This window comes from Lissotriton helveticus, chromosome 9 (genome assembly GCF_964261635.1).
Source record: "Lissotriton helveticus chromosome 9, aLisHel1.1, whole genome shotgun sequence".
Taxonomy (NCBI): domain Eukaryota; kingdom Metazoa; phylum Chordata; class Amphibia; order Caudata; family Salamandridae; genus Lissotriton; species Lissotriton helveticus.
The window spans coordinates 1,259,183,585-1,259,327,763 of NC_136070.1; the positions used below are offsets into that span (position 1 = coordinate 1,259,183,585).

Below are 144,179 nucleotides of genomic sequence, written 5' to 3' on the forward strand. Positions count from 1 at the left end.
GCTAATTGAAGATCTCTGGCTGGGGTGTGAGGTAGGAGGTGGCTGACTAAAGATCTCTGGCTGGGGTGTGTCTGGTAGGAGGCGGCTGACTGTAGATCAATGGCTGGGGTGTCGGGTAGGAGGCGGCTGACTGTAGATCAATGACTGGGGTATCAGGTAGGAGGCGACTGACTGTAGATCAATGGCTGGGGTGTCAGGTAGGAGGCGGCTGACTAGATCAATGGCTGGGGTGTCAGGTAGGAGGCGGCTGACTGTAGATCAATGGCTGGGGTGTGTCTGGTAGGAGGCGGCTGACTGTAGATCAATGTCTGGGGTGTCAGCTAGGAGGCAGCTGACTGTAGATCAATGGCTGGGGTGTCGGGTAGGAGGCGGCTGACTGTAGATCAATGGCTGGGGTGTCAGGTAGGAGGCGGCTGACTGTAGATCAATGACTGGGGTATCAGGTAGGAGGCGACTGACTGTAGATCAATGGCTGGGGTGTCAGGTAGGAGGCGGCTGACTAGATCAATGGCTGGGGTGTCAGGTAGGAGGCGGCTGACTGTAGATCAATGGTTGGGGTGTCAGCTAGGAGGCGGCTGACTGTAGATCAATGGCTGGGGTGTCAGGTAGGAGGCGGCTGACTGTAGATCAATGGCTGGGGTGTCAGGTAGGAGGCGGCTGACTGTAGATCAATGGCTGGGGTGTCAGGTAGGAGGCGGCTGACTGTAGATCAATGGCTGGGGTGTCAGGTAGGAGGCGGCTGACTGTAGATCAATGGCTGGGGTATCAGGTAGGAGGCGGCTGACTGTAGATCAATGGCTGAGGTATCAGGTAGGAGGCGGCTGACTGTAGATCAATGGCTGGGGTGTCAGGTAGGAGGCGGCTGACTGTAGATCAATGGCTGGGGTGTCAGGTAGGAGGCGGCTGACACTAGATCAATGGCTGGGGTGTGTCCGGTAGGAGGCTGCTGATTGAAGAACTCTGGCTTGGATATGTTCTGTGGGAGGCAGCTGATTGAAGGGTTTTGGTTGGGGGGTGTCAGGTAGGAGGTGGCTGACTAGATCAATGACTGGGGTATCAGGTAGGAGGCGGCTGATTGAAGAGCTCAGGCTGGGGTGTGAGGTAGGAGGCGGCTGATTGAAGAGCTCAGGCTGGGGTATGAGGTAGGAGGCGGCTGACTGTAGATTAATGGCAGGGGTGTCTGGTAGGAGGCGGCTGACTGTAGATCAATGACTGGGGTATCAGGTAGGAGGCGGCTGACTGTAGATCAATGGCTGGGGTGTGTCTGGTAGGAGGCGGCTGACTGTAGATCAATGGCTGGGATGTCAGGTAGGAGGTGGCTGACTGTAGATCAATGGCTGGGGTGTCAGGTAGGAGGCGGCTGACTGTAGATCAATGGCTGGGGTGTCAGGTAGGAGGCGGCTGACTGTAGATTAATGGCTGCGGGGTGTCTGGTAGGAGGTGGCTGACTGTAGATCAATGGCTGGGGTATCAGGTAGGAGGCGGCTGACTGTAGATCAATGTCTGGGGTATCAGGTAGGAGGCGACTGACTAGATCAATGACTGGGGTATCAGGTAGGAGGCGACTGACTGTAGATCAATGGCTGGGGTGTCAGGTAGGAGGTGGCTGACTGTAGATCAATGGCTGGGGTGTGTCTGGTAGGAGGCGGCTGACTGTAGATCAATGTCTGGGGTGTCAGGTAGGAGGCGGCTGACTGTAGATCAATGTCTGGGGTGTCAGGTAGGAGGCGGCTGACTGTAGATCAATGGCTGGGGTGTGTCTGGTAGGAGGCGGCTGACTGTAGATCAATGGCTGGGATGTCAGGTAGGAGGCGGCTGACTGTAGATCAATGGCTGGGATGTCAGGTAGGAGGCGGCTGACTGTAGATCAATGGCTGGGGTGTCAGGTAGGAGGTGGCGGACTATAGATCAATGGCTGGGGTGTCAGGTAGGAGGCGGCTGACTGTAGATCAATGGCTGGGGTGTCGGGTAGGAGGCAGCTGACTGTAGATCAATGGCTGGGGTGTCAGGTAGGAGGCGGCTGACAGTAGATCAATGTCTGGGGTGTCAGCTAGGAGGCAGCTGACTGTAGATCAATGGCTGGGGTGTCGGGTAGGAGGCGGCTGACTGTAGATCAATGGCTGGGGTGTCAGGTAGGAGGCGGCTGACTGTAGATCAATGGCTGGGGTGTCAGGTAGGAGGCGGCTGACAGTAGATCAATGTCTGGGGTGTCAGCTAGGAGGCAGCTGACTGTAGATCAATGGCTGGGGTGTCGGGTAGGAGGCGGCTGACTGTAGATCAATGGCTGGGGTGTCAGGTAGGAGGTGGCGGACTATAGATCAATGGCTGGGGTGTCAGGTAGGAGGCGGCTGACTGTAGATCAATGGCTGGGGTGTCGGGTAGGAGGCGGCTGACTGTAGATCAATGGCTGGGGTGTCAGGTAGGAGGCAGCTGACTGTAGATCAATGGCTGGGGTGTCAGGTAGGAGGCGGCTGACAGTAGATCAATGTCTGGGGTGTCAGCTAGGAGGCAGCTGACTGTAGATCAATGGCTGGGGTGTCGGGTAGGAGGCGGCTGACTGTAGATCAATGGCTGGGGTGTCAGGTAGGAGGCGGCTGACTGTAGATCAATGGCTGGGGTGTCAGGTAGGAGGCGGCTGACTGTAGATCAATGTCTGGGGTGTCAGGTAGGAGGCGGCTGACAGTAGATCAATGTCTGGGGTGTGTCTGGTAGGAGGCGGCTGACTGTAGATCAATGGCTGGGGTGTCAGGTAGGAGGCGGCTGACTGTAGATCAATGTCTGGGGTGTCAGCTAGGAGGCGGCTGACTGTAGATCAATGTCTGGGGTGTGTCTGGTAGGAGGCGGCTGACTGTAGATCAATGGCTGGGGTGTCAGGTAGGAGGCGGCTGACTGTAGATCAATGGCTGGGGTGTCAGGTAGGAGGCGGCTGACTGTAGATCAATGGCTGGGATGTCAGGTAGGAGGCGGCTGATTGAAGAACTCTGGCTGGGGTGTGTCTGGTAGGAGGTGGCTGACTGAAGGGCTCTGGCTGGGGTGTCAGGTAGGAGGCGGCTGATTGAAGGGTTTTGGCTGGGGTGTGTCTGGTAGGAGGTGGCTGACTGAAGGGCTCTGGCTGGGGTGTGAGGTAGGAGGCGGCTGATTGAAGGGCTCTGGTTGATTGAGGAGCTCTGGCTGCGGTGTGTCAGGCAGTAGGTGGTTCACTTGGGATCTCTGCTGGGGTGTGTCAGGTAGTAAGTTGCTTACTGTAGATAAATGGCTGTGGTGTCAGGTAGGAGGCTGCTGATTGAAGAACTCTGGCTGGGATGTGTTCTGTGGGAGGCGGCTGATTGAAGAACTCTGGCTGGGGTGTGTCTGGTAGGAGGTGGTTGACTGAAGGGCTCCGGCTGGGGTGTGAGGTAGGAGGCGGCTGATTGAAGAGCTCAGGCTGGGGTGTGAGGTAGGAGGCGGCTGATTGTAGATCTCTGGCTGGGGTGTGTCTGGTAGGAGGCAGCTGATTGAAGAGCTCAGGCTGGGGTGTGAGGTAGGAGGCGGCTGATTGAAGATCTCTGGCTGGGGTGTGTCAGGTAGGAGGCGGCTGATTGAAGGGCTCTGGTTGATTGAGGAGCTCTGGCTGTGGTGTGTCAGGTAGTAAGTTGCTTACTGTAGATAAATGGCTGTGGTGTCAGGTAGGAGGCTGCTGATTGATGAACTCTGGCTGGGCTGTGCTCTGTAGGAGGCGGCTGATTGAAGAGCTCAGGCTGGGGTATGAGGTAGGAGGCGGCTGATTGAAGAACTCTGGCTGGGGTGTGTCTGGTAGGAGGTGGCTGACTGAAGGGCTCCGGCTGGGGTGTGAGGTAGGAGGCGGCTGATTGAAGAGCTCAGGCTGCGGTGTGAGGTAGGAGGCGGCTGATTGAAGAGCTCAGGCTGGGGTGTGAGGTAGGAGGTGGCTGATTGAAGAGCTCAGACTGGGGTGTGAGGTAGGGGGCTGATTGAAGAGCTCAGGCTGGGGTGTGAGGTAGGAGGCGGCTGATTGAAGAGCTCAGGCTGGGGTGTGAGGTAGGAGGCGGCTGATTGAAGAGCTCAGGCTGGGGTATGAGGTAGGAGGCGGCTGATTGAAGAACTCTGGCTGGGGTGTGTCTGGTAGGAGGTGGCTGACTGAAGGGCTCCGGCTGGGGTGTGAGGTAGGAGGCGGCTGATTGAAGAGCTCAGGCTGCGGTGTGAGGTAGGAGGCGGCTGATTGAAGAGCTCAGGCTGGGGTGTGAGGTAGGAGGTGGCTGATTGAAGAGCTCAGACTGGGGTGTGAGGTAGGGGGCTGATTGAAGAGCTCAGGCTGGGGTGTGAGGTAGGAGGCGGCTGATTGAAGAGCTCAGGCTGGGGTGTGAGGTAGGAGGCGGCTGATTGAAGAGCTCAGGCTGGGGTGTGAGGTAGGAGGCGGCTGATTGAAGAGCTCAGGCTGGGGTGTGAGGTAGAAGGCAGCTGATTGAAGAGCTCAGGCTGGGGTGTGTCTGGTAGGAGGCAGCTGATTGAAGAGCTCAGGCTGGGGTGTGAGGTAGGAGGCGGCTGATTGAAGAGCTCAGGCTGGGGTGTGAGGTAGGAGGCGGCGGACTGAAGGGCTCCAGCTGGGGTGTGAGGTAGGAGGCGGCTGATTGAAGGGTTTTGGATGGGGGTGTCAGGTAGGAGGCAGCTGATTGTAGATCTCTGGCTGGGGTGTGTCAGGTAGGAGGCGGCTGATTGAAGGGCTCTGGTTGATTGAGGAGCTCTGGCTGCGGTGTGTCAAGCAGTACGTGGTTCACTTGGGATCTCTGCTGGGGTGTGTCAGGTAGTAAGTTGCTTACTGTAGATAAATGGCTGTGGTGTCAGGTAGGAGGCTGCTGATTGATGAACTCTGGCTGGGCTGTGCTCTGTCGGAGGTGGCTGATTGAAGAGCTCAGGCTGGGGTGTGAGGTAGGAGGCGGCTGATTGAAGAACTCTGGCTGGGGTGTGTCTGGTAGGAGGTGGCTTGGGGTGTGTCTGGTAGGAGGTGGCTGACTGAAGGGCTCCGGCTGGGGTGTGAGGTAGGAGGCGGCTGATTGAAGAGCTCAGGCTGGGGTGTGTCTGGTAGGAGGCAGCTGATTGAAGAACTCTGGCTGGGGTGTGTCTGGTAGGAGGTGGCTTGGGGTGTGTCTGGTAGGAGGTGGCTGACTGAAGGGCTCCGGCTGGGGTGTGAGGTAGGAGGCGGCTGATTGAAGAGCTCAGGCTGGGGTGTGAGGTAGGAGGCGGCTGATTGTAGATCTCTGGCTGGGGTGTGTCTGGTAGGAGGCAGCTGATTGAAGAGCTCAGGCTGGGGTGTGTCTGGTAGGAGGCGGCTTGGGGTGTGTCTGGTAGGAGGTGGCTGACTGAAGGGCTCCGGCTGGGGTGTGAGGTAGGAGGCGGCTGATTGAAGAGCTCAGGCTGGGGTGTGAGGTAGGAGGCGGCTAATTGAAGAGCTCAGGCTGGGGTGTGTCTGGTAGGAGGCAGCTGATTGAAGAGCTCAGGCTGGGGTGTGTCTGGTAGGAGGCAGCTGATTGAAGAGCTCAGGCTGGGGTGTGTCTGGTAGGAGGCGGCTGATTGAAGAGCTCAGGCTGGGGTGTGAGGTAGGAGGCGGCTGATTGAAGAGCTCAGGCTGGGGTGTGAGGTAGGAGGCGGCTGATTAAAGAGCTCAGGCTGGGGTGTGTCTGGTAGGAGGCGGCTGACTGAAGGGCTCTGGCTGGGGTGTGTCAGGTAGGAGGCGGCTGATTGAAGAGCTCAGGCTGGGGTGTGTCAGGTAGGAGGCGGCTTGGGGTGTGTCTGGTAGGAGGTGGCTGACTGAAGGGCTCCGGCTGGGGTGTGAGGTAGGAGGCGGCTGATTGAAGAGCTCAGGCTGGGGTATGAGGTAGGAGGCGGCTAATTGAAGAGCTCAGGCTGGGGTGTGTCTGGTAGGAGGCAGCTGATTGAAGAGCTCAGGCTGGGGTGTGTCTGGTAGGAGGCAGCTGATTGAAGAGCTCAGGCTGGGGTGTGTCTGGTAGGAGGCGGCTGATTGAAGAGCTCAGGCTGGGGTGTGAGGTAGGAGGCGGCTGATTGAAGAGCTCAGGCTGGGGTGTGAGGTAGGAGGCGGCTGATTGAAGAGCTCAGGCTAGGGTGTGTCTGGTAGGAGGCGGCTGACTGAAGGGCTCTGGCTGGGGTGTGTCAGGTAGGAGGCGGCTGATTGAAGAGCTCAGGCTGGGGTGTGTCAGGTAGGAGGCGGCTTGGGGTGTGTCTGGTAGGAGGTGGCTGACTGAAGGGCTCCGGCTGGGGTGTGAGGTAGGAGGCGGCTGATTGAAGAGCTCAGGCTGGGGTGTGAGGTAGGAGGCGGCTAATTGAAGAGCTCAGGCTGGGGTGTGTCTGGTAGGAGGCGGCTAATTGAAGAGCTCAGGCTGGGGTGTGTCTGGTAGGAGGCGGCTGATTGAAGAGCTCAGGCTGGGGTGTGAGGTAGGAGGCGGCTGATTGAAGAGCTCAGGCTGGGGTGTGAGGTAGGAGGCGGCTAATTGAAGAGCTCAGGCTGGGGTGTGAGGTAGGAGGCGGCTAATTGAAGAGCTCAGGCTGGGGTGTGTCTGGTAGGAGGCGGCTGATTGAAGAGCTCAGGCTGGGGTGTGAGGTAGGAGTCGGCTGATTGAAGAGCTCAGGCTGGGGTGTGTCTGGTAGGAGGCAGCTGATTGAAGAGCTCAGGCTGGGGTGTGTCTGGTAGGAGGCGGCTGATTGAAGAGCTCAGGCTGGGGTGTGAGGTAGGAGGCGGCTGATTGAAGAGCTCAGGCTGGGGTGTGAGGTAGGAGGCGGCTAATTGAAGAGCTCAGGCTGGGGTGTGTCTGGTAGGAGGCAGCTGATTGAAGAGCTCAGGCTGGGGTGTGTCTGGTAGGAGGCAGCTGATTGAAGAGCTCAGGCTGGGGTGTGTCTGGTAGGAGGCGGCTGATTGAAGAGCTCAGGCTGGGGTGTGAGGTAGGAGGCGGCTGATTGAAGAGCTCAGGCTGGGGTGTGAGGTAGGAGGCGGCTGATTGAAGAGCTCAGGCTGGGGTGTGAGGTAGGAGGCAGCTGATTGAAGAGCTCAGGCTGGGGTGTGAGGTAGGAGGCGGCTAATTGAAGAGCTCAGGCTGGGGTGTGTCTGGTAGGAGGCAGCTGATTGAAGAGCTCAGGCTGGGGTGTGTCTGGTAGGAGGCAGCTGATTGAAGAGCTCAGGCTGGGGTGTGTCTGGTAGGAGGCGGCTGATTGAAGAGCTCAGGCTGGGGTGTGAGGTAGGAGGCGGCTGATTGAAGAGCTCAGGCTGGGGTGTGAGGTAGGAGGCGGCTGATTGAAGAGCTCAGGCTGGGGTGTGAGGTAGGAGGCGGCTGATTGAAGAGCTCAGGCTGGGGTGTGAGGTAGGAGGCAGCTGATTGAAGAGCTCAGGCTGGGGTGTGAGGTAGGAGGCGGCTAATTGAAGAGCTCAGGCTGGGGTGTGTCTGGTAGGAGGCAGCTGATTGAAGAGCTCAGGCTGGGGTGTGTCTGGTAGGAGGCAGCTGATTGAAGAGCTCAGGCTGGGGTGTGTCTGGTAGGAGGCGGCTGATTGAAGGGCTCTGGCTGGGGTGTGTCAGGTAGGAGGTGGCTGACTGAAGATTTCTGGTTGATCTGTATTAAGTCGCCTTTGCCCCGTTAGGTGTTATATGATTTTAACACCGGTTTCATGAACGTGGTCTTATTTAGAATAGCTCTGACTCTTGGAAAGAGCAGATAAGGAGAGAATGAATAAATAGAAATAACTGTGAAACAACGAAAGCATTAAGAAAGTTAAAGTGTTTATTGTTTCTAGACACAATTGTCTCATATGTAAATTACACCGTAAGTTTAGCGCCAAAAGCTTGTTGTAACGCCTTGTATCTGGCTGGTAAGGTGATTAATAACCAGACTGTTATGGCATAGCCTCCACACTGCCACGTGTTCCCTAGTGCAGCGCTAGAAGTCTTCTATGAGCTCTAACAATCACAGTCTCTTATAAGGCACAAGGCTCGGAGGTAGAGGCTACTGATTAAGTCCTATTTGATGGAAGTAAAGTCTACGTACCTGAGTGGTAAATGCATAATGCATTTAGCAGTAGGCTTAGATGTAAGCCCTAGCTGGCACATGCATGTCTCATGTAACTAACAAGCCACTTTACCCAGTTATTTATCCTATGCACACCTGGTGCAGCAACTTCAAAGGTACCAGGCACGAGCCAGTGCTGTGTTGTTCAACATGGTCAACAGTCGAAGAACAAAAGAGGGGTTCCCTCTTCTGGGATGATACACAGTGATGTTACACAGAATCAGTTCTCCTGTAGGTTTGGTTGAATAGCAGATTTGTTTGGGACTTCAACCTCCTGGTGAAGTTTAAAAAAAGACAAAAATCAGTTATGGCTGGTTTGAAATCAAGGCAAAACAATTAATTTAAAACACATTTTTCATTTCACCAGTGATTTCCATCATTCAAAGCAGCCGAGCTTCCATCGTTTTCCTATTATTGTACTAATTCATCCTTTAAAACGAAGAACTGCTTCCTGAGTAATCACAAATTTGGCGCAAGCCAGTTAAGGCATTTCATGGCAACTTCGAAACCTAAGAAACAGGCCTGAAAAGAAAAAGAAAGAAAAATAGATTAGGGTATATACGAATAAACTGAAACCAAGATGCTACACTTGAGGTATAAAACGGAATACTCCCTACTACTCCCCTCTGATAGCTGTGTTTTCTGAAGACCGTCAAAGTTCGGAAATCACAAACAATAGGAAAAGAGGAGAAGCGCCAAGACGTGGCCTCTGCCCAAATTTGAATAGAAAATGAAATTATGGGAACGAATTGTAGAATTAATCGACTAAACAGGCCTGGACTTTTCACTGCAAAACAAACCAATCAATGCTCTGTCACTACGGTGTATGTCATAATCCGACCGAAGCTCTAGCACCAGTGTGTACGTCATAATCTGATCTGTGCTCCATCATTAGGGTGTATGTCATTATCTGATCAATGCTCCATCACTAGGGTGTATGTCATAATCTGATCAATGCTCAATCACTAGGGTGTATGTCATAATCTGATCAATGATCCATTACTAGGGTGTATGTCATAATCTGATCAGTGCTCCATCACTAGGGTGTATGTCATAATCTGATCAGTGCTCCATCACTAGGGTGTATGTCATAATCTGATCAGTGCTCCATCACTAGGGTGTATGTCATAATCTGATCAATGCTCAATCACTAGGGTGTATGTCATAATCTGATCAATGCTCCAGCACTAGGGTGTATGTCATAATCTGATCAGTGCTCCATCACTAGGGTGTATGTCATAATCTGATCAATGATCCATTACTAGGGTGTATGTCATAATCTGATCAATGCTCAATCACTAGGGTGTATGTCATAATCCGATCAATGCTCCATCACTAGGGTGTATGTCATAATCTGATCAGTGTCCATCACTAGGGTGTATGTCATAATCCGATCAATGCTCCATCACTGGTGTGTAGGTAATAACCGATCAATGCTCAATCACTGGTGTGTAGGTAATAACAGATCAATGATCCATCACTAGGGTGTATGTCATAATCTGATCAATGCTCAATCACTGGTGTGTAGGTAATAACAGATCAATGCTCAATCACTGGTGTGTATGTAATAACCGATCAATGCTCAATCACTGGTGTGTAGGTAATAACAGATCAATGCTCAATCACTGGTGTGTATGTAATAACCGATCAGTGCCCTTTCATTGGTGTGAATGCCATAATCCAATCAATGCTCTATCACTACTGTGCATGTCAATGCTCCATCACCAGTGTGTATGTCATAATCCAATCAATGCTCCATCACTAGGGTATATGTCATAATCCAATCAATGCTCTATCACTACTGTGCATGTCATCATCCAATCAATGCTCTCTCACCAGTGTGTATGTCATAATCCGATCAATGCTCCATCACTAGGGTGTATGTCATAATCTGATCAATGCTCAATCACTAGGGTATATGTCATAATCCAATCAATGCTCTATCACTACTGTGCATGTCATCATCCAATCAATGCGCTCTCACCAGTGTGTATGTCATAATCCGATCAATGCTCCATCACTAGGGTGTATGTCATAATCTGATCAGTGTCCATCACTAGGGTGTATGTCATAATCTGATCAATGCTCAATCACTAGGGTGTATGTCATAATCTGATCAATGCTCCAACACTGGTGTGTAGGTAATAACCGATCAATGCTCAATCACTGGTGTGTAGGTAATAACAGATCAATGATCCATCACTAGGGTGTATGTCATAATCTGATCAATGCTCAATCACTGGTGTGTAGGTAATAACAGATCAATGCTCAATCACTGGTGTGTATGTAATAACCGATCAATGCTCAATCACTGGTGTGTATGTAATAACCGATCAGTGCCCTTTCATTGGTGTGAATGCCATAATCCAATCAATGCTCTATCACTACTGTGCATGTCAATGCTCCATCACCAGTGTGTATGTCATAATCCAATCAATGCTCCATCACTAGGGTATATGTCATAATCCAATCAATGCTCTATCACTACTGTGCATGTCATCATCCAATCAATGCTCTCTCACCAGTGTGTATGTCATAATCCGATCAATGCTCCATCACTAGGGTGTATGTCATAATCTGATCAATGCTCAATCACTGGTGTGTATGTAATAACCGATCAGTGCCCTTTCATTGGTGTGAATGCCATAATCCAATCAATGCTCCATCCCTAGGGTGGAGGTCATTATCCAGAAAATGCTCTATCACTAGGATGTATGTCATAATCAGTGGCGGCTCCTCCATTAAGGCGGAGGAGCGTCGCCTCACTAAATTGTACCCAGAGATGGAAAAATAAACTGGCAAAGTTCATTTAATACGATTTTATTTTGTAAAAACCCTGTCCCAAGCAGAGCGTCAGGATGGGGGTCGGGGCTTTCTGCTGCTGGAGGGAGGTCGGGCAGGGGGTCGTGGGATGTTATACATTTGAGGTTGGGGATGCTGAGAATGCTGCCTGAGGTTCTATCCGTGACTGGCGCTATTCTCAGTAACCTAATGCAAAATAATACATCCCCCCCACCCCCCCTGAGAATGTAACGAGGGCCACCGACTGTCCCATATCTCGCAAATGTTCACCGACATTGGCCTGAAAAGGATCTCCTTGAGAGGGTTGGGTTTGGGCCCCACCCCTGGCTGTTCTATTGGGGAAACCAAAAAGCTGCTTTCTCTTTTCAGTACTGGTGTTCACAGTGTCCGTCCTCATATTTCTATTGAGGTACAGACAGCATTAAGCAGTAGATGGCCAAGTAGGCTCGAAAGTGTTGCATCAAAAGCTTTCACACATCAAACAATCTGAAGCATAGATCTCTTCACAAGGCACTATTAGTGTGAAAGTTGAGGTTTTTGTTAGTATTAGTTAATAGGATATGAGGTGAAGTAGCAGCTGAATGGAAGGGTTAATCGTTTTAGTTTTAATGCCAATGCCACTATCGACTGAAATTATCCTTAAGTTTCTCTTGACTTCAATTTTTCCACCGAAAATACAGGGAAGAGAGGGAGACCAAGCGACAAGAAGGAGACAAAAGATATGGGCAAACCAACGGAGGTTAAAGTACAGACGGAATTCAACAGAAGAAAGGGGACTGCTTAAAACGCGGGAAAGAAAGTAGGAGGGACCAGAAGACAGTGGGACGAAATGGAGAAAGAAAATATGAGACGGAGACAAAAAAAAAAAGCAAAGGAGAAGGGATTGTGTTGGAACGCAAGATAAAAAGAAATACTTATGCCTACAGTTGTCGAGCGATGGCACCGTTCATAAATTCGAACTGAAAAAGAGGCTTAGGCGCACAGCAATGTGAGATAAACACAAATTGTATGGGGCGGTTGATGTGGTGAAGAAAGATGAAGGTGCTCCAACAGGTGACGTAACTGGCCAGAATACGTCCAATAATGATAGCAAAGTAGTGTGTTACGTGGTACGTAAACACAACCCTGTAGGTGGGCACACTTATGTAGCTCAGCGTGGCTGATTCAAAAGAAAGTTCAAATCCATAAGTTTGCGAAATTTGCGTATATTTAATGAGTTCAAAAGTTCATTATACCAGGCGTTACATCACGCCATATATTCAATTGAAAGTAATCCAATAACATGTGGTTCAAAGTATGCTCCGATGCATTTCGGACTCGTGTAGTCCTTTGTCAAGGAGCACTCTGGGAAGGATACAATAACATCATTTTAGATCAACGAGAAATGGACAGCAGTAAGGTTGTGCGCATGCGGTGAAAAATGTGATAAGAAGAAATGAATACATGCGGTTTGAAAAAAGTGAATACATGCGGTTTAAAAAAGGGTATGGTTTCCTATTCATGCGGTCGTTGTGAACAGTGTGAGTCCGTGGTTCTAAAAACATATAATCGGGAACACATGCGGGCGTGATAAACAATTAGGGCGCTTTTTAGTGCGTGCAGAAAGTTAAATAGATAGTTCCCTGAATAAGAGGTGCAAAAATGTGAAAAATGTGACAAGTTTAAAAGAAATGTGAAAGGTTCAAACGCAAATGATCATGCAATGTGAAAGTGTCTTACGCTTCCACATCAGTATACAGCTCACATCAGTGCTGCAAGGAACGGTAAAACAATCCATTAACGATTGTGAACAAGCGAAAACGCTTGAAAAAACGATAAACTAAACCGACTGGCGGTGATGGTGACTTACTGTGGAGGTTCGAAAGAAGTGGACTACGTGTCTCGGGCTTCGCGTAGGTACTGCGGAGTTCGAGGGGAAGTGTTGGGTGATAGAAATAAAGAAGAGACATCCCGTTAAAGGAAAAGTCAAAGCGGCCATCTTGTAGTGGTAAAAGTGAAAACACCGTGGGATGTGTTATAATGGTATTATCACAACTTGTGAAAAATAACAATAAACATGCAGAATGCGGGTTCAACGTATCAGGCAACCTAATTATAGGTAGCAACTCAGTTCAGTCCGATCATTAAGCCCGAAGGGCTTCAGAGATTGGAGTTTGTAAATCCACGATGTCTCGCGTTGTAAGAGGGTTTTATTATTGTCTCTGCCCTCGCAGGGGGTGACCATTTCCAATACCAAGTACTTCAGCTGGGCTATGCTGTGGTGCGCCTCGTTGAAATGTGTGGCCAAAATAGACTTGGTGTTCTTGGTGCGGATGTTTGATTTGTGTTCGTTAAGTCTGATCTTTATTTTTCTACTGGTTTTGCCAACGTAGATCTTTCCACACGGGCATTTTAGTAAGTAAATCAGGTTGGCTGAATCACAGGTGGCATCTACTTTTAAAGGGATCGCAAATCCTTTCATCGGGTGATGGATAATATTACCTCCAATTACATTGTTACAATTATTACAATGATGACAGGGTCGTGTGCCAGTGTGTTTCTTCGGTCTGTCAGTGGGTTTTGATAAAATTTCTCCAATGTTCATGGGTCGATTGTAAGCAAAAATCGGAGGATCCTTGAAGAGATCTCCGAAATCCGGTTCCGACGACAAAATTCGCCAGTGTCTTAGAATGATTTTTTTGTACACCTTACTCACAGTGGAGAATTTAGAGACCAGTGTCAATCTGGGATTCAAATCCTTTTTTTTGCTTTTCAAAGCTTCAGTTCTTGGGATGGTGAGTGCTCTATCTTGTGCTTCTTTAACAATGTTTTCGGGGTAACCTCTGGTAGAAAACCTAGAGGCCATCGTTTGAATTTGAATGTCTCTTCTGTGTTCGTCTGATACTATCCGGGTGATTCTCAGCATCTGGCTGAATGGAAGATGTCTTTTGAGGGAGTCTTGGTGGAAACTGCTGTAAAGCAGGGTGTTGTTGCGATCTGTTTCCTTGCGGTATAAATCTGTTTCCATGCCGTCTGTTGTGAGTCTTATGAGTACATCCAAGAATGTAATTTCTGTAGATGAAATGTTCCAGGTAAACTCAATACGGTCATCCATGGTATTCAGTGTGGATAAAGCTGATTCCAGGTGCTCCCTGGAACCAGTCCACATGAAAAAAAGGTCATCAATATATCATGCGTATAATTTAAGGTTGTCATTCCAATCCGCGTTCTTTTCAATGTGGTTGACTTCAAAATTGCCCATGTAGATATTCGCGTATGTCGGCGCGGCGCAATTGCCCATTGCCATCCCAGACATTTGTAAATACCAGTGGTTCTCAAAACAAAAGTAACTGTGATACAAGGTAAAAATCATGAGTTCTAGAATGAAGGTTTTCAATGGATCTGCAATGTCTGATTTTAGTAAGGCTGATTCAATGGCTTCAATTCCCCCAGCATGGGGAATGGAGGTATATAGACTCTTAACATCAGCTGTACATAGTAAGATTTGTTCACCTTGCTTGATTTCAACAGTGTTTAATTTGTTGATGAAGTCGGTGGTGTCACGAATGTAGCTTTTTAAGTTTGTCACCATAGGTTGTAAGTGGCGGTCAATAAATTTCCCGGTGGGTTCATGAATTGACCCCCGTGTAGACACGATGGGCCTGAAGGGTGGATCCATTAAGTTCTTATGTATCTTGGGCAGCATGGTAAGAGTAGGACTTTTTGGGTGTTCCACGGTCAAGTATCGCTTAGTTCTATCATCGATGATGTCATTCTCTCTAGCATTTTCAATGATGTTAAGTAACAAGGTTTTATACTCCTTGGTGGGGTTGCCCTCCAGTGGCAAATAAGTTTCAACGTCGAAGACGTGTTCTCTGGCTCTGCGAATGTAGAGATCCGCGTTGAGAATAACTAGGGCACCACCCTTGTCCGCTTTTAAACATTTGATAGATTGGTTGTTCGCAATGTTCTTCAAGGTGTCGTGTTCCTTATTGGTGATATTCCTGTGTTTGGTTTTGTTATAATTGATCTTGGCGATGTCTTGACGGACTAGGGTTTCAAAATGATCAATGCTCTTGTGGCTGCTTGGAGGCATGTAGTTACTTGTGGGTCGTAAGCCCAGTAGTTGATCCGGTTTGGTTTCCACCATTGGTTCCAAGACTTTTTCAAAAAAGTGTTTTAGACGTAGTTTTCTGGTGAGTTTAAACGTGCTGACTTCTAGTTCAAGTAGGTTGGTGTTGCTGGTTGGGATAAATGACATGCCTTTTTGTAGAGTTCTGATTTCGTAAGGTGTAAGGTTGGTGTCAGAAATGTTTATGACTAACGATTCTTCCTCGTTTTGGGTTTGTTTTGAGGTTGACTCTTTCCGTTGTTCTTTCTTTGATCTTTTGCCCCGTAGGGGTCGTCGGTTCTGTCTGGGCCTAAATCTAAAAAAGGCTCCGCGGTGGTTGTAGATGAGGTAGATGCTTGAGCCGGTCGATCTTTAGAGCTTGTGCGTTCCGTTGGTTGATGTCTTGGAGGGCGGTTGGTGGTGTCGCTGTCTGAGGATGAAGTGTCGGTATTCTGAGAATACGGTTTGTTTCTTCGTCGTTGGGCGTAAACTTCCGCCCAAGTGTAGACTTCCCCAAGCTTATAGTCTAAGGTGTCACGCCGAAATTTGCGTAACTTTCGTTCGTTGATCTCCCTGGTATGACGGTCGATTTGTCGGTTGATATCTTCCAATGTTGTACCTAGTTCCTCAGGGGTCATGAGATCTTTGAGTTCGTTTTCAGCGGTGCTAATCTCCAAAGACAGCTCTTGGAGGATGCCTGACAATCGCTCAATGATCAGCAAGATCAGGTCCAGACTGCACTTGTTCAGAATGGCGTACCATCTGTCAAGAAAGGCTTTGGAGTTCTTACAGAGGGAAGGCTTTAGCGCAATGCGGAGGCCGCGGGGAATACGGAGTGATTTGTGATACTTAATTAGTGTATTCGCGTGAAGTTTTTGATTTACGCGACGTTTCGACAAGTAGAGTAATTGCTTGATACATTGTTCCTTTGTTCTGCTTGTGGGTGTTTGGGTTAAGTCATCGTTGATCAATGCGTAGATCCTTTCCGTTGCGTCAGAGTCAAATGCCAATGTTTCGGCATGTGCTTCGGTGGATTTAGAGATGTCTTCGTATTGCATTATGAACGATGATCCAAGGGGCGTGCTGCCAGCCTGCCGGGCAGTGGAAGTAGATGTCGAACTGAAAAAGAGGCTTAGGCGCACAGCAATGTGAGATAAACACAAATTGTATGGGGCGGTTGATGTGGTGAAGAAAGATGAAGGTGCTCCAACAGGTGACGTAACTGGCCAGAATACGTCCAATAATGATAGCAAAGTAGTGTGTTACGTGGTACGTAAACACAACCCTGTAGGTGGGCACACTTATGTAGCTCAGCGTGGCTGATTCAAAAGAAAGTTCAAATCCATAAGTTTGCGAAATTTGCGTATATTTAATGAGTTCAAAAGTTCATTATACCAGGCGTTACATCACGCCATATATTCAATTGAAAGTAATCCAATAACATGTGGTTCAAAGTATGCTCCGATGCATTTCGGACTCGTGTAGTCCGCACCAAGAACCAAGAACACCAAGTCTATTTTGGCCACACATTTCAACGAGGCGCACCACAGCATAGCCCAGCTGAAGTACTTGGTATTGGAAATGGTCACCCCCTGCGAGGGCAGAGACAATAATAAAACCCTCTTACAACGCGAGACATCGTGGATTTACAAACTCCAATCTCTGAAGCCCTTCGGGCTTAATGATCGGACTGAACTGAGTTGCTACCTATTATTAGGTTGCCTGATACGTTGAACCCGCATTCTGCATGTTTATTGTTATTTTTCACAAGTTATGATAATACCATTATAACACATCCCACGGTGTTTTCACTTTTACCACTACAAGATGGCCGCTTTGACTTTTCCTTTAACGGGATGTCTCTTCTTTATTTCTATCACCCAACACTTCCCCTCGAACTCCGCAGTACCTACGCGAAGCCCGAGACACGTAGTCCACTTCTTTCGAACCTCCACAGTAAGTCACCATCACCGCCAGTCGGTTTAGTTTATCGTTTTTTCAAGCGTTTTCGCTTGTTCACAATCGTTAATGGATTGTTTTACCGTTCCTTGCAGCACTGATGTGAGCTGTATACTGATGTGGAAGCGTAAGACACTTTCACATTGCATGATCATTTGCGTTTGAACCTTTCACATTTCTTTTAAACTTGTCACATTTTTCACATTTTTGCACCTCTTATTCAGGGAACTATCTATTTAACTTTCCGCACGCACTAAAAAGCGCCCTAATTGTTTATCACGCCCGCATGTGTTCCCGATTATATGTTTTTAGAACCACGGACTCACACTGTTCACAACGACCGCATGATTAGGAAACCATACCCTTTTTTAAACCGCATGTATTCACTTTTTTCAAACCGCATGTATTCATTTCTTCTTATCACATTTTTCACCGCATGCGCACAACCTTACTGCTGTCCATTTCTCGTTGATCTAAAATGATGTTATTGTATCCTTCCCAGAGTGCTCCTTGACAAAGGACTACACGAGTCCGAAATGCATCGGAGCATACTTTGAACCACATGTTATTGGATTACTTTCAATTGAATATATGGCGTGATGTAACGCCTGGTATAATGAACTTTTGAACTCATTAAATATACGCAAATTTCGCAAACTTATGGATTTGAACTTTCTTTTGAATCAGCCACGCTGAGCTACATAAGTGTGCCCACCTACAGGGTTGTGTTTACGTACCACGTAACACACTACTTTGCTACCGTTCATAAATTCACAGGATTCACCTATTCCCAGTGGTCAGGCTGAATGTTTCGAGTAGTCAATCTTTCCATAGCAGTCTGATACTTACACTCAATTAGCATGGAAAGTAGACAAAGACTACTTGTAGTCCTGTCTACCTGATTATGAGATTCAAACTCTAGCCAATGAGGTGGAGACAGTTCAAATTCAGAGGCAGGCACTGGCAGATTTTCAGAGCACGCCCCATGTGCATAAAATTTAGATCTATCAGAGGTAAGGTGAGCAGCTCGTACATGGATCAATGAGAGATAAATGCTGGAGAACTGTAGTTTTTCTTCTAAAGGAGTCTTTCCCAGACTGGAGAATTAAGACTATCACAGCAGGACCACAGAAAAAATAGTAGTTGGCAGCAATGAGACTCAGTTTAAGGGGACAGGTTTCAGGCAACATCTGCCCCACTGCTGACTGGTCCCTGAATGTTCAGGCACATTGGAAACAGGTCTCACCATAGACTTTCCCAAAACACAAACACAAGAGACAGTTACTTGTTTTTCAGTTGCGATTTGAAGTCTGGTGCCTGCTGAGGGATGCTGCACACATTATCTATTACTGGCACATGGTAGGCTGATGTGTCTATGTTCCACCTCGAAGTCCCGTGCCATATATGCTGAACTTCCAACGATAGACGGCCCAATGGTACTGTTGTAGATGCGGACCACCACTGGGAGCCGCAAGTTCTGGAGGGAAGCAGTTAACCACCACACAGCCAAGTAGTCACTCTTGATGAACAGCAGAGGAGCTAAAGAGGCTAGAGGATGGCCTGCACATATCTTATTGCTGACCTGCTAAACAGAGAGATTATGATGAGATACCCACACGACCTGAAGCTGCTGGACATTCAGCTGTTCTTGAATTGATCATGGCAGGAGCTAGATGCAGGAAGATATGGAGCATGGGAGCAGTTTTAGTTTTCAGGTTCACTGCTTCGGGATTCAATATGACAAGCAAAGGCCACGAGCTTCGGTGCGCTTTCCCTGGGCTATGACAATTCTGGCACCCAGAAAGATGAAGTCTGCTATAGGAGAGAGCCTGGATTTTATGTTGTTGAAAGCAAGTTCTAAGCCAACAGAAGATCTTTGTTTGCTTGAATTGCACATGGAGCTTGACGAAAAAGGGTCCTTGATGAGGCAGTCGTCTTGGAACTGATACAATGCCAATCCCAGTCGCCATAAAGGAGCTGCCACTGGCACCATACACTTCAAAATATGTTGAGGTAGATGTGAGATTACATAATATAGTATTTACCTGGGACTGAAGGAAATCAACCATGAAGCATAATTATTTATTTTGCCGTGGAATGATTGGGACAGCAAGTCCACACCCTCTAGATTTCATTTAATATGTCATAAGTGATGCAGTATGAGAGGTCATAAGCTGTGCATGGCGGGAGCATAAATTATAGTTAGCTTCCTACATTATAACTTGCAAATTTCAGTGGGGTTTTGTTTTTTAATTGTTAGCTCATATGCAACACCTAACTATAACTTCATGTGGGGGCAGAGCTTGCCTGGCTCCAAGATGGTCACGCTTTAGGAGAGCTCCATGAGCCCAGCTTCAGTCCTGACCAAATCCTGCTTCCTTGTACCGAGATATCCCTCAAAATCACCTCCCCGGCTATCCGGAGACTTGCTGGATGACGGCAGCTGGGTTTGCTGCAGAGATCAGAGGCGCAGAGAGACGAAGAAGAATACCTTGGACCGTTGACTCACGGCTCCTCCCACTGTGCAGAGGACTGAGTGGTGCTGTGAGGAGTCGGCACTGTGATCCTATGGCCCCCGGAACGAGTGCGGTGAGGCCGCTGTGAGGAGACCACTGTGCGCGGAGGGCGCCCAAGACGGTGGGAGCCGCCGCATACCTGACCACCCCAACTGGGCAGCAGGCTGAAGCCTTTTCGGCACTGTGATCCTGCAGCCCCTGCAACGAGTATGGTGAGGCCGCTGTGAGGAGAGGACAGTGTGCAGCGGGCGCCTGAGAGAGCAGGGGCCACTGTTTCCTATCCGTCCAGGGCCGCAGGCAGAAGCCTTTCCATGATGTGGGGAGGGCAGGGGCAGGCACAGCAAGGGCATGTTTTGGGCCTCGCTGGTAGGAACTTGCCATCGCATGAAGGTACCGGTGAGTGCCCCAAAACAGTGACTACACACTTTTCTGTTGCATTATGGAGTGAACCCGGCCACTCAGGCCTGTGCCTGCTGATCACATGTGGCGGGAAAATTACATCCTTTAATCTATACGACTTTAAAAATTGGGAGAACCAAACAAATCAGTCAAAACTAAAGATTGAACCACACAGCATGCCCAGGCAGCAGGAGCTGGACAAAAACGCCTTTGAATCTGGATTGGAGTCCAATGACCCACCTGTGGACACGGATCTAAAACAGATCCTGGCGGCGATGCAACATAGTTTGACTAAAATTGATTGAAAAATTGTTGCACTTTTCATCTGAATGGATAGGATGACCGAAACGTTTGAACAAGCAAACAGAAAGGTTGGACACAGTGTAGAAAAAGGTCTCTGATACGGAGGAAGCTCTGAATGAGAGTTCAATCACACACAAAAATGGATAAACTGCGGAGTTCTGTGCAGGCCAAGGTCGAGGACTTGGAGGCGTACACAAGGCACAATAACATACGGCTTGTGGGAGTGGCAGAGTCTACCAAGATCCCGAATATGGAACTTAAGTGCTGGTTGCGGCCCCTCGTCCCTAAACTACAGTAATCAAGGTGCTATTCATAAGGTCAGAGAACTACAGTCACTACACTATGAGGGCATGGATCGCTCCGGACTTTACGCAGCAGGTACAGCAGGCTCGCCGTCAATTCATCCCTGAAAGAGGTAGCTCTGATCTTCATTAGGAATACAATATTATGTAACCTGCCAAGCTGCGGATCCAAGTAGAGAGGGGAAAAAAAATAAAAAATAAATAAATAAAAAATCGCAGATCGTGTTGGATCTCAGACAGGATGCCCTAGTTTCCCCATCAACATGGAGGAAGAAGCGCCATAGGCGGAAGAACAATGATGACCCTGAGGTCGTACTCTGTATTTAGGAGTGTTTGTATGACCTTGAACCAGTGGGTAACATAACGCCTTAACACTGTAGTTGTGGCAAGGACTATGACAATTGGGTCCCTTGACCCTGCTGTAATTTGTGGTGTTATATTGTTTGAGGGTCCGTTGGGTCTGGTGGGGTACCGGAATTAGTCCTCCAGAATCTACCGGGGTGGTTCCTCCATTATACTCCACAAGCTGCAGTCATTGGTTGTTATATCTTCACTATGGGGGTAGCACTTGCGCCCCCCCCCCCTGACCTAATGGGGAGACTGATGCGAAAGGGCTGTTCTGTGTGTTTGGAGGTGGTGAAAAGGGGAGGTACAATTGCCATGCTCCTTCATATGGCATGGGAAGTGTACTATACCTTATACCTGGGGCCACAGACGGGTGTTCAATCGGTAACATCCACCCTCATGTGTGACCCACAGTGTGCATAGTGTTTTTTTTTTAAATTCCTTAGTTGGAAAGTTGTTTAGTGGGGAGGGTTGAGTGTCGCCTATGCTACGTTGGGGTTTGCATACCGTGGGTGAGGTGTTTCTGTACATAAACACTTGTTGAAATGTGAATCTTGTTAATGGCTGGTGATGCAGTATATGCAATGGAACAGGTCTAAGACACTACAGACGAAATGGTTCTGACGGGAATAGAGCAAAATGTCCACAATAGATTAAGGTTCCTAATATGGAACGTGCAAGGCCTTAATGATTAAAGAAAAGTACGTAAAGCTGCAGAATATTTAAAAAGACACCAAGTCGATGTTACACAACTACAAGAGACACACTTGACTCCCAATAGTGGTATTCTCACACAACAACTGTTACGGGACCAGTACTTTTCGTCTGGGTTCACTTGTCATGCCCGTGGTTCTCACATGGGTTAACTCGAAATCAGGTATTACCGTACAGGTAGTGGAAGTAGACCCAGATGGTAGGTTTGTTATTACTAGATGCCACAAAGAGGAACAAACTGTGATACTATTTACTGTGTATGGCCCAAAACATGATGACTTGCAGTTTTACCATACACTTTTCGCCTACTCCAGGGCGCAGATCTACCACAAATTTTTGGGAGGTGACTTCAATTGTGTTTTAGACCCTGCTCATGATCGCACTAGGGGTCCTTCTTGCGGTCCTTCGGCTGCTGCAGGTGCAATAGCAGATATAAGCAAACAATTAGGGTTGCTTGATATTTGAAGGAAACGTTCTTCCACCAAGTTGGGATTCAGATACTACTCTGCAGCTTAAGATATTCATATACGAATAGATTTTTGTCCGCTATCTAGAAGTCTATTCTCCCATTTTATCTACTGCAACCCGTTCCCACTGACTTATTCGGATCATTTTCTGGTTCTTTTGGACATTGAGCTCCCTATCTGGAAATATGCACCACTTATCTGGAGGTTTACCCCAGACTCCTTAATGGACCCAGTCTTTGAGGCTGATATGGCATCATCTATAGAGTTTATTTTTTATTAGGACAATATTGGTCGGGTAAATAGTTTTGCCACCATTTGGGAGACCTTTAAGGTGTTCATTAGAGGCATAACAATCTCGAAGCATGCAGTAGTGCTTTGCTCTCTATGGTATAGGCTAACAAGACTGGTGATGGGCCTTTTCCAATTGAGCTATCTCCCATTCCACTCCGGCAAAACTAAACTCAGACAATATTAAGAACGCACTGGAGGAGTATCATGACATGGAAGACAGTGCGGTTAAGCACCTCAGCAAATATGCTGCCACTAGGGTGTATGGGGAAGGAAAGCGACCGAAGCTACTCTGGCAGCTTTGTTGTGCTCTAAAAGAGAAGTCGGAGCGATTGTTGAACTTCAAGAAATGATGGACGTCCATTGCATGAAGCAGGCCTCATAGCAGAGAGGTTTGATAGATATTACGCGGATTTATATAGCTCACCTATAGCTCCAGATGACAAAGCTATTTTAGAGCACCTTGAACATAGCCACATGACATGGCTTACCAATAGATATAGGGAACACCTTATGGCCCCCTTAATACCAGTGAGATTCGCACTGCAATTTAGACAATGAGTGTGGGAGGTCTTACTGTGGCCTTTTATAAAGACTAGCAGGAATTACGTATTTATCATCTGGTCACACTCTATGAGGAAATGGTCGGGCCAAGATCATGCCCGCTTCCATGAGAGAGGCACCGATTGTGACCCTCTTGAAACCGAATAAGCCAGCAATAGTTCTTCCTATAGGCCGTTATCTTTACTGAATGTAGATACCAAACTCTTTGCTAAAATATTAGCAAATCGACTGGGCCCCCCCACCCCCCTTGGTACCTCTGGTGGTTCGCCCGGGGCAGGCGGGCTTTGTCTCGGGTTGGAGTATAGCTTACAACCTCAGAACGGTCTTTGGGGCCATTCCAAGGGTAGACCCAGATGTCAGAGCTGCAGCAGTCTTTCTAGACACCGAAAAGGCATTGGACTCTGAAGCGGACGTGTATGAAGGCGGTGCTTCGTCATATGGGGCTTGGCATGTCTATGCTTGGTCACGGTGTTATACACAGCCCACATGGCCAGGATATGATTGGGCAATATTGTCACATCTCATTTCACGAGGAGGATCCAACAAGGGTGTCCACTGTCCCCCTTCTTATACACATCGGTGGCTGAGCCCCTAGCGTGTGCCGTGAGGGAGTACCATGGGTATAGGGGGTTATCGCTTTCCTGGTTATCGCTTAATTGTCTTGGCATACGCAGACAACACAGTGCTTTATGTCCAAGACCCCGAGAGGCATCTTACACCTGTGCTTACGAAGGTTGTTCACTTTGAGCAACTATTGGCCCTTAGGGTTAACTGGGCTAAATCTATTCCCCGCCCTTCGGACTTCATCCACACTCCAGTGAAATTAGACTTCCCTCTGGAGTGAATAACAGATTCTGTACCCTATTTAGGCATACAAATCGCCACAGATCCCGGTCTAGTGACATTAGACAACTATGGAAATTAGCCTGGGCTGGTAAGCAACCGAGGGTTAAGTGGGATACTTTTACCATGCCAAATAATATGGGTAGCCTAAACACACCTGATCTTGAACTGTACTATATGGCGGCACAGTGATCACATGCACATTATTGACTACATAGCACAAAGGACTTACCGCATTTACGTATCAAGAGGGGTGCTGCTTACCCCGATACACTATCCCAGGTGCTTTTTAGTGCTCCGGTTAGACAATGTATCCTTGATTTGTTAAACCCTACAGTACAGTAGTGGCCAAACTTGCTAGAGAGACAGTCAGGATCTTTGTTGTACTCCCCAATAATCCTGCTAGAATGGTGCACCTGGTATCCGACGGTGAGAGAGAGGGATGTGTCCCAGACATTACAGACACTAGGTATAACTAAGATGGGCAATGTCTTTCACTGGGGGTAGTACGAAAGTTAGAGGGCATCTTAGAGGAGGGATATGAACCCTCGACTCTCACCCAAATACCAATACCACAGAGCCCAACTTGCATTACACGACCTGGGTGACCACATGCAGGAGCCAGTAGAGCTGTCAACGCTTTCATATTTAATACGAAATGCCACTCCTACTAAGTTGGCGACTAGACTTTATGGCTTGGCACAAGAATCTAGTAGGCCACACTTAATGAAGGCCCGCCAGGAATGGCAGAAAGACCTAGATCGAGTCATAGATGACAAATTTTGGCAGAATTGCTGAGACGTGACAAAATATATCTCTTTGAATGGTAGATACCGACTAATCTATTTTAAATCTATTAATAGAGAGAATTACACACCAAGAGGCTCTGCCGGTATGGACTCCGCAATATAGCGGAATGTCATTGTCCAGCACAGGAAGCTGAGTTCTTACACAGCGTGTGGTATTGTCAAGGCATTCTATAATTCTGGGTGAAGATCTTAAATGAGCTTATGGGGCTCTCCTCGAGCCTCATCCGTTGCTGGCCATATTGGGTCACAACATAGGAGTATATAAAAGTGTTGGGAGCCTTGTCGCAATGGGGCTGCTGCTTGTGAAGCATTGAGTTGCAATGTGTCGGGCTAAAGGCCCAGTACGACCATAGATGAGCAGACTAAAGATATGATGCATTGCAATACACAATCGGACAAATATAGCTAATTTCTCCCTCCTCAGAACCGGCCTAAAGGCTTTTGGGGGATGTACCAGCAGTACTTAGTGGGAAAGGAGACTGGGGAACCGGAGGGAGGAAATGTGTTATTTAGAAATATCCTTCATTCATATAATGGCAGTACATTGTTTGATTGCATAAGTACATATGGGAGATTATGTTGTGAATGTCAACCCTATTCATTGCTTACATCACTGGTCCTCGACTGTATCCATTACTCATTTGTTGGAACCTTGCTATGATGACTGATTCAATTGTAGTATGATTTGTGCGTTGCATATAAACACTGCTGTGTAGTACTGTATCAAGCCAAAAGTAGATAACTGTACTGAAATTTTTGTTATTGATGAAAAATAAAAGTTTGATGAGGAAAAAACCTGTAAACTTCACTATAAACAAATTCTTTTTAAAAAACATTCCCCCCCCCTTTTTTAAACGAACTGAGATTTTATCATACTTAAACATGTCATTCTAACATTTGTTCTAAGTGAATAGTTGTTTTTATTTTTTGGTGCCCAAGCCACAACGAATCATGAACTTGACTGCATCACAACTATCTTGTGCCCGCAAAAGGACATGGCAGAGGTTGCCAGTACACCAGGTAGGACTTTTGCCAAGGTCAGGAGGCGTTGAGCTATCACAGAATCAAACTGGCTTTAAAGAAAAGGCACTTACCAAATGCCTCCACCTGCTTTAATCACCTTTCAGGGGGAGTGGTAGGAAAATTGTTGGGGTTGGTCTGACTGGTTGAGGACTGCACAACGAGTCTCTGTGGAGAAGGGAGCTGTGACAAAAAGGCCAAGGTTTCCCAGAGAAGGATGATGGCGTCGGATGATTTGCCTGTTAATTGGGGGCCAGTGCAAGGTTTTGCCCAAACCCCTATGAGGGTATCTGTCAGGGCCTTATTGAAAGGTAGGAGAGGCTCAGAAGCAGTTTGGCCAGGTTGCAGGACATCAGTCAATAAGTTTCTTTTTGCGTCCATGGTAAAGAGCAAAAGGTCAAGGACTTCTGCCGCCCCATGCATAATCATATCTAAAGAGGGAGTTTCTTCTGTGGCTGGTCTGGAAGAAGAGAAAACGCAGTTTCTCAGGAGGTATCTAGCCCATTGCCTTTTGTGATCCCTCAAACTAAATGTCCTCGATATAGGGCCAAGCAAACTCATCAAACTGATCATAGTTGTTATCGGTGTCTGTCCCAAAAAAGGAGTGGAAAGAATCCTGCCTGCCTTAAGATAAATGTGAGTGCCAAAATGGGCGCTTCGGTGAGATTGGGACGATACGTCAAAGTTGGACCGATGTCGACTTGGTATCAGAGAGGACAATCCAGACCACCTCTTCAGGCAGCAAGGTCAGCATCAGCTTATCCAGGAATTGCATGGGTTTGTGCGTCAAGGTGGTCGTCGAAACTGAAGCAAAGGGTGGAAGTGGCTCAGAGTATCCAGCTGAGGCAAGGACGAACCAAACAGCAGTAGTGTAAGGCCTCTCAGCTCTGTGGGGCCGAAGGCGTGCCAGGGAGTCCGTACAGATCTGAAGAGCTAGAGCATAGCTGGGGGAAATCTTCAATCTGGTGCAGTATGGTTGAAGGCCCCAGAATCTCAGGACATGCTGGAACCAGTTGCAAAATCTGCTGACTTCAAGAGCAGGAACAAGACAGCTCCTGCTCATCCAGGATGCGACGTCATTCATTCATTCATTCCTGGAAACTGTGCCTGGTGATGTCGGCTTCCTTGGTGAGGGAGAGGACGAGCTGGGTGTCGTCGGCGTAGGATACTATGCAGAGTCCATGTTTTCTGACGATGATAGCAAGGGGCGTGTTGGACTTGGCCCTTCTGGCAGGTTCACCCCTAAACTTTTTGCTGCGCACTTTCACTGTGTCCCAGTGGAAAGTGCGTGCGCTCTCTGAGTGCATGTGGGGAGATAGGCCTGCCCTCCCATAGGAATGCATCGGGAATGCATGTGTCCCTGGTAGTTCCTGATGCGTGGGGTGTGCAGGCTCGAGTCTGGTATGTGCGGACTCGTGTGATTGAATGCTGCGCAATGATGCATGCAATGTGTATGTGTCTAGTGTGGAAGTGCCACTTCTAGACATGGCTGTGCGTGTGCTGTAAAGGTGCTGGCGTGTGATTGGCTGGAGCTGGCTGGGATGCCAGGCTCCATGAGTCATGATGGGTCTGCCCGGTGGTGAGTGTGGAGATTAGCATGCTGATGGCTGGGGAGGAGTGCACCTGGGTCCTGAATAGGGCTGGGCTTTCCCCACACAATGCTGGCTCCGCCCCCTGCGGTGCGTCTAATGACCCTAGCCCTGCCAGTGAATACAGTGAGGGGCTGAACGCATCAAGAGCGCTCACAACCCAGTTGCATCCGGTTTTACCTACACCCTGCACACAGACGAAGGTTTTCAATGTATAAAAAGGGGCTGTGTCCCCTTACAATTTGTTCTCTTGCTGGATCCTATCTGAGGGGGGCTGCTGCTGGGCACCAGGAGGAACCGCCACATGGGACTGCCTTCCTGCCTGGAGGGCCCAGTGAGCTGGCCCCTGGCCCAGCCTTGCCCCCCCTCCATCTTGCTGCATTCCTTAAGGACCTTTCTTTGCCTAGACTGGTGCACCCCTCAAGCACTTTATCTTTTCCCTAGCGCTGGGAGCGCTTTACTTTGTCTTCTAAGCGCCTGGGAGCGCTCTTATGACCTCTAGCACAGGGAGCGCTTTATTTGCTAAAAGCCGGTGCCCACCCGGCATTGCCCGCTAGATTGCGGCCTTGAGGGTGCCCACCCCTCATTTGGACAGAAACACACACAGCCGCACCAGCCTGCATCGTACCTTGGAGAACGCTCCGTACGCTAGAAGCGTACAAAAGCGCCCCGGGTCCCTATGCTGCGTACGCTTGAGGCATACTAAGGCCCTATGCTGCGTACGCTTGAGGCGTACTAAGGCCTGCATTGCCCCTTTGTTCCGCGTACGGAGGCCGCACCACACCGGAAGGAGAAGCTGGAAGGAGGACGGGAGCCCACCCCGCCTCCACAGGACCCAGCGCATCTCCGGACTCCGCACCGGAGCGGGAAGGAAGGTCCGGCCGCAGCACCGGAGAGCCCCGTCACGACAAGCAGAGTCCCCGCCACAGCAGCCGGTGAGTGTGGGCGCCTGGGACAGCATTTGGCCGCAGAGCCTACCAAGGCTCCTGGGCAGTGGCACACTCAGAGTTCCCCGAGCGGAACTCCCACCAAGGCCGCAGTTGTGTAGAGCCACGAGGCTCCCCGGGGCATTATTCTGCTGTAGAGCCCCAAGAGGCTCAGGGGGCATTCTTCGGGCGAGCCCAGAGAGGCTCCTGGCGGCATACTTGTTTTGCGAGCCCAGAGAGGCTCGTGGGGGCACATTTATCTCTCAGAGTCCAGAGAGGCTCCAACGTCTAGTAGGGCACCATTTGCTCAGTGGTAGAGCGGCCCCAGAAGGCAGCGGGCTGCTCCCACATTACCCCACAGTGTCGTTCAGAGCCACGGAGGCTCTAGGGGGGCATTTCTCATTTGTCTGGAGTCCAGCGAGGCTCCCAGGGGGCAAGTTGTGCTCAGAGCCTGCGAGGCTCCAACGTGTTGGCCCCATCATTATTTCCACAGCTGCCCAGCACTTAGTGGGCAGCTGCTCCGCTTAGGACCCTGACTTTGGGACACAGGGCGTCCTAGCCCCTGCGAGGCCAGTAGGCCTGGGGACAGTCACAGGTGGTGACTAATGTGATTTCTGCGCAATTGTTTCTGCACCTCGGAATGTGTTTTTATGCGTCATGTGCCTTGTTCTTACACCTCTGAATGTGTTGGTTATACATCATGTGTTCTCCTGTGCTACACCTCTGAATGTTTATGCATCATGTGTAATGTTCCTAGGCTTATACCCCTAAATGTATGGTGATACTTAGGTGGTTGTTTTCTCCTAGTACAGGTGTTGCTAGGGAGGTCCTGGTTCCCTGCGCGATATTTTCCTAAGGTGGTTAGGGTTGCGTAGGTGGTACTTACCTGTTACCAGTAGTTACTGGGTGTGTGCTAAAGTGATTATTATTCTATGTTCGAAGTGCTAATTCTAACAGTATTTCTAGTTCTAAAAGTGCTGATTCCTGACAGTGGTCCATGTGGCCCTGTCTTGTACATATCCCCTGTAAATTCTGCCCGTGCCTGTTTTATCTAATGTGTTTTGGTGTAATACAAAGGCTATTTTTACATATAACCTTGTGTGGAGTTTCCTTTGTGGTGGGCGTGCGTGCGCAAACACTTAACTCACATTGCCTCCAAGTTTAGCCTTACTGCTCGTGCTACGTTACCAAGGGGGTGAGCAGGGGTTATCTTGGCGTGTAACTCCCTTGCCCTGACGTGGAAGTGGTGGTCTCTGACGGACTTTGGCGCAAGCCCTGGCCAGCCAGGGATCCCATTTCTAACAGGGTGCAATGTAGATATTGAAGAGCGAGGGACCGAGGGCGGATCCTTGAGGCATCTGATCTCTGTGGGTTCAGAGAGGAAGGGGAGAGTCTTATTCTTTGTGTTCTGCCGGAGAGGAAGTAGCGGATCAAGTCTAAGGCAGTTCCTTGTATGCCGGCGTCGTGGAGTCTGGCGGCTCGTGCGCGGTGGGTGATGGTGTTGAAAGCTGCTGAGAGGTCTAGTAGGATGAGGGCTGCAGTATGGCCTTGATCGAGGAGTGTGCAGATGTCGTCTGGCAACTAGGAGGGTGGTTTCCGTGCTGTAGTTGCTGCAGAATCTGGATTGGGATGAGTCGAGGATGATGTTGGATTCTATGAACCGCGTTAGCTAGCTGTTGAATATTTTCTTCGTGACTTTGGCGGGGAGAGGGAGAGGGAGAGAGAGAGAGAGAGACCTGTAGCTCTTGAGGTCCTTTGGGTCTGTGGAGAGCTTCTTGAGGTGGGATTTGACTTCAGCGCGTTTCCAGTCATCGGGGAACATGCCTGTTTCGAGGGTGCAGTCGATTGTCCGTTGTAGTTCTGGAGCGATGGCGGCTCTGTGGAAGATGTGCAGCGGGCAAGGGTCAGTGGGTGCTCCAGAGTGGATGCCCCTCAGTCTTTGCAGTGTCTTCTGAGGTGACAGGGGTCCAGGTGAGGAAGGTCGGCTGGGTGGTGTTGCTGATGGATGGAGTTGGGTCGGTTTCTTGGGCATTGAACTTGCCATATAGTTTCCTGATCTTGTGGTGGAAAAAGAAGCAGAGTTTGTTGCAGAGGTCCTGGGAGGGAGGGACGTCTGAGGTTTCGCTGTGGGGGCTGGTGAATTTTTTTAATGATGTTGAAGAGTTCCTTGGAGTTGTGGGAGTTGGAGAGGATTCTGTCCTGAATGAAGTTTCTCCTCGTAGATCAGATGAGTTTGTGGTGTGTTGTAATAATAATACTGAGTTTTCTAAAGCGCGAGCGGCTACCTCCAGAGGAAGTGTCCCGGCGCTCGGTGGGCAGTGAGGGGCAGAACAGGGAGGAAAAATTATTGCCTGAAAAGCCATGTTTTCAGTAGTCTCCTAAAACTAGGTTCGGAGGATGCCTGTTGTAATTCGGGCGGCAAGGTGTTCCACAGAAGTGCCGTACTTGCGGAAAAAGTTCTGCCTCCCAATCGAGCCCTTTTCACTCGGGGGACACACAGATAAACCTGGCAGTTAGAGCGAAGCCGTCTAGCCTGGGAGTATCTAGGCAGGCGTGTTTTTAAGTAATTCGGGCAAGAACCGTGTAAGGCTCTATAAGCCAAAGTGAGAGCCTTGAATTTTATCCGGCTTGCCACAGGCAGCCAGTGTAGCATGCGTAAGTGCGGAGAAATGTGGTGTTTAAAAGGGACATGCCTTAGCAATCTCACAGCTGAGTTTTGGACGGTTTGCAGCTTTTGTATTAGAAATTTTGGGAGTCCTAAATAGAGGCCATTGGCATAGTCAAGCCTCGAGGTGACCATGGCATGAATAACCGTCTTTCGGCAGCCCTCCGGGAGTAGTTGAAGAAATCTCCGTAGGTTCCTAAGTTTACTCAGGCAACCTCCAGCCACCTGCTGTATGTGGGGGGCAAAAGATAGGCCATCATCCCATGTGACCCCCAGGTTTTTTGCCTCAGAGCTCGAAAGCGATGCTGGGCCCATCTCGGCCGGCCACCAAAACTCGGCAGGGGGGTGGTCACCCTTCCCAAAAAAGATAACCTCCGTTTTTCCAACGTTCAATTTCAGTTTGTTGGTATTTATCCAGCACGCCACATCGCGAAGGCAGCCCTTGAAATTAGCGAAGGCAGCCTCCGATGCTTCAGAGTACCAATTGGGTGTCATCAGCGTAGGAAATTGCAGTGACCCCCCAAATGGCAATCAGAGTGAACAGCGGAGCCAAATAAATATTAAAAAGCAGCGGGCTGAGAGCAGACCCCTGTGGGACCCCGCAGTTTAGTCTCCTGGATTTAGACGAGAAGGCGCCCATGGTCACCTTCTGAGACCTGTCCGACAGATACGAATGGAGCCAGCCTAGTGCCCGCTCCTGGAGACCGATCTCTGCCAGACGTTGTACCAATCTGTCATGGTCTACCGTATCAAAGGCGGCCGATAGATCCAGGAGCACCAGCATCGCCGAGGCTCCTGAATCCAACGACCACCTAACTGACTCGGCCACCTCGATCAGAGCGGTCTCGGTACTAAAACCGGCTCTAAAGCCTGATTGAGTTTCATGGAGCACATTACTGTCCTCTGTGAAGTTGTTTAGCTGCCGCTGAATTAATTTTTCTAGCATTTTGCCTGGAGCCGCCAGTAATGAAATGGGGCGAAGATTACTCAAATCCTCTGGAGCACCATTCGGCTTTTTTTTCCAGAGGGAGGATGGTGGCCTGCTTCCAACTCTCCGGAAACACACCGGAAGAGATGGACGTATTCCAAATGTGTTGGAGAGTGGGCGCAATAAATTCCGCCATTGAGCTCCATAGTTTTGGTGGACAGGGATCATCCGGGGAGCCGGATTTGCACCTATTTAACTCCTGTATGACCGCCTCCAAGGAGACAGGTTGGAATTGGCATAAGGTCGTTTGCGGGACCTTAGTCCCCACTGAGTCCGACTTGACAGTGCGACCAGCTGGAGTAAAAGTGCCAAACACTTTCAGAATTTTGTTCTCAAAATATTCAGAGATGTTTTCGCACAGTTTGTCTGACGGAATAACATCCAACTCAATGCATCTCGGTTTAAAGAAGGACTGCACTATCTTAAACACTTCTTTGCTGGAATGTTCTGCTTGTTGAATGGAGGTAGTGAAGAAAAGTTTCTTTGCATTTTTTATAGATTTGTGAAATGCCCGGGTGGCGGTTTTATATCGGGCCCTCGCCAAAGCGCAGTAGCTCACCCTCCAAAGTCTCTCTAATCTCTTACAGGCTGACTTCTCCGCCCTTAACTCCAAAGAAAACCATGGGGCCGAGGGAGAGCCCCTGCGAGACATTGCCCGTCTTGCCGGCACAATGGATGTCACCATATCACCTATCCATTGGAACATAGCCGCTGCATCCCTATTTACATCGGAAGAAAGTGCTGGGAGATTCCGAGTCAGGACAGGGCCCATAGTCACAGGGACTAATTTTTTCCATTGTCTCTGCAAAAAGGAGCGCCTCCCCGCCTCGGGCCTTCCCCCTGGCAACCTGACCATGAATGGGATCAAAGCATGATCCGACCAAAGCATCACTTGCGGTGTATCCACCACCAGGTCCATGATATTCGAGAATATCAAATCAAGCATATGGCCTGCTTTGTGTGTAGGGCCTGAGCTAAACAGTGTCAGGTTTGCGGCGCTAAGTGTAGAAATAAGCTGCTCCGCCAAAGGACACGCTGCTGTCTCAGCATGAACATTAAAGTCCCCTACCACTATAAAGTGAGAGTGAAGGATGGAGTTTTGGACGATGGTGTCTATAAGCGCCATAGAAGCCCCCTCTGAACAATCTGGGGGGCGGTAAATCACCATTCCTGCCAGTGATTGTCGCGGGTTAACTTGTAGGGAAAAGTGTAAGCCTTCTACCCCTGCGATCATGGAGGGAACGGAGGACGTGAGCGTATAGCAATCCCTAAAAATAAGGGCCACCCCCCGCCCCTTTTTCCATCCACCAGATTAGAGAGGCTCATTTTGAAGCCAAGTGGCACCGCCATAGCAACAGCGGCCATAGTATGGTCGTTCAGCCACGTTTCTGTTAAAAACAGGGCATCCCACTCACCGTCTTCAAGCAATAGCCAGATGTCCTCAGCGTGTTTGGGCAAGGACCGGCAGTTTAAAAGACCCGCCTTCAAACTACAACCACAAGGGTCAGGACTATCACACGGCCTATGAGGAGACCGCTCTTTAAAGAGAGTGGGCCAACTCAGCGAGATGCCACAGTGCGGGCAAGCCTGTAAGCTGAAATCTGCAGCTGGGTCAAGTATAGAAAGTCTACAGGGCTGTCTTGGTTCCAGCATTAGTAGCTCCTCTCTAGACCAGGCAATCCTGTCCGCGCCTGGCCCGAACTGGCAGCATGATAGGCCCTGGCCGCGGTCCGGTCGCGGACAGGCGCAGACGGGCTTGCCTTTGGCGCGCCTTCGGTGTGGCGACCCTGTAGGCGGTGCGTGCTACCGGGATTTTGCTATTCCTCCATGCTCTCTCCAGCCATCGGCACACACGCCTTGATACTTGTAGGTCTGTGGTAAACCAGGTGGCTTTCCGGTTGTATCGTCAGTTGCAGTTCTGGGGGCTTTGGGGGGGTGGGGGGGGGGGTGGAGCGTGTTTGCGCAGTCGGCAATCCATTGGTGGTCGTTGACTGCGGAGTTGGCGTCGGTCGTAGTGGGGGGGGGGGGGGGGAGCAGTGCGGCTGAGGTGAGCTGTTCTTCTGTGATCTTGCTCCAGTTTCTGGCTGACATTGGCCCAGAGAGGTTGCGAGGTGTGACTGAAGCGAAAGTTGTTTCCTCTGGCGTAGATGGGGTCGAGTGTGTCCCTCCATGTGGGTGGGGGTGGTGACTAGTTGCTTCTGACAGATGTTGGCAAGGTTCTCTAAGAGGGCAGTGGAGTTGGGGTCGTTGAGGTTGTCAAGGTGAAAATTCAGGTCTTAGAGCAGTGCGTAGTACGTAGAGGCGAGGGCTTGGGGCGCGATGTGGTCTGCAATTGCGTGTGTCAACGTGGTCCGGGAGGTCTGTAGGCGAGCGTTCTGCATAGAGTCGTTCTGGGGTTGGGCTGGATCTGGATTTGCCTGGGGTGGGAGGGGGGAGTTCTGAGGCATAGTTCCGGATGGAGGTTGTTAGTCGGAGGGACCTTTTGTAGACGATGGCGAGGCCTCCTCCAGGGTGGTTCGGGCGGTCTTTCCTCAGGATCTTGTACCAGTAGGGGATGGCTGTTGCGAGCAGAGCTGCCGTTGGTCCAGATTTCTGTGAGGAAGGCAACGTCGGGCGTGAGGGTGTTGAGGAGGTCACAGATTTCTACTGCGTGTCTGTGCAGGGAGCGTATGTTGAGAAGGATGCAGCTCAGGGGGTTGGGTGCACTGGCGTCTGGTTAGTTGGTGGCAGCTGTCTGGGCCTGGAGGTGGGCGAAGGTGCGGCAGCAGTGACTGCAGGAGAACGAGGCTTGGGAGTTGGTCAGCATCAAGAGCTGGCGGTTGTTGCATCCAGGGTTGAGTGCTGGAGTCGTAGTGGCGGTGGGTGGGGGGGGGAGGGTCTGAGGACATGGGTCCCTGGTGCTGGTCGTGGGGCATACAGGCACAGTCAGGCTTGCCTTTGGTGCGCCAGTGGTGCATCCGTGCAGCGGTGCCATTAAGTAGGGGTTGGGGAGGGAGAGCAGCTGGTAGGTTGGAACACGTTGGGGGGAGGCAGAGGGGGCAGCAGCAACGTGAAAATAGAGGCAACAGTAAAAAGGAAATAGAGGAGACAGTGGATACGAAGTAACAAAGGCAAAAAAGGACACGCAAAAGGATAATAAAAAAAAACTAAAAAAAACAGGAGAGCAGACAGAAAAAACGTCTGGAAGAGCGGGCCAGCAGAAGAGCAGGGCTCTCCCACAGGACCACCAGGGATGAGGCGCAGGTAGGAGCCTTGAACACCTACCTGGAACCAGACAGGCGCAGGGGGCAGAAACTCAAGGACGGAGCTGCGCATGGGGAGATCATCAGTCCTGACCAGGAGGTCTTGTCAGGACTAACGTTGACAAAGAATTAAAGACTTCATTGATGGCTGTTCGGAGATTTCTCCACAGCGTCTTGCTATCAAGACAACTGGCTTCTCAGAACTCTGAGATTATGACCTTCTTTAAGGCTACTGCAGTTTTTTTAGTTACCAAAGAGACGATTTCAAACTCCGAAGTAAATGTGGGCGATAATACCTCTTTCTGTGCCTGGACTGTGATCTGAAGTGTCTCTTTATGCAAGACCAACAGTGTTTTGACTTTCTACCTCTGCCATCATACTCTGTATCTCTTCATCCACATGAGGACCAAAGATAATTGGACCAAAATAAAAAGGTTTAGGTATTTTTAACAGTGTGTCTTTCTTTAGAGAAGTAAGTCTCAGTCAGGATGTTCCACTTCAAGGTTACAGCAGTGTTTAAATACCGCTAGGTCTGCAGAGTCCAATCATGCAGTAATGATCTATATTGACACCAAGACACATTCACTTAATACCTCTAAGACATGTTACAAACTCTCACAATGATCTACCCTGAGTGAGTGGTCATGCTAGCAGCTGTCCAAGGTGGACCTGCAATGCCACAATTGTCTTGCCCAAAGCATCTTGGAGGTTCGGACTCTGCCCAGTGCTCCGTTTTATGAGCAAATACATGGCCTTTAATGACTGCAGAAACATGGTCTTTAATGACTGCAGAAACAATCATTAGAGATCTGCTGTAAGGTATGTGGTATCCTGTTCAGGAGGATTGTTCTTTCAAAGCTGGAATGGGGTTTTACTTTGGTAGCTGTTGGCATGAGGAATGTTTCTTCAGCAATTTCAGTCAACTCTGGTATGAAGGTCAGTAGAGTGCGACTCCTTTCTGTTGGAGTGTTTCAGTGACTGAAACAAATGTCTGTATTTTCAAATGGGATGATCAGCTTCACAGCACCTTTAACCGAAACTTCTTGGAAGGTGGCAATATCTCAAGAAGCAACACCTTGATGGAGAGCCTGAAGTGACCTCGGTAAGTAGGAAGAGGACCCATCAAACTCGGAGTCCCTCTAGGTATGTCTGGGCGAACGAGCATTTGGCATCTTCCTTTACTTTTACGAGACTAAATACATAGAGAGGCTTTGAGTCAGCCCTCTTAAACGGTCATTCACATTTAGCTGCAGCCCACCACAGCATACAGCGTGGGGCAAGGAGTTGGCCCCCTTAAGCCACTGGCTAACTTCACTGCGAATCCTGACAGTTTGATGACATGCTCATCTGCAGGAAATGAAGTGCACTCAGGTGGCAAGATTAGAGGGCCAATCCTTTACCAATGTTTGAGTCTTTCCATTATGTGTTCATTCTTGTGTTTTTAAACTAGGACACCAGAAATTCTCTCGGTCCTTGAGATACCTTCTGGACATTACATGGTAGAAGGGGCAATTTCTACAGTGCTAATTTTGGTAAGCAGATCATAAAGCATGTGGGTCAATGGTAATTTTCTTCCTTTCACACCTGAGTTGCTTGGACGGAGATAGGATATCTACTAAAGTAATGAGCGAAAAGTGCTGGGCAAAGTCCACAAACAATGTGTCAGAAAACACTAGGCTTTAAAAAGACACCGAAATTAAATTAAAAATAAATATTGACTTTCAGTCCAACATTAGGATTTAAAACAGCCAAAGTGTTCCAGAATCCTTTCCACATGAGCTAAAATAAATAACAAATCCTTGAGGCAACGTCCACAACAACGCATTATGTGGTATGGCAGCTGTTGGCTCTATAAACAGGCGTCTTGCCTTCAACTTTACATGGTGGCTGACTGCATTTCCTTTATCTTCGCTATAGGCACATTCTATGAATCATTACCTATTAATGACCTTTTGAATCCAAAGGAAAAACATTTGAATTGCCGAAAAAGTAGCTACAATAGGCTGCAGATCCCATTTGGTGTGAACTCTTTACCAATTTAATTGATAATCTAGATTTGGCAAAAAATATTGGAGGATCCCCCAAACATGGGAGCTATTCTTGTGCCTATGACTAGTAGTCAGAATGTAGGAAGGTCTTGTTGAGGGTAGCTGGGCAAGAACACACCATGCAAAAGCGAGAGCCAGGCAGTTCTCCCGGAACAAACGTTCTTATTTTGCGGATAAGAGGCACGGCTAATACTTATGTAATAAATGTCAACCTCTGAAAAATGCATAAAGGTGTCAATCTATCACTCTTGCCACAACATGCATAAGGTTTCAATGGGGGAACAAGTGTCAAAAATTATATAATCTATCTGAGATTCCCCAAACACTAGAATTGTGTTGGCCAGAGGAAGAGAAAACAGCAGCAACTGGCACAGCCCCAGAGCAGGACTTTGCTTTTACTTCCTTTAAGATACAACCACTTGCCCTGCATTGAACATATTGCATCCAGGAACTACTTCAGGTATGGATCAAGAAACATTGGGATGATCTCTCCATACAACTATTAACAAAAGGCTGAACTGAGCCGCCAGAGGTTCAGGGTACTAATTGGGAGGGATGAGCTTCGAGGGACCTCAGAGGACAGTAGCGAATCACCTAGTATAAGATTTCCCAGTCAGACTCAAAGACTCCTGCTTGATAGGAAAACATTAATAAAGTTTCATGCCAGTACCGCCAGTGCCCAACACTTAGTGAAAGTGATGACGGATAACATCATGGTCCACGGTGCCCAACAATGCTACAGGGACCAGTAATATCAACGTGCAGGTCTTCCTCCTTCTCCCAGATCCCTACAACTTCTTTGGCTCTGAAAGGCTGAAAGCCCAACTGAAAACCAGAGCGCAATCTACTTCTCTCTAAATACTCCTGTAATTAAGTAGTAACTTCATCCGTCACGCTTTTACTCAATGAAGGGGGAACATTTAAATCCTAGAATATACAGCATGGTTAGGCTCTAATTAGTGCCTTTTTCACAATGGTAAAGCAAACCCCTGTTTCCAAAAACGTTGACCACTCCCTTGTTGTACGGAAATATTAGTTAAAAATAGTCCAATCTGCTGGTAATCCATTTACATTATTTAATGTTCCCAGCACCTCTAGGATATTTAACATCCTATTCCATTGCCGGTATTAGTAATGGTCCGGAGCGTTAAATGCACAATTTACCATCAAATCTCAGAAAATGTCATTGGACAGCAATCCTTCAAACTCTCCTGCAAGTTTTAAGACCATGAATAAGATCATTTCCTGAACAATAAACACATAAGAGCAAACTTCCTTCCCAAGCAGGGCAAAAGTAGAGCATGCTTCATCCACACGTGCAACTGTAGAGCAAGCTTCCTCCATCACCGGATGATCTGTAGAAACTGCTTCGTCAACATACAGCATTAGGGAATGTGTCCATCACACACTGAGTAGAAGTAGGGAAAGTGTCCTTCAAACACAGCAGGAACAAGTATAGGACATGCTTCATCGGCACGTATAACAGATCAAGCATTGCCAAACACACGGTCAGCATTATAACAGACAGCATGAAGAGAAATAAGGCAGGTTTTCTTCACTCACAGCATATGCACAACCACGCACAAAAAGAACACACATCTGTCACCATGAAAGAAACAAAACAAGAAAACCTGGTGCTAAGAATTAGACTGGGGTGTGTCAATTGTATCAGAGAGTCAAGACGTAACCTGTTCGATCGTAGTTAACTTCTCACTTAAAATGTGAAATTCCTAGTCTTCTGGCGAGCATTAGAGGGAAGTCTGTGAAAGGAACTAAGTGCAGTGAGGTCAGTAGTGGAGAGGCGGGGTGGTTTGGGCAACTCAAATTTAAAGGAATCAGGGAGAGACAACCAAATTAATTTTTCAAGGAAAGGTTCCTAAATGCCAAAAGAACTTGGAAGATCAGACAGATGTCTGGAAACTACAGACGGCCTCTTGACATCAGAATGTTTTCTCAAACAAATTCTCTATACAAAAGATTAGGAGGATACAGTTTGGAAAGAAAAGAACTGTGAAATAAGTAGGGGTGGGCGGAATTTGCGTACTCGTGTTACGCGAATCTCCGCAAAATGGTAAAAAATCTCAGCAAACACAGAGAAATTCTGCAAACACGCAGAATTGCTTGTTCGCCATGTTTTTTTACTGTTCGCAATCGCTGTTTGCGTGCTCGGGGGGAATATCTCGCGAACACACATTTGAGAATGCAAACAAGCAAAAAATTTCACGAAGTCGCGAAACGCAGAATTTCGGCCAATTTCGCGTTCTCCACAGAACACGAAATTACCCAAATTCCGCGAGCGGAACGGAATTTACCGCCCAGGCCTAGAAATATGGGTTTTACTGAAACAATAGTTGCCTTGTTACTTTCTTCGGCACAAGCAAAAAAGAAGTCTTCAGGATCCAACTTGCTAGCCAGGACAGACCAACCATTTGAGCTGGTAAACATGTTTCTAGTGCACAGCGATGCATAAAATCTTACTAAGTTGTAAGAAATTCAGAAGCATGAAAAGCATGCTCGGTGTGAATTTGGATACGAGTTTGAGAAGATCGAATACATTTAAGGCATGTGCATGAAAAACGAAGGCACCAGATAAAACAAAAATAAAATAATTATGGTTGTCAACAGGAGACCGAAAAATATTGTTCATAGGGGTGGAACTGTTCATTCCGCAGAACTGTTAAAGAAATATTGACAGGCAAAGTAGACATGGTCCAGGAGTCTGCTGAGCAAGTCAAGCTTTTATGCTTAGAATTGCAAGTTGTACATACATAGAACTATGTGCATGAATGGACGCATACTTAACAGTTAGATTGTTAACTGTACAGATGAAATGATCACTTTACTCACAGCGTTAGCTGGGAAGGCCCTGAGCATGACTGCGGTGAAGCCTTTATACAGTGATCCAATGCCTTCTTCTCGTACAAGTTCCCGTAACACGTCTCTAAATCCATTCGGATACTTCCCAGCAGGTGCTAGAAGGAAATACTTCACATTTAACAACTTTTTTAGAACACTTCTTGATGAATACGTATCTGTGTTACTGTATTGTGCACATTACAGTTTTAATAGGAACAATAACATTCAAACCCAAGTGATTAACAGGTTATATTTAGTTCATAGGTTTAACCTCTGCTTCCAGAGTCAGCAATAATTAATTTAACAACCCATGGAAAGTCAAAACAAGCATTTTTATAACGTTTAAATCTCACTCCATTTTATACTTTGCCTTATTTAAAATATCAGCAGAGATGCTTTGGTTTGCTTATTTAATACACAAAATCATGATTGAAAACAGCTCCCAATTCGAGGGTCTGGGCATGCGAACAGTGCACCCAAACCCTCAAATTAGTGATCAATTGAACTATTAAACAATCGGCTCTGGGAAGATGGCCTTAACCACTACAAGGCACACTTAAGCTTCAGGCATCTTTGGTCTGTATATCAGGAGATCTCAAAGTCTACCAGGGATGTTGGGTGTACATCACACAGATGTAGCTGGGTTCATGCACAAAACAACAGCACTGCGATTGGGTCTACCAGATAGAGTGTTTCCAGTGGCCTTATCTTCTGAACAGGAGGGGAAGCTCACTCTGCCAAAGGGCGACAGTCCTTTGGAGTGCACATGGCAAACACATGGGGGCTACTCTCCAGGAATTTAGCAAATCAATATAGATAGGGAGACGAACCCTTGGCAAATTGCATATACGACAGTAAGGCGGCTCCGCAACCACAATGTCCTTCTCCATTTAAAGTCTTTTTACATGCCTGAAGTCACACAGGTACTCACACACAACTTTACGTACCGGTCTGGAAGCGGGATTTAAGTACATCAGGAGGAATCGCCACTGCCCAGTTAAAGATTCCTGCCATTCCACCAGCAAACAGAATACTGGGCACACTGAGGTCACTGACGCTGTTAAATGTGTGAGATTAACATAGGATTACTTTCTTTTTTTAAATAACATAGGTATGCACGTTTCTAAAACTCTAGCTGGTCAATGCTTACGAATACCACACTGAAAAAGGATTAGTAAAGTAAAGCCTAGCAGCACAAGTGATAGGAATTTTGAACATCAGCTTACAATGATGTGAAATACAGGTCTCTAGGTGAAAAGGAGTAGTGAGTTGCTTTCTGCCAAGTGAATTGTATACCTGCTCTCCCAAGAACCTTCCCAACCTTCCACGGTGGTACATCGGGGTAATGCACGGTCAATGATGCTCTCGTGTGGATCATTCCCTGAAAACCACCCAATCAGCTGTTCTACTTCTAGTCATCCCTGCAGTGCTTTTGTCTTGTTGCTAAATAGCTTTAAAAATACTGAAGAGTAAACTTTTACATGCATTGGTTCTTGGATCGTTGTGTGGCTCTCACAATCCTAAATAATTTAATTATGGGTGACCGGAGCGGTGCAGCTGTTTTTCTCAGCATAGCTACAAATTTTACACGTGCTACGCAAGAAAGGCAATTCATAGATGCAATTAGGACTTAGACATTACTTTTCATCACAAGGTCCCCATTCTCAGCATCTGTTTGTGAATATAAACGTGTCTTGCAGACATGTCCCTCAGGAGTGTCCAGAGCCGCAAGAAATTTCTGCTCGAAATAACTCTTGTGCAAGGGAAAGCTGTGCAGTTGTTGCAAGTGTATGGAACAGAGATCAAATGCCAAAAATTCAGGATATATGCAAGATTAAGCTTACGTGATAAAAAATGACTAACAGGCCAAATGTTTAATCTGTAGTTTAACACGCTACCGGAAATTATCAAGGACAAAAGTGATCCAGCACCATCACAATGATTACAATGCCAGTCTCATCTACAATTTATAAACTTTGGTTACAATGGCTTGAGTAATGCACAGGTCAGACAACATTTGGCATGACAATGCAAATCATGCTGTTGAACTAATAGATAAATAGACAGCTCAACCAGCATGGGACACACTAGTAAAATAAAATTAGTTTAACATGAGGCCATATTCTAGTGAATGGTGATCACTTGGGAAAAGGACCAATGAGGATTACTAAAGGCCAAATATTCCTGTTCTCCGGTGAGTGAGTATAACAGTAATACACCCAAAGTTTTTGGCTACTCAGAACTTATTTCTATTCTACTCACCTTTTCCCCTCAGGGGTCAGAACATTTTTGAGCCATTCATAAGTCATGAAGTACATTCCACTAGCCGGAACATCTAGTTTCAAAGCAAAGACAAAATAATTAGAGAGGGAAAAAAAACAAATTCCATCCATATACTACTAACTCCAGAGGTGCTAATCCTGGCCTTCATGAATTAAGGGGAACATCTGCACTTAAGAATATATATTGTAAAGAAGTACTCCTGGATCCCTACACGCGGAACTATTCGATGATTATAGAGGGAGATCCCTTGAGAGAGAGAACTCAACTATGTGAGCCAAAAACGAACTTTTCTAAGACACTAGAATGACAGCACTGAGTGGAAAAGGCAGTCTGACTGGGACAACATAAGGCAAAGCACAGCTCAGTAATAACCTGCCCTGCTTGCAGAACTAACATTCAGTGAAAGATGCAAGCAGAATTTGTGTGCAAAACAGCACACACAGTTACCATAAAAATTATTTAAAAGGAATGTCTTTGAAGAGCAACAGGAGGTAAAATAACTTAAACAAGAATGGTACGTCCTTAGACAATACCAATTTCAAGCCACAAGAATCTACTATGATGGGCGGATTCTGTCACGGTCAGATAAGCTGAGAAGGATTAAGGTAGCACGGTCAGTGATGGACACCAGATGTCCAGACAGCATCACGTAGCAGAAAAAGTGAAGCTACACACTGGGATATCAAAGGTGATGCTAGGCATAGGGAACTTTGTTTCTGGGGCCAGTCAGCTCACTTATAGATTATTGGTTTTACATACCGAATTTGGATTCATGTTACCCTCCTACTGAATATGAATGCAGTCTTATGAGCCTAACTTCCTAAAGGCCGATATCTCTTGATTTCAGTGCAAGGTATGCTCCACCACCATCTGCCTAGGGAAACAGGCCCCAAACTTCATGGTAATATGGGGGTACAAATTAAATAGCTAATTGCCTTTTTGTCAAATATCTAGAGGTTAGGCACAACCATGCAAGTGTTTTAAATAATTCGGGTAATAAATATTCATGGTGAATTCATTCGACATCTCATTATCTCGCAGGTAATAAAATCATCAATACAACTCTTGAAACATAACATTTCACTGAAGTATTTTGTTGTGAAAAAAACCTCTATTATTTATGTAATCTCCAAAGGTCAGAAGATATTGTTCACACAAGTCAAATTGCACACCAGAACTGGCTGATGAATGAACAGGATCACTGTTGGTAGGGCGTGCCACCCTGCCAGTGAGATCTGCCTGCTAACATATTCAGTAAGAAGAGCACTCCACAATCTCTTCCTGGGGGTTTCAAGTGAAGCGCATCTTCAGCTTTACTTCAGAAAGGTAAAAGGTAAGTAAGTAATACTTGGAAAGGTGAGATGGGTCAGTTAATATCAGTCTGTCCGAGAAGGATGCAATGATGGAATTCGCTGAATTGTAATAAAACCTTTAGTCATCTTTACTATCACTTTGCGGTCCTTATCGAATAAGGCAACTGTAGTATCCTTGCACCTTGTTCATATTATATACATGCTTTCGCCACCACTAGCCCAGTCTGTAGAATGCTGCAGTTCTGATGCGCACGAGAATGTTGGGAATCTGTGGGCTAAGGCCTTCAGTTGTGATTGGGCTGAGCATCATGCTGGATGCTCCTGGTGGGGATGTTCCACTTTATCTAAATATTTTCAAATAAACATCTTTAACTTCATCTACCGTGCGTGGACTTGAATACTACTGCAACTTAACTGCAGGCCCTCTTCCTTCCCTTACAACACCATTGGGGAAGAGCAAATAATTTGTTTAAATATTTCTCAAGAGTCGTCCATTTTAACCTACTCAATCCTGTTTGAGTATTCAAGCACAGCTAGCAAATCCATGTGGAGTATACATTGTTGAGATGCTAACATTTTCAGAAAAATGCAATTAAAGATGGTCATTTTTTTCTCCTTCACAATCTATAATGAATCAGGTCGAGCGTAGGAACCACTTTAGGCTAGTCAACTCCAACACACAAAAATAGCATACACGTCACCCACAAATATCTAGCCACCCCATTATCCGGCAGTGAAATCTTCATACCTTGTCTGAAATAGCGAGCTGAAGAGCTAACTTGGTGGGTAATCCATCCACCACTAAGCACTGAGTGTAATCTGAAGATCAAAGGTTTAAATCCAACAGCGGCAACTCTGCAAATTGTTGTTCTGGTATCAATAAAAGGAGCACTACCGAGTGTCCAAAACTAAGTAAGGTCCTATTTATAAAGTGGCCTATATCATCGTGAATTATGTTATATATATTAAAATATAGAACTGCTAGTTTTATAAAATGGGCTACGCATGTATATTACGAATACCACACTGAAACAAGATTAACTGACTAGCAGCACAAATGAAGGGCATTCTGGTCATCCACTTAGAATGATGTCAAATACATGTCTCTAGGTGAGAACTAGTAAAGCATTACTTGCTTCCAAGTGAAAAAAGGCGTTTTTAATTAACTCTGCGACCTTCCACTCTGGTGGTACATCTTGGTATTCCACGGTCACTGATGCTCTAGTGTGGATCATCCCCTGCACACCACCCAATCAGCTGCTCCGCTACTAGTCAACTGCGTCTTATCCATCCACCCTTCACCCACACAGTGCTTTCTCTTGCTGATAAATGACTTTAGAAATACTAAAGAGTAAACATTTGACATGCTTTGGTTCCTGGATCGTTATGTGGCTCTCACAATCCTAAGTATTTTCATTATGGGATGTTGAGGAGATGAACAGTTGTTTTTCTCGCCACGGCTATAAGTTTTCCATGTGCTACACAAGAAGGGCAATCCATAGACACAATTTGGACCTTGACAATACTTTTCATCACAAGGTCCCCATTTTCAACATCTGTTTGTGAATATATATGTGTCTTGCACATATATCCCTAAGAGTCTCGCGAGTCGGAAGAAATTTCTGACCAAAATAACTTTTGCAGAAGGGTAAGGTGTGCAGTTGTTGTAAGAGTATGAAGAGATCAAATGCCGAAAATTTTGGATATATGCAGGATTACGCTTATGTAATAGAAAATTACTAACAGCCCTAACTTTCATCTGCAGCTTAACCAGTTACCTAAAATTCTAAATGAAAAAAGTGATGTAGCAGCATCCCTAGGATTACAGAACCAGTCTCATCTTAAATGTATATACTTTGCATAGTGTAAAAAAAGTAACATTGTCATATTAATGCTATAAGGCCACTGCAAATTGCAAGTACTGAGAATAAAGAGGAGGAGGCTACAGTCCAATAAACTTTCGGACATCTGAGATGAAGCACAGAATGTTTGGGCACTTTATTCCCAACTATAAATGGGCGACAGTCTCAGTCCACCACACAAAAAGTCTTGGATGGAACCATTTGATTTTCAGAACTTCAAAGAAGAATCCATTATGTTGAGCTGCTCTTAGCACGGGATGGGTTGCTTGAAGCTAGTCATTAATGAGAAGCTAGGAAGATGAAGTTATTTTCTGCATCATGACAGTAGACGGGAAAAAAACAGTTTAGGGTGTGATTTAAATCTAAGCGGACAGACTACTCTGTCACAAAGCCAACGGATATTCCGTCCGCCAAAATATAAATCCAATTATATCCTATGGGATTTATATTTAGACAGCTGGGATATCCTTCACGGTTGTAACAGAGTAACCTGTAAACCACGATCTAAATCAGGCCCTAAGTTATAGGTGACAGGAAGTGAGTCTCCACCTTGCTGACAATTATGCATACTCCATCTAGGATCCCTCTGAAGAGCGCCACTTTTTGCTGAGCTCTCTCCAATGCTGTTCCAAGCACCTGACCTGTTGAAAGAGATGACAGTAGCTATTATAGTTGTTGAGTCTGCTTTAGGGTGGGTTTACGCTCCATTCGAGATCGCGTCATGTCTTTTTGTTTTGTTTAAACTTATACCTTATCTGTTCTTTACCTTCTAGAAAGACTTTTGATCAGCTTGGTTCGTTAAGTGGTAACAGACAGTTTAGCACTGCGCAGATCATACGACTAACAATAAAAACAATTTTCATAGTTTCTGCAGAGGTAGAGACGTTCAAAGTTTTGAAAGTTTTTCTGCACGTTATACCTCTCATAAGGGTGAGCACTGTTCCTTTATACACTCCTCGAATTCCAGCTTCTCTGTAAATCTGTTTTGCACAGTCCATGGGACCAGCATATTTAATTTCACCGGAGGCAGCTTGAATCTGTTGAACACAATGTGCATCTTATTGTCAACATCATTTATTCCATACTATAATGTACATTATTTCTATTTGTTAAGTTGGCTTAATGAAACATTGTCTCTTGAAACTACACAATAACAAAAGTCCACTTAAGCTGCATATGAAATCTATCACTGTGTTGTTAAACCCCACTCTTACAAATACTTGATAACAAGAAGCCAAGGAGACCTTTGGATAATGGCAACTATTTTATCTTTAATAAGGTTCAGTTTGTTTTCTTCAACAAAGTCATACATGCGTATCCTACAAACTGAGTTCTAGTACAATAAAACATTTGCTACCAAAAAGGCACACGCTATTGATGCCTTAAATAAACCCATGCGTTCTAGTAAGATTTTACATTTAGTAATTCAAGTAAACAAAACAAACGGTCATATTTAGCAATTCAAACATTGCAGTTATGTTCGCTTATCCGTATAAAAATGCAATAAAATACACGAGAGGCAAAATTCCAGTGATAGCCTGGACTCCTTAGAAGTGTAAAAGTATCCCCAGGGTGAGCCTTTATCAAAGACTGTTCAGGGTGGGTTATATAGACCCACTTCCCCTTCACTTCAACACCTACTTCCAAACAGGATGCAAGCGAAAAATAAAATACATTACTGATGGCTAATTAGAGAGGCACAGCTTTAAGCAAGATGTTAGTCTGTGGTCCGAGTGTTATAATGCATGCTCCTATCTGCCACTGCCTGGCACCCCATCAGCCCCACGGTGATCGATTCAGGTCCCCACAGAGAGGCCACCATCCTATTTGAAGACCTCTGGTGCAGAGGGATGTGCCTCACAGCAGGGTCGTCTCCAGCCTGTACCATACACAACAAAGGCACATAGATGTGTGAGTGTTTTATACCTATTGTCATCAGCCATACTGGAGCTCCTCTCAGCAAAAGGCCCAAGCAGATTACTAAAGGAGTCTTGTCCCCTCCTCCTTTTCCACTTCAATTACCTCCCTCCAGCTTCAGGGATATAAGCCAAACACTTCTATTGTCTGGGAAAACAAGCTCACCTCCGTCTTGTAGAGCAGGCCGGACTGAAGGTATCAAAATTGGATCCCACAGGCCAACATTAGTCTAGTTGACTAGTACACACCTTGCATGTACCACACAGTGTATATATACACAAACACGCACAACACATCTATGGCATGTTGGGCTTAAGATATAGGTTAGTGAATAGGAGCGGAAGTTAACCAACATCAGAAACCAGGGCACCAGATGCATGCAGTCTGGAAGAGGAACATGTGTCCATCATGCAGCCGACATTCCCATCCCAACAGCTCCCCTGGTATCATATTGTACCAGTTTTTATAAGGACAGAGACTCTGGGCTCTTCCTCTTGTCGATAGATGCAGTTTCAACTATGGATTGTGTAGAAAGGTTACTTTGCACCATCAAGGGTTCATCCTACAAGTTTTACAATTGGTGTTACAGAGGAAAACTCGGAAAAAACCCGTTCTTCGGAGTGTTAGAATGTGTGGAAACAGAAGATTTCATAATCGATAAGGGAATAGATAAATCCTATGTTGGGTAAAACAAACCTAAAACTGCTGGCATGTCATAAGTGATGTTAAGAGTCACCACTGCTTTACCTATGACCAGCTTGCACTATAACTCCTCCATAAGTGGAAACCTCATCCAGAATGCCTTTAACAAATCTCGCCTTTGTGAGTCACCGAGGCGCTAGAGGTCCCTCATCAGTCACGGTTCTTGCCACTTCTGTGGTACAAAACAATGGAGCTTAACATAAGGCAGAGGTGGGCAGACTTTAGGGACAAAGAGAAGATTGCTACTTTAACTTTTACATCTGCAGTATTCAACACTGAAGACTATGATATTCTCAATCAAATGAAATTGATTACAGAAATTCAGGCCTTTCTTTACAAGTGATCTACTACTTTCTCAGAGCCAAGAATTTCTTTTCACTCTTTACCATCTAGCCTTCTGACCTGATAGTACAACAAGGGGTTCAACTTTCCCCTTTGTAATGAAATGCCCATGTTTCCCATTGAGGGTCATGGTGTTGGGCTGAAGATACTCGGATTCTTCTAGTTACCCATGGAGAATCCTAAGATGCCATAGCAATAATGGAACTATGCAGCACAGGTGCAGGATAACTGCCCTAGCCTAGACAGTGGGTTGGCTTATTGAAGATCCAATACGGAATCCAATGCAGCCGTCTTTTGGGTCCAAAGAGATTAAAGACTAACTTTCTCACAGTGAAATATAGACAACTGACCCGAGTCCAGTAGAAGAGAAGCTGGGCAGGACAGTGGTGAAACAAAAGAAAGCGTGAATGCGTTTCTGCCACAGAAGGCTTCAGTCAGGGTGCCACGGATCCTGCCAGATGCCACAGCTGCCTGCTCAATTGTAAGACCTTTCTGGACAAATATAGACACCCTGCTGCCGGGTCCTTCCTGCAACAGTGGGCTAAGATGTGCTTCTGAGCTAATCCCAGTGGTGGATCTGGCACCCACTGGTCTATGAGGTTGGCGAGCTTAGATTGGGCATCCTTGATAATGCCTTACTGGCTGCCAGTATTAGAGGATGGCAAATGGTTCTACCTTAGCCTGGAAGTGAGGAGGCACAGCATTATCGAGTTAAGGATTACTTAGGGGATCTTTTCAGACCCTTTACACCTTTTTAATACCTTTGAATTTGAATCATCACAGCAGCCAACCTGTCATTCCCTTTTGTGGTTTCCCAATTCAACGAAGCTGAACTTTGCTTCCTGATCTCATTCAATCCTTGATAATCTAGTTTCTCCACTATGTAAAGGAGGGGAGCTTGTTTAGTTACCATATCTGGATGTTTTTCACACACTTGCTATCCAGATTTGTCCCTTTGATTTCGACTCCTTTTCCTTCTGTAGCAATCTTTCTACCAAAGGCTCCTTCTTGGTGTATGACAGACTTCTTTTGTACACCAAATGTGTTCTTAGTTCTACATGTGTTCTGCCGGCATTCCTAAAATAGCTTACCTCTTAGTCATACATTCAGGATATTTTGCTTACCTTTGACCTCTTGCTGTTGCATTGAACTTCCATCTCAGAAACCTCGCTGGCTCTAAGACTCCGGTAATGCTGGGCGGCTCATCTGCTTTAGAGAGCAGTGGCCCTTCTTTTGGATCCAAGAAGAGCACTGAAGCAGATCTATCAACAGTTGGCATGGACAGTTTAGTTTCAAGTAAGATGTATGGATCCACTGAACAGGCTCATGTGTGAGTGACAAGATTACATCAAGTCACAGCCTGTCAAAGGCTGAACTTGTGTAACTGAAGTCTGGATTGTTGGACCTACCTAAACCATGTTGCATAATACTTTAGGCAATTACCACTTCAGCAGAAATGACCAGTCCTACGAATCTAAACAATGCGTGTGATACACAAATAAGGGACCAGGACTACTTGTAACTCTTTCCTTCTTGCATCTGAAGGAATCTGGCCCCAAATGTTTCCCCTTTGAAGTTTTGACAGCAATATCCAGATACTGGAGAAAAGAATCTAAAGATTGGCATCATACTGGCGACTGAATTCATAACTGTTTAAGCTTGCGGACAATCAGTTTCCAATAATGAACAGAGTCGAAAAAGCTTAAGTATTTTGGTGAAAGACCACGTGTCTACATGAAACTGTTGTATGAAAGCTGCACATATTTTCAATCAAGCCTGTTCTAAAATGACTCCCCGATTTATTTGTAAGGTCCATTTCAAATATCACATTGTTATCTTTGAAGTGTCGCATCCAGCCTCGAAAAAAGAAGGCAACAAGAAATTAAATTGGTTTGATTGTCTGCCTTGTACTTTAAAATTTTTGTGTTTTCTCGTTCCAGAAGACGGAGGAGTGTGGCCTCTGTAATAGATCCAGTGCCAGAAGAACTAGAATCTTGCTCTTTTACAAGAGACTGCTTTCAAGAGACTTGCGGGCTAACCAGAAGGTCCAGTGCCTTAGAGGCACCAGAACATAGACCCAGGGTGCAGGCTCAACTACCAAGATAAATTAACATAAAGGAAACGGTTAGGGCTGAGTCAGTGCCAACTGCAAAGACTCCATAACTCACTCCAACTTTGGTAGATGGTACCTAGTTCCATGTGTTGTCTAAACCGTACCATAACAACATTAATAGACAAATTGAAAAGGGTCTTGGTTAAAGACTACACTGCATCTGACCTCTGTCCCACCATCAATATCTGTGATTCCAGAAGCAAAGAAGAACTTCCTCATGAATGGGCGGCTTACCACACAGAAAGATTGGCGAAGTGGGCAAACACACTTGTACTGCTAAGCAATGGATCACCAACCAACTGTCCCAAACCCTGGTACAAAGACCCTTCTGCAAATTTACACCTTCATCCTGTCAGTATTTGGTAGAGAAGATTGTAGCAAAAAACAAAAAGAATTCCTGAGCCAGCAGGACGGCAAATTAAAGAAGGTAGCTTTCCAAGTCAGTAAATAAATAAACTAGTGCACTTCAGTTACAGAAAATAATTATTCCCATTTAATGGAGGACTTGAAACCTGATGAATGAGCTTCCATGAGAGGGAACTTTAGAACTAAAGACAAAAAGAAAAGACTAGTTATGGGAATCAAGAGACTAAAAGTGAGAGTTCCTCATGTGTTGCCACAATAGTTCCAGACCTGGATCTTAGGCAACAAAAGAAGACCAGAAGTTGTGGCTGAAGGTGAAAAGGCTGGGGCCTGTAATACACAGGCATAAGAGACCGCAGAAGAGCTAGAGCATCTTTTTGAGGCGGCAGCCTGTGAAAAGCCTGGTTCCCAACAAATGAGTAAGAGACTGACACAAATTCAGTTGGAGGTCTGACTTCTATGAGAAGAAATGAGAAGTAGAATCAATGTCCAATGAGTGAATGTCTGGGGCAGACGGAGAACGGGTGTAACATCTGGCATCAACATCAAGGAGATGGTAAAAGAAACAAGTGACTAATAAGCAGTCTGTGTAAATCATTGATGGCCAAGCACTGTCTAAATAGTACGTAGGAGCTTTACTTTGGGTAATTTGAAAGACAAACACACACCATGGAAACCATGTGTTACTTTCCAATGAATGGCTCACCTGTAAAAGGCACTTGATCCGTTCCCCGGGAGCCATGATAGCAGTTGTGAAAACACCGGATAACATGCCAGCAGCAAACAGCTGGGGATATCTACAGGCAGAAACAAAATAGGAAGAATCCTCCTTTATTAACAGTAAACTGGGTCTGAGAAAATGTAAAGGACATTTTTTTCATTAACTTGCATTATGTTCTATACCCTTTGTCTGAAAATGGTTTGAGTCACTTGACAAAGATGAATTAAAATGGGAAAGTATCATATGTGAAGAAAATAATTCAAACCACCACCGGGAAAACTCCATGATTTGGTCAAATATTCACCCAAAAGATTAAAAACATAGAAAAAAGTCGAGGCTGCCAATTAAACAAACCAGCAAATGTATCAAATGCAAACCGGTCTTATATTTCATAAACACCCGGTTAATTTTAGAAACAATGGTCAGGATCAGGTCTTGGCGTTGCTATCTCATGTCGCTTGACCAGACCGAACCTTTACTCTCAGCCTGCTGAATGTAGCAGAAAAAGAAGAATAAGTGTTCCAGAGACTAAGGGTGGGTGGCAGGGGGAAAGAATAAAGGAGAAAAATACCATTTGTCAATCCAATTAAATACACAGAGGGAAACAACTGCCTGAAACCAGAACATAACCCTTCTGGTAGGAACACCTGTCCACATCCAAAAGGGCCAGGTTCCTATTCCCTGCAATATTCAAAAAGCAAAATTACTATGTCAAAGTCTGCCCCACTATGGTGATGTCCACAACAAGGCAAACCCATGCACTGATTGTTGCGAAACTCATGCTGCCATGTTTGTATCTTCAGGTCAAGGGGTGCCGCGCAGATTGATCTGTAAAGGGATGCAACATCAAAGCGCAGTATGCAATATATGCTCCAAAGTGGGGGACGCTCTTTTGCCTATTTGGCAGCTAAACTTTGGAACGCTCTGCCCACATCATTAAGATTGACCAATGAAGAAATCACATTCAGGAAGCTTCTCAAAACCCACGTCTTTTGAAGATCTCCTATTGCGCTAGCTGAAGGAAGGACACAACATGACTTTAGTTCTGGGAAACAAGTTGGGTAGCCAGGTGCTTTATAAATGCCTAGCATAGCAAAGTGCACTTAACATCATGTCTAGCTATTGAAGCATCTGCGGTACAATCAGAAAACGGACCATGCCACTAGCATGCAACAATCAATCCCTTAGTCAGCCTATGCTTCCCAGATTAACCTGGTGCAGTACAGATCACATCAAATGAAAGGAAAAGCATGGTCTCATCACAAGGATATGGTTCCATTTAACAAAGCAGACTTACATGATTAAACGTGTGAAGTAGACGTCACCACGCAGTAGAAATAACTACTTTAAGAACTGCTGCCCTACAAATTAAATTCTACATCACATCAAAGGCACAATTATAGGATATGTTGTTGAAGGGACTGAACAGTTTAACAAAGGTTCATGAATTGAAATGGGTTTTGATCATGTACATGTTTCAAAGCAAAGGGACGTCAAAGATGTGCATGCTGTTCTCGGATTTAAATGCTAAGTTAATTAAATAAATTTGCTGGCACCTTCATCCCTAGCCTGTTATTTCTGCCAGTGCACACATACATCAGTGTCGGTCATCTTTGACGCCTATCGTTGCACTTGTGTAGAAGTGTGTGCCAAGCCACCACCAATTTTCACACACTCCTTTGGTGCTGCCGAAGGCAGGGGTCCAACGAACAAAGTAAAGGTACTGGAATTTTTTTTGCAAATATTTACAAAGTGACTTTTTGGAAAACAAAGTCTACTAGCCAATGCAGCGCTGGCATGCACACAGTAGAGTAGAAGTCTTCTCATAACTATAACATAATTAGGGAGCTCCGGTCATCCCCTTCTGTCCACAACAATCAACTGGTTAAAGGAACCAGATAAAATAATGGAACACAGGACTCACTGAACGTCACAGAAATGCAGATACACTTCAAAGGCTGCAGTGTCCCTCTGTAAAGAAAAAAGTCTCAGGGCTTTGATCGTGGTGGATTATAAACCCCCTTTCACAGAACAAATATTAGATGAACATTGAAAATACAAATATAAAAGACAAAAACTTACGTCAGTGAGTCATTTGGGTTCTTCTGTTGCAGTTTTTTACCCAGTCCAAAACCAAAAAAGCACACTGCAAACATGGGGGTTACTCCAATAATGGGTGCTGCCATACCTTTATATAAACCCTTAACTCCCTACAAAACACAGAGAAAAGAACAGAAAAAGAAACACTAATTAACAGTACTGCTTCTGGGAGTTTCAGCAAAGTGTCATCAACTAGAAGAGGCAATACTATGGTGATTTGCAGACACTGCAGCTCCTTAAAGACTATGAACAGCAGATAAGCAGAGCTAAACTATGCTGGAGGTCTGTTCTGCTGGGGAGTCTACCATGCAACCACCCACCTTGGGCTCCATCTTGAGCTTCTGGCTTTATGAACAAGAGATCTCGCCTCCACGAACAATTATTGACAGAACTTTCATGCATTCTTTACCATTTCCAGGAAGAGGCATGTGAATATATTAAACTTATCTCTATGTGGAAAATACAATACTTATATATTTTTTAAACCACTATTCTTGAAAGGTTTCCTGCCCCATTCTCCTTTCCACGTGCCTACTTTCTGGTGGTGATAGCAGAAAGGATTTAGATTTCTGAATTAAGGGCGGAGGATTCAAGTTAAAGCTGTCTACTTTGGAGGAATTCACTTCAAAAACAGCATATTGTGTGTGGATTTTTCCCCACCATAGATCGAAATTACCTTGACTGGTACAAAAATATGTAGAAAACACCAATATATTGCTGTACGGTCATTCCAAAGTTGTGGTTGTGCTCAATGGTTCGAATAAGAGTAGTTGAATCTTGTCTACTGACTAAAAACCAAGTATAGGAAGATGCTCCTGTTGAGAGATGTGCCACTAAATTGGCTGCAAAAAAAGGCCTTTATGCTGACATGAGCCTTATTCTAAACCAAAGCCAAAAAAGTACTTTGGTATATGGAAAGCCCCAGAAGGAAAGCTTACTTTGTTGCATAGATGCTGCCACTGTATTGTAAATTGTAAATTGATACTTGTATAGCGCACTACTCACCCGCAAGGGTCTCAAGGCGCTTGTACGAATACCGCTGTGGAACCCATCCTGGCTTTCCCTGTGAGGTGTCCACTCCTGGGCACCCCCAAGGTGGAGGCCAGGCATCCTTAGCGTTGTGGGGGCCGTTGTGGAGATTAAGCAAGCTATTGCCCAGAGTTGCAGAGTGGAACTCCATGATTGGAATAGGCACCGAGGCGAGAATTATCAGGTCCGTGGAATTTTGAGCCCAAGACCCGCCGAGGCGGGGAATTGAACCCTGGTCCCGGGCTAGATCTCTGCATCAGGGTCTGCCGCTCGAACCATTGAGCCACACTTCTCCACTGTATGGTAGTAACAGGGTGAAGCATGGAGTAAGTATCTAAATGTATTGTAATGAAGTACTAAAATAACCAGCAAGCAGTTATTTAATAAAGACAACACTGGACTCAACTATGTGTGACAGCTTGTTACTGTAGTCAATGGCACCAGAGAGATAATTAACCATGCCTTGGGATCTGTTCTTAATACATACCAGACCCCAAAGAGTCTCATAAAAGGACAGGGAGGAGCCAGTTTTTAGGTTGAGCCTAGGCAGCGAGCATGCATTGTCTTCGACATGCTGTATTCACTCTGTAAGCTCAGACCCTGCCTTTAGATTTTCATTGGCTTTTGTGAGTGTCCTATAAAAAAAACACTTCTGATTGGATAAAGGTTCCTGCTTGTCCCACCCTTTTCTCAATAGTTCACTCCCAGGTGTATTTCAGGGAGGACTTGTCCGCTTCCACTTGTGCCATTGAATGTTGTGTCTTCTGAACTTTTTTCCATTTATAACATAGGAACTCCTAAGCAGGATTCCATATCGCCGCTTTTGTAAGCGTAAAATCGATCCCCACACGCCCCATTGCTGCTTCATTTTGCTCCCCGACCCTTTCATCTCGCTATCCCCGCTCTACCAAGCAGAACGCACGTGATTTGCTGTTTTTAAAGTGCCCAGCTGCGCTAAATATTTACAAAATGGTCCGTTTTAACTGGAGAGTTCTGTATTAATATTACCAAGTGCAAAGTAATGGTGACGGCGATCCATTGTATTTATTAAGGTGAGGTGTTGGAGATGCGCCATGCACGTCATACAAACGGACGATACATTGAATCCTTCCCCCCCCCCCATAATGGACTAGTGCCTAACCCATAAATAGCCGCCTACTTTGACCTATTTCACTTTTTTTTTTTTTTAAGATGTTACATTGGAGAAAACGTCATGTATACGGGACTGTTTCGAATCACGAGAATTGCAAAGAGGTGGACTCAAAATGGGCAGGCTATGTTGTCACGATCACAGAACCAGTGAAAGTTAGGAGAAAAAAAAAACTAAGTATGCATTGCCATAATCAAGACGTTTCTAGTAAATGGAAAAAGTAAGTGTTCGAATATCAGTGGCTACTGGCTATTTACAATAGACGCCCGTCCAGGGATCACAAATTCATGCGACAATGACAGGCGAAGCTCCCCGTGTTCATTTTGACTCGGTCTCCATTGTTCAACTTTCTTCCTCCGCTTACTCCCAGCCAGTAAGAACATCGGGCCAGGGGTCACTATGGGGAAGGCCTCACACGTGAGGGCTAACCAGACAAAGCTGCAATCTTCAAGAAAACTTTAGCAGGCCTTACAAACAACTAGCTGCTAATTCGTTCCTCCTCTGTTGACTGGCTTTGCTGGCTGCATCCGCTTTTGCCAAGGGTCACAGTTTTGCAAGTCACTTTGGAATCCACAGCCAAGCTTGGTGTGTTTTACTGAGAGCTCTCTTGCCAATTTTACCATTTGTATGGTAGTGATTATAATCATTTGATGCCAAAACAGATCGCCTCATTAATTTGAAAAAGTCACTTCTCGTTCTTGTGTTTTATTTCACACACAAAGACAAAGCATTCAATATTTGAACTGTTTGCAACGCATGAGTATTTTGAAACATTCTAACCACAAATGTGTTTTGCCACGGATGCATTTTTATGACCTCACAGGGAATTGAACAATCAATTAAAAAACTGATAAAATCCGCACGGCAAAATCTGAATAGGTTTTAGATTTTAGGATTTCAGTAAACTTGCTGGAATGCAGGATGGTCGAAAACCTTATGTCCAGAAGTCTCAATTTTCATTAGCAGCTTTTTTTGGAAAGAAATGAATAAGTTTGAGAGCACTAGTAATTATGCGGATCCAAAAACTCAGAAGGAGGATAATGTTGTTAACAAGGAGGCCTCTACAACGAGGGCAAGCAGGGCTCTTTGATTTCTAAAAACAGTCAGAGCTTGACTTGAATACAGTGCGAGTAAAAATGACAGGAAAAACGGACCAGCTGCTGAAATACACTGCAGGCCAACAAAATAACATTCAGCCTCATGTGTATGACAAAAGGGGGTGGTACCGCTTTAGCCGCCATAAGTGTGGCAGGGTATGCTCAGACGTGAGTCCCTTGCTCACTTTGCCACTGGATTCAAGCAAGCCGGGCTGAAGACGGCTGGAATGCCAGAAACCGGCCCTCGGAAGCTTGTTTCCGGTCCAGGGAAGGCATGGCTTGGCAGTTCGGGCTGGACTGTTCCCATGAGGCACAGGGTCAGACTGATTTGCATATAGCCATGTCTGAACTGGGGTGGCAGAGTGGGCTAAAGAACGGTGATGGATCAAACCCAGATCTTTTGACTGGGTGTGAGGGTTTGATTGGTTCAGATGCTCCGTCCATCACCACCCCCTTTTGTACCATCATGTGTAAGACAATAACAGTAGTTCCATGTCAACTCCTGCCCTAAAAGAAATTAAAAATTAAATAAATAAATAAAGTTTTATAGGCGAAACTAGCACTCACCGTGTTAACTCATCCAATGCACGAAGCAACCCACGTTTCCCAGCCAGCAAGGATATTGGTCCAAGACCGTCCCTATCCAGGTGGTAGCACACTCAGTGGCTCCTTCTCTGTGCTGCCTCCTGACTGTTCATCCCTATGCTGTGTTGTTTGATGCCTTCGTCTTTCAGGTGGAGCCCCCTGCGGCACTTTGTTATTGTAGCTACTCAAGTGTGTGGGTGGCAAACAGAATGTAAAGTGCCCTGCGGTTTTCCTCTGTAAAATTGGAATGCTGACCCAGAGTGCAAATCCAACCAGTGGCACCTAACAAATGGAATATCTTGTATCATTAAATGCCAAACATGCCACCTATGCCTAAAAAGGTTTTGCCTAATATCTTCTTGGTACCTGTTGTGCCAGGCATAATAGTCATTGTCCCGAGCCCCAGAAACGTAAGCAACACTGTAGGCAAAAGTCAGAGCAGCTCCAGGTTGGCTGTACTGTCAGTCGTGTACTGGGTCGGACAGGCATTTAGGGCAATAAGGCAGTGCTCCATGGGCTGGGCAGGCAGTTTATTGTGTATGCTCCTTTTTGGCTGTGTGTGGGCCTGCTTATGGTCTGCTGTGCTTCGGTATCCCACTCTCTCCTGCCACGCATTATCCCAAACTCTTTACAGCAACTTCTTCCCTATTTTTGTATTCCTATTTCCATTGGTGTCATTTATTTTCCACCTCCCCCCCTCGTATCCTTTTTCACATTTTCTGGTTCTCCAGCGTTGCAAGGTCATACAAATGACTAGCGCTATGCGAATATGATCACTCCACTTCAAACAAAAAAACAAAACAAAAAAACAGTCATTTACAACACCAATAGGTCTTCCTTTCACAAATGCGAGACCGATTGCATTGCAAATGCTTGTTTTTCCATACTGTGCTCCAGCACCATAAAGACAAAGCAGCTGCATGACTACCAATAAGGCAGAAATGGTGCTCTCTTAGCTGCAGAAGACCCAGGAAGTTTCATGCAGAGTATCAGAAATGATCTAGCAAAACAGCAGGACGAAGTATCTAGACAAGAGGGACCTCCCTCGGAGTTCAAATCTCTATCATCGCCTTAAAAGTGAGTTTGACAAAGTCCTCAACAGAAGGTATTGAACTCTAAATGAGGTCAAGGATCACCCAGTGACACTCTGGAACTGGGGAGGCAGGGACTGGATTGAGATGGCGTGGTGGGGGGGAGATGGAGTTCTCCTGTTTTTTAAAGTATCATGAAACCTCCGACGGCAAGAGAGTTAAGGAACAAGATCAAACACACACTTTGCACATACGGATGTGGCATTTTAAGTTATTAAAACTAAATTAAACTTGAACATAACCTCATACAGAAAAGGATAACCCAACGTTAAAAAGTTCTAGTAATAAGGATCGGAGGGCCAGATGTGGTTTTGTGTTTAGGGGCAAAGAGCTGACATATGAGGACCAGAATCTACCTAAAGCATTTGAAGCACTGCAGAATGAATACAGAAATGCAACTCACAAGTTTATACATTAGTAACACGCGGTTCAAGCTTACCCAGTTGTATTACTTGCATGCACTTATCTGACCCTGCAGCGTATACATACAATCAACAGCTCCCGGTCTGCTGCTTTGCTTAGGCGTGGACCGGTTCCGGCATCCTTCCTCCATGTGACATGGGAATGTGGTAAACCAAGGATTCTGGGGTTTTGCATGAGATCCCATGTGTGCCAGTGGAAGCTTCAGTCGGCCACTGCCTGCTTGTGGTGCTCCTGAACCCAAGCGCGGGGCAAGCTGGGACACAGGTTGCCCTACTGGGTATGGTGCTCGCTAAGCGACACTAGGCTATCTGTTGGCTGCAGCCCAGTGCACCGACTGTTCAGAAATGGTTGGTAGACATCCACGGATGGGTTGGGGCAGAGGAGAGACGGCTGCGTGCGGGGCGCACTGGTGACAATGCTGAACAAGATTTGAACTCTGGGGGGCCATGCTGGACAGTTCGGCGGAGGTAGATATGCCAGTGGATTATTCCCTTGTTGCCTCCCATGATCTGGAACTGGAGGTACCCTAGGGGAGCAAGATTACATGCTGCGTTTGAGAGTGGGCGCATGTTCCTATGTGTGTATCCGATGACTGGTGCCATATTGATGGGGGTTACAGTGATTACCGCCTCCCTCCCCCCTTCTCTGCCGTCTTATTGTCTTTTGTCCTTCTCCACTTCCCCTTTGGGTGGTGCGGGGGGGGATTTCTTATTGAAGAAGTATTGGTACAGATGTCCGCTGTCGGTGCTCTATTCTACATTGATTTTTGGACTGTAATTTGTTCACTGTTCAATGTTAACAGTACAATTTTTTTCTTGCTATTGGACAATCTTCACAACTATTGCGTTGTTTTTAATGTGGAGACGGCTATTGTTCTGGTCATAGTTGTAAGGAGTCTGAAAATAGGTTGCGGGTAGGTGTTGATAGAGTCCATGAAAATCAACATGTCGGAGAGGCAGGAAATGTTTGGGAAAAAATGTGCATGGACTTTATTGGACCTTTCAACTGTTTGCCGGAACATGAGAGGCATGCTGCAGTCTTAGTGGATGCAAAGTCTAGATGGGTGGGAGTGGTGTTTATGAGATCTATTACCACTGAGGCAACCATTAATGTTTTGAGTGAGGTGTTTCTAAGGGATGGAATTCCTACTGTGATCCTTACTGACAATGGAACACAGTTAACTTCTGTTGAGATGGAGAATTTCTTTGCTAGATTGGGTGTAAGGCATGCCTTCACCTCCTTATACAATCCACAAAGAAATGGGTTGTGAGAGAGAATAAACAAGATGGTCAAAGGTACCATGCAACTTGCTTACACCAATGGTGTCCAACTATAGAAGGCGGTGAAGGAGATGTTATGGGATTACCGCACTACCATACACAGTGGAACTGGTAAAAGTCCCTCTGAAATGATGAGGCGTAGACGAGCGGGTACAGAATGTTGTGAGGTCACAAAAAGGTCCTAGCCTGGCCAGGGCAAGATAAGCCCAATATGACACTTTTCTTCTATTCTATGTAATTGCCGCCCAGGGTGAGAGTGGGATGAAACAGCTCCCCTGGAAGGTGGTGGAGGGTTCGGGGGTGCCTCTTCCGATACCTACACCAGGGTTGAATGCACTGTCCTCCTGTGCCTTGTATTGTATTGAATCCAATAAAAACTTGTTTAAAACATATATTAGAATACCTCTTTCACTAGTGTCTTCTTGAAGCAGTCGAAGGTGCCAGAGTATTGTGGCAGTTGCCCCGGCAGTGGCTTTGGTTGGGTTTGCAATCGGACCTAGAAAAAACAATGAAAAAACAGAAGTTAGCAATCCTAACATATAATTTGTGTTACTGAAGATATTTTTGAAGTTTGCCGCCTGATGTTGCACGAATGCGTTCTGCTCATTAGAAAGTCGGATGTTTCCTTGTGTGTATTTTCTTTTACATTTCTGCTGTGCAGTGCTATTTTTGGTTGAAGACAGAAGTGGGTAACAAAACAATTCAGAAAAGGGGAGAAACATCGCAGGGAAGCAGGGTCTGCCTGAACAGTACTGCAAGTCTGCATTAAAGACCATCGCAGACTCAGGCAGAAGGCTAACTAGACACTACTGCAATGCTGCATCACAGACTCAGGCAGAAAGCGGGCTAGACACTACTGCAATGCTGCATCACAGACTCAGGCAGTAGGCTGACTAGACACTACTGCAATGCTGCATCACAGACTCATGCAGAAGGCTGACTAGACACTACTGCAATGCTGCATCACAGACTCAGGCTGACTAGACACTACTGCAATGCTGCATCACAGACTCCGGCAGAGGGCTGACTAGACACTACTGCAATGCCGCATCACAGACTCAGGCAGAAGGCTGACTAGACACTACTGCAATGCTGCATCACAGACTCAGGCAGAAGGCTGACTAGACACTACCGCAATGCTGCATCACAGACTCAGGCAGAGGGCTGACTAGACACTACCGCAATGCTGCATCACAGACTACTGCAATGCTGCATCACAGACTCAGGCAGAAGGCTGACTAGACACTACTGCAATGCTGCATCACAGACTCAGGCAGAGGGCTGACTAGACACTACTGCAATGATGCATCACAGACTCAGGCAGAAGGCTGACTAGACACTACTGCAATGCCGCATCACAGACTCAGGCAGACGGCTGACTAGACACTACTGCAATGCTGCATCACAGACTGAGGCAGAGGGCTGACTAGACACTACTGCAATGCTGCATCACAGACTCAGGCAGAAGGCTGACTAGACACTACTGCAATGCTGAATCACAGATTCAGGCAGAAGGCTGACTAGACACTACTGCAATGCTGCATCACAGACGCAGGCAGAAGGCTGACTAGACACTACTGCAATGCTGCATCACAGACTCAGGCAGAAGGCTGACTAGATACTACTACAATGCTGCATCACAGACTCAGGCAGAAGGATGACTAGACACTACTGCAATGCTGCATCACAGACTCAGTCAGAAGGCTGACTAGACACTACTGCAATGCTGCATCACAGACTCGGGCAGAAGGCTGCTACCGAAACAAAGTACCGAACACTGCACAGAAAGGACCGTAGCTGTATTTTCAGGTATTTCATACTTTAGTGCTGGAATAGGTAAAGTGTACCGCACAAGAAGCTGTGGGTATGAAAGTTACACATTTATTGTTACGGAACGAGGAGCAAAAGCTCAGACTGCTCTCACTGTAAAAGCAGTGAAACTTTAAATCTGACACTCAACTACTGACAACTTTCACAAAACCGAAGACTGGCGCCGTCTCAAATAACTAATTTTTTGACGATTTATTTTTGTCTCTCAAGCTTCTTTCTAGAGTACGAGGAAAAATAATTTGCTGAAACCCAGTGATGCTATCTGGTCGTAAAGCCTTTCATGGATAATCCACTATCCTCTGGGAAAGAAACAAGTGTCGAATGAACTCAATGCAAAGCACTGCAGTCTTAAGAGATACAAAGCTGAATGAGAGGGTTGGGGAGGAGGTGCAGACATGAATCCAGGGGGAGAGGAGTAAACTGGGACTTGGTACAGAGAGAAGTCAACGCTGGGTGATGCAACCCTACAACAATGAAGGCACCTCACAAAATATGAATCAAGTTTGGTCAATAATATGCCCATATTTAAAGGGTTAATTGAGGTTCCTTTTCATCTTCATGCAGTGTTACTGTGGAAGCTAATCAAGTAAAAACATGTACTTTACATTTTTGTAGTGCTAGCAGTAGGCCTTTAAATAATGTGCACGTCAAAAAATATGCACAGGTTTCTCTATGTTAAACAGAAAAATAAAGTGAATTGATTTTTTTAATTATGACCTTCCTCATATTTGTATTTTTTTTTTAGCCCACAAGATGCAACTTTTAAAAGGCTGGGACTCCGCAGCCAGGTCGCAGTAATTTACGTCTTCATTGTCTATTATATGACGTTTCCTTCTCCAAGTTACGAGCAGGAAGAAATGATGTGGAAAAACAAATTAAAGCAATGTATGTATAGAGAGTGTTTTTGATAAGCAATTAAAAAGCTTGCGGCCAAATAAAATGAATAATGGCACTTTAAACAGTGTGGACCTGTTGGTTTAGTTTCATGGGTCTGAATATTAAATGATTTAGTTAATAGTACTCAGTACTGGCATTTGTTCTATTTTGTTGTTACTTCTAAACACACAGCACAAAGGGACTTAAAGATAAGTCAGAGGGGGCCAACTCGAGGAAGCAGGTCCCAATGGCCTCAAGACAACAGGAGAACAGCTGGATCGCTGTTACCAAGGTCGGTCGGGTCCAGGGCAGAGCAGATAGGTTAGCCGGACGGAACAAGTCAAGATGTCCTCACAGTCAGGAGCAGGCAGCTTGGAGAAGCGATTCCAGGACAGCTGAGCCACTCACGAAGTGGGTCTCTGGGGTCTCGACATCTCTCAACAGGTGCTTGCTTCCTGGGCTGTTGGAGTCATTGAACTCTTAGTCTCGCTGGATGCTGTAAGGGGTCCGGTACCCCAGTTATTGGTGCAGCACGTTCCAGTAGATCCTGGTGTATCCAAACTTGGTAGGGAGACAGATCTGATCCTCCGGAGCAGATGTACCACTTTTGGTTCAGGTCCTGCGTTGGAGTCGCCGAGGAGCAACAAGTCAACAAGCTGGACTTTGCGGGTTCAGTGCCTGCGGACTGCAGGGGAGTAGTACCTCTACTCCAAGGGCGTTCTTTTGCGATTTGTAGAGGGCTGGAGGACCTCCGGGGTTCTTTGAGGCCTCAAAGTTGCAGGATGAGACAGCACACCACAACTGTTCAGTCCTTAAGGCAGTAGGCAGGGTTTGGCGCCAATTTTCTGCAGCAGGGCTTGGGTTAGCAGCTCTTCTTTGTCCTTTTCTTCTCTGTGTCCGTCGAATCAGAGTTCAGGGTCCAGGGATGCCAGCCAAATACTAAACTTAGGGGCGTTAAAGGGGGTTACAGGTAGTAGTCAATCGGCTACATACCTTTAAGGTGTCTGCACCCTCTAATTGATCACTTCCTAGAGGAAGGGGCACTGCCCTGACCCTAATTGGCTAATTCCCTCACAAACCAAGATGGAGGGAAATGGAAAGTGGGCTCCACATCACCTGCCCCACCTTAGGGGTGGTGCTGGCTGAATGGGGACCCACCTCCTAATTAAACTACTTTTCCCACCTGTCCTCCTGCCAAATGTGGAGCAGGAAAGGTGTGTGTGAGGGGGGGGGGTTGGCATCCTCCGCTATTTGGAGATGCCTGGGCTGCATTTCAAAGGTGGCATCGCATTTGAAGCTTCCCGCTCTGGAAGGCGATCATGGCCTGGAGGAAGTGTGAAGCATTTCCGCCCAGAGCAACCTTTGTTCCTGGCCTCTTGAGAGCGCAGGCTCTCACCCCATGAGGTCAGAAACATGTCTAGTGGTGGCAGGCTGGCTAAAACTAGCACAACACTGCTTGGTAGGTTTTCAGGGACCATCTAAAGCAAGGGACTGAAATAACCGACTCACATCCTCCCTGTGCATTGTATGTTGCGCTGACAAGAACCTTGCTAATACACAAAGTGGCCTGCAGCCAGACCAACAAAAAACAAGTGTGAGCCAGTTCGGCACTTACCGGTGGTTCCATGTAGATGAAGGAAACCCCCTGCCTGTGCAATTGCTGCATATTTCGTAATTATGCTTATGGGAAAAAGTGTGTGAGAGGAATATACACAATGTGTGCACTACCGCCCAAGGAACGCTCCCAAGTACCTTCCATAGAATACTGCCCATGGGTTTACAAACTATACCTCATCTTTCCACATGTGATCTAGCACTGCAAGGCTGGGGGCTGCTTGCTCGAAGTAATAGCCCATTCTGCCAGTCTCCTGATGGTGTATGTAAGGATAGGGTTTGAAGTGGGCTGGGTTCTGCCGGGGCTCAGCACTGGCAGTTATTAAAAGCAGGTGTCGAGACGGGTCCCTATCAGGCTCTCCATTTTTACCCTCGGGGGGGGGGGGGGGGGGACCTTGACTCTGCAATAGTACAACCCATCACCGCCTTTGATGTAACTTCAAAGAGACTTGTTTTTGAGTTTTACATGGCGCAAACTTGGACCGCTTTACATGAGAAGCCGTTACATTATACATCAACATATTCGTTTTTTGAATCACAGAACGTCTGGCTCGTAGCTCGACTGCTCTAGCCTTACGCCACAATCTCACCCACAAGGGCAACTAGCATTTTCAATATTATAAAGAACGAAGAGATAGCTGTTGCTTATTTATCTTATGCAACTTACAACCATTGACAAAGCCAATAGTCCTGGGTTGTAGGTTACAATGTTACCTGCTGTGTTATATCTATCTGAATGGACCGAAGCAGCAAAATACCAGTGAGGCAGCACACTATGCTAAGTACAGATGTTTAGCTTAAGTGTTTTTAAGACATGCCCTTAATTACAGCGGCCACGCCCCAATAAGACCCCCCCAACCCAGTTTTTTCATCCCACTTAAAGCCTTGTGTAAGGATGTGTGTGTGCAGAATTATTTTTAAAGGATTGCTGTGGTCTATGGGTGGTGAAGCCCTTTCGAGTATTTCCAGTCATATCCGAGCACCTTGTCGACTCAATCAACCCCACTCCCTAACGAAGATGTTGCAAACCTCTGCCCGTCATTTTATAATATGGGAGGAGCTTAGACACCTCGCAAGGATGCCGCTGGGAGCTACATACACCTGCATTCGACAAGCTCCCTCCCTCCGAACCCGCTGCAGGTTGGCAAGAAGGTCGGAGTTCAGTCTGTACAAAGGCCACCGAAGACGGTCATGGAACAACGAGGAGCAGCAAACCTGCTGTTACGAAACCGATGTGAAACGAAGTCACACTGGCCTGGGGGCTGGGGTGGGGTGAGGCGTCCAGGTACCGAGCAGGAAGACGTGGAACACGAACAGGAATGGCAAGGCAGCTCGTGCAGGCGGGATGAACACGTGTCAGTCAGTGCAGAGAGCCATCACCTCCCCTTCTGCCGGACACAGACCACACCGGCCGTCAGTACACCCTCGCCCCCATGTGCACTGGTCATTGTGGCGATGAACTGATTGCCCCCTCCTCCAGCACACCGACCTCCCATTAGGGTTGGTAGCCAAATTACAACAGGCCCAACAGACCTGGAGTGGCGCAATCTGCCACCTGTCAATGAATAAACATTGGCAAAGTCAAAAGCTTTGGCTAGTGTACTGTGCGGACACAGACCCACAACATACATGAACATAGTCCAACATACAAAGGCACCATTGGACACAGTACGATAGACGCATACAATCATAAATATAAGCCCCCATGAACCCAGACCAGTACATGTCTCTAAACCGCCCATGTACACAGCGGCACACGCATACACATATATACGATGGGGCAGACATAAGTAATAGGACAGGCCGACGCGTGGATAAAAATCTAGTACTGGGGAGATGCAAGTTGATAAGAGATCTATCTCCTCTGCAATCTGGGATGGAGAAAAAGAGTAAAGTGGAAATACCCATTCGATCATTGGCCTCTCCTGAGAGGTCTACTGTGTGACTGAATCAATGAGGCTAAATACCCACCCAGTCCCTCCGTGTGAAATTCAAAGCATGCACCTCTCTAGTACCAACAGACACATTTAGTGTTCAAGGTTGCCCCAATTAAGTCACGCAGCCCTCATAATTCCTTCCACGTGTTTCGTGGTGAGATACGTCAGATGTTTTTGGCTGCCCCAAAAAATAATTAAATAGAGAAATTGGTTTATCCCAATCTCAAAGAATGATTTTTTAGCAAGTGGATAGCTCAACATCCCCGTCGTCCCACCCCAATTGCCATCCTTCCCACCAAGCCTCTTTTTTTAATCTACATCGGTCAACGTGCTTAGAAGCCACATTCCAGCAGCGTTGCTGGCTTCTTAAGTATATAAAGAGGTTTACAATACGGTCATAAGACAAGGCTCCATCCAGCATTGTAAAGACAATATTAGCGCCTTGCGAAACTTTCAATAAAATGCGTTCGTTATTGTTAGTAGGGAGCAGACGCAGTTTGTATAGCAGACGTTTATTGAACCGTTTTACAGAATATAAGTTACACATAAGAAAAAGTTTTAAGGGAAGCAGTGACTTATTTGACACACTGCAAAGTTTCTTTTACACACTTGTAATCACTGCATACAAAAAACGAAATGAAATTAGAGAAACGTGGACTCGATGGCTAACAGTACTAGAGAAGAAAGTAGATGGCTCAGTATTTTCCTGTACTTTAAGGGGGGCTGGGAGCACTGCGAGCTGATTACGTTGGGGTTTAATCCCTGGCAGCACAGGTGAGGGGAGGGTGGCTAGTCATTGCTGTACTATAGGTTGGGACACTCAGTATCCGACATAAACTACCACAGCTCGTGAGATGGTTTTTGTGCAATAGGCCTCAGTGAGACATGTTTGTGTAACTAAGATTGCAACAGCAGAGAAGGAAGGGAAATCAAGAGCCTGGAAACACGGAGACATCACAGGTTTAGTGAAAGACGGGGGAGACAGGATGAGGCAGAACCTGGCTAAGAGCTGCTGACAGGGTTATATACCCTGATCCAACTAGCGAACGGAGTTAATCCCATATCTAAAAACAGATCAGGCCGCTCCTCGAATATGCTGGCTCTAGGCCAATGTGAAACAAAGGGCAAGATCAGCGTCCACCAGCAGAACCACGCACAAAAATTTAGTAAATGCAACAGGTAGTACAACGAGACCCCGAGCGATCAACGCCACCTCCAGCTTGGGTTTGGGGACAGAGAGAAGTCCCACATCACACACAAGGTAATGCAACAGGTTGTACAACGAGACACCCCTAGCGATCAACGCCACCTCCAGCTTGGGTTTGGGGACAGAGAGAAGTCCCACATCACACACAAGGTAATGCAAAAGGTAGTACAACGAGACACCCCAACGATAAACGCCACCTCCAGCTTGGGTTTGGGGACAGAGAGAAGTCCTACATCACACACAAGGTAATGCAACAGGTTGTACAACGAGACCCCTAGCGATCAACTCCACCTCGGGTTTGGGGACAGAGAGAAGTCCCACTTCTCCAGTATTAGGGGTGTCTTTCATAGATTCACATGCTTGAATATTCCCCGTCATCGAAGTGGGAGTCCCACGGTACATAAAATAGCAGTAACATATGCATCTATACATGAAAAATATCATAAATAGAAATATACATACATATAATGTAATAAAATTGTAAATTCTAAAAGTACCATAGAACATAATAGGCCCACTGAAAAGCCTAAGGGAGAACTCACTTTAGTAACATATTAGTGTCATTATGTGTTGGTCCACATTCCAGCCAATCAGGCTGTAGCCTCCTCTAGAACCTTTTCCTCAGAAGCCTAAGTCCTCAGATTTTCTACCGCACGTCGTGTGAAGGGAGTCTCCCTGAGCTCTGCTCAGTTTTCTTCAACTCTAACTGTTTTTTCTTCAGAAAATGTCTTCAAATAAGAAATCTTTATTTAAAGCCTGCCCTTCTTGTGGTAAACTGCGCCTTTTCCATGAGGATCCACACAGTAAATGCATTTACTGTCTCTACCCAGACCACGAGGTGAAAAACTGTAAGTACTGTCGCACTTTCCCTCCCAAGACTCTGAGGGATAGAGAGGTCCGTCTCCTTCTGTGGCTACAGAAGTTGAAGACTTCAGAGTCTGTGGTTTCTGACGTAGAAAGTTTATCATCTGTTATTTCTAAATCCTCTCAGAAGCGTGGGTCTGAGACTGAGGTTCCATCTCCTTTTCTGAAGAAGAGTAGACTGTTGAGAGTCCTCCAGGATTGTCTCCCCACAGGCTTTGCTTCAGGGCACGTCTACGGGACCTGGTTCTCTGACGTCCGAGCCCAAAGCCTTGCCTTCCATTAAAAAATCTGGCATTGGCTCGTCGACGGGCTCGTCGACGCGTCAGTCTTCAGCGACGACGAAGTCAGTGACTGTCACCTCTACGTCGACGACGACATGTACTATGTCGACCAGCGCTACGTCGACGACGATCACCTCGTCGACGGCGGCCCAGAAGGTGAGACCCATCACTTCTATTGTGAAGATCTCGTCGACGACCGCCAAAGCGAAACCGTGGACGACGAAGTCATCGTCGACGCTTCCTTCGTCGACGCAAGCACCGTCGACGAAGATCAAGCCATCTAAAAGCAGCTCGTCGACGGCGCCTCCGTTGACCATCATAACATCGTCGACGGCTGTCATCCTGTCGACGTCTACATCATCGTCGACGATCAAGGCTCCAATCTCGTCGACGGCTCCGTCGACGGACAAGAAATCTTCGTCGACGAAGAAAAAACCTTCAATTTCAGCGCCGATTACCTCTTTGGCGACGACGCAGACGCCTCAGGTTGATTCTAACACTGCCACATTTACGTCAACGGGCTCGTTGACGTCTCATCAACCTTTGCCGAAAACAGCTGCCATCTATACAGTGGTTACTGCTTCTTCTTTGAGGAGAGTACCTCTCATTCAACTGAGTCCAGTGAGAAGTGGAACTCATCTCCCAGATCAATTGTTTCAGTCTGGGGAGGAAGAATCCGGGAACGATTCAGAGGTGGAAGAACTATTTAAACAGGCATCCAGTCCATCTGATTTGCACATTAAGTGCCAGGAGTATAGTGATGAGGGTGATGTAGTGGATAACGTCGAAGATGGGAACGAATTATTTCCTGTTGATGAATCAGAACCAGTTCCTTCGGAACCAATTACACAGATACCTTTATCTCTGGTCATGAACCTACAGCACATGCTAGATGACTTTACCCGCAGGTTTCCTCCTTCTGCACCTGCCTCTCCAGCACCACCACCTCCTCCACAGCCTCAACCTCAACTTCCTCAGGCACCTGCACCAGTTTCACCCGCGTCACCGGGTGGTACTTGTCCTGACACTGGCGACGAGGATCCTGATCCTCAAAATACTGATGACGACGACAATGACGTCGATATGAATGAGTGGGACAATTACAGGGCTCAAACACCTTCCACTCCGCCCACCTCACCTCTAGCATCGCCTCCAGTGGACATTGCAAATTTCCACAATTTGATGACCAGTGCTGCAAAACGTTTTCATCTCACGCTCGAAAAACAACAACATGAAAGTGAATGCTTCTTGTATGATTTTAAGGACCTATCACAAAAGCAATCCCACACAATACCAATCGTTGATTATATTTGGCAGGAGGGCCTTAAATTAATGGAACGTCCAAATTCTGTACCTGCAGTTTTGCCCAGATTGGACAGAAAATACAAGGCTCCAGCGTCTTCCCCGGCCTGTTTGGTGTCACAACCAAAAGCAGATTCGGTTATAACTCAGGCAGCGCAGAAAAGATCACGCAATCCTGCTACACCACTCACGTCTCCTCCTGATCAGGAAGGCCGCAAGTTGGACTCTATAGGAAAGAAATTCACAACCATGGCGGCTACTACGGTGAGGGCGGCTAATACTTTGGCTATTTTGGGCCGTTACGACCGCCAGATGTGGTCCGAGGTTGCCTCACTGATTCCTCAACTACCTGATGCCATCCGTGCAGAAGCGCAGGCCATTATACAAGAGGGGGAGTTAATTTCATCCGAAATTATTGATTGCGCACTCGACATTTCCTCAACGGGTTTTCGTCAATTGGCTGGGGCTGCAGTCTTGAGGCGTCAAGGCTGGTTGATGTCTACCACATTCCGCCCAGAGGTACAGGCAAGAGTCCTGGACTTGCCGTACGAAGGAGAATTGTTGTTTGGCAAACATGTTGATGATGCCCTGGAGGCGATAAAAAAAAAAAAAAGGACACCGACACTGCGAAGTCTTTAGCTACCCTCCAGTACAAGAAGCGGCCATTTCGGGGGGCTCGAGGTAGAGGCGGAGGTTCCTCTACTTTGAGGATCAAGTCAATATCGTTCGTACAACACCTATAACGATAACCGACAGAGGGGTTCCTACCAATCCCAGAATCGTCAGTTCACCACCAAACCATACCAACGAAAATCAACATATAGAGGTGGCTTAAACAATAAAAAGCAGTGACAGTCTCAGTTCCTTTCTTCTGCCGACTGTAAATCTTGGAGGTCGCATCTCAAAGTACTTTTGCAAATGGTCCGAAATCACCTCCGACCAATGGGTCCTGGACGTTATCTCCAAAGGACATACCCTGGAGTTCACAAAATTCCCCCCCACTCGTCCACCTTCGGGGCCACCCTCTCCCCATCTCAAAGAACTTTTGGCTCAGGTGAAATTGATGATCAAAAAAGGAGCCATCGAAGTCGTGCCGCAAGGTCAACGCGTCAAGGGGTTTTATTCCCGTTTTTTTAGTCAAGAAAAAGTCGGGGGAATGGCGTCCAATTTTAGATTTACGGGCCCTAAACAAATGTATCATTTCAAAAACGTTTCAGATGTTAACACTGCTTCAAATTCTGAATTCTCAATCCAGGGGAATTCTTTTCAACGATCGACCTCCAAGACGCATATTTCCATGTGCCAATCCACCCCAGACACAGGAAGTATCTACGCTTCACAGTCGGACAGCTGCACTTCCAATTCAAAGTCCTACCATTCGGCCTTCGATCATCGCCGAGGGTCTTTACCAAGATCTTGGCCCGGGTAGCTGCCTTCCTGCGTCTGCAGGGCGTCCAATTTTACCCTTACCTGGACGACTGCCTCATCAAGGCCAAAACTTTTCATCTGACGGAGCAGCACACTCAAGTCTGCGTCTCCCTTTTCCAAACTTTGGGGCTTTCAATCAATTGCCAGAAGTCACACTTTCATCCGTCGCAAAGGCGAGATTTTCTCGGAGCCTCGCTAGATTCTCGACAGGGAAAAGTGTTCGTTTCCCAAGAAAGACAGGACCGCATGGTAAAGATGGTGAAATTCCTACAGTCACAACTGTACGTTTCTGTCCGAATGTTCAAATCATTCTTTGGCATGGCTTCCTCGTGCATCCAACTTATCCCCAATTGCAGATTGCACATGAGGACTCTACAGGAGGAATTAGACAAGCAGTGGAAACAGGTGTCAGGTTTATTCGAGGACAAATTCCTTCTAACACCTTGCATCCAGAAAGCACTGGAGTGGTGGGCTCACCCTCCAAACATATCTGCGGGCCGTTCATTCCAAGACGACCCTCCGACTCTGACGCTTACAACAGACGCGTCTCTCGAGGGATGGGGAGCGCATCTCGACGGCATGTCTGTGAAAGGAAAGTGGACAGCGACCCAACGTACTTGGCATATCAATCGTCTGGAACTCTTGGCGATTTTCTTGGCCCTAAAGTCCTTCCAGAGGTTAGTGCAGGGACACACTTTGCTGGTGAGGACGGACAACACCACCAGCATGCACTACCTCAACAAGCAAGGCGGCACGAGGTCTCTCCTACTTTCGCAACTGGCACAAGAACTATGGGATTGGGCGATTCAACGTCAAATTCATCTCACAGCCATCCATGTGCCGGGTGTGGCCAATGTTCTGGCGGACTCACTCAGCCGGGCGTCGTCAGACAATCACGAGTGGGAACTCAACCAACCAACCGTCGAGCTCATCTTCCGGCGGTGGAGCCAGCCGCAGATGGATCTTTTCGCGACTGCTGCCAACAGGAAATGCCAACGCTTTGCAAGTCGGCATCCCCACAGAGAGTCGAGCGGAAATGCATTTGCGATCGATTGGTCGAACAACTTCATCTACGCTTTCCCTCCACTTCCTCTAATACCTCGCCTGTTACACAGGATGAGGTTTCAACCTTGCCACATCATCCTGATTGCACCCAAATGGCCGAGGCGTCCATGGTTCACGGACCTGCTTCTATTTTCACAGTCCGACCCGATACCGCTTCATCCTCTACCTCACCTCCTCACGATGAGGCAGGGACAAATCTGTCACCCGGATCCGGCATACCTCCAACTCCATGCCTGGAACCTGAATACAATGAATTTGCACGTCTAAATATCGACGCGGACTGCAGAGAGGTGTTAGCTCGCGCTCCATCCACCATTAAAACCTACCAATTAAAGTGGAAGTGTTTCTGTGTCTGGTGCCGCACTAAAGATTTGGACCCCATGACTGCACAACCTGAACAGATTTTGCCTTTCTTTTTATCTCTGGCGAGATCAGGACTTTCACACTCAACTCTTAAAGTGTTCCTGGCGGCGATTTCCCGCTTCCGCTATGATGGTTCTACATCTCTATGTTCTTCGAGAATCATTAAGCAATTTTACAAGGGCCTATTTAGGATGTTTCCACCTATCCGTCGCCCTCCACCTGCTTGGCGCTTAAATTTGGTCTTCTCAACTGCTTCTACCTCCATTTGAGCCTATCCACTCTGCAAGTCTAAAATCTCTCACATGGAAAGTTGCTCTCTTGCTCGCCTTGACATCCTCTAGACGTGTCAGTGACATCCAGGCGTTTACCATACAGCCTCCTTTTCTGCAATTCTCCAATGAGGCTGTGACATTGCGAACTAATCCTAAATTCATCCCGAAGGTTCCCAGTGACTTTCACCTCAACGAACCTATAATCCTGAAGACTTTCTTTCCTGCCCTGCAAACTCCAGCTGAGCGGTCTTTGCATTCATTAGATGTGAAACGTTGTCTTAAATTCTACATTCAGCGAACTGCAACTGTCAGAAAGTCAGATCAATTGTTTGTGGCGTATGGCCCAATTTGCAAAGGACAACCTGTTACCAAACAGACCATAACCAGATGGATATCCTCTACCATATCCTTTTGCCACCAACGGGCTGGGAAGCCCCTTTCTGCTCCAGTTCGTGCTCACTCAACTAGAGCGGTGTCTACTTCTGCTGCCCTTTTTGCGGGGGTACCCTTGAGGCAGATCTGCAGAGCTGCTACTTGGTCGAGCAGCCATACTTTTACAAAACACTACTGCCTGCAATCAACAGACGCCGCGGATGCGGCAGTAGGTCAAGCGGTGCTGCGGAATCTTTTCCAATAAAGGTGAGCCTCTGTTGCTACCCGCCTCCAGTCAAAGGTTTTTTCTATATAATATTTTGGTATTTATTGCATATTGACTAATATGTTTACCTTACTTGCTGTGGTATATCACCTTTATGACTTATGTGATGTTTTACTGCTTTCTACTCTTATTCAAGCATGTGAATCTATGAAAGACACCCCTAATACTGGAGAAGAACAAAAAGTTACTTACCTGTAAACTGTGGTTCTCCAGTATTGGTGTCTTTCATAGATTCACATGCGACCCTCCCATCCTCCCCTCAGAGGCTCTTTTCTCCTCAGGCACTTTTACTTACTTTGTGCTACCAAAATCTGAGGACTTGGGCTTCTGAGGAGAAGGTTCTAGAGGAGGCTACAGCCCGATTGACTGGAATGTGGACCAACACATAATGACACTAATATGCTACTAAAGTGAGTTCTCCCTTAGGCTTTTCAATGGGCCTATTATGTTCTATGGTACTTTTAGAATTTACAATTTTATTACATTATATGTATGTATATTTCTATTTATGATATTTTTCATGTATACATGCATATGTTACTGCTATTTTATGTACCGTGGGACTCCCGGGAATATTCAAACATGTGAATCTATGAAAGACACCAATACTGGAGAACCACAGTTTACAGGTAAGTAACTTTTTGTTCATCACACACAAGGTAATGCAACAGGTTGTACAACGAGACCCCTAGCGATCAACTCCACCTCCAGCTTGGGTTTGGGGACAGAGAGAAGACCTACACCACACACAAGGTAATGCAACAGGTATTACAACGAGACCCCTAGCAATCAACTCCACCTCTACAGCCGGTTTGGGGACAGAAAGAAGATCCGCACCACACACAAGGTAATGCAACAGGTAGTACAACGAGACCCCTAGCGATCAACTCCACCTCCGGCTTGGGTTTGGGGACAGAGAGAAGACCTACACCACACACAAGGTAATGCAACAGGTATTACAACGAGACCCCTAGCGATCAACGCCACCTCTGGCTTGGGTTTGGGGACAGAGAGAAGACCCGCACCACACACAAGGTAATGCAACAGGTTGTACAACGAGACCCCTACCGATCAACGCCACCTCCGGTTTGGGGACACAGGGAAGAAGACCCGCACCACACACAAGGTAATGCAACAGGTAAGTACACCGAGACCCCTAGCAATCAACTCCACCTCCACAGCCGGTTTGGGGACAGAGAGAAGACCCGCACCACACATAAAACACGCCTGATACATACTTATGCCACAATGCTGGATGGCATATCAGAAGAGCCCCTACAAACATATCTGCAAGGAAATGCCTACACATCAGGCCAAGACTTGTCAATGGACATCACCACACAGAGGAACCCACTCCATGAACAACCCAACTGCCAAAGACAAGCCGAGCCGAGCCAAGGTGCTAAGAGGCCAACTAACAAGTGCGCAGGTGCTATAAAAAAAATCTCCAATTACGGAGAGTACTGTTATGGTCAATTCTGTTCTTGTTTGATGCTGTTTCTTTTTTATAAGTCCCACATTTAGTGTGAATTACGAGCAACAAAAAAGCACCCCTGAAATGATCTCATGATCCCGCCCCCTGCGATCATCCTTCTCCTTTCAACTCCCCAATTCCTTGCCATTTAGTTTTGGAGGGGGGCCCAACTTCTAAACATTTTGATTAGGGGGAGCTCAGAGTAAAAAAGTTACCTCTGCTTTAAATACTGTGTTCCAGCACTGGTATTTGGAAACGCATATTTTACATCTTTAATAATCCCACCCCGATGTGTACTTATTTTGTTTTTGGCTTAATCTTTTATGTTCTTTCCATGTTCACTGTACTGTTACCACTGAAAATGGGTGCTTTTGTGGTAATGTGTGGCAATGCCCTTGGGGTACATTTGTGCTACATAAAGCTGCATATATAAAGTACTCGCTCCCTACCTTGGCTCATTTGTCAAGCTCATTCTCTCCTCTACCTTTAGCTCCAACCACGGCAGAGCCTCAGTACTCTACCCGGCAGAGCCTCAGTACGCCACCACTGCAGAGCCTCAGTACGCCACCATGGCAGAGCCTCAGTACTCTACCCGCCACCGAGGCAGAGCCTCAGTACTCTACCCGCCACCGAGGCAGAGCCTCAGTACTCTACCCGCCACCGAGGCAGAGCCTCAGTACTCTACCCGCCACCGAGGCAGAGCCTCAGTACTCTACCCGCCACCGAGGCAGAGCCTCAGTACTCTACCCGCCACCGAGGCAGAGCCTCAGTACTCTACCCGCCACCGAGGCAGAGCCTCAGTACTCTACCCGCCACCGAGGCAGAGCCTCAGTACTCTACCCGCCACCGAGGCAGAGCCTCAGTACTCTACCCGCCACCGAGGCAGAGCCTCAGTACTCTACCCGCCACCGAGGCAGAGCCTCAGTACTCTACCCGCCACCGAGGCAGAGCCTCAGTACTCTACCCGCCACCGAGGCAGAGCCTCAGTACTCAGATCTACTGCAAAGCGCTCTGGCCCTTTGGCCCGCGATATACAAGAATGAATGAATAAATAATAAGTGCCCCCGCTACCGGCACGCCTCTCAGGTACCGTCAGCGCTGCTCCCAACTGTAACCAAGCGCCTCGAAGGCACGGCTCCCACCGCAGCCCCCTCCCGGAGCCTCACCTCCCAACACAGCACCCCCCTCACCTCCCCACAACAGCAACCCCATCACCCCCTCACCACTGCACCCCCCACCACAGCACCTCCCCTCAACCCCCCCCGACCACCACAGCACCACCCCCCACCCCCCCACCACCACAGCACCCCCCCTCCACCACAGCACCACCCCACCACCACAGCACCCCTCACCCTCACCTCCCACCACAGCACCCCCCCACCACCACAGCACCCCTCACCCTCACCTCCCACCACAGCACCCCCATGACCCCCCCACCACTGCACCCCCCTCACTCTCCACCACAGCACCCCCCGCAACCCCCCTCACCCCCCACCACAGCACCCCCATCACCCCCCACCACAGCACCCCCTCACCACAGCAACCCCCAACAAGCTCCCCCCCCTCGCCCCCCCAACCACAGCAACCCCCCTCACCCCCCCAACCACAGCACCCCCTCACCCCCCCAACCACAGCACCCCCCTCACCCCCCCAACCACAGCACCCCCCTCACCCCCCCAACCACAGCACCCCCCTCACCCCCCCAACCACAGCACCCCCCTCACCCCCTACCACAGCCGAGCCTCTCCTCCCACCACGGCCCCCTCCCGGAGCCTCACCTTGATGGTGTCCAGCGGGTGCCCCACGAACACCAGGCACACGCCCCCGAAGCCCCCGGCGAAGAAGTTCTTCACCGGGCTGATGGGCTGCGGCTGCTGGGCCATGGTCTCGCGCTGCCTGGGGGAGCTGGCTGCGTGTGCGCGAGGCGCTGTCCTCCTCGGCCGCCCGTCCAACCGCCGCTGTGTCCTCGCGCTGCGCCGAGCGGACCTTCACCGCTGCCCGCTGTCAACTCGTGAGGCCGCGCCCCCGTGCGCGCGCCGACCCGCCTCAGCCTCCGAGGGGCGGCGCGCGACCTCTCACCCACTACTGCGCGCGCATCACCATCCGCTCGCGGTTCAGCGCGCTGTCAGGACGTAGGGCCTGTAGAGCCAATGTCCTGGGTGGAGGACATTTTTAAATCAGGCAGGCTTCCCTTCCCAACTACGACTTATTTCATACTGGAATCATTCGTCACCCTCCGCCTGTCCCCAAGATGGCACCTTCCTGCGGCTCGGCGTGGGTCACAGAGTCTTTAGAAACAACTAGAAAGTAAATCTTAGCAAACGTGTCCTTATGGGGCGCCATGCGTCTGGGTAAACATGCCTACAGTTCCTGAAGCACTTCTCAGACAAGTATTGGAAATAGCCATAGGTCTCGCCTTTGGGACTTTGTAAGTGTTTAGCCAAGCAGCACATTCTCTGTAACTGTACTAAATTGTTGTAGTGAACTCTCAGTATTAGAGGTTGCACCACAATTCACACTAAGTCTGCTTTCACTCACGTTTGCCTTCAAAATTGACTTTTTTTTGTTTAGAATAACTTTATTAAGTTCAAGCAAATGTCAAATTTCCTAGCTAACGAGAAGGAAAGTTTAAAATCTATTAAGGACTAGGAGGCGGAGATTACGGCCTCATTCGAACTTTTGGTAATTCCCTACAACACAGATACAATTCCGTCATGCCATTCCTCAGTACACTAATATCTTCACAATGTTCATGAAAAAACGCTGAAAAGCAACCTCTCGACAGTACCAAATTCAATAACATTGACATCTCCTCAACAATAATAATCTGGAAACAATAATTTATTAATAGCAACAGAGCCAAAGTTCAATAACATCAACATTGAATCAACAACGTGAACGTAGAAGCCATTACTTACTGATAACGAATGAACTCCAGAGTGGGAAGAGATTGAAATGGATCTCAGGGAGGGATAATCCCCACCGCCTAGTCCTTAATAGAATTGAAACTTTCCTTCTCATTAGCTAGGAAATTTTAAATTTTATCTCAGGACAAGGCGGGGATTATGCATGTTCAAAGCTTACTTAGGACCTGAGCCGCCGCTTCCAAAATACGTTTGAAGTAAAACCTCTTAAAGGTAGAATCAGACGACCAATCAGCCGCATTCATAATATCTTCCAGCCAACCACCTGCCTGAATGGCCTTTGACGCCAACGCACCTCTCGTGGAATGTGGACCAAATTTACTACCGTCCACACCTGCCTCGGACATGATCCAGCGTACCCACCTGGCAATGGAAGGGGAGGAAACCACCGTAATAGGTTTCTGCATGGCGATAAGTAACTGCATCTCTCCAGGAGAACGAAGCTCCAAAGTCATCACGTCATCTCCGCATATGTCTTAATGCATCTCACCACACACAACTTAGGGTGTTCCGGAAAAGAAGGATAAGATACCGACCTGGTATTAGTCTTCCTTCTTCGTGATATGGTAAAGGTGACCCCTTCCGGGGTGAAAATTTGTGCTGTGATGTCCAGAGCTCTGACATCTGAAACTCGTTTACATGATATGAGGCATAGGAGGATGGCGAGTTTAGCCGACAATTCCTTGTGGGACAGATATTGGTAATCCTGCCAACTCAGAAGAAGTCTAAGCACTTGATTAACGTCCCACAGTCCTGAATATCTAGGCTCTGGAGGTCTAGACATTCGGATGCCTTGCATCAACTTACAAACCTAGGGATGCTCCCCTGCCGGTTTACCAGCAATATCACAATGCCCTGCAGAGATGGCGAACAAAAGGAGTTAATCGTTCGATAGGCCAGACCACCATGGGATAACTCTACTAAAAAATTCAAAATGTGAGTAACCGTTCCACCATGTGATCCACGTGTCTCTCCAGACACCAACGATGCCATTGTCTCCCAGCCGAGTGATACCCCTTGACTGTACCTGATGCCCATGCCTGTTGGATGAGGTTTGCAGCGTCTGATGAAAGTTGTTTGTCTTTCCAGCGTCCCCTGAAATCCTCCATGCCATGAGTTGCAAGTGCCCCTGAAGCACCAGAGGATGAAGGTCCCCCTGGGTATCTTTGAGGATGGAAGGGAATGAGGGCAACTGTATCGGACAATCCCACGAAAATTCCATCAACGTTGGAAACCAGGCTTGAGCCCTCCAAATCCCCGTGATCAACACTATGGACGCTGCCTGCCATCGAACTTGGGCCGCTACTCTGAAAATCATCATGAAAAGGGGAAACGCATAAGGGTGTTCCCTCGACCAGTCTTGGAGAAAGGCTTCCATCGCAGTCAGTGCCTTCCAGATCCAGTCTCCAGCTCATGAATCACGGAAGTTGATGATTCAGTCATGAGGCAAAGAGGTCAAGACTTCAGGGTCCCCATCTCACCATCAAAGCCAGGAAGACAGCCCGATCTTGTTGCCAATTGCTGTAGTCGGAGAAGTTCCTGGAATTCCAATCCGCTACTGAGTTTGGCAGGCCGGGAAGGTATTCTGCTGTCACTGAGATTTGATTCTGGAGGCAATAGTGCCAAAAATCCTTCGCCTGATTGGATAAGACCCGTGATCGAGGGCCGCCCAGGCGATTGATGTATTGTACCGCCAAGATGTTGTCCATACTCAGCAGGATGCAACAAGAGACCCTGTCCTTGGTAAGGGATTTTACCGCAAAGGATCCCTCCAGCAACTCCAGACAATTGATGTGCAACTGCAATTCCTCCTCCGCCCATCTGCCTCCCATCGAGATCTCTCCACATCGGCCTCCCAGCCTAATCTGCTGGCGTCCGACTCTATCACCAAATCCAGGGTCGATCCGACTATCACCCGTCCATTCCAGGCTGCCATGTGATCGATCCACCACTTGAGTTCCGTCCTGGCCTCCTCCCTCAGGGAGATGACCTCTGAGTAGGTAAGACCCCTCTGCAGGTGCTGAGCTTTCAATTGCTGAAGGGCCCTGTAATGTAATGGGCCCGGGAAATTGGCCTGGATCTAAGAGGAGAGAATGCACACAATCCTGGCTAGTTTATGCAGTGAGATTCTGTCCCTCCGAAGAACCTGTGAGAGTTCCTTCCTTATCTTGTTCACCTTTAATGCTGGCAAGCTCAGGGAGGCTGAGACGGAATCTATGAGAAACCCCAGGAAGAACATCTGTTGCTCTGGACGTAGCTCCGACTTCCATGCGTTGAGGACAAAACCCAGGTCGTGAAGTAATGCAATAGTCATGCTCACGTTGGGGTAGAGATGCGTCAAAGACTAATCCATAATAAGGATATCGTCGAGGTAGATCATCATTCTCACCCCCCGCTCACGGAGCATCTCCACCACCGGACGTAACAGCTTCGTGAAGCACCACGGGCCTGAAGAGAGTCCGAAAGGCAGAGCCTGAAACTCGAAAATCTGGTCCTTCCAAGCGAACTGGAGAACTCTCCAGTGAGGGGGGAAGATGGGAACAGTCAGATACGCATCCTTCAGATCTAGTCTGACCATCCAATCCCCCGGTAGAAGGATGTCCCGTAGTAAGTGTATCCCCTCCATCTTTAAGTGGCGGTAGATCAGCCACTCGTTGAACTCCTTTAAATTGATGACAGGTCTGAAACCCTCGTCTTTTTTCCGTACTAGGAAGAGATTGCTGAGAAAACCGTTCGGGTGAAGTACCGTCCTGCAAATAGCTCCTTTCCTTAAGAGTTCAGAAATTTCGAACTCTATCAGACTCTCCTCCTCTGCCGAAAAGGTTCCTTGGCGGGGGCTCATAGCAGTTCCCCTTCCCCCTGGCCCTAAGCTGTGGGTTTAGGGGACGCCTATGTTGCCCCCCCTACATGTTCCTGCACCATGCAACAGGCACCGTATGGTGCCTGCCATGTAGTGCGGGGATATGTAATATAGCACTATTTTGCATTGCGGGGGTGCTGCAGCCAGCAGTACCAGCCACAGTGCAAAAGATAGGCATTGCGACCGCCGTGGTGGCGGTCGCATCATACTGCCTATGTCGGGACCGATGACAGCATGTTGGGCCGTCCCGGTTCCAATAGGGTGGTGGGCGGACCAAAGTCCAACCGCCATCCTATACATGCCCTTAATTATCCATACCGGCACTTTTCATTCGCCCTAGTTAAGGACATTTACCAGTAAAGCATGGGGAGACTAAGTAATTTGCCCAGAATCGCAGGATGTTGAGCCAATGTTGAGACTCAAACTTGGTTCCCCAGCTCCAAGGTCAGCAGCTTTAGACATTACGCCGCATCCTTTCCCCACTTTGATGATTTGTAGTTTGTTCTGTTTTAGGCGGCACTAACAGGAGAAATGCTGGTTCAAGCTGCCTCCCGATGAGAGCTCTTGAACATATTTTGTTACAAATTAATCATTGCTGGGCATATTGAATCCCAAATATTGACAGGACAGAATATGGTTACCATAATATCAAGGGACAATATAATTAAAGGTAAGTTTCTATACATTTTCTATACCTACCTCTACATGTATATACAGTGGTGATATATATATGTTTTCAAGTTACGTAGATGTGGAGTTAAGAATAGTGCATCCTTACGACCCTCTTTGCACATACCTTTCAATATTCTGTTCCTCGATATTGTGTTAACGATATTCTGTCCTGTCGATATTTGAGTTTCGATATTCCCTACTTCGATCATGAGTGTAGTGGGGCTTTCATGCTTTTCGGATACTCACAGAAGGCAACTTTTTTTATTTTCTATTTTTTTTAAAACTCTTTTTATTTTGATTATAATCAAGGCACATGTTAGTCAAATAGTACATACAGACAATCAATTCCGACACCAACGTCATTATGGCAGTGTTCGTAATAATAGTATACACAGTATAGCAGCCTACAGCAATCCCCTCAAGAACTTCAGGGCCCCCCATCACTGTCACCCTCCGACTCTCTGTCTTCCTGCGTATTTGGTGGCTCACAAATGTACCCCCTGAATTTGTTCCAGGCCCCCCACACCTTGCTCCACATCTGAGGACAGCCTAGATTAATAAATGCTGCTTTCTCGGCCACCATGGCCATGTCCAGATCTCCACACCATGCAGTAAGTGTTGGCGACTCTCCCGCACCCCACTTTTGTGCTATATTGTGCTTCGCTACCATTATTCCTAATGTGGCCCATGTCTGCGCCGGGCACGTTAGATCATTCGGCTCCCACACATTCAGTAGGCATCGTCTAGGCTCCGGCGTCAACAAAACTTCTACCGTCTGTGATATGGTCCTCATTACTTTCACCCAATAGTCTGCAATCTTCGGACCCTCCCACACAGTGTGGAATAACATTCCCTCCTCCCCACAACGTCTCAGACAGTACGGGTGGAATGCAGTCCCTATTTTGTGTTGGGTGTACCTCGTATAATAAGTTCTATGCAGAATTTTTAATTGCACTAGTTTAACCACTTGGATGCTAAGGCATTTTCCCTCCTCCCATGTAATTTCCATTGAAATCAATGGAAACTCCATGATGAGCTGGGCTCGTCATGAGCGTCCAAGGGGTTAAGTCTTGAGGGTATCCCCACCTCCCGTGGGGAGGCCATCGCCTCCTGCCATTCGGAGTCCTCAAAGTCCCCCACATCTTGAGACAATTTTCCTCTAAGTGACGTGTTTGGGTCAGGCAAATTATTTACTAATTTTCGGTATGTGAGGGAAGTCGCCCGCCTCTGCATGTACTCTGTTAGTAGTTTGTCCTCCAGGGGGGTTGCCTCTGGAACGTCAGAGTTGGATGGTAAGACCACTTGCAGCGCATGCTTTATCTGCATATACTTAAAGAGTTCAGCAGGTGCTAGCTCATATTGTGTTTGGAGACGTTCAAATGTCTTTACCTCCCCTTTGTACCACATTTCACCTACAGTGGAGATACCGATAGCGTCCCATTTATTGAATCCCTTGTAATTTCGCAGGCCGCCAAGTCGTTGTGTGTCCCAAAGAGGGGTAAGCTGGGTATTGTTCCCTTCCAGCCTAACTTAGCGTGAGCTTCATGCCATATGATGACCGTTAGCCTTGTGGGACCAACTACCGCTGACGTAAGTTTCCTGTTGTAGAGTGCTGACATCATGCCTTCAACCCCCAGCCCGCTTCTATCTGCCTTATAAGCTGGATCTGTCTGTGGGGCATGTATCCACTGGTTGATTACCTTCAGTTGGGCTGCCCAATAATATAACTGGATGTCAGGGAGTGCAATGACGCCATCGTACCATCCTCTAGTTAATTTGCGCTGAGCAATGCGCGCAGGTCTGTTCCCCCATAGCAGCCCGGAAACCTGAGCCGCTATCTTTTTTAAATAGTCTGCTAGCACTGGATATGGTGTATCTTCCAGCATGTAAAGGAAACGAGGCAGTGCCATCATTTTAAAAAGTGCCACTTTTCCCAACAATGTCAACGGAAGGATCCCCCAGTGAGCTACATCTCTTTTTAGGCGTTCCAGGGGGGTCGTTAGGTTCCGTTTCGTAAATTCGCCCCGGTCCGCTGTGATATACATAGCTAGATACTTAAAGGTCTCTTCAGAGACCTGCAGCGGGCAGTTCAGCGGGAGTTGCAGCGGCGGACCATGGAGCACAAATAGTATTGACTTTGACCAATTTATTGTGTATCCTGAAGCTCCCCCATAAAATTCGCATATATTCAGGAGTACCAGAATGGACCGCCTAGGGGAGGTCAGATAGAGCAAAACATCATCTGCATATAGCGAGATGTGGTCCTCCCATTCTTCCGTCCACCTAATTCCTTGGACCATTGGCTCCCATCTGATCCAAGCCGCCAGCGGTTCCAACACTAGAGCGAAAAGCAGCGCTGACAGCGGGCAGCCCTGACGGGTGCCCCAGGTCAATGGAAAGTCGTGGGATATATGACCATTCGTCGTCACGTGCGCCATTGGTTTCGTGTACAGGAGACTCACCCAAGTGCAGAACTTTGGACCGAAGCTCAGGTGTTGCAGCACAGTGAATAAAAACGGCCATTCCACCATATCGAACGCCATACGAGCATCTAACGACAGGAGGATAGCCGGCTCCTGGAGATAGGGCTTGCTGGCAAACACTCCATGCAAACGTCTCAGGTTTAACGCTGTATTTCTATTGGGCATGAACCCAGACTGATCTGGGTGAATTAGGGTGGTGAGGTGTGGGGTTAGTCTGATCGCAAGGAGTTTCGCTAGAATTTTGGCCTCTGCGTTTATTAAGGATATGGGGCGATAGGAGGCACAGTTCTCCGGCAGCTTTCCCGGTTTCGGGAAAGCCACCACTTTGGCCAAACGTTTGTCAAATGGGAGCTCACTTGTCTGTAAACTATCATGAAACATATCCAGCATATAAGGTGCCACTATAATCGCTGTCTTTTTATAAAGTTCTACGGGGATGCTGTTAGGCCCCACCACCTTCCCAGATTGTAACGAGCCAATCGCCACTTGAAGCTCGTTGGTTGTGAGGTCTGCCTCCAGTTCAAGGGCCGCCTCCAGTTTAAGTTTAGTCATTGCGATATCTTTTATATAGGTCAGTGCTTCTTCTAGCAGATGATGTGTAGACTCGCTGGAAGGTCAGTGCTTCTTCTAGCAGAGATGTGTAGACTCGCTGGAAGGGCAGCGCCAACATATGTAATATTGCGCGCGGATCAGTTATTACTCTGGCATCACTCGCTCTTAGCTGCGCTATCCACTTTCTGTCTCGTTCTTTTTGGTCAAGCCCGGCCAGTAGCTTCCCAGTTTTATCGCCGGTCTCATATATCTTGTGTTGTGTGGCTGTTAGTTTGAGCTTGGTCCTTTCCTTAAGGTAGTCCCTGTGTAATTGTTGTTTAAGGCTCAAGCATTGAGCCGTGGCCTGTGTTGGATTGTGAGAGTGTTGTGCGTTGGTGTAGAAAGAGGGTTCTTGTGTGGAAATGATGGTCCTTGACCAAAGGTTTGGTTTGAAGACCTGTTAGACCTAGGTTTTTCTAGACTACATAGGGTAGCCTGGCACAGAGCAGGATCAGCTAAACCCCCTCGAGGCTTTGTGTAGTGCTTACAATCTCACCCGCAGTAACCCAGTGAATGACCAACCAAAATAATGACACCACACCAATTTAGAAAAATACCGGTTCCTTTTATAAAATTCTTTGATGTATCTTTCTTTTCTTTAGAGCCGGGTTTCAGTTTCAGTTCATTTAACCTTATCACATTCAATTATTGGTTCATCGCAAAATTCATTTGGCAATTTCAGTATTTCTCTACCCCCAAGTATGAAGGTCACGTTGAGAAATCCCTACAACTTAGAGTTGCAATCTCTTACATTCCCCATCTATTCGGGTTGATAATTAAACAGGCTTCTTTACAATAAATCATATCTGGTACATTACATTTCACCAGGTGCAGCTCCCCCGCACAGCTTCATACAATCACGATTAGGCTCTGGTGCGAGTAGTTGAATTACTGGAGAAGACAAGCAAGATATTACATCCCTGAAGAACAGCTCTCAACACCCTACAAACTTATTAAACCACTGAGCCCATCAGAGTAAACACAGGTGCTGCCAGCCTTTCGGATATCGTGTCCTCCACCCTCCAGGATGTTCACCACCAATCACCTTTTGTTCCCCCAGAACTCTCTGGTGATCCCAACTTGGTTCGCTACCTCCCGTTTCCCTGAAGCCCCTCGGCTTCCAGCTTACTCTCCCTCACAAGTTCCGTTATGGGCAGGTAGTTTCTCACATGGATCACCCCCTCACTTAGAGGATTGTCTCGGGTTTGCTATATCTCCTAAATGAGTGTCACACAGGTAATTTGCTGTCTCCTTAAGTGTCCCCGGTTGTTCAGCTACTTGGGGTAAGTTCCGGCAGGGACTCGTTTGCTCCTCCCCGCCCGACCACTCTCCCACGCTTACTTGTGGTGTCTTGGCTTCTCTGCCCACTTGTGCTGCGTTATACGAGTGTCGGCGGCCACTGTCTCTCCCTTGAACCGCTGCTCCGTTACCGCTGCCTCAGTCCGCCGCTTCGAGCCGCTTCCTGATCCTCGCAGACGCTCTCCTCAGGCACGAAGGCTCCGCCCCCGTCCAGCCTCCTCCTGCAGTCTCCCCGCCTCTTCCGACGCTACCTCAGGTTCCTCCGGATGGCAACACGGTTCAGCTGGGCTCTTCCTCCTCTTCCGATCCCACGACAGGGATCCCACACGGCAGTGGCGCTTCCTTCGGGTAAGGTCAACAGCTGGTTCCGCCGCTTCTCTTCACAATGTGGACTCCGGGCTCATGTGCTGCAGTCGCGGCAGTTTTAACTCCTTGACCCCTGATTCCTTTACCATTCAGAGTGTCACTGTGTCCAGGTTCGCTTCCACTGCACACGTGCCTTCAGGGCAGGACTTCACAGGTCACTTGAGAGCCACGCTGCGAGAGTCACTGATGGTTATAAAACTTGCCACGGAGTCTTCTGTTTCTTAATATGGTTGCTGTGGCAGTGGGGTTTGGTCAGCCTATGAGGGGTCACTTCCCAGTAGAGCAACAGCCGTCCCCAAAGGTCGATCTTGTCACTACTAGTGTGATATCCTCCTCCTCAAGTCGCCTCTCTCCGCACTGGTCACTTCCAATACTGTCCCAAAATGGCTCCCTGGTCACTGGCCTTTTATAGGCTGGCCTCAGACCCCTGGAAGCTACTAGTTGGTTCTGGAACCTTCCTCATGCTAGCCTATGGGTCTGCCACCCTTAGGTGACCGTTATGGCAGTTAGTAGCCACCATTTTAGGAATCATGTTCTAACAGTTGCTTTCTGTGAGGAAAACTAGGCCTTGGTAAAACAATAGGCCCAAGAAACACCTAGCCCCCACGAGAACACTGGAAAAATTCTGGTGGACATTAAAAAAAAGAAAATACATAACTGGATTCACTGGAATGCCAAAGGGGACAAAATAAATAATAATTGTGAGGGAACTCACAGGGGCAGACAGGTCTAACACGCGTCCCCCCCAGCTGAAAGTGGGGAGAGCTACCCAACCCCTTGGGAGTTCTCATCACTAAGGCGGAAATACCTAGAGAGACCGTCTGCATTGGCGTGGTCCACTCCAGGCCGATGTTCCACCCGGAAGTCCATTCCCTGTAGGGAGATGGACCATCTCAACAACTTGGGATTCTCCCCCTTCATCTGCATCAGCCAACGAAGGGGTCGGTGGTCGGTCTGAACCAGGAAGTGCGAGCCAAACAGGTATGGACGCAACTTCTTCAGAGCCCAAACCACCGCAAAGGCTTCCCGCTCTATAGTACTCCACCTCTGTTCCCTGGGGAGTAGTCTCCTGGATAGGAAGACCACGGGTTGATCCAAGCCCTCATCATTTAGTTGCGATAACACTGCCCCAATGCCATGTTCTGATGCATCTGTTTGGACAATGAACTCTCTGGAAGAATCAGGAGCCCTAAGTATTGGGGCAGTACACAATGCTTGTTTTAAAGTCACGAAGGCTCGCTGACAAGCCTCCGTCCAGACTACCCGTCGAGGTTGTTTCTTGGAGGTAAGTTCAGTGAGGGGTGCCACAATGGTGCCATACCCCTTCACGAAACGACGGTAGTAACCAGTTAGGCCCAGGAAGGCTCGGACCTCAGTTTGGGTCTTGGGGGGCTCCCAGGCCATGATAGCCTCGATCTTCGCCTGGAGGGGCTGCACCGTCCTTCTGCCCACCAAGTGGCCTAGGTACACCACCGACCCCTGACCGATCTGACACTTGCTGGCCTTGATTGTCAAGCCAGCCTGTTGCATGGCCTGGGGAACAGCTTGCAAGTGTTGCAAATGATCCTCCCAGCTACTACTGAAGACAGCAATGTCATCCAGATAAGCAGCAGAAAAAGCTTCCATACCAGAAAGGACCTTGTTCACTCGCCGCTGAAAAGTGGCAGGGGCGTTCTTGAGCCCAAAGGGCATCACGCTGAACTGGTAGTGACCCTGAGGCGTGGAGAAGGCTGACCTTTCCTTTGCTCCATAAGTAAGGGAAATCTGCCAGTACCCGGAAGTAAGGTCAAAGGTACTTAAGTATTGGGCAGCTCCCAGCCGGTCAATAAGTTCATCCGCCCTGGGGATCGGATGAGCATCAGTCTTTGTTACTGAATTTAGTCCTCGGTAATCCACACAGAATCTTAATTCAGGTGTGGCGCCCGGTGGGGCAGCTTTTGGTACCAAAACCACTGGACTGGACCAAGGGCTATTGGAAGATTCAATCACTCCTAGCTTCAACATCTTGGCTACTTCACCATGGATGCTGGCCTTCACCTTGACTGACAGCCGGTAGATCTTAGACTTCACAGGTGGGCTGTCTCCTGTGTCCACATCATGGGTACACAGGTGGGTCCTTCCCGGGACAAGGGAGAACAGTGAGGAAAATTGCTCCAGGATCTGGCGGCAATCTCTCTGCTGTTCAGGAGTCAGGGATGGTGAGAGAATCACTCCCTCCACTGACCCATCCTTTTCCTGAGACGAGAAAAGATCAGGGAGAGGCTCGCTTTCCTCTTCCTCTGCTCCATCGGTCACCATCATCAAGACGACCTCGGGCCTCTCATGGTGTGGCTTGAGGCGATTGGCATGAAGCACCCGATGGGGCTGTCTCGGGGTCTTAAGGTCCACCAAGTAAGTGGCCTTACCCTTTTTCTCCAATACCTCAAAGGGGCCTGTCCAACGATCCTGGAGGGCATTTAGCTCTCCAGGTTCCATCACCCACACTTTTTGTCCAGGCTTCAGTTCCACTGGGTGAGCATTGTGGTCATACCACTCCTTCATTACTGCTTGGCTGGCTTCCAAGTTGTCAGAAGCTTGCTTCCACAACTTGGCCATTTGGCTTCGGAAGGCCAGCATGTAGCTCACCACGTCCTGGGGAAGCTTCCTGGGAGTCTTTTCCCATCCGTCCTTCACCAGGCTGAGAGGACCCCGTACAGGGTGCCCATACAGAAGTTCGAAGGGGCTGAAGCCCACTCCCTTCTGTGGCACTTCCCTGTAGGAAAACAAGAGACAGGGTAGGAGGACGTCCCATTTCCTCCGCAGGCTCTCAGGCAGACTTCTTATCATGCCTTTCAAGGTCTTATTAAACCTTTCCACAAGACCATTGGTCTGTGGGTGATAAGGAGTGGTAAATCGGTAGGTAACACCACACTCCTTCCACATAGCCCGCATGTAAGCTGATAGGAAGTTGGTCCCCCTGTCGGACACAACCTCCTTGGGGAAACCCACTCGGGTGAAGATCCCCATCAGAGCCCTTGCCACTGCAGGTGCAGTAATGGTCCTCAGAGGAATTGCCTCTGGGTACCTTGTGGCATGATCCACTAGAACCAGGATGAACCTGTGACCAGCTGAAGTTGGTGGATCTAATGGCCCTACAATGTCGATGCCCACCCTTTCAAAGGGGGTGCTAACGACTGGAAGTGGTTCCAGGGGAGCTTTCAGCTTCACCCCTGTTTTCCCACTAGCTTGGCAAGACACACATGTCCGACAGTAGGTATCAGACGCCACTCTCATCCGAGGCCAGTAAAAGTGGGGGACAAGCCGGGCAAAGGTCTTGTCCTGACCCAAGTGACCTGCCAAGGGTATCTCGTGAGCCAGTTCTAGAAGAAAGGCTCTAAAACATTGAGGGACCACCAAGGCCCTGGATGAACCATGTCCGGGTGCCTTGGGCTCACTGTAGAGGAGTCCATCCTCCCAGTAAATCTGGTAGTTCCCTACAACGTTCCCTGCTGCCTGGGCTTTGGCCTGTTGCCGCAGCCCCTCAAGAGTAGGACACTCCTTCTGAGCTTTGCAGAATTCCTCCCTGGAAGGACCTCCCTCCACATGCCACTCAGCAGGGATGGGTAGGTTCTTCAAGGAAGTAACATTCTCCTCCGTGGACTCCAGATCCACCTTCGCAGGTGTCCTATCTATCTCACGAGGTAGAGATGTTGAGGCAGGTTCCTCCTGCCTACTGTCCTTCTCTTCTCTGGCAGCTGGCTGGGCCATTGTTCCAGGCTCCAGCGTAAGCGAACTCCCCCTCCGGGTAGTCGCGGACCTTGTGCTGACACAGGCCCAGTCAGGTGTACCCAGCATCTCAGAATGAGTCCGGTATTCCACCTCCCTCCAAGCATTGTGCTCCATGTCATTCCCCAGCAGACAATCAACTGGCACGGCAGGGCTTACGGCAACTCGAAGTGAACCTGCAACCCCTTCCCACTCAAAGGGAACCTCGGCCACGGGGTATTGGCCCATTCTGCTGTCAGCCATCGCGGCGGGGTGGAGTACATTGGGAATCACCTGCTCTGGAGACACCAGTTGACTTCTCACCATAGTCTTACTGGCTCCTGTATCTCTCAGAGCTTCCCCTCTCTGGCCATTGATGGTGATCCACTGCCCATACTTGGTAGTATTTGGGGGCACCTGAATCGTAGGAACCATCTCCCGTTCTCCCAGGGACACTAAGGTGACACCCGCCCACTCACCCCCCTTATCTAAAGGCAACTCCTCCCCGAGCGCTACACTGGCTACTCCCGGGGCTTTGCCTCCGGTGGGAGGGGGTGGTCTCTTTGGGCATCTGACATCTCCCTTACAATGTCCAACACCACCACACTCGAAGCAGTGGACAACCCTTGGCTGCTGGCTTTGGCCAGGATGAGGGTTTCTGGGCGGGTTAGCCTTAGGGGTGAAACCTCTGCCCCTTCCTTGAGAAGTATTTTGTGGACCTTTTGAGAACTCCCTCTTATTATCTCCCCCCTCTTTCTTCTGGGGGGTGCCCTGTCCGGACTTCTGGGAATCCCTTCCAGTCCCCTTCGAGGACACCCGGGTACTAGCCCAGATGTCCGCCTCCTCAGCAAGCTTCCTGGGGCTGGTCAGCTTGCTGTCCACCAGGTGTTGTCGCAGCTCGGGAAAGCATTTCTCGAGTAGGTGTTCCTTGAGTATGAGGTCATATAAACCTTCATAGTCCCCTACCTCGCTGCCTTTCACCCAACCCTCCAAGGCTTTTTTTGCATAATCCAAGAAATCCACCCAATTTTGTGTGCTTAATTTGTGACTCCCCCTAAACGTCTGACGGTATTTTTCCGGGGTTAGCCCAAACTTTTTCAACAGCGCCACTTTCATTGTAGGGTAGTGGGTTTGCTCATCCCGCTCCAGGGCCAACAAGGTATCCCTGCCAGCAGGTGGCATGTACTTATACAGCCCACCCCCCCAGTGGGTTTCCAAGATCCCATGGGCCCTTAAGGAGACCTCATAGGCGGCTAGCCACTTGGCAATATCATCACCTGGGGTGTAACTAGCAATGACATCCTTGGGCAAGTAGGGTCTGGGTTCTCTGGTGATCTCTTTGTTTTCGCTGCCACCATTGTTAGGAGGAGGGGACCCTAATGTTAAGGCTTTAAAGTCTAGCTCCTTTAGTGTGAGTTCGTGGGCCAACCTCCTGCTCTCCTTCTCCATTTCTAATCTGGCTAACTCCAATTTCATTTTCCTCTCTTCCCTCCTGTCCTCCAGCTCGGCTTTGGTAAGGCTCCTCACTGAGACATTGCTGCCCTCCCTTGAAAATGTCCTGGGACCTGTCAGCAGATTCCCCCCTTCAGTTTGGTACAGCAGGCCTGCCCCAAGGACAGTGTCTTTATCACTCTCTTCTGTTTCCTGATCCTCCTCTGTATGAGCTTCCACCCATGCCCTCAAGCTTGTCTGCAACTCGCTTTTCTTGGCACCTTTCTTGAAGAACACCCCCTGTCATTGACACCACTCTCTAAGTTGGGCCACAGTGTAGGTTTCTATCTCTTCAAGGTTCAATTCCATTTTTCAAATATGGTATCAAATGGGCACTCAGGAGAGAACTAAGAAGTGTAATCTGAGGACAACCTCCACCCACCACCAGGAGTAAATTTGGAAAATCAAAATTTAAATTTGGGAGACCGCTTGGAGAAAACTCCAGGTGTAGGCCCGTGGTAAGCACTGTGTTACTAATAAGTGGTTGTAAGCACAAACCCGTTATCCCACCGCTGAAGCACCAATTATGTTAGACCTAGGTTTTTCTAGACTACATAGGGTAGCCTGGCACAGAGCAGGATCAGCTAAACCCCCTCGAGGCTTTGTGTAGTGCTTACAATCTCACCCGCAGTAACCCAGTGAATGACCAACCAAAATAATGACACCACACCAATTTAGAAAAATACCGGTTCCTTTTATAAAATTCTTTGATGTATCTTTCTTTTCTTTAGAGCCGGGTTTCAGTTTCAGATCATTTAACCTTATCACATTCAATTATTGGTTCATCGCAAAATTCATTTGGCAATTTCAGTATTTCTCTACCCCCAAGTATGAAGGTCACGTTGAGAAATCCCTACAACTTAGAGTTGCAATCTCTTACATTCCCCATCTATTCGGGTTGATAATTAAACAGGCTTCTTTACAATAAATCATATCTGGTACATTACATTTCGCCAGGTGCAGCTCCCCCGCACAGCTTCATACAATCACGATTAGGCTCTGGTGCAAGTAGTTGAATTACTGGAGAAGCAAGCAAGATATTACAACCCTGAAGAACAGCTCTCAACACCCTACAAACTTATTAAACCACTGAGCCCATCAGAGTAAACACAGGTGCTGCCAGCCTTTCGGATATCGTGTCCTCCACCCTCCAGGATATTCACCACCAATCACCTTTTGTTCCCCCAGAACTCTCTGGTGATCCCCACTTGGTTCGCTACCTCCCGTTTCCCTGAAGCCCCTCGGCTTCCAGCTTACTCTCCCTCACAAGTTATGTTATGTTATGTTATGTTATGTTAGTGCTATTTGTATTGCGCACGGCTGCTCCAGCGAAGGAGCGTCCCGGCGCACCGACAAGGTGGCAAACACAACACAACAGGAAACAGAAAATATTAAAAAGAGTTTAAAATTTAACAAAGCTGGGAAAACAGAAAAGTTTTAACGGCCTTGCGAAAGGAGAGCAAGTCGCCAAGAGTCCGGATTTTCAAGGGGAGAGTGTTCCAGAGTGCGGCTGCCCGCACCCTAAAGGAGCGACCCCCCGCCCGACTGAGTTTGAAACGAGAGGTTACTGCCAATTCTTGATCCAGAGAGCGCAGAGTGCGGCCCGGGATGTAAGGGCACAAGAGTTGACGCAATAAGGGAGGTGACAGCCCCTTCAGAATCTTAAAAGACATGCACAGCACTTTAAAGTGGATCCGCTGCCTAACGGGTAACCAATGCAAGGCTCGCAGAGTTGGAGTGGCCGAGCAAAACCTAGGAAGACCTACGATCGCTCTGGCCTCTGCGTTCTGCACTCTTTGAAGACGGGTCAACTCGGCCTGGTTTAGCCCTATAAAAAGGGAGCTGGCATAGTCCAGCCTAGCCAGAACCGTTGCTTGTACCACGAGTTGACGGGTTGCGGCATCGAAGTACTTAAGGGCAGGTCTCAAATTGTGCAAGATGCCGAAGCAGCACGCCGCCGTCCTTTTGGTGTGGCCCACAAAATTGAGGGAGGGGTCCAGCCAAACCCCCAGATTCTTGATCTCCACAACAGGGGTGGGGGTGGGACCAAGCTCAGGAGGCCACCAAGTATCTCCCCATAGTTCCGTCCGCTTACCAAAGACCATCACCTCCGTTTTTTTGGCATTTAGTTGGAGACAGTTGGTCGTCATCCAACCAGCCACTGCCCGAAGTCCTTCTCTGAATCTTGGGGCATCCACCCCGGAGTCCCCGCTGATCGTGACCGCTAGCTGGGTATCATCTGCGTACGACACCATGGTCATACCACAGAGCTTCACAACCTCAGCCAGCGGCCTCACGTAGATGTTAAACAACGTGGGACTCAGCAAGGAACCCTGTGGAACCCCAAGAGACAGAGGATGCCGTCTGGACTGATAGGGCGGGGCAGCCACACAGAAGGAACGGTCCATGAGAAACGAACGAAACCACTGGTGTGCAGTGCCGGTCACCCCTATCTCCACAAGACGCTGCAGGAGAATTTCATGGGAGACCGTGTCAAAGGCGGCGCTTAGATCTAACAAAACAAGCGCCGCCGTTTGACCTGCATCCAGAACTGCCCGCAGGTGCTCGACCATGAATAACAATGCTGTCTCCGTGCTGTGGCCAGCCCGAAAACCGTTCTGGGTATCGTCCAGAATGTTGGTGCGTGACAGATGATCAGTGAGGGCGGTGTTAACGTGCACCTCCGCGAGTTTGGCTGGCCACGGGAGAAGCGAGATCGGGCGGTAGTTCTCCGATTTTGTAGGGTCGAGAGATGGTTTTTTCAAAATGGGCATCACTACCGCATGCTTCCATTTCAGAGGCACCTGGCCAGATGATAATGACATGTTGATTAAGTCACAGACCGGGCGAGCAAAAGTCTGGTCTCTGAACATTAGTGGCTTGAGCGGGTCAGCCGGCGACCCAGACTTGACTCGAAGAGCCAAGGCCGTGTAAGACTCCGAAGAGAGACAGGGGAAAGAGTCTAATACCACCAGATCCGGCAGGGTGGATGACCCCGCGCTGGTTTGTGCAGCAGTGGGAAAGGCCCTATAGATGGTCTGGACCTTCTCCAGGAAGAAAGCCGCCAGCGCTTCACAATGGGTATTGGAGCTGATGGAATTCCGTTATGGGCAGGTAGTTTCTCACATGGATCACCCCCTCACTGAGAGGTTTGTCTCGGGTTTGCTATATCTCCTAAATGAGTGTCACACAGGTAATTTGCTGTCTCCTTAAGTGTCCCCGGTTGTTCAGCTACTTGGGGTAAGTTCCGGCAGGGACTCGTTTGCTCCTCCCCGCCCGACCACTCTCCCACGCTTACTTGTGGTGTCTTGGCTTCTCTGCCCACTTGTGCTGCGTTATACGAGTGTCGGCGGCTACTGTCTCTCCCTTGAACCGCTGCTCCGTTACCGCTGCCTCAGTCTGCCGCTTCGAGCCGCTTCCTGATCCTCGCAGACGCTCTCCTCAGGCACGAAGGCTCCGCCCCCGTCCGGCCTCCTCCTGCAGTCTCCCCGCCTCTTCCGACGCTACCTCAGGTTCCTCCGGATGGCAACACGGTTCAGCTGGGCTCTTCCTCCTCTTCCGATCCCACGACAGGGATCCCACACGGCAGTGGTGCTTCCTTCGGGTAAGGTCAACAGCTGGTTCCGCCGCTTCTCTTCACAATGTGGACTCCGGGCTCATGTGCTGCAGTCGCGGCAGTTTTAACTCCTTGACCCCTGATTCCTTTACCATTCAGAGTGTCACTGTGTCCAGGTTCGCTTCCACTGCACACGTGCCTTCAGGGCAGGACTTCACAGGTCACTTGAGAGCCACGCTGCGAGAGTCACTGATGGTTATAAAACTTGCCACGGAGTCTTCTGTTTCTTAATATGGTTGCTGTGGCAGTGGGGTTTGGTCAGCCTATGAGGGGTCACTTCCCAGTAGAGCAACAGCCGGCCCCAAAGGTCAATCTTGTCACTACTAGTGTGATATCCTCCTCCTCAAGTCGCCTCTCTCCGCACTGGTCACTTCCAATACTGTCCCAAAATGGCTCCCTGGTCACTGGCCTTTTATAGGCTGGCCTCAGACCCCTGGAAGCTACTAGTTGGTTCTGGAACCTTCCTCATGCTAGCCTATGGGTCTGCCACCCTTAGGTGACCGTTATGGCAGTTAGTAGCCACCATTTTAGGAATCATGTTCTAACAGTTGCTTTCTGTGAGGAAAACTAGGCCTTGGTAAAACAATAGGCCCAAGAAACACCTAGCCCCCACGAGAACACTGGAAAAATTCTGGTGGACATTAAAAAAAAGAAAATACATAACTGGATTCACTGGAATGCCAAAGGGGACAAAATAAATAATAATTGTGAGGGAACTCACAGGGGCAGACAGGTCTAACAAGACCTTTATTAGGTTTTTAGCATGGATAAAGAAAAACCCACAACCACTCATCCTGGTGTTCCCGCTGCAACTGTCAAACTCACAGAAGCACGAGAACTCCAGAACGATTGGCATATACAAATCACAACAGCGCCCAAGATCAGGCACGCGACAGACAAATTGTCCTTAAAGGAATAAGGACAATTTGTCACCACAACAGTCGACCACTTGCAATTCCGTCTCTATGGTGATGAGCTCCTGCTGCTATTCCCGCCTATGACCTGTTATAGATGTGATGGCCTGACCCCTTAAAACGGCCTTATAGGCCTCCCATAGGATGGTTGGAGAGTGGACTGACGAAGCGTTTTCCTGGAAGTAGTATAGTTTTGTAGAGACTATGGCTTTCCTAATCTTGGGAACCTTCAGGTAGCCAGGGAAGATGGGGAAAATACGTTGTCAACCCCTCTGGTAATATGTGTATGTTAACAGTATCGGGGAGTGGTCGGAAATAACTTTTTTCATTTTCACACCCTAACCAATAACATGGATTTGAACATGTTTAAGGTGGCTGAGCCAATTTTTTAGATTCTCTTTAATGAACAGGTGGGCCAAGTGGATTAAAAGTGTATGTGAAGTTTGTTAAAAATTCATACAAAACGGTTTATTTGTATTTAAACTGAAACACAAAGCTCGTGTAATAACAGTGCTCAATAACTGACTTAAAAAACATCATATTACTTTGAAATCCTTGTCACATATGTAGCTCTTGTGCATGCCAGGAGGGTACTCTAAAGTTGGCAAACTTTAGTTCAAGAGTTCTGAAGTTAGAACCAAATAAGTGATTTTTTGAATTTCCTATTGAAAATGTAACATAACATTCACTATTGTGCCGCCATGGTGTTGATATACTATTTGTGTATATACAATGATGATAAAAAATGGCCAGCTGTGTGTTATGGTCCTATAATGCTACTGGGAGTTCTGCTGACGTGATAAGGAACCATTAGGCAAAGAGGTTTGTCAATGTCACTTGAACTCCATAACATGTTACCTGCTAGTTTAAAAAAGATATATTTTTCTGAAATATAAAAATGTGTTGAAAGCAGTATCAGCAGTACTGTAATAATCTTCCATAGCATGGTAAATGTTACCAATTTCTAGCGCTTCTTGTATGTTGAAATCCGTAATTCACTGGGAAACACAAATTTGTACAAACCATGGAAATCAATAATGAATGGGTATGGAATCAATCCTGTGGTGTGTGGGTTTACTCACAGCTACTAGAAAGACTGCAAATAAATAATGAATGGGTATGGCATCAATATTGTGGTGTGTGGGTTTTCTAACAGCTTCTAGAAAAACATTATTTATGATACACTGATTTTTCCCAGTTGAGGTCAGCTATGGTACTATAGCACCACCTATTTAGGTGCCCATACATTTAGACCTTCCATCCACCCAATACACTGCGTGTGGTAATTGCTGGGCATAGCTTTAACCTGCAGGCAGTGGGCACAGGGCATGGCTGCAGCCAACTATCCCTGCTGAGCATGGCCTACAGCTTCGCCCAGTGGGCACTGAACAGGGAGCAGCGTCTACAATTATGCTTGCTGCCCAGCATTCCTGCTGGCAGTGCCCAGTTGACTACGACACCACAGGTGAGGCGACCAAAATGACTCCATTGCGGGGTGAATTAAAGCCCAACTGCAAGATTATGGAGGCACAAATGTCCCTTTGCCTGGGCAATGGCCTTCAAACTGGGGCGTGACCTCCTAGGGGGCCAGAAGGGCTATGGGGGGGGCGTGGTCATGGTAAGGAGACCTGAGGCATTGAACGCCAATAGCCTTTTACCCACGTGCTTGGCATAGGGCCTTTTCTTTTATAATGCAAAATTGAACCTCACTGCAATGTTTAAAATGTTAAAAACCTTAACCTGAAAAAATAATGAGTAACAAAAAGCATCTTTATTCTGTAACTTTTGGCGGACGATATAAAGCCCCGCCTTAAGTTCCTAAGACCCCACGGATCTCCTGCTTAGGGCATATTTTTAATTTCAAGCAGAAGATTTTTGGTAATGAAAAGAGCAAAGCAGGATATTGTTTGTAGACTTCCCCCACCCAGGCTTTCATTGCTCTTGAGAGGACTTATAGTGCATATGATTATTGCATAACCCTGAGAAGCCTTGCTAAACATCAGTTTATTATGTCTATATTTCGGAGTGGAACTGCATCCTAGCCACACTGGAATGTGTCAGCTTGATTGCGAAATTCACATTTCATCTAATAATCTGGAGAAAATGTGTCATATTGCTGGTTACTTGTAGTGGTATGTGTTTCCTGTACAGGAACATAGGAAAGGTACTGAAGTGTTCAGAATAAAAACACAGAATCAAAAACCTCCTCCCCAGACATGAAATTCTATATTTGAGTTTCCACCTAAGTGTTTAGAATGTAACAGTTTAAAACTTTGTCTACCCCACGCCCTCTTGTGTTGCATGCTTTGACAGTGACCTTTGAACTCCAAAGCAGAGCACGCTCCATTTGTGAGTGTTGCAAGGAATGTTGTCTGACCAGCTTGTAGGTTCCTGGGGCAGCATCGACGTGTCCCCGGAGATTCCTGCTGGGGTGTGCTGCATGTACATTGAATTATTAAACACTGTTGTTGTGTTCATCTCAAAACATGGCATGCAGCACCACCGTGTGGTGGACTGGTATTAGTGCTGGTGTTGAGAATTAAGTGCAGTGCTGAGCACCAGAAACCACGGCTCAAATTAAACACTGCTTATATGGTGTGCGACACCTCCAGACTGTCATATTTAGTTCTTTCTTGACAGCATAGCTGCCTACACTACCTTTTGTTACAGTTTCCTAAACATACACATAAAGTGGGCGTTTAGCTCTACCCCCGCAGAACTAAGACAGACCCTCTCACATCTTGCAATTGACTGTTTGGTGTATCATTCAGTCTCCTGTGGCTTTCCTGTATTGCAATCCGTGCTGGTCCATTTTACGTCTCAAAAGTACGCTAAACCATCACATATTGAATTCTGTTTGTCATTAATGAATTGTATGCAGAAGGCAACTGTTTTTTGTTTCATTTTTTTTTCATTGCAGTGTTTTAAGGATTTTTGTCAGGACTCTAAATGCATGTCAGGCCTATTGGCTTTGGCAGTACATTTTTTAGGTAACACTTTGTATTCTGGAGCTTGTAGTTTTGCTTACATCATGGTAAATAGGAGATTAGAAATTGCAATACACATAGGGCTAGATGTAGGTAATGAAAATTTACCGATTCTAAAATACCGAATTTTACCGATTCGGTATTTTAGAATCCGTAAATGCAATGTAGATAAAAATTTGGTAAGTATTACCAAATGGGTACGATTCGGTATTTACCGAATCGGTGTTTACCGATTCGGTAATTCCCATTCATTCCTATGGGCCTGGAGGCTCATATTAATGAATATGAATTACTGAATCGGTAAATACCGATTTGGTAAAATAGGGAAACATTCAAGGGTGGCAGGGTGCCACATTGACCCCCTGTTGCACCCCTGAATAGTGCTTGTGTGCACATGTGGCAGACATACATGCCCTAAGGGCATGTATGTCTGCCACATGGCACTGTTGAAAATGCTCAGATTTGCATTTTCAAAGGTATTCGTTATTTACCACCAACTAATAGTTGGTGGTAAATAGCGAATCCTTACAGCACATAAGCACTCTTAAAAGTGCTTCCTACATGGCATTTACCGATTCGGTAAATACCGAATCTGTAAATAAAGATTCGGTAAATACCGAATCGGAAAATACCGATTCGGTATTTACCGAATCATCCCCTACATCAGAAATGGCTCAATACCGGTCGGTAAGCCTGAAATGTACCGAATTTCCGGTTTACCGACCGGTAATTGGCCACCTACATCGGGCCCATAGTTCTGTTGGCTAAAAATCACGGTCTGCTATGTTAATGCTTTTTTTCATTACATCACACATCCACCAATCACTTAGGACCAGATGTACGACCCGCCAATTAGCGAGTCGCTAATTGCATCGCATGTGCGACTCGCTAATTGGGATGCACAACAGTGTCCGAGACACTATTTGCGATTCCCAATGGGGTCTCAAATTGCATGACTCATGCATATTAATGAGGCTGTCGCAATGTGCAACGCCATTGGGAATGACTGGCCCTCCCAAGGATGCTGGCCTGCTGGGGTCAGCAGACCTCCATGTCTGTGACTGCTTTTAAATAAAGTAGTTCAGTTTTTTTTAATGCAGCCCGTTTTCTTAATGAAAATGGAATGCATTTAAAAAAAAAAAAAGAAATCAAACGTTTTTATTTTTTAAGGGCAAGTAGTGGTCCCTGGGACCACTGCCTGCTCTGAAAAATTGTTTGCGCACGCATTCACAAAAGGGAAGGTTCCCATTCACGAATGGTTTACCACCCTCCTTAAGAGGGTGGTAAACTGAGAATGTTTTGCGACATTCTTACATAGGGTTCAGAGTCGCTATTAGGATGGGACACCATTGGAACGCCCCTCCCTAATAGCGAGTCACTAATCCTATTTAGCGAGTCGCAAATCAATTTGTGACTTGCTAAATAGGATTAGTACATGGGCCAAAGGTTTTTTATGGGCGGAAACGGGTCTAAAACCCATTTGCGCATGCAATAAACCGTTGTGCATCTGGCCCCTAATACACAGTGCTTTTACTTATAGACGTAATTATCTGGGTTCTGGTTGGACTCAGCCCTTGTCGCATGGGCTTGGCTTAATGAAGGGACATGGCGACCGCAGACATTGCCGTATTTTCTCCCTAATGCATTCTTAAAACACAAAAATTGCTAAATGCAGGAAAGTAGATACATCGAGCAAACTCGACCCAAAGGGGTTAGAACGCTTTGCACGAGCATCAGTTACATTACACAACGGCACATTCATTTATTTAAGGCACGCGGAGTAATTTGCTGAGAATCACAGGATGTTGAGCCAACGCCGAGACACAAACCTGGCTCCCCATTTCCAAAGTCAGTAGTTCTGGCTGCAACACCCAATCATCTCCCGCTGCATCCTTCTGCTTGAACTAAACGCAAATGATGTAAATGGATTTCTCTGAGCCTACCGCTGCACTTCACAAGCTTCACATGGAGCCCTGTAACCCAGATCACTCTTTGTGGGATCCACAAGGTCGCTTTGTTTTGCTAATCTATCTAATTGCCGTTATTGAGGCACTGAGTCACCCCCAAAGTCAGTTAGTTAGGTCTAGTTTTCACAGGAAAAACTTTTTAGGTCGAGCGACCTATCTCAATGCGCATGCGCATTGAGCGGGAGCGAGATGTATAGGGGCTTAAATAAGCTTTACCTAGACTGGCGATTGACTGGCGATTTGATGCTGTGCCCGTGCGCTTTTAGGTCAATGCGCAAGTGCATTGACCTAAAATGCGCGTGCACATCATCAAATCGCCAGTCAATCACCAGCAGCACTCCTCCCACACCTTTGAAGTGAAGCTTAGCTTCACTTCAAAGGCCCCGGCTGCTTCACACCCTCATGCCGCTCTCCCCGCTCCGCCCCCTCCCCTGCCCGCCGTGTCGCATTTCTCCTCCCCCCCCCCTCCCCACAGCAATGCCCTCCGCCGGCCGTACTTTCACTTTAACGGCCGCAGGCCGTCTCTCGTGTTTCTCCTTGTCTTGTTTAAGCTTCTAACCTGCAAAGCTTCATTCTCAGAGGCTTGCGAATCCCGACGTTCAGCATAAAACAGCACAGTGCAGGAATACCACATCTTTCACTAATATGGGTTTGGAAATCACCGTAAGATACAGCAACCTCTCCTAGTGATGTCCCTTTGACGTTTGAGTTTAGCAATAGGATTCTTATTCCACCGCTCGTTTACAGGACCTCCCCCCAGCGCCTGCCCCCTCCCCGTCCTATCCTTCAGTCCACGGGCAAAACAGCAGACAGGGCACTCCAGCGCTCCAGGCCGGAGCCCAGGAGCCGAGGCTGCAGCCTCTTCCTTTTCTTGTTTAACTTTCTAATTTAGCGTTTCCTTTCTTTCTCTTCCTCTGTGTCTATTATTATTTTCTTATGTCTGCGCCGGTCTCGTTTCCTTATACACTCTTTCACTCCCTCTGTATTTCTCCTTTCCTCTCTGCCTTTGTCCTCGTTTCACCCCCTCTAAATCTGAATCTAACTTTTCTCTCTCGTTCTCTTTTTTTGTTGATACCTTATCGAGCGGGTGTACCAAGAACTGCATTTTGTAAAGGAAATCCAGAAAAGTAAAACAGAGGGAATGGGTACATTGAATGATTTTGTAGCCCAGTTTAATTAAAACAATTTATTCAGCAATCCATCCAGTAATAAAGAAAAAAGCACATCAAACTTACAATAAGGCTCATAAAATGGTGGACAATTGTGCGTGCACCTTAATATGGAATTTTAAAAACACATACACTTCCTCTGCATCAATAACGTTAATTACTACCCTAGCACACTTTGTAGGGCCTCACCACGCTTCTGTACAATGACCAAGCACTTAATATGTAAACAAGCATTGGCATAGCCAATAGGTCTCGCATTTGGGACCTTATAAGTATTTAGTTATGCAGCAAAATATCCTTGGTGCAACAACATTAACTGTTGCATGGTTGAACACTTATAAGGTCCCAAAGGCGAGACCTATTGGCTATGCCAATGCTTGTTTGACTTGCTAATATCTTTGGTGCCGTTTGACGAATCTTCACAAAATTTTCCATAAAGAGTGTCCTGCTGTGTCTTGTTGTGAACGGAGAGTTTTTTGGTGATATGTCACGCGGGGTACGAGAAAAGTGGGGGACTGTGTTTCCCATGTTAATTTCCATAGAGATTTTTAGACACGACAACAGCTGGTTGGAATTACACCAAATTAGGCAGAAAGGTACCCCTTGCCCCAGAAAGAGCTATTTTCTTTTTTGGTGTATATTCATTCAGTAGTTTTGGAGATATTAAAGAAAAAAACTAATTTGTATATCTAGAGGTGCAAACCATCCGCGAATCCTCTCAATCTTGTGCAGACATCTGATTGGCTGTCAATGCTTCAACCAGGAAGTGTTGGCAGCGTTCTTGGGTCTCAGACTCAGCCAAGTCCCCAACAAATACATAATAAAAATGAGAAGGGGCAGGGTAGGAATACCCTGACCCCTAGGCCAGGTGCTGGCCCCCAGGGTTCCCGCCTGGCCCGTAAAGCATTTTTTTATTATTGTGGGGAAAAATGCAACAAATTTGCTGTGAAAATCAAAAACAAGTGGGCCAGGTCCTGGAGGCTTATTTATATTTTAAAAAGGGGGGCACCATTTTATGCCTCGGGGACCAACACCTCTCCCGGGCAAGCAGATCGGTACATTTTCGGAGGAGGGCCGCAAGGCCCTCCTTCTCAGGCTTATGCGAGCCCTGGGAGCCTTTGTTAACTTTTTGGAGGAGGGGGACATTCAGCCAACCCTGCACACAGTGCCAACTGTACAAACTCACTTAACACATGATTACACCTTTCTACTAAACCATTTTTCCTGGAAATACACAGTAATGCGATGATATTTGATACCTTCAGTTTTCAAAAACGTACTAAACTATGTCAGCGTAAATTGCGGGCCATTGTCTGATACCAAGATTCCAGGACAACCTTCTCTCCTGAAAATGTCCTCACAATCACAAAATGATATAACATGACCGCCTTTGATCTCCGTCATGAATGCCACTTCCAGCCATTTAGAAAAATGGTAAATTAGCACCAAAGCATATCTGTTTTTGTTACGATGTTAACTTTCCTTCATTTCCCTCGCCCCCCTCCCCTACCGTCCCCTTACTATTATGTCCCTCTTCTGCTCCCGTCCCCATCCTGTCCATCATTTGCATAAATTACGTCAAAGGCTGGTTCCGGCTTCTGACAGTTGTAAGAACGGTTGACAGTTGCATCTGTCATTGATTGAGCTGGTGATCGGGCCCTCCACCCGGTGTGTCGTGTAACTTACAATAAAGAGACATCTTGAAGAAGTACCTGGTGTCATCTTTACAAATTGGCGACGAGGGCGGCACGCCGGCGAACCCACCACATGAGAATTGATAAGAATTAATCTTTAAGGTGCTGAGGTCTCGCACATGAAGAATACGAGTGAGGAAAAGGAGGAGCCTTCGTAATTCCAGCAATACTGATATTGAGTGAGTTGATTGTGAAATCCCTTGAACATTGAGCTATTTGAATTAAACCAGGAAAGTACAGTATCGACTTTGGGCGTTCTCGCTATTTGAAATTTGAAGAAAAGTAAGACCCAAGTGAACTGGACTGGAACCTAATTGAGCTCAATAGGTGAATTTGAGGATATGAAATTGAGTGAGTAAATTGTGAAATCCCTTGAACATTAAGCTATTTGAGTTAAACCAGGGAAGTACAGTATCAACCTTGGGCGTTCTCGTTATTTGCAATTTGAAGAAAAGTAAGACCCAGGTGGACTGGACTGGAACCTAATAGAGTTCAAGAGGTGAATTTGAGGATATGTGAGCGGAGCAGAGGACGAGGGTATCTGGTTCTGCATTTATAAGTTGATATGAATCGACGATCTGTAAAAGTTTCGGAAGTGTAATTCTCTTCAGATCCCTTTGAGCTTAAAGTAAGCGTTATAACGCACTGCCATCTAGTGGCCTTGGTTAATGATTACACCTCTCGTAAGTCATCTGTCATTGAGGGAAGACTTTTGACAATCGAATGAAATAAATTTGAAACGGAGGTGCGAGTGTAACACGGTGTTAAGAAGAATAAGCAATACAGGAAAAGAAAAGTTCAAGATAATTAAGTGACTTTATATTCTGAGTTGCTAGCTGTAAGCATGAACCGGAGTGCTGTCGTTTAAGTTGAAGTCCTTTGCGCATTGAACTGGAAAAAAATAATTTAAGAACTAAGCAGGAAGCAAGTAGCTTCACATTGATAACTAATGACATATAAGTAAAACATTGTGATTGTAAACGAAGGAAAAAATAAAGAAAAAAGAAGATAAGGCTTGAAACTCACTTTGATTTTTAATCGTGTGAGGAAATCTTGAAGGGAGCCTTGTGAGGAGGATGAGAACTGCGCATCGGCGCGAGTGACGTCATCGCGCTGGGTGCCATCTTAAGTGAATTCTCGGAAAATTTAAAGAAACACGCACTGAATCTATTGCGTGCAACGCGAGTTGTGGAGAACATCGGGAAAGTGTCAAGGAAAATAAACCAATATTTTTTTTAAGAGAAAACACGGAAATCGATGTATAGTGAGTGAACTTTATCGATTGGAAGGAAAAGGAACACGCACAGAATCTAAAGCGGTCAACGTGTTGACAGTGGAATTTACTGTGAAAAGAAATCTGTATCCTTTAATAAGTTAACGCCAAGAACGGCTTGTTGTGTGTGAATTCAAAGAGATAAGGGATAAGGGAAGCGACATTATCCTTTAATAAGTTAACGCCAAGAACTGCTTGTTGTGTGTGAATTCAAAATTTGATAAGGGAAGCGACATCATTTTTTTTGTTGCGCATCCTAAAACAAACAGAGCAGTAATATATACGTGCGTCCTAGTTTTATCCTGCACAGGATATCGTAGTTGCTCTGACTTCATTGGAAATCCTTGTTTAGGAATATTGGAAATTCTAACGGTAAGAAACGGAGATACTGGGGCAAATAAAGGCAAAATTATTGGAATAAATATAAATGGATGTAAAAGATATGTACAATTTACCACCACCAGAGTTGTTCATGGAGGAGGAAGGTGCAAGTAAAGTAGGGTGGAGTGAATGGAAAAAGTATTTTGAGAATTATATATCCCTTGTTGAAGAAGTGAGAAGACCATTGAGTCCTGAGGAAAAAGCGGAAATATTACTGTTCAGTTTAGGTGCTGGTGGACGTGAAATGTATCATAAAATCGGAAAGGGAATCTACAAAGGAACTGACCGAAACATATTGGAAAACATCATGCATGTACTTGATGAACGTTTTAAGCAGGTGGCATCGGGGGAAGTACAAAGGTATGAGAAGTACATAGGTGTAAAGGTTCGCAAAGAAAAAAGCTTCAAGTGTGAAATGAACCCAAAGTGTGCCATCATAGTAGGAGGAATAGAAATTAAAATCATCGCAGATTCAGGGTCACACTACACGGTTATCAGCGCGAGCATGTGGAGTAAGAAATTTGCAAAAATACATGGGTACGATTTGAAAGTGGCCAATGTATCCCTGAAATCGTTCACGGGGGAAAACATTATATTGATAGGGTACAAAGTGATGGATTTATGTTACAAAGAGAGGAGCACTAGGAGTGCTATATACATTTCAGATAACCAACTCTCCGTGCTTGGGTGGAATGATCAGAGGAAATTGAGAATATCTCTTGATCAAAAATGGAATGAACACCAAAATGATCTGGCGCTTGGCAAAAGCATGCAATTGACAAAGTGCGAAATGGAGAATGCAAGAACGCCACCATCTATAAGCCTAGTTGACAAGGAGGAAACTGCTAGGAGGAAGATATGGAAAAAAGAAGCAGCTGAGGACAAGGTCAATAAGAAACAAGGGGCTTACTGTGTATTTAAGGATGAGTTGAGTTCAAGCAAGAGGTATGAAAGAATAGACAGTGAAGGGAATTTTGGGAAAAATGGTAATTGCGAGAAATTAGGAAAACAAATTGTTACACAATCCAAAAATGGACGATCAGAAAGAAAATATGAGAGTAACCCTTTCAATTTCTGGGCAGTGCGGCAAAGAGCTGCATTCGCAGGACTCAAGTCAAACACAGGAGATGTGTATGGGGGTTGTATGACTAAGGAAAGGGAAGATGGTTTGAGTTTCGAATACTTAAAGACTAGACACAAAGCAAATTATTCTAAATGGTTAAATTGTGGTATGCTGATGGATAAGAGCAGGGAAGCACAAGAACTCTTCCAATGTCCTCCAAATAAAGTTGCATCAGGGAGGAGGGATGTGCTCGATGAGTACCTAAAGGAACATGAGTCATCCAGTCCAGTAGACCCAACGGAGTTTTTCCACGGAAGTCATTTGAGGGAACTGGAGGATGGACTGTTCACAGTTGAGGCTAGTACTAATGTAGCAGAACGGCCTGAAGTGAAAAGTGATAGTGGCTTTGATAACGTCCAAAACCAAGGAAATGAAGCAAGAAGTTGGTCAAATCCAAATACAGAAGATGACATTGAAAAGGTGACCGGATTTCATATCCCACAAATATCAATGGCCAACTTTTTCCAAGCCCGCTTGGGCAAAGCTGTAGCTACAATGGGAGTCTCTGTGACAATATGAGACTTGTCACTACAAGTACATGGCACACAATCCCTCACAAATCTTTTACGTTCACCATCTGTTCCTGGCCACCAAAAATCAATGCCTGTCCTGCGTTTCGTGGCAGAAAAAGTTCCATGGCCTTCATGCAAAGGTTCCAAAAATCGACATTACAATACTTCGGGAACTACCAATCTGTCTCTTCTCCTGACAATTCCATTTAAAACCGAGAGTTCACTCCATACCGATGAATATTCATTCAGATTCTTTTTCTCATCTTCACTCATACTTAGACCACCCTGAATCATTTCCATAACCAATTTCAACCATTGGTCTTCCAAGAATTCCAATTTCCATTCATCTTCCAAATGGCACCCTTGCAAGACTCATTAACTTCTGCCACCGCCCATTCCTCATCATCAGTTCTCTCATCACCGTCCAGTGGTAACCTTGATAAGCAATCTGCACTTAGCATTTTACTTCCAGGTACATAACACATAGTGAATGAGTATTTTTGCAACCTGTACAACCATTTGGATTTACGGGGCGTGGCTCTTCCAGCACCCTTGGTGGTGAACAGATCTATCAGTGGCTTGTGATCAGTATGTAGTTCGAACTGGCTACTCCACACATACGTTTGAAAATGTTGTTCACTCCACTAGCGCTCTAAGCCCTATTTTTCAATAGTAGAGTAAGTGGGCTCAGCTCCTTTTAAAGTACGGAATGCAAATGCCACTGCTCTTTCACTGCCCTTGCTTTCTTGCATCAAAACAGCCCCCAACACAAAAGCACTAGCATCGGTGACTACTATGATTCTGTCATTGGGATCAAAAGGTTTTAACGGGGGGCGTGGCCAAGATGGCGGCGGAATAGGACGTGGTTTTCGGTCCTCTCCGGCCCCGGGCCTGTATAGCCTTGTGAAGCACGGCCCCGGAGCTCTTTCTGGCGCCTGAACACCCGAGCAGTGCTGCAGAGTGCTGCCTGTCGGCGGTGAGACTCCCGGAGGCACAGGAGTTGTTCCAGCACCTCCGGCATCGGACGCGGTGTTCGGGTCCGAGGCGCTGCGGTGAGCGAACACACGAGGGTGACTCGTGTTCCCCGGGGCAGCGGGCGCTGAGAGACTTGCCGGTTTGCAGAGCAGGGGGCCACCGGAGTTGAACAGGGGTGCGGGGGCGCCGAGTTCCGCTGGGCCCCTCGGCCTCCCCCGGAGGGAGGAGCCTATTGCCGGCGAGCTTCTGGAGCCGGGGCGGCCGCCCTGCTAATCGAGGCCGCGGTCTACGGCCTGGTGGAGGACTCATCCGGCGTTCCTCCCTGGACCCGCCTGCAGTAGCGGTCCCCGGCCGGTGCACGTGAGGTGGGTGCCCTGGCTGCGGGGGAGTGAGTGTGCCCGGTTGGAGACGGGGTGGACAGCGCGCTGCCGCCAGCGGAGTGGGGCAGGCCACGTGGCGGCAATCAGAGTGGTGGCGCCTGATCTGGCTGGGTCGGGCTGATCCCGGCCCCAGGGCTACTCGAGGAGCTGCTGGAGTGGACAGGAGAGGCAGCGTTTGCTGCGTCGGCGGTCTGCAGTTCAGGCGGGTAGTGTCCTCAGGCACTGCTGTGACGGCCCTGGCCGGTTTCTACCTGGGGGTGCCTTGACATTGCTGGTTTTCCGCTCCTCCTCCTAGGCGAGGGGCACCCGGGAGTTGATTGGGGCCGGTCTGGGTGCAGAGTCGAGCGTACATCGAGAATTGCGCCTGGATCCACGGTGCCCTTGCTGACCTGCCCGCCTCCCTGTGTATGTGCTGGGCCTCAGCCAAAGTATTCTTCAAAGCTGTAGTGGCTGCCCAAAGGGATCGAACAGATCAACTGCTGGCTGCCTGGGCTGCGACCTGAACGTGTGCCGAGCTTCATGATCATCGCTGGGGATACCCTCTGGAACTCCTGGGTAGATCTGCTAAGTGGCGGTGTGGTGCTGTTCATTTCGGGACGGTCAGGATGTCTACCTCGTTACGCAAAGGGAAGGCCGGTAGAGATGGACAATCGAAGGGCTCTCAGCAGCCGGCTTCCCCTGGCCCAAGCTCCTCGCCTAGATGCTCCGATGACGAGGCGCCGGCCACTAAGGCCTTCATGACTGACCTATTCAAGTCCATCAAAGAGGATATTTCGGACCTCCGAGCGCAGTTGACCTCTGACCTTCGGGAGGTGAGGCGGGATGTGGACTCTGTGGGGGAAAGAGTGGCCACGCTCGAGGACCACGACCTTAACATGGCGAATGACATCCACCAGCTGCAGCAGGATGTGCTGAGGCTCACGGAGCAGAACCTGGATCTGCAGGCGCATGCGGAGGACTTGGAGAACCGCTCCAGGAGAAACAACATTCGCATACGAGCGGTTCCGAGCGATGGGGAAGCAGGAGACCTCCGCGGCTACGTCCATGACCTCTTTCGCCAGATCCTGGATGACGAGGAGGTATGGGAGATCCGAATGGATAGGGTCCACAGGGTTGGTCTGCCACGTAGGGGAGGAGGCCCACCTCCGGACATCCTAGTCTGTGTCCATGACTTTCAGCTTAAGGAAAGAATCCTCAAGAAGGCCCGTGACGCTCCTTCTTTGCAGTTCCGTGGCCACCGCCCGCAACTCTATCAGGATCTCGCAGCGACGACTCTTCAGAAACGGCGGGAGTTCAGGCCGGTCACGGCATTCCTACGCAACCACAATATCACCTACTCCTGGGGCCATCCGTTTCGCATAATCTTCCGTTGGCAGAACAGACTGGCACAGATACGCTCGCTGCAGATGGCTAAGGATCTTCTGGGCATCGGGGATGATTCTCCAGCTTCGAGGGTGAACAGCCCTTCACCAAGGCGGCGACACCGCTCCTCCTCTTGGCACATAGTGGGCGGCCGGATCGTGCAACTAGCCTGCAGGAAAGGGGAGACGCAGTGGCCTCCGTCACCTCAGCAACGTTGTCATCTTCGCAGCAGAGCTCCAGAGCGGCCTGACTTGTGGGCTGCTGGCCTTGAGGGGCCGGAGGGGCCCTCGTTCTTTGGTTCGTGGGTATACAAGTACTTTGTGAGAAGACACCCCGAACTGAGGCCATGGGAGATCGTCTTGAGGTCTCTCACCCCCCTCCCAGTGACTTCATGGTGCGCTGCACTGTTCTGGGACGCTTCGTTCAAGTCACGATGAGTATTGTTCTTATTGTTAATGTTTTGGGTCTCATTCTTCAATGTTATTTCTTTCTGTGTGGGGTGGGGAAGGGGTTGGGTGGGATGGTGGTGGTGTTTGACTGCTGGGTGTGTGAGGTGTTGTCTCCTCTAGAGGCGTTATTCCTTGGCTTCTGTTGCTGGTGCCTCCTCTCAGGCTCGGCCGCTGTTTTTGGTCTGGTCACGGACTCTGTGCTTGCTATGGGCCACTTTGGCATGGGTCACTTGAGGCTGGAGGGGGGGCTGAGTGATGGTTCCCGGGGGGGGATGTCGACCCGGCCGTTGCTGTTGCCGCTTCTGCTCAGTTGCTTTCCTTATGACATGTTTAGTCCCCAGATACGGGTTGGCTCAGGTTCGACAGATGCCTTCCAGTGGGATCCCCAGGGTGGTCCCTCGGCTGGGCCTCTGACTGGGGGGGCTCTGTGTGCGGGTGGGGGTCCGGGAGAGGTGGTTGTAGAGGGCTCGGGGGTTCTTTTCTATCATGCCTGTTAGTATAGGGTCTTGGAACGTTAAAGGTCTCAACTCGCCTCAGAAGCGGCAGAAGGTGTGGAAGTATGTGATGGATCATCAGCTGGATGTTGTGGGGCTTCAGGAGACGCATTTGGCGCGCAGGGACGAGCTACGTCTCAAGCATAAGGCGTATCCCCTTATATATAGGTCTTCGGCATCAACGAAACATAGAGGGGTGGCCCTCCTCTTTCGCGCTGCATTGCACTTCCAACCCGTAGAGGTGCGAAATGATAAGGATGGCCGCTGGCTGATGGTGAAAGGGCTTGTTCAGGGGCAGCTGTGTTCCTTTGTAGTGGTGTATCTTCCTAATGCTGGTCAGAATAAGTTTCTCCAAGATTTATTACAGAAAGTGGGTGGCTTTGCTGAAGGTCACTTGTTCCTCCTGGGGGATTTCAACTTGGTATGGGACAAGTCGGTGGATAGCTCTGGGATCCATAGGGCTGAGGCAGGGGTTTTTTCAGCGTCTACGCAGCAGAAGGTGGGGGAGTTGGGACTGGTTGATGGTTGGCGCTTTTATAACCCCACTGCCAGGGATTACACTTACTTCTCTCACGTACATCACTCCTACTCCCGCCTGGATCACATTTTTATCAGTCAGGCCCTTAGGGGAGATGTCCTGGATTCCACCATTCTTCCGCTTTCGGTATCGGACCACAGCTTGCTGGTGCTTAGCCTCCGTTGGTCGTCGACTGGCGGTGGGCAGAGGAAATGGTATTTCCCGGCTTCGGTGATCAGGGATAATGCCTCCAATAAATCCTTGCGGGCGGCCATTAGGGAGTTCTTTGAGCTTAATCCTGCAGCTGATACATCGGTCGCTAACACTTGGGATGCCTTTAAGGCTTCCATTAGGGGCACATGCTTGGGCCTAAATGCACATCTTAATAGGGAGCGGCGTAAAGACCGGGAGGCTCTGGAAACAGAAGTGGCCCGCCTCGAACAGGCTCATAAGCTCAATCCCTCGAGAATAACCCTCCGACCCTTGACTGCGGTGCGAGGGAAATTGAGGGCTCATTATAAAAACAGGGCCGAACTTACGATGCTGAGGCTGGGGCGACAGTCTTACTCCAGTGGGAATAAGGTGGGCCGGCACTTGGCACGTCAACTGCGAGATAAGAGGGAACGCGAATATATTGGAGGGATACGGGATGAAGCGGGTGTAATGCAACACAGGGATGAAGCGAAGGCGGCTATTTTTGGACGCTTCTATGCGGACCTCTAAGCGGGAGACAGGCTCGCCGCGGAGGCCCAGAGGGAGTTCCTGAGGCGACTGCCCCTCCCTCGGATCTCCGCCGAGTGGAATGGGTTACTGGATGCGCCAATTACCAGGGAGGAAGTGCTCGAGGCCATTAAGGGTTTGAAGTTACACAAGGCGCCTGGGCCGGATGGCTATACGGCGGTCTTTTATAAAACTTACGCCTCCGAACTGTGTGACTTCTTAACTTCCCTTTTTAATGACATGGCCGTGTCCGGCTCCTCAGCTGGCTCCCTAGCGGAGACGGTGATTACGGTTCTGCCGAAACCCGGGAAGGATCTCGGCCATTGTGCGTCATTCCGCCCCATAGCACTACTTAATGTAGACGCTAAATTATACTCAGCGATCCTGGCGCATAGATTGCAGGATCTGCTGCCTGCGATCATACATCCGGATCAATCCGGTTTCATCAAGGGGCGCCAGACTCACGATAACGCTCGCAGGGTGGTTCACTTACTTGAGAAGGCCGACAGGTTCCGCATCCCGGCTGTGCTGGTGGGGTTGGACGCCGAAAAGGCTTTTGACAGAGTGGATTGGGGCTTCCTCTTTAACACGCTGTCCGCCTTCGGGTTCTCAGAAATGTTCATCACTATGGTGAAGGCCAATTTCAGCTGCCCGAGGTCTATGGTAGCAGTGAACGGGCATATGTCAGAGTTCTTTCCGCACTCCAGGGGCACCAGGCAGGGGTGCCCCCTTTCCCCGCTCCTGTTCGCATTAAGTATTGAACCATTGGCGATGGCGGTGCGAGAGCATGAGGGGATTCGGGGTATTCCGTTCACGGGAGAGCAACACAAAATCACGCTTTTCGCGGATGATATTTTGTTATCAGTAACGGAACCGGAACGCTCACTGCCGTGCCTTCGGGAGGTCTTGCTGGCCTATGAGGCAGTGGCAGGATTCAAGGTTAATTATGGCAAGTCTCATATCTTGAATCTTACTCTCTCTCAAGAGGAAGTGGAGCGAGTGAGGCTTTTGACACCTTTGGCTTGGGCGGTTGGATCACTGGTCTACCTGGGGGTTCACCTGACTCCGACGGTTGGCGGGCTCTTTTCGGCCAATTTCCCGCCCTTGTTAGCAAAGACCCGAGCTGAGTTGGATAGGTGGAAACCTAAATTTATATCCTGGCTGGGCAGGATCCATGCTGTTAAGATGGTTCTCCTCCCCAAATATTTATACTTATTTCAAGCCTTACCTATCCCTCTCCATAACGAATTTTTTCGGCGTCTTAGAACTCAGATACTACGATTTGTGTGGCAGGGGGGTCGGGCGCGTCTTTCATTTACGGTGTTGCGGCAGCCGAGATCCGAGGGAGGAGTGGGTCTTCCTGATCTGCAGCTTTACTATAAAGCGGCACAATTGAGAGTGCTGGTGGAGTGGTCGCAGCAAATGTCGGAGAAACATTGGCTTCATATGGACCGGAGCGTGGCTGGCAGATCGGTCTGGGACTTGGCGTGGAAGCCCAAGAAGGACCGTCCGCTGAACGCCTATAACAGTACTCCTACGGGTACCACACTGAAGGTTTGGGACTCCTTAGCTGCGGATGAGCGGTGGACTACTTTCCCTTTGCCATTTACGCCTATACACTTTAATCCAGCTTTCCCGCCAGCGCTTCGGGAAGGGGCCTTTGATGCCTGGAGGGAAGGAGGCTGCAGGGCGTTGACTCATCTGTTTCATGGGCAGGCACCCCTCACCTTTGCTAACTGCATGAGGGATTATGGGATCTCCCACGCTGAACGATTTCATCACTTACAACTGTATCACTGGGCCACTATGCCCGGGATAATGGAGGCGGCGACGAGACCTCCTTCGCCTTTCGAGGCTTTCATATTGCGGTCATCTGTCATGAAGGGAGTCATCTCCTTCTTATACCAGCTCTTGCTTAAATCGGCGGTGACACCTAGGCAACGCTACATGGGCCAGTGGGAGGTCATGTTAGGGAGAGACATCTCCGACAAGGAATGGTCGGCCTTGTGGCGGGACATGACGGCGTTTAATCATTCGCTGCACCTGAGGGAAGCTCACCTCAAGACGCTCATGCAGTGGTATATGTGCCCAACTCGGCTTCACCGCATCTATCCGGCCACGTCCGACCTATGCTGGAGGGGTTGTGGACTCCTCGGGGACTTCCGCCACATCTGGTGGGACTGTCCAGTGATTAGGCCGTATCGGGAGGAGATTCTCTCACATATCAGGGACATCCTTCACTATCCCATAGAGGACGATATTGCCTCTGTTCTGTTGGGATTGCGTGAACCCGGTCTTGAACATCAAACCCGGGCCGACAAGAAGATTTTATGGCTTTGTCTGGGCGCTGCTAAGCTTACGCTGGCTGCTGCTTGGAAACGGAAGGAGGCACCGGCAATATCTCTGTGGCACGCACGACTCTGGAAGCTTCTAAGCATTGAAAGGATGGCGGACATCTTCCTAGGTAACTTTAAGAACTTTCAGTTCCAATGGGGCCCATTGGTTGCCTTCCTGTCCAAAGGTCTGCCCTCCGCTGTGTGTCCTGCATCCTTAAGGTCGCTGCATCTCTTTCAGGTTTAGTCTGGAGGAAGATTGTGTGTGTATGTGTGATGGGGTCACCACCATGGGGGGGAGGGGGAGGGGGGGGGAATTGTTACCTTCTTGTTCTGGTTATTCTGGGTGCTTACTGCTCACTGCTGGGTCCATAGCCGTTTGGCTGTGATGTACAGAGCATAGGATTGATGGCCCTTCTCCTGGGCGTCCGCCTCGACCGATATTGATGCTGGCTTCACCGAACTATTGGTGCAATGGCTGTAATCACGTGGCGCGGACTTGTTGTGCCATACGTGGGGACAATGCTCCTGACTCGATGTCCTTGCAAGGCGAAATGTGTAACACCTAGTTGACCTTTTGTGTTCTTTGTTTTACTTAAACATGCAAAATAAAAATTTTATTTAAAAAAAAAAAGGTTTTAACATCAAAGCTCCACTGATAGATCTCTTAATTATTACACATGCTTCCTGGCATATATTACTCCACACATTAAACACACCTTTCTTTAACAATGCTCGCAGTTCATGTGCTTTCTCTGCAAAATTTCTGACAAACTTAGCATAGTATTCTCCTAATCCAAGGAAGGACCTCAATTGGCACCTTTTCTATGGTATCAACCAGTTTCACTTTTGGTTTAATTCCCTCACGTGATAAAGTATGCCCAAGATACTCAACTTAATTTGCCTCAAATTTGCATTTCTCTATTACAATTGTCAAACCCACCTTTTCCAGTCTCAGTAAAACCTCCTTCAACTTGATATCATGCTCTCCCTTATCAACCCCATACCAAAATGTCATCTTGACAACACAATATGTTTGACAGCCCACTCCGTACACGCTGCATAGCTCTCTGGAACACCGAAGATGCCGATGCCAAACCGAAGGGCATACGTAAAAATTGGTACGCTCCTTCTGGTGTGATAAAATATGTCTAGTGTTTGGACTCTGCATGCAGGCATATTTTGTGATAAGCACTCAAGGGATCTAATGTAGAGTAAGATTTTGCCCCTTTTACCGTCATTAATATTTCACTTATGAGTGGAAGGGGGTGACGATCCTCCCAAATGCAACGGTTTAAATCCAACAAGTCAACACACATTCGTAGCTTTCCATTATCCTTCCTTGCAAGTACAATAGGGCTGAAGCACTCTGAAGCCTCAATGGGTCCAAGGACACCTGCCTTGCATAATCGGTCCAATTCAGTGTTGAGTTGACTTCGCAAGGCCAAAGGAACATTACACACTTTGTGAACCTTTGGTACAATATTCTGTTTAAGAATGATACGATGTTCAAATTTTTGTAAACATTCTAGTTTCTCACTGAACAACTTGGTAAACTGCACAAACCATCTTTTCTTCCCCTCTGTGCCATTGACAATACCTGGTTGGGATGATAAGGATATAATACAACCCCAAGAGACTCCTGTTCTCCCCATGCCAATAAGTCTTTCCCTTCTCCACCACATATACCCAACCATGAGTACACCTTCCCTCATACTTTAAATCAGTACAACCATACCACAAAATGGGTAATTTGACTCATCTGGTTCTACATCAGTGGGAGTCCATGTAGGGCCCACAACACTTTTCCACGTGGTTTTGCCAATTAACATATATGATGAACATGAATCAGCCCACATGTGTATCTTCCTACCATTCATTTCCACTTCACATTTAGGTGGTTGATACAGTCTCACCTCAGAATTGCCACCATCTTTGTCCACATCACAAACCACCAACACCTCCACATTCTCGTCTATGTAGGAATTTGAGCACACATTCCTAAACATCGTTCCTCCACAAAAACTACATTGGATTTTTTTTAAAATGTTCTCATCCTTGGACATCCTTGAAAAATGCCCAAGTCGTTTGTATTTGAAACATCAGGGCCTAAAAGCAGGACACACATTTGACTCTGCTAAATTTCTAATGCTACCACATCTGAAATACTTTTTAACATTAGAGCCTCTACGTCCCTCACTTGTCTCACTCTCCTTGACGTAAGTGCTCCTGAAGTTCTTTCCTAAACTGCACAATGCATTGACCGCCTTGCCTCTGTTCTTGGCTTCATTCCTTTGCTAATCATCACTCAGTTCTTTCACATAACAAGAGGTGTTTTCAATTCTAGAGGCTATTGATATGGTCTTCTCTAGAGAGGAGTCTTTCAAACCAAGTAGTTTTTCTTGAATTTTGAGGCATGCAATGGTAATCTGACCAGGAGGCCTCAATATTCACGACATAAAGAGCCGGGTGTATAGGCTGGTGGAAGAGGCATGAGATGGAATCAAGACCAGGCAGCCTGGGTATTCATGAGATAAAGAGACGGGGAGTGTAGGTTAGTAGAAGTGGCATGAGATGAAATCAAGACCAGGCAGTCTCGGTGTTCACAAGATAAAGAGATGGGAAGTGAAGGTTGGTGGAAGAGGCATGAGATGGAATCAAGACTAGCCTGCCTGAGTATTCACAAGATAAAAAGATGTGAAGTGGAAGAGGCATGAGATGGAATAAAGGCAGGCAGCCTCAGTATTAATGAGATAAAGAGCCGGGGAGTTTAGGCTGATGGAAGAGTCATGAGATGGAATTAAGACCAGGTAGCCTCGATATTCACGAGATAAAGAGCTGGGGAGTGTAGGCTGGTGGAAGAGGCACGAGATGGAATCAAGAGCAGGCAGCCAGGGTATTCATGAGATAAAGAGACAGTGAGTGTAAGCTAGTAGAAGAGGCATGAGATTAAATCAAGACCAGGCAGCCTCTGTATTCACAAGATAAAGAGATGGGAAGTGTAGACTGGTGGAAAAGGCATGAGATGGAATCAAGACCGGCCTGCCTGAGTATTCATGAGATAAAGAGACGTGAATTGGAAGAGACATGAGATTGAATCAAGGCCAGGCTGCCTTTGTATTCATGGGATAAAGAGCCGGGGAGTGTAGGCTGATGGAAAAGGAATGAGATGGAATCAAGACCAGGCAGTCTGGGTATTCATGAGAAAAAAGAGACAGGGAATGTAGGCTGGTGGAAGAGACATGAGATGAAATCAAGACCAGGCAGCCTCAGTATTCACCAGATAAAGAGATAGGAAGTGTTGGCTGGTGGAAGAGGCAGGAGATGGAATCAACACCAGGCAGTCTCGGTTTTCACAAGATAAAGAGCCGGGGAGTGTAGGTTGGTGGAAGAGGCATGAGGTGAAATCAAGACCAGGCAGCCTCAGTATTCATGAGATAAAGAGACAGGAAGTGGAAGAGGCATGAGATGGAATCAAGATCAGGCTGCCTCAGTATTCATGAGATAAAGAGACAGGAACTGAATTCTTGTGAAACAAGGAATGCAGTGGAATCACTTGCTAGCTTTGATATTCAGCAACGCCGGCATTCTGCAGCACCGGGTCGTACTAAGAATTTTGGATTGCACTGCTGAATATTGACTACTAGAATACAACAGAATTTGAGGTAACAAAATATCAAAAGGTAAATCCATCTAGGAAAGTATAGAATTACAATTCCTAACTCCATCTCTGCATAGCGTGAAGATATATGTACAACATATGTATATATATATGTGGAGTTAGGTATAGAAAATCTAGACTTACTTACCTGTCAATTTGTTTTTTTCAATATTTTGTCCTCAATATTGTGCCCCCATCTATATTCTGGGGTTGATACTCAGTATGCAGACTGAAGTTTGGGCCACTACGCTTGTTTTATAGTCATGTTGTGGTCGACCCTTCCGGACTCTTCCTTTTACAGCAGCTTGTGTTAAACTGACTTTAGGAGAAAAGTGACCGGGCTGACTGCCCAGGAAGCTGGCCACTCTCTTACATAGCAGTGTGCAGGTAGTTCAGTGGGTTGAGCGCATTCTGCATGTTCACGTGCATGCACCCGGTATACCTGAAGGTTAAAATATCTAGTTGAGCCTTTCACATTTGGAAGTCCACAAAATGAAAGCCATTCTTTTCGGCCACATCACAATGTTGTTAGTGCCAAGACCACTGCTGCCAATGGACCTCATGTCCTTTGTGATGTATTCATCCCGTACTTAGCCCACACGCATTTCTGGGACCTGTAGTCTGTATTTCAAAGCATAACTACTGGTCTTCGAGGTGGGAAGATCCAAATGTTCTTGGATAAAGACTTGGGATGGTGCAAATCTGAACTAAGCATAAAGATTACTTGTGATGGTGCTCTAAAGAATGCAGCAAATTCCTGCTGCCAAGCCTGATCTGGGCTTGGGTGGTAGAGGGTCCCACAAGCACTCACTCATTTATCTATGCATCATACTAAAGCAGTCATCTAGCCATGTCCTCCCCCAATCAAGCATCCATCAATACACATGCTGTATCCATTCCATCCACTCAACCACCTCCTCATCCCTGCAATCTTATCTTCACTTGCTCATCTACACATACACTCACCTACCCTTCATCCATCCATGAACTCACCCATGCATGCAGCCATCCTTCATTCCAGCTTGTGGTCATTAACACTCATTAGTGCCTGGTGCCATTGAGGCTCATTAGTTCCTGGGGCCGTTAATGCTCATTAAAGCATCTGTTCTATTTGCAGGCGTGCCGGTAAGTCTGTGCATAAAGGGACAGGTATTGTTATGTCTGCATATGCGAACACATGCATGGCTTTTTGTCAATGTGTGTTCAAAATGTATGCAATCCACGAGAGATTTGTAAATCATACTGGCTTTGCTTGATCACGCAGCTGTCTCCAGACAATTCATTATGTGAGCATCACTAGAGAGGGGCTTTGGCCCCACCCACATGTTGGGAGCTAGGAGTATATGTTTTGATGGGCAGACGTTGTGTGCTTCCACATAAAAAGCCTCTATACTTTTTGAAACGTTGAAGAGCACAATAGGAGTACTCTCCGAGATTTGAAAATTCTTTATTTCTTTGACCTGGACCTGACATATAGTTTGATGAGAAATCTGGTCGTATACTAGGATAAACTAGTGAAGGATACGTGTTCTGTATTGGGACATCTGATTATTTTTAGCTTCATGCTATATGGGACCACAAACAGGCTCTGCCTAGGATGTGGTATACTCTACTGTGAAGATTTGCTTTGCCCTGATGAAGTCATCGGGTGATTTTCCCCGAGACGAAACACGTGTTGGCTTTCTGGCTACATTATTGGTGATGTCAATCAACTCATCAACAAGTTTCATCATTCTTTGAAATTGTGAAGAAAAGAAAAGGAAAATTAAAGAATTTCGAATATAATGAAAAAAATGGAAATTTCTTTGGACTGTTGATTACATGAATTAATTCATTCTAAAAAACTGTTTTTTGTGCTGTGCTCGGGAATAATAATTAGTTTGCTATTTATCCTCTGTGTTTACACAGAAGATTATAGGGCTGCAAGTGGCCGTTCCCTTTTTGTTCCCTTAGAGCAATTTGTTATGAGCTCCACTACTTCCTAATTGGTTTGCGCAAAGTATAGCCTAGCCATGTTCCTTAGTTCACATAAAAAGTGCTTGCCCTCCAAAGAGCTGTCATCATTTTATTTATTTATCCAGCGGCCTGGGATTTTATTTATTTATTTAGGGAATTTTATATAGCGCACAGATACCCCAATGGGGTGTCCCGGCGCTTCTGTGAGAATTGATGCTGTATCTGACTCAGGTGGTGCTAACAGAAGAGAAAGGTTTTTAGAGCTCTCCGGAAGGGGAGTTCCTCCTGGATGGTCCGGATGGACATGGGTAGCTTGTTCCAGTGGGTAGAAGCACAGACTTGAAATGTTTTTCCCCCAGAACGAACTTTTTTTAATCTGGGGTGAAAGAAGCTGTTTAGAGCTGGAACGGAGAAGTCTGGTGTTGCTGTATGGATGGAGGCAGGAGGATAGGTATGCAGAGCCCTTTCCCTTGACTGCCCGATGGGCTAAGGTAAGTGCCTTGAATTCCGCCCTTTTGTGAACGGGAAGCCAATGCAGCTTATGCCGGTGGGGAGTGATACGTTCACGAAGGGGGAGGCCGCAAACCAGACGAACAGCAGCATTCTGCACTGTCTGGAGACGCCGTTGGAGGCCCAAGGAAAGTCCAAGGTACAGTCCGTTGGCGTAATCCAGATGGGAGGTGATCAGAGCCTGCACAATTGTTTTCCTAGTATGACTGGGAAGGAAATTAATGAACTTTTTCATCATCCTCATCTTAGAAAAACAGGCCGCGGAAACCGACTGAATTTGTTTTTGGAAAGAGAGGTTGGTATCCCAGATAACCCCGAGATTTTTAACTGAGTCTTTAGGTGAAGGGGGTGCGCTCAGTTCGAGGGGCCACCACAAGTTGGAATCCAGAGGCGTGGGCTGGTGGAAAAATGTAACCTCGGTTTTGCTGGCGTTAAGCCGGAGGGAGTTGTTATCCATCCAGCTTGCGATGTTGGGAAGGCAGTTTTTCAACGGATCAAAGGTAGTTTGGGATGGAGAGTCGTATGAAAACAGTAGCTGTATGTCATTAGCGTAAGAGGTGGCCTTGATCCCGGATTGAGCAATGATCTCGGCCAAGGGAGAAAAATAAACATTAAACAAGAGGGGGCTTAGTGAGGAGCCCTGGGGGACTCCCCACCTAAGAGGGCGGCTGTCCGAGGTAAATGGGGGTGTGAATACTGCCTGTGTCCGATTGGACAGAAAGGAGGCAAACCATTCCAAAGCCTTGCCTGGTATGCCTTTTGCCTGCAGACGGTCAAGGAGGACGGGGTGGGAGACGGTATCGAATGCTCCCGACAAGTCGAGCAGCACCAACACCGCTCTAGATCCTTCGTCCAACTTCCATCGGATGGCATCGGCCATCTCAATGAGGGCGGACTCAGTGCTATATCCAGGTCTAAATCCGTGCTGTGAGTTATGGAAGGCACCGTGATTTCCAAGAAGCTGGCCAGTTGCCGTTGTACGAGTTTCTCGAGTACTTTAGCTGGTGCGGGGAGCAGGGAGATGGGTCGGTAGTTAGCTGGTTCGGTGGGGTCTGCCTTCGCCTTTTTGAGTATGGGAACCAGTCTGGCGTGCTTCCAGGAGTCGGGGTAGATGCCTGTCTGGAGGGAGTCGTTCCATATATCATTTAAAGTGGGGTTGAGCAGGGGGGCTAAGGATTTGTACTGTTTTGCCGGCCAGGGGTCCAAGGGGGAGCCAGATTTGCATTTTAGTAATTCTGCCAACGAGTGTTCCGGGGTAATCACCTCAAAGTTAGAGAAGACATGAATGGGGTTAGAACTGGCTGTACATGGTTCGTGATTGTCAAAATTATTCTTACTGGGAAAGGAATTTTGAATAGTGGCAATCTTGTCTTCAAAATAATTAGAGAGACGGTCGCAGAGGGTCTGGGACACCGGGGTTTGACGCTTGAGGTTCTGACGGTATTGAAAATCTCTCTAGACGACCCATGTGCCCGGGAGATTTTCTCCTCTAGATGGGTTCTTTTGTGATCTATGATCTTCTTCCTGTACTCTTTAAGGGCGGATTTATATTTGAGTTTGCTGTTTGGAGAGTAAGATTGTCTCCAGCGTCTCTCTAGCTGTTTACAGGCCGATTTACATTTGCGGAGTTCATCGGAGTACCACGGTGCGGAAGGGGTGGCTCGGGAGGATTTAATAGGCCCGGTAGGGGCTAGAAGATCAATAGCGGAGGTGATCCAATGGTGGAAGTTAGACAATCTAGTGTCTAGATCTGTAGCCTCCTCAGGGGCGGGCGAGGAGAGATGAGTGGCTAAATTGTCAGGGGAAATCATGCTCCAGTTGCGGCCCACTGGATTGGACGAAGGTTTTGATCGATCCTGATGACAGAAGGAGATGATAAAAGGGATCACATAGTGATCAGACCAAGTTACAGGGATGGGGTCACTTGAGGAGATATCAGTTAAATTGGTGCAGATAAGGTCCAGGGTGTGTCCTGCCTTATGCGTGGGACCGGAAATTATTTGGTTTAGCCCACCATCTGAGAAGGTGGACAGGAAATTGACAATGGTGGGGTCATCGGCATTGTCTACGTGAAGGTTGAAGTCCCCAATGAGGGTGAAGTTGGCATAACGGGAAGAGGCTTGTAAAGCATAATCAAGGAGAGCCAGAAGATGGGTAGTTTTAGATTTGGGGGGGCGGTATACTAATAAGCCTGAATATGTACAATTGGCAGCTAATTTGATACAGAAAGGTAGTGCCTCGATACATTCTATTTGGGAGTAGGAGAAGGAAGAGATGGACCAGGTTGATCTGTAGATAATGGCCACACCTCCACCGGGGTGAATGTTCTGTCTGTTGGCACACAAGATCTTGTATTCTGGCGGAATGGCAAGGCAGAGAGCAGGATTGGATTCTTCCCCTAGCCAAGTTTCGGTGAGAAAAAGGAGGTCCCACTGGTTGTCCTCTAACGATTGGGCTACGTCTAGGGAATGATTCACAATTGAGCGACAATTGATTAGTCCAGCTTTAATGACAATTTTCTTGGGGGCCGTCGGGTGAAAGACTGTAGGAAATGACATGGTGTCATAGAGTGGTTGTCTCTGTTTTGTGCACTACAGGGTTTAAAGGGTAGTGACGAGGGATCGGAGGAGGGAGTATGCGCATACGAACAGATTTTTGAGTCGAGATGAAGTAAGGCTTCCCTACCGTAGGAGATCGTAGTAGAGGGGCATAGTAGAGCAGAGTTCTGGCTTGTCGCGGCCGTGTCCTGGTCGCGGACGGGCGCAGATGGGCAGGACTCTGGCACGACTCCGGCGCGGTTCCGGCGCATCTGCCATGCGCGTCCGCTGCACGGAGGCATGGACGTTTCTTTTTATACGGCAACTAGACCGCGTCAGAACACTTCCCCCAGTCCAATATGGCCGCTAAGTTACTTCGCCTGCCCGGGACCTGCCGACTCAGCGTCAATGCTCAGCTGAGGGTGGCCCGGGTAGCGAAGGAAGTGGGGGCGGACGTGACAAGCTTAGCGAGTCAAGCTGGAGCACCGGGGTACCGTGGAAGAGGGTCGTAATGATTCGGAGTAATAAGGTGAAATGCGGGGAGAATCACACGATAATGGGGATAGGGTGCACACAGGTTAAAAAGCTTATTAAGTCAAGCTAACACATTTTTAAAAGCTTAGTGAATCAAGCAGTAAAAACACAGAGGTATACAAAACATCAACCTCCCGGCTTCCGCCTCAGGAGGGAAATCAATCACTCAGCAGTGGATCTTTCAGGGTCCAAACATGACATTGTAATATTATTAAAGTGTTGTAGATAACCAGATCATTGGTGGTGTTTTTCTCCTGTAGCAGCACCAATGGAAAGAGGCAGTTATTCACATTTTTGAATTTTTAAATCTGGCTTGACAGTGCAGCTATCACCCAACCTTTTAACCAGCACCAATATTTTTCCGAAATTATTTGCTTCCACATTAATACAAATGTCATGCTACCAACTTGTAAAGGTTCACATTACCACATCGAATATTCTTTTAAAGCCAGACCTATTGGCATTGACAATACTTGCTATAATTGTTGATCCAAAGACCTTCTGGGCACTAGTAAAGGCTTTAATATTCACATCTGAAACTCTCGAGCTGCATTAGACCAGGGTAAGAAAGCAGTCCTGGTTCTGCTAGACCTGTCCGCGGCTTTTGATACGGTGTCACATACCATCTTGATAAACCGTTTAGCCACGGCAGGGATTGCCGGAAATGTGCTGAACTGGCTCAAAAGCTTCCTAGCAAATAGACGACAAGTGGTCATCTTCGGCCAATATAGGTCAGAAGAAAAACCACTAGGAACAGGAGTTCCCCAGGGCTCCTGTTTGAGCCCGACGCTCTTTAATGTATACATGGCCCCCTTAATTGCCCTCATATCATCTTATGGCATAGATACCATATCTTACGCAGATGATACACAGCTCATTCTGGTCATGGAGGACAATACCGGTGAAGCTGAAATGAAACTCAAGAACTCCCTTAAAGCGACGTTCAAATGGATGGATATGAACCACCTTAAATGTAACTCTCCGGTAAAACTCAGATTTTGCCTATTGGCAAAGGAAATCAATTCAATCCCGAATCCTGGTGGCCAGAGGATGCCATTGCCCCTCCCAATACTGCCCTCTCGGTCCGAAACCTAGGGATCAAATTCGACCCCTCCCTTAGTTTCAAACAGCAAGCAGTGGCCGTAGCAAGGACTTGCTTTGGCATTATAAAAGGGCTCAGAACATTTTTCGATCTGATTCCCCTATCAGCAAGGAAAATGGTTGCAGTAGCCCTTATAACCTCCCGCATCGACTACTGCAACAGCCTCTATGCAGGGACCAACAGAGAAATCTGCCATAAACTACAAATGGTGCAGCACGCGGCAGCCAGACTGGTGTTAGGATGGAAAAGGAGAACATCAGCCACAGCAGCACTGAACATCCTGCACTGGCTGCCTATTCACAAACGGGTGCTTTTTAAAATTCTCTTGATCACCTACAGAGCCTTTAATGGCAGAGGACCTAGCTACATACAGAGTATGTTCAAACATTACATCCCCTCACGATGTCTTAGATCCCAAACTGCCAACCTCCTCACCATTCCCAAGTTTAGACTCAAAACGAGAGGAGGGAAAGCCCTGGCAGTTCTAGGCTCTAAAGCGTGGAACACGCTTCCACCACACTTTCGCCTAATCCCCACTGAATCCATCTATAGAAAGACCCTTAAAACTTGGATCTATACTCTATCCGAAACACAATGTATATCCCTAATCTAAACTGTACCAGTCTCCTAGACCCCCGGTTTCAGGTTCTCTCTCTAAAAGCGCAAAGATGCTCCCTGGAGTGTAGCCCGCGCTATACAAGAAACGTATTACATTACATTACATTTGTGGATGCTTTACTTTTGTGCCTCCAAGAGGTGGCGCTGAAGACTAGCACAGCGTTCTGGAGCCTTCCCTCCCTACTGGTACATTATAAACCCAACTAAAAGCACATTAAGCTTCTTAATTTTGGAAATATATATTAATACATTTGCATAAGGGTAATTAATAAAACTTTTTTTTACTCTTTGATATTAATGAAACATATTTCAACCTAAAATGTTACATCCAATCGTTATTTTAGGAAACCATACGTGTTTTATCAACTATGAAGATGGTTGTAACATGTTTGGTGAAAATGCAGCAGCCGGGATTGTCACCTCCTGTAGAGTGGATGCACGGTATTAAGCATTATATTATATTTTAGACACATACATATAAGTGTTATTTTATGAGTGACAATAAATGGGTTTGATTGTACTTCTGTACAGACAGGTCTGGACTCACCATCTGTTTTAATCCCCTATTTAAAACAAAAGGATTCAACACCAAAGCAGAGGTGGCACTAAAAGGCAGTAATGCACATTATTCTACCAGGGCAGCATGGCAGTGAAAACAAATATCACTTAATACCACATTATTTAGAGTGCCTGTACTAATGAACACACATTCACATGTTTACTGCTACAGTGCAGAGGTCAAATTCCAGTTAATTGCCACAGTGGAGCAAACTTTACATGAGAAAAGCACTGTTCCCTGCCTCTCAGAGTGCATATTACTGTTATTTTACCCGAGAAAATAACTCTTATAATGGCCAGCATGCCTCTTCATTGTGGTTTCATCTTACTCCAAAAAGGTAACTCCTCACATTCTGTTTTTGGTTACATTTCTATTTTTAATGCACATAAAGATGAAACAATACCATGGCATAAACCATATATGTGATGTGCAGAATGTAATAATCTATGTATTACCTTTGTAGAGAGAAAGGGGGCATCATGACCAATGTTCCCTCTAATTTTTTTCCTCTGTGTGTGGCAGTGTGAGGTCTCTGTGCGCTGCAGCCAAGGCTATGTGCGCCAAGAACCCGACCGCGTGTGTGGGTGCAGCAACAGGGGTTCAAGACATGCATCAAGCCCAAAACAACGCTGTGTAAAGCACACGTCATGCTTTTGGACTTTCTGCATTTCTTCTCTTAAAGGAGCGCAGCTGCGGGCTGATTGTGGGCCATTGTGAAAATATTTATGTTAATTGCGGCGCTCGACGGTGCTGCAATTAACAGGAATATTTTCACAATGGTCCACAAACAGCCCCCAGCTGCGGTCCATTAAGAAGGATAAACAGCAGCAAGTGCAGGATCCACCACAAGCCGGAGGAAATTACCATTTTTTGCGCCGCTCCTGTTCTAAAACAAGCGGCGCGAATGCTCTCCTGAGATGTGCTGTGGATGCGCGCTCTACACGCAGCACTGCGCGCTCGGGGGATCAGACATGTGCGTGCGTGCGCGCGCGCACGTTACTTGGAACACTGATCATGACACTCGAGGCTTTGCTACTTGTGAGCTATAGCCCCTCCTCACACTTCCAAACACAAGGAGTATGAGGTACAGTAACAATACAGTACAATGAAGTGATCCGTACTAGCAACCCTAGGCTATGAAACTAGATCCCGTTGTTTTGGATAAAGAATCCTCACCCATTTAATGTGGCATGCTTACTCACAGGCTTCCTACCCCACCCTGGTAAGGTGATACTACCACAGCGGACTCAACATCTGATTTGTGAGGGAGTTCTTAAATAAAGATTGATAGCTGGATAGAAGTGTGGCTCACTGGATAGAGGAGGCAGACCTGGAAGCAGAGGTCAGCCTGGGACCAGGGTTCAATTCCCGGCTCGGCGGGGTCTTGAGTCCTAAAATGTCCATGGACTCGACAATTCTTGCTCCGGTGCCTACTCGATTCACGGGTTCACACTCTGCGACTCTGGGCAATAGCTTGCTTAATCTCCACAACGGCCCCTCGCGGCGGGATGCCTGGATTTCACCTTGCGGATACCCTGCCGGGGTTATCTCACAGGGGAATACCAGGATGGGTTCCCTAAGCAAGCGCTTAGAAACCGCTTGGTGATTTGCGCTATATAAATTCCTGTACATTTACATTTACATAGAACAAGGATTAACGGCCACATGCATCAATGTTGACGTTTGCGAACCCTTAATTGCGAAAATTAAGGAATCGCAATTAAGAATTCGCAAACGGCAATGCATCAAAATTTTGCAAATACTTTTGCGATTTCTTATTTTTCCTTAATTGCGATTCTCAATTTGCGAATCGCAATTAAGGAAAACCCCTCCCTCCAAAAGGCCCATAGGAATGAATGGGAAGGCATTCACATTTTGCGAATTTGAAATTGCGATTCGCAAAATGTAAATGCAATTTCAAGGGTGCAGGGGGGGGTCCAAAGAACCCCTCCCTGCACCCCTGAAATGTGACTTTAAATACAATTTACACACACACATGCCCCAAGGGCATGTGTGTGTGTAAATTAAAACTTAAAAAAATGCTATTTGTACATATTTGTACGTTTTTGGTAAATTAGCATGAAGGTCAACTTCATGCTATTTTACCGATTCCAAATTGAGAATTCGCAAATAAAAAATGATCATACATTGCATTTAAGGAATCTGAAATTGCGATTTCTTAAATGCAACCGCAATTTTAGAAATCGCAACATGGTTGCGATTCCTAAAATTGCGAAATGCATGATGCATTGCAAATTAGTCAATTGCATTCGCAAACGGCCGAAAAATGCGATTCGCACTGTTTGCGAATGCAATTGACGTTGATGCATGTGGGTGTTAGATTTTATAATACCTTAGGATAAACACGTGGGAATTCCCTTTATTGGTGGGTGCCCCAGGTATTCATTAAATGAATAAAAATCACCAGGAGATGTTTGTGGGTACAATGGCCACTACATCCAAAGTTTTGCCAACATGTTTCTGCCCATAAATGGCAGGCTACAGAAGATCCAGGGCATTCATCAGGGCATATATAATAAAGGATCCCTATATAGGTGGTGTACCAAACTGGGTGCAGGTGAAAGAAGGATTTTTTACTTTCACGATGCGAGAGTGTTAGCCTAGGGGTAGACAATCATCCCAAACATTCATTATGATAGAAGCCAATCTCTGTGAAATAAAATGTATGCTCCTCACTAGTGGCAGTGCAAACGACACGCGCCACATGTGGAATAGTGATTCTGTGAAAAAAGTACAATCATGAATTCATTCATGCATCCTGACTTACCCAACTGTGGCTGGTGCTTACAACATGGTCAGGACCGGGGACACATTTCCTGATAAAGTATCCATGTGAACAATAGCACAGTACATGACTCACAGGGGAGTATAAACATTCATGTTGTGGTTAATTGACATCCATGCCGCCTCCGAAGGGCTAACTAATAGTTTTTTGTTATGAATATTGTCAGCAGAATAAAAACTGCGGCCGTGCCCTATGGAAGTGGGTTACTTCATTGCGTGCAAGGAATGTTGTCTCAAACACACTGATGTGTACTACGAGAAATTAGATCAACAAAAAAGATTATTAAATGCTGAAAGTTGTAAAACTAACATATAGGTTTTATTGCTGGTTAGCAAACGTTTTTAAGAGAAAGCGGCCTGAGAAGTGAAAAATCCAGGCTAAAGAGAAGAGAGGCATCATGCGCATCAACCCCAGTTTAGAGTAAATTACTTGCTTCGTCAAGGAAGATGCCAGATGGGAAACCCTGTTAGTCCACCGAAAGGAGCATGGTGACTGAGCTGGAAAATGCTTAAGAGGTGGCGGCTGTCATATTCTGGCGTGGTGTACTACAACTAACCCTGGGCGTAGTTCGCGAAGTAGCGCTACGCGTAGCTACGCGAAGTGCACTTCGCACTACGCGAGCTACGCGTAGCACTACACGAAGTGCGTAGTACCCTCTTCGCACTGTGCAAGATGCCTTTTTCAATGATTGCACAGTGCGGACAAGCATCCAGCACTGTGCAATCATTGAAAACGGCATCTTGCACAGTGAGAGCTGTAGTTTTCTGCCGCTCGAGTAGATTTTTACTCGAGCAGTAGCTTTCTCAACACGGACTAGTAGTTTCTCATCGCGAGTGGTCGCGAGCATACCCGACCACTCGCAATGAGAAATCTGACCTCCCCGCGTTGAGAATCTCGTCGAGAGGTTTATTTTCCACGCTCGCGATCGGCAACTTGATGTTGCTGATCGCGAACAAGGAAAAAGTCTTGCCCTGGATGTCATTTTGCTTGCTTGCGGTCGCCAACTTAACGTTGAGGACTGCGAGCAAGCACAAAATGACCGCTGCACTACGCCACGCTACGCGTGTTTGCACTGTGCTACGTGAAGTCGCGTAGTGCGGAGTAGCGCAAACTTCACAAACTACGCAAGCGTAGCATAGCGTAGTGCTTTGCCCAGGGTTAACTACGACCCATCAGAGGAATCCAGATGAAGTGATAGAAACCGATTGGAAGCTGTCCCATGGGCATATTGAGACATGTAGTCCCCAGTGTATCCACACTTCATGGCGAATCTGTCTGTTGTCCTCTACTAAACACTATTACCACATTGTGTTTCATGTTGTTATAGATACATTTGTTCAAAGACAAAAATGGATAAACAAAAGAGAGATGTTTAGCGGGTAAATTAAATGATGTTTCAAAATATAGGGCCCAATTCCCATCACAGTTGAGAACTTTTCTTCTCCATAAAATGAATAGTGACGAAGCAATACAAATGATATGGTGATCAGTAAAAGACGGTACTCGTATTGTAGCGTTTCCCATTCCTTCTAATTCATGATGACTAGTATTGCCAATTGTTGAGATAACGCTACCACACAATGGATATGTATATGTGCTATAGTATTTACGTCTATATCATGGTCTCACGTTTGATGAATTTACTTTGAAAAGTAAATACGTAAATATAAGATTGTATTTTTATAATTATGTTTTTTTAAATGAATATTTTGTATATTATTTGTTTTTGTAGCCCATAAGAAGTCCTTCAAAAGGGCGAAATGCGTTGGCTACTGCGAAGTGTAATAAGAAAATAAAGTCAGTGTGAATCATCATTGAATGAACAGACTGTCTTTAATTGTGTGTGCGGACCACATATAATTTTCCGAATCGTAAAGGCTGTCTGAATCGGTCATCGTACTCGCTCATTTGGAAAGCGAGTCCATAGAGTTGCACGGGTCTGCTACGGACAGCTATTTCTGTACGAATGCCATTCTAGGCCGATTTGGTCAGTGCAAACGCATTGCAAGCATCGTACTCAGTCATTCGGAACTATGTATGATTTGGTCTGAAACAAGGGTTACGAATCGGACTTTGCGAAACCCGAATCGGAGCCCTTTCTAACGACATCGAAATCATGCCCATAATGTGGTTAGATTTCTCATAAAGTAATGGGAAGGATAATCCCTTAAAAATATTTCCTCCTAATATTTGTGTGAGGTATAGATAAAGATATAGATAAAAGACTGCTAGTGTCCGTGATGGGGCAAATGTAAGACCAACACAAAGAGGTGAGGGTATGATCATCAACAGTTCATGGAACACCTATGCGTGTACTTTACGGGAGTATTTGCGAAATCATGCCCATAATCTGGTTAGATTTCTCATAAAGTAGTGGGAAGGATAATCCCTTAAAAATATTTCCTCCTAATATTTGTGTGAGGTATAGATAAAGATATAGATAAAAGACTGCTAGTGTCCGTGATGGGGCAAATGTAAGACCAACACAAAGAGGTGGGGGTATGATCATCAACAGTTCATGGAACACCTATGCGTGTACTTTACGGGAGTATTTGCGAAAACCGATCGGACATGTCTGTGGCTACTGCGACCCCGCCGCCTTCTCCAGCACAAGCCGTGAGCGCGCACATCCCGAAACCGGACGTTCGGGCGGTCATGAATATCGTTGGGTGGGACTTCCGTCTTCTGCAGGAAGCCCGCGCCCACGGAGTGGGTGGCCCCGAGGAGCAGTGGTGATGCGGGCTGCCATGCCTGAGAGAGAGCCCCGCGGAGGCTGCAGAAGTCAGGAGTGGTGCTGATGCGGTGAGTGGGGCTTAGTTGTACTGAGGGTGGTGGCGGCGGCGGGGGGGTGTGGTGTGTGTGTGCACGTGCGCGTGTGTCTCTGTGTGTGTGCGCTCATGTGTGTGTGTGTGCGTGCGCTTGTGTGTGTGCATGTGTGTGTGTCTCTCTGTGTGCGCGTGGTGTGTGTCTCTGTGTGTGTCACTGTGTGTGTGCGCTTGTGGGGGGGTGTGTGTGTGTGCGTGTAACGCGAAGCGAAAGCAGGGGGGTGTGGCTGTGTGTGTGTGTGTTGGCCGTTACTGCATGCGAGAAGTGCATGAGGCTTGCAAGGGAGACAGGAGATGGGCACAGCGCGTAACTGTATGTGGTGAACGCACGCGTTCACCGATCCGATCTGCAGCCGGTGCGTGCCCATCTCCTGTCTCCTTGAAAGCATAGCCGATGACTATAGGTCTCGCAGGCGAGACAGCGCTTCGCGCTGCTTCGCCAGGTGCGAGACCTAAAAAGCCAAAAATATCTGATTGGCAGTAGAACCAAGGGATATTTCTCTGCACACTTAACGATGGGAATAAATTGCACAGTAGACTCTGCACATAAGCTATATATGTAGCCACCCGAAAAACACTATTAGAAATCGAGTTGACGTTCTGGCTAAAAAGGCTGAAATGACCGAAATTTGCCAACTATGTTTTGCTTTGCAAACCATAATTTGTGTAGTTCCCTGCGCTGTGTATGACTTGACACATGTCATTGATGAGATCAAGAGAAATATCCTTGATGACATCATTTATGATATCACCACATGCCTCACTGATGACAGCACTTCTTGTTGTTACAATGTGCTTTGTTATACATTTCTTAAATGTTACTATTATATCTTAGTTCTGAAGTCTACTTTTTCTTGAGGGTGCTGAAATAAATTGTAGAGAATTGTTGATGGAGGCTGGAGTTCTATGTTATTATTAGAGCATTTTCGGCAGGTAAAATAAGGTGTTTGAACATCTAGAAACGTAAAGCACAATGTATGAGGCTAGTATTTCGAGGACTATACTACTCTGAAATTCTAGTGTGATTTTCATTGCTTAGTGTCAATGGTTGTTTATTTTATTTTGTATTTCCTTTTGAAGTTGTTGCTGTATTTTATGTGGCCTTGGTTATTAACAGGTTCCTTTTATGTTAGCATCCCATCTTGTTTTAAGGTGATTAGCTATGGTTTCATAGTAGTCTATGAAGATTGCACTGGTGTGCATTTTATCCGTAGTTTTGCTTCTTCGTGTTTCTTTTTGGTGTTGTTACTTTTTTGGGGCTCATAGATAAATAGGATATAATACTCATAGGGCCATATGTATCAAGATACCCATTTGCAATTCTCAAATAGCGATTTTTAAGAAATCGCTATTTGAGAATCGCAAATGAGTATGTATGTACAAAATCGCCTTTTTTTGCGATTTCTTAAAATTCCTTAATTGCGATTTGCAAATTGCGAATCGCAATTAAGGAATACTTTCCCATTCATTCCTATGGGCCAGGAGGCCCATAGGAATGAATGGGATGTTATTCTCAATTTGTGATTCGTGTATGTGCATGTATGGACATATGAGTATGTGTCTATATCACTGATGTCTCATGTGTATGTGTCCTTGTGTGTAGCTACCAGTGTACTTTATAATGTAGTCATTGCATATCCCTGTCCTCTTTGTGACTGTTTGTTTCTAAATATGACTTTTAGAGTGCTTGTCTCTCGGTTTTCTTTTTTCTCTTACAGTTTGTTTGCGTTAACATTCTTTTATGTTCTTTCCCATTTTTATTTGTGTTTGTAAATGAGTGAAACAAATGTGTGTGTCCGTGAGTATGCCTCATGTTGTGTCTTCATGCCTATGTGAGCCTCTGTGTGAGTTTCTGGTTTCACGCTAATAGTGTGCGTGAGTGAAGCTCTGACTGAGCGCCCTACCTCCGAGACTGAGTGAGTGTGTGAGGGTGAGTGGCATCGTGCAAACACACATTCCTATCAGGTACATGCATCATTGAATGAGTTTGCGATTCCTTATTTGCGATTTTTAAGGAATCGCAAATAAGGAATCGCAAAACGCTATGCATGATGAAATTTGCGACTTCTTAAGGAATCGGTAAAAATCGCAGAATATATTGCGATTTCTTGTTTTTGCGAACTCGCAAATTGCGAAATCGCAATTTGCGAATTCACAAATTGCGAGGTCGCACATTGATGCATGTTGATGACATCAGAACCAGGAAGTGTGCTGTCTAAGCCTCATTTTCATTGCTGAGGCTCAGGGGGAGGAGGGAGCTGGCTCTGGGAGAAGAAGAGAGTGAGAGGGAGAGAGACTGAGTACACCTGCAAAGAACTGCAAAATGGAACCTGAAAATCAAGCAGAGGACAGCCAAAGTTCAAGGAAGAGAAAAATTAAATTCTCTGAAAAATAATTAGAAACTCTAATTGAGGGTGTAGTGAACAGCAATGACAAGCTGTTTGGAAAAGCCTCACTGAAGGTACCTGAGCAGGAAAAAAGGAAAATATGGATCAGGATTCAGAACCGAGTAAATGCCATTGGGGTGACTCACCGTACCACAGAGGAACTGAAAAAGAGATGGTACGATTTGCGCAGTCGTGCCAAGGCGCGCATTGCAGACCGTTTGAAGGAGGCACAGAAGACAGGAGGGGGCACACCACCAGACACAGGAAACACTCCCATGGAGGAATTGGTGGAGTCAACCATCCAGCCTGAAGCAGTTGTTGGAGTCACGCAGCTGGACACCTCCGGAGCTGCACACACGTCTGAAGGTAAGAGAAATGCATGTTTAAATTGCCCCAAGTACAGAAGTCAGGATGTCAGCTCAGCACAGCGTAAGCACACACTGTAAAACATGTACTACTATTACATTACTAAGGGAGGTGCATCATGGGAGTTGTAGTCAGGCCAAGTACTTACAATGACACACACACACAGACATGCCAAAAACGGTTTGAAATAGTGTAGCAGATGTCCAAAAGAACATGAAATGTATTATTTGTGAACTGTGACATAACCTCGCAAGCATACATTGATGCAGTTTTGCACTGTTTAACCTCACAGATGCAGAACGTAATGAGGCCGGGGACAGTGGTGGTCTGGAAATGCACCACAGCAGCGCATCAGAACATGAAGACACACCAGCTCTGCCAACTACCCAGTCACGTGTGCCTCATTCCCGTAGGTCACCTGTCCCAACACTGCCTCCAATGGCGTCCGATGATGAGGTCAGTGATGCACCTGCAGTCAGTGTACGGCAAACATTCAGCGCAACACCCACAACAACACTGATCCGGAGAGGCAATTGTAGATCACAAAGGAGAGGATACAGAGCACGCAGACCACAGCAGGTGGAGGCGACAAATCCGGTCTGGGGTGGCTTGGAGGGACAGATGCTCCGTTCACATCGCCTGCAGGGCAATAACACTCGGTTAGTGAAGGAGGAAATAGCAAAGATGTCAGGCAACATTGCAGTACTGGCCAATAGTGTCCAGGAACTCACAAAGGTCATGCAGGAGGGGTAAGCAACGCGCAACAGACAGCACCGCCAACTGATGCAGCAACTCAAACATCAAGGAAAGACCAACAATAGTCTGGCCACAGCCACGACACTGCTGGCGCGTAGATCAGTGACTATGCAGACGGAAATGTGTCATTGGAGCGGAGATGTTGCCAAAGCACTACATCAAGTGACAAATGCAGTAAACATGATGAATGCATCTGGTAGCCGAGTGAACATGACTGCACAGGATGACAGTATTGAGTGTGCCTCAAGCATGAGCAGTACAACAGTGCCTGTTGCAAGTGCAGTGAGACGCACTACTCGCAGCGCTACCCCATCCACTACCAACGAAAGGCAAGAAGATGCTGCCGCAGACAGACGTCTGGGTGTTCGAGGGAAAAAACGCTAGGCTCCCATCCAGACATTTGGCTTTAAATGGTGACTTAACCATGGACACGCTGTGACCTAATCCCTGACTCTCAAGTACATTTCATTTTACTTTTGGACTTATTTATTTTATTCCAATTAGTCTTGTGACATTAGTCACTTTGGCAGTTTGCTTCTGTTCCCTCGTCACAATTCATTTGCATAAAGTATACTTTGCATAGCATTTGATGTGTTTGTGTCATCATTACTCACCTCAGAAGTAATTCTGTGTAATCTCCAATCTGCGCCTGTGGCCTTCTGCTGCGCCTGTGCCTTGTTGGGCAGGGTGGTGTGGCACTTGTTGGTTTCCATCCTCCGAGTCACTGTCGGACAGCTCCAGTTCCAAACCTCCCTTTGTCGCTATGTTGTGCAGCATGGCACATGCTGCCACTATCTTGCAGCATTTGACGGGACTGTATTTCATTGCGCCTCCGGTCTTATGAAGGCGTCTGAATCTGCTCTTGAGTAGGCCAAATGTGCGCTCTATCACGTTCCTTGTAGAGATATGTGCTGCATTGTATCTCCTTTGTGCGGCTGTGGCTGGATTTAGGTATGGTGTCAGCAGGTAATTTCGCAAGGCGTATGCGCTGTCACCTACATGTGAGGGAAGAAAGGCTGTCAGTGGTTGTTTGAGTTTTACAATAGTACAAGGAATGGAAAGATGTATTGCACATAATTACCTAGCAAATGTCCCTCTCCAAACTCTCCCCTTGCTAGACGGGTCTGAATGCCACTTTGCCTGAAGATATATGAATGTAAATGTAAATGTGGGTGTACTTGTAAAGCGCACTGCGACTCCTTGCCGGAGTATCGTGGCGCTGGAGACCGCTGGGGAACCCATCCTGGTTTTCCCTGTTAGATGGTCCCTTACTGGGTATCTCCAAGGTGAAACCAGGCCTCCCCGGCGACTTGTGGGGAGCCGTTGTAGAGATGAGGCAAGCTTAATGCCCAGAGTTGCCGAGTGTGATCCCTGGTTGGAGTAGGCACCGAGGCGAGAATTATCGAGTCCGCTGACCCTGGTCCACGACCCTGCCGCGTCGGGAATTGAACCCTGGTCCCGGACGTTCTCTGCTTCCGGGTCTGCAGCCTCTAACCAGTGAGCCACACCCTGGCAGTGCACCATGTGCACTGCCAGGGAATTGTGACACAATGTCCGTTATAATGTTCTTTGCGTTACACACAACCTGAATATTCAGGGAATGATAACTTTTCCTAGTCCGATACATATATTCCTGAGCTGCAGGGGGGCATATCGCCACATGGGTGCAATCAATACAACCCAGTCCTTGGGGGAAGCCAGCAATTTGGTAAAACTCCTGCTTGGTCTTAGCAATTTCATGGGCTGTGGTAGGGAAACTTATGTGTGTGTGTGTATCCGGACCATCATGGCATCAAGGAAAGCTGCCAATATTCGTGACATTGCACTTTGAGACACACCTCCTGCTACTGCAATGACTCCCTGAAAAGTGCCTGACGCCAGTAGATGTAGGCAACATAATACCTGGACATGCGTTGGGATTGCATTGGTCCTATGAGTCTGTCGTTGCAGGATAGGGTCCAATTCATGGATTAAATCATGTATCATTTGGCCATTCAGCCTATACTTATCACATATTTCATCATCCTCCTGTCCAAGCAAAGTTATGCGGATTCTGAAGATGCGCTCATTAATTTGCCTCCCTCTCTGTTGAGCAGCTTGCAGCCTCATCCTCCTCGCCATCAGGTACAGACCAGCCATTTTGAAATCTGGAACCTCATTGTTGGTGTGTTTATATCACTTTCTGTTGGTCTTCAGCTGTTTCTGATTTGCACTCATTTTTAACACCTGGTTGTGTCCCTTCTTAAATTGCGATTGCAATTTTGCGATTTTTCAGAAAATCGCAAATTGCGATTTTTCATGCATTTCTATTGCGATTCCTTATTTGCGATTCGCAAATGAGAAATTGCAATGATTTTCGCAGAATAGTTTTGCAAATCCTTAATTTTGCGATAAATTACAATTACAAAATTAAGGTTGATGCATTTCTATACTCGAAATTGCGATCGCAATTGCTATTTTTTTGCGATTCGCAATTTTACCGACTTCAAAATCGCTTGATGCATGCGCCTGTATGTGTGCCTCAGCTTGCATCTCTGTTTGTGACTCTGAGACAGTCGTGCACTGTGAATGGGGTTCCTAAGTGTGGCTCTGAATCTGACACCGTCCTTCTGCCCTTGTGACTGAGTGTCGCGGTGTACCCCGATGTGTGTCCCCACACGTGTCACGTGGTGTGTCTTTGTGGTGACACGGATCCGTGTAAGTTTGAGCCCATGGGTGTCTTTTTTCAGTGTCCATGTTTGTATGCTTTTGTTTCATATACACGGAGTGATGTCATCACGGGGTGATGTTCCTGGTGATGTCATCAATTATGTCACTTATGATGTCATCAGTGACTATGGGTGTGACGTGCCATGCTGCGTTTGAGGGCGGCCAGACAGATGTTGTTTTATTGTTATTAATAATTGCTTATATTTTAGACATTGCCAATTGAGCTGTGTTTTCGTTCTTGAAAAGAAAGTCCTTGTCATGACCCATCGCAATGGCATTCAATGTATCGACCTCAGAAGGATGAATGGATGAGCCAGCTCAGGTTCGTCCAGACCTCCTCAGCAGGCACCGAGCCCTCTGAGCTATCACGCCACACCGTCTGGGGCCACAGCATCACCAGAGCAGGCAGCCCCGTCTGTGCTGAGCTCAGCAGCTTCTGTTGACACAGGGACTCAGCCCCATCTGGCAGAGGAGATTAGCACAGATCCCGTGTCCGCTGGCTGGAGCTGGGGGGCGCCCACACCTTCAAGGCGCTAGGCACAGCTGAGGACAAGGGGCAGGCGATCCTGTGCCAGGTGGCTGGAGCTAGGAGAGCGCCCACACCTCCAAGGCACTACTGAGGACACAAGGCAGGCGATCCCGTGTCCGCTGGCCGGAGCTGGGAAAGCGCCCACACCTTCAAGGCGCTAGGCACAGCTGAGGACAAGGGGCAGGCGATCCTGTGCCAGGTGGCTGGAGCTAGGAGAGCGCCCACACCTTCAAGGCACTACTGAGGACACAAGGCAGGCGATCCCGTGTCCGCTGGCCGGAGCTGGGAAAGCGCCCACACCTTCAAGGCGCTAGGCACAGCTGAGGACAAGGGGCAGGCGATCCTGTGCCAGCTCGCCGGAGCTGGGAAGGCGCCCACACCTTCAAGGCGCTAGGCACAGCTGAGGACAAGGAGCAGGCGATCCTGTGCCAGGTGGCTGGAGCTGGGAGAGCGCCCACACCTTCAAGGCACTAGGCACAGCTGAGGACAAGGGGCAGCGATCCTGTGCCAGCTCGCCGGAGCTGGGAAAGCGCCCACACCTTCAAGGCGCTAGGCACAGCTGAGGACAAGGAGCAGGCGATCCTGTGCCAGGTGGCTGGAGCTGGGAGAGCGCCCACACCTTCAAGGCATTAGGCACAGCTGAGGACAAGGGACAGGCGATCCTGTGCCAGCTGACTGGAGCTGGGGGGCGTCCACACTTCAAGGCGCTAGGCATAGCTGAGGACACGGGGAAGGCGAGCCTGGGTCTGCTGTCCGGAGCTGGGAGAGCGCCCACACCTTCAAGGCGCTAGGCGCTGCTGAGGACACGGGGCAGGCGAGCCTGGGCCTGCCGACCGGAGCGTGGAAAAGCGCCAACACCTGAAGTGCAGGCGCTGGGCGCTAGGCACAGCTGAGGACACGGGGCAGGCATGGACAGGGAATATGACGTGATTGTCCTGGGCACCGGCCTGAAGGTGAGTGACGTGTCTACCTCGCATTTCACGGATTAGCAGCCTGATTCATCATTCACCCGTTTTGCGAGCCCCTAATAGCGATTCATAGCGAATCGCTATTAAGGACTCGCAAAACGGTATTCATGTAGGAATTGCTAAATAAATAGCGATTCCTACACATTCCTTATTTGCGAGTAGCAAATTGCTAATCGCAAATAAGGAATAACTCCCCATTCATTCCTATGGGCCAAAAGGCCCATAGGAATGAATGGGGAGTATTCCTTATTTGCGATTAGCAATTTGCTACTCGCAAATAAAATAGCGATTTAAAGGGTGCCAGGGGTGTCCAAAGGACACCCTGTAGCACCCCTTAAATGCACATTTGAACAGGTGTTGCGCACACACATGTCCAAAGGACATGTGTGTGTGTAACATGCAAAAGAAAAAAATGCACTAAAGTGCTTTTTACACTATTTTCGCAATTTACCACCAAGTCAGACTTGGTGGTAAATTGCGACCAAATATTGCGATTTCGCAATTTCTAATTGGTTGATGAATTGCATTTAAGGAATCTCTATTAGACATTCCTTAAATCCAATTCCTCGCAAATATGCGACTTCGGTAATAGAGATTTTTACATTTGGGATGATGAATCCCAAATGCAAAAATTGCACTCGCAAAGGGCCAGATTCTCAGAATCTGGCCCTTTGCGAGCGCAAATCAGCTTGATGAATCAGGCTGATAGTCAGGCAGCAGGGTCGGACTGGGATCACATTTAGGCCCGGGCACTCTCAAAAAAGTGGCCCACATTCCCTGATCATCCCTTTCAAGGATCACCATTATTTTAGTCTCACTGGAGTCTGGCCGGTTATTTTTTGTTGTAGTTTTGTATAGTGTGAACTCAGCCCAACATCATTTGAGTAATACACATGAGCACCAATTACATTACACAAGACCACATTTATTTTCGGTATAGAGATTAACAGCTAGATTCATCATTGTCAAATCCGCTCGCAAAGGGCCAGATTCTGAGAATCTGGCCCTTTGCGAGCGCAATTTTTGCATTTGGGATTCATCATCCCAAATGCAAAAATCGCTAATTGCGAAATCGCATATTTGCGAGGAATTGCATTTAAGGAATCTCTATTTGAGATTCCTTAAATGCAATTCATTAACAATTTTTAATTTGCGAATTCGCAATTTTTGGCCGCTATTTACTACGAATTGTAACTTCGTGGTAAATAGCGAAAACTTAGAAAAATGCACTTTAGTGCATTTTTCTAAGTTGTATGTTACACACACACATGTCCTTTGGACATGTGTGTGCGCAACACATGTGTACATTTGTATTTCAGGGATGCTACAGGGTGTCCTTTGGACACCCCTGCCCCCTTGAAATCGCATCCTTATTTGCGATTAGCAATTTGCTAATCGCAAATAAGGAATAACTCCCCATTCATTCCTATGGGACTTTAGGCCTATAGGAATGAATGGGGAGTTATTCCTTATTTGCAATTAGCAATTTGCTAATCGCAAATAAGGAAGAAGTAGGAATTGCATTTCTTTATGCAATTTCTACATGAATCCCGTTTTGCAAGGGTTCCGCCTCCTCCAGGGCAGTGGAATGGGATACGTTTAAAATAGTAGTAAGAGGGCACTGCATAGGGAAATTTGCAGGGGCGCGCAGGTCATTGGTGGAAGACTTAGATAAGGCTGAACGTAAATTAAGGGAGGCGGAACTAGCACGCCCTAACCACCCAGAGTTACAGAGGAGAGTGAGTGAGGCGCGGGAGGCAGTGGCCACAGAGGTAGAGCGCCTTCGGAGCTTCGATTACAAAACATACTTAACGAAGACTCTGGCTGAAGGGGACAAAACTGGAACGCTCTTGGCTTGGCTAGCGAACCCCAGTAGGAGTAGTCAGCCAATTATGAGCCTGCGGGGGAATGGAGGCGATACCCATGACACACAATCAGAAATACTGGACTGTTTTAGGTCATATTACGAGAGGTTGTATAGAACTGAGTTAGGGGATCAGTCTGAGGCTATAGATACCTTCCTGAGTGATTTGCAACTACCGCGCCTGGAACGGGAACAGGCTGACGCCCTGGGGGGCCCGATAGACCTGGCAGAAATTAGAGGAGCTATTAAGCGTATGGCGCATAACAAAACTCCAGGAATAGATGGGTTGCCTATTGAATTCTACGGGAGATACCTAGACCAACTAGCCCCGAGACTACGGGTGGTCTATAATGAGGCCAGGGAAGAGGGCGGACTTCCCAGATCAATGCGCGAAGCCATTATGATCCCTCTATTGAAACCACGGAGGGAAAGCATGGACCCTGCATCTTATAGGCCGTTATCTATGTTAACTACAGATTACAAAATTTTGAGCACTATACTGGCCGCCAGACTGCTGACCCATATGCAAGACCTGGTTCACAAAGATCAATCGGGCTTTATACCAACAAGGAACACGACACACAACATCCGTAGGCTGCTCAGACTGGTGGATGATCCACCGCAGGACGCGAGGGCCCCCCTAGTATTGGCGGTTGACATAGAGAAGGCCTTCGACAGCCTGGAGTGGGACTACTTATACAGGGTGATGCAGACCTTCGGCCTGGGTGATGGATATATAGGGTGGACGAAGGTACTATACTCATCGGCGAAAGCTAGAGTGAAGGTCGGGCCCTTGGTATCAGACCAATATGGAGTGCATAGAGGAACCAGACAGGAATGCGCACTTTCTCCCCTGCTATTTGCGCTTGCGGTGGAACCCCTCGCAGCAATGGCAAGGCGGGGCAAATACTACAAAGGATTGGTCTTCAGAGAGGCCCACCACTACATTTCCTTATATGCAGACGACCTCCTCCTCTTCTTAGACAATGAGCAGGGAGCTGTGGAAGGCGCTGAGAGACTACTAGCGCGCTTTGGTACTATATCAGGACTGCGAGTTAATTGGACTAAAACCTGCCTCTTCCCTCTGAGGAAAGGGGAGACGTGCCCCCCACTCCACCCGAAGATTAGATGGGAGCCCAGCTGCCTGAGCTACCTAGGGGTGCACGTCTACCACGAACCTGCGGACCTGTTAGACGGTAATGTGGGTCGCTGCCTCCGCGTATTGCAGGGTTGTATGTCCTTCTGGGCTACTCTGCCCCTTTCAGTGGCGGGCCGGGTTGCACTTCTAAAGATGATAGCCCTACCGCGCTTATTATATTTCTTTCGGACCCTCCCCGTGTGGATACCTGGAGCAACCTTCAGTCGATTACGATCGATGATAGTATCCTTTTTATGGGGAGCGGGCAGACGTAGAATTGCACTGGCGACGCTGACCCGCCCGAGAGATGAGGGTGGCCTAGCGGTCCCAGATTTCAAGCTCTACTATTTGGCGGCTCAATTACAATTCTTCACACAAGAAATTGCGAGGGTGTATTGCGGCCCAGAACAGGAGAGGGAGTCTGGCACCCCCGCCACGTCCTGGCATACGTAACCTTGCAACAAAGGTTAATATTAAGAGGACTAACCCAAGAGGAACGGACGCTTCGCTTGTGTTGGAACCGTTCGCAAAAGAGAGTTGGGACCGGTCACCCGTATGCGCCCGAAATTCCACTGGGCATGGTGACAGCGCTCCCACATGGCGGAGACTGGTCGAGGCTGCGACTGTGGGAAGAGGCAGGGTTGCAGATGGTAGGGGATCTATATGACGACGGAGTATTAACCCCATACCAGACTTTACAGGAGAGGTACGACCTTCCGAGGGGAGACTATCTACTGCATGCAGCGGTAGTGAGAGCCATACAAGCGTATTGGGGGGAAGGGATGGCAGAACCCACGACATCACTGGCGTGCCAATACACGATGATGGCGGCAGGAACCTTTAGAGCAGTCACGTGTCTCTATTCCAGATTGCACACAGACACCCTGCAACCGCTTATACTATTGAAGAATAAATGGGAGGCAGACTTACAGCTAGAAATCCCAGACACAACATGGTCCCAGCTGGTGCGCAGAGCTAGGAAAAGCACCAGAAACGCGCGTTTCCAACTGATACACCTCTACATCCTCCATAGGGCTTACCTCACCCCGGGCAAGATTGCAGCATACTTTGGCGCAGAAGACGCGGCATGCCCCAGATGTGGCCAGCTAAGAGCAGACTTAGTGCACATGCTGAGGAGCTGCCCAGGCTTACACGAATTTTGGGGGGACGTGGGGGACACGTTGAATGCAGTAGCGGATAGGGAACTGCAGTACGACAGCGCGGTCACCATCTTACATTGGTTCCCACATACATGCAAGAACAAACTGTCAAGCAAATTCATAGACATGGGCCTACTTATAGCGAAGAGAGAACTGACCAAGGGGTGGAAATCGAAACTAGGGCCCACACACCGGAGGTGGCTGAATGAATTCCTGAAGTGGGCGACAGCGGAGAGTACGCTTCGATTCCAACTGGCCCGCCGTAGTTCAGACGAGAAAGCTCAGGACGCAGCTATGGCAAGGGAAACATTAGTGCAGGCCCTAAAAGATAGTGCAGTAGAGGAGGAAGAGGAGGATGAGTCGGAGGACCTGATACCCCCTGCAGCACGGACCACGACCCCGGCACCTACGCCGGACACACACACATGATAAACGTACAAAAGATCCGAAATCCCACAATATAGGCACACATCCTTACACCAGGACTAGACACAGACACCGGGGGGGAGGGTGCACAGCACACCAGGTTGCTACAGTGTAACATGTATGTACCTTCT

The 144,179-nt window shown here is 47.4% G+C and overlaps 1 protein-coding gene across 1 annotated transcript; it reads right to left on the reverse strand.

The window, feature by feature from the left end:
• Positions 1 to 7,761: 7,761 nt before the first annotated feature.
• SLC25A20 (solute carrier family 25 member 20) lies at positions 7,762 to 77,410 on the reverse strand. The gene is made up of 9 exons (XM_078661793.1): positions 77,120 to 77,410; positions 60,574 to 60,666; positions 53,498 to 53,625; positions 51,401 to 51,491; positions 46,177 to 46,294; positions 42,062 to 42,134; positions 40,747 to 40,856; positions 39,791 to 39,915; positions 7,762 to 8,586 (listed from the first exon to the last, which is right to left on the reverse strand). The coding sequence occupies exons 1-9, from the start codon at positions 77,222 to 77,224 to the stop codon at positions 8,524 to 8,526; spliced, it is 906 nt and encodes a 301-aa protein (XP_078517919.1). The 5' UTR covers positions 77,225 to 77,410; the 3' UTR covers positions 7,762 to 8,523.
• Between the last annotated feature and the right edge of the window lie 66,769 nt (positions 77,411 to 144,179).

Bases quoted from the DNA above. Each gene is read 5' to 3' on its own strand.
- SLC25A20 (XM_078661793.1), bottom strand. From the start codon at position 77,224: ATGGCCCAGCAGCCGCAGCCCATCAGCCCGGTGAAGAACTTCTTCGCC. The intron at 53,626-60,573 runs GTATTCTAATAT...TGTGTTTTGTAG, and splicing joins AGAAGACACTAGTGAAAGAG to GGAGTTAAGGGTTTATATAA. The intron at 46,295-51,400 runs GTGAGCCATTCA...TGTGTTCAACAG, and splicing joins GGATCAAGTGCCTTTTACAG to ATTCAAGCTGCCTCCGGTGA.